The sequence below is a fragment of the Ranitomeya variabilis genome, chromosome 7 (genome assembly GCF_051348905.1).
Source record: "Ranitomeya variabilis isolate aRanVar5 chromosome 7, aRanVar5.hap1, whole genome shotgun sequence".
In the NCBI taxonomy this organism is placed as follows: domain Eukaryota; kingdom Metazoa; phylum Chordata; class Amphibia; order Anura; family Dendrobatidae; genus Ranitomeya; species Ranitomeya variabilis.
Genome location: NC_135238.1, coordinates 47,099,675 through 47,243,853, shown reverse-complemented (window position 1 = coordinate 47,243,853; position 144,179 = coordinate 47,099,675). Strand labels below are relative to the sequence as shown.

Sequence of the window (144,179 nt, the reverse complement as noted above, 5' to 3'; positions counted from 1 at the left end):
TCCTATGTGCATTCTCTCATGTGTAACAAGAGCTGATTTCAATGTAAAACATTTTCCACATTCTGAACATGAAAATGGCTTCTCTCCTGTGTGAATTCTCTCATGTGTGACAAGGAGATATTTTTTAATAAAACATTTTCCACATTCTGAACATGAAAACGGCTTCTCGCCTGTGTGCATTCTCTCATGTGTAACAAGAGTTGATTTCCGTGTAAAACATTTTCCACATTCTGAGCATGAAAATGGATTCTCTCCTATGTGCATTCTCTCATGTGTAACAAGAGCTGATTTCAATGTAAAACATTTTCCACATTCTGAACATGAAAATGGCTTCTCTCCTGTGTGAATTCTCTCATGTGTGACAAGGAGATATTTTTTAATAAAACATTTTCCACATTCTGAACATGAAAACGGCTTCTCGCCTGTGTGCATTCTCTCATGTGTAACAAGAGTTGATTTCTGTGTAAAACATTTTCCACATTCTGAGCATGAAAATGGCTTCTCGCCTGTGTGCATTCTCTCATGTGTAACAAGAGTTGATTTCCGTGTAAAACATTTTCCACATTCTGTACATGAAAATGGCTTCTTCCTTGTGGGATCTTTTTTATTTTCCACACTTCTGTGACTTTTATTTTGTTTAACAGTCTGTGATGAATTAGGACAGTGTACTTTAAAAGGATCCATGTCTGAGATGCTGGCATGTTCTTCATATGGGTCTTGTGCAATGCTTTTTTGGATTTTGGAGCTGCTGGTACAACCATCTGTTAAGAATATAACTGATGTGATTTTTGGATCAAATAACCTTAATACTTATATTTATCTAAATATAAAAAAAACATTAAGACAAGTAAAAATAAAAAAATACATAGAAATTGCAAAGTGTGTAGCAAAGTTCTATTATTAACGGACTAAAGGTGTAATTTACAAGATGTGATGTTTTGACAAAGAATGTTTATTCTCAATCATTGGCCAGTGCAAACATCAAATAAAACATTTGTCATTGGTCACATATTTTATATGAGAATAAAAATTATCGTTGTTGACAGCACATCATCCCCTTTGTATAAATTGAGGATGTTCTGCAATAATAAAAAAGTCATGAGATAAGGAAACAAATCATCATTCCTTCATCAAAATGAAAGCTAATAAGCCCCAATCACCTTCCTATACCATCAATCACTGATTACTGATGAAATTATATTCGCCTTGCAGCCACTCGATTTTATTCTCCAGAAGTAGTGGGATGTAGCAGTCACCTCTCTGTTAGAGCTCCGAGCACCACCTCAATGACTAACTCCTTAACCCCCAGAGCTTTTTTCGGTTTTGCGTTTTCATTTTTCGCTCCCCTTCTTCCCAGAGCCATGACTTTTTTTATTTTTCCATTAATGTGGCCGTGTGAGTGCTTGTTTTTTGCAGGACGAGTTTTACTTTTGAACAACACGATTGGTTTTACCATGTCCTGTACTAGAAAATGGGGAAAAAATTCCAAGTGCGGTGAAATTGCAAAAGAGTGCAATCCCACACTTGTTTTTTGTTTGGCTTTTTTTTTACTAGGTTCACTAAATGCTAAAACTGACCTGCCATTATGATTCTCCAGGTCGTTACGAGTTCACAGACACCAAACAGGTCTAGATTCTTTAGAATTTAAGTGGTGGAAAAAAAAAATCCAAACTTTGTTAAAAAAAAAAGCGCCATTTTCCTATATCCGCAGCGTCTCCATTTTTCGTGATCTTGGGTCGGGGGAGGGCTTATTTTTTGCGTGCCAAGCTGACATTTTTAATGATACCATTTTGGTGCCGATACGTTCTTTTGGTTGCCCGTTATTGCATTTTAATGCAATGTCGTGGCGACTAAAAAAACGTAATTGTGGCATTTAGATTTTTTTTCTCGCTACGCCATTTAGCGATCAGGTTAACTCTTTCTTTTTTATTAATAGATCACGCAATTCTGAATTCGGCGATACCAAATATGTGTAGGTTTGATTTTTTTTGTTTTATATTGAATGGGGCGAAAGGAGGGGGATTTTAACTTTTTTTTTTTAAATGTTTAATATTTTTAAAAACATTTTTCTTTTTACTTTTGGCATGCTTCAATAGTCTCCATGAGAGGCTAGAAGCTGAAACAACCCGATCGACTCACCTACATAGAGGTGATGATCAGTTCGCCTCTATGTAGCTGAATTACTGTCTTTCTATGAGCACAGACCACTGAGTGGCGCTCACAGTAATCCGGCACTGACAACCAGAGAGGTCTCCAGGAGACCTCTGGTTGTCATGCTGATGAACCGGTAACCCCCGATCACGTGACGGGGTCACCGGTGTGCGTATTTCTGGCACAAGTGTAGGAAGCGCCATTTAAATGCCGCTGTCAAGAGTTTGATAGAGGCATTTAACTAGTTAATAGAAGCAGGTGAATCGCGATTCCACGCGCGGATATTGCGGGCGCACGTCAGCTGTTCAAAACAACCGAAATGTCCCGGGAAAGATGTGGGCTCACCACCGGAACCAACATCAAAGGGAGGGATCAGGGTGGATTTGATTTAAATCTAACTGATTTAAATCACTAGTCAGTAAGGCTTGATTTAAATCAGTGATTTAAATCAAAGTTTCTACCTAAACTAGTTCTTGCTACTTTAACATGCAAGTAGATGAAGATTTTTAGAATCACTTTTTATATTCCTTTTTTCTCCCCAGTTTAATGGGTTAATCATTCATATTTGGACACCACTGTTCTGTTGTACTTAGGAAGGAGAAAAATAATCTTGACCTTAATAACAATTTAAATAGATTTATTCAACTGAAACAATTACAACATTACAGCATAAGTTATTTGCTTAAACAAACATCCATGTTTGTTAACTAATTTGGCTAAACAAAATATATATATATTTTAAGAAACTTAGACTGTCAGCCCAGCCGACACATGAAAAACTTAAATACTACTGTCCCTGCTGTCCTCTGTAGCTCACTTGTCGTCATCTTCATCATCATCTTCTTTGTTCCTATTCATAATCTGGAAAAGAAAAACAAGCTTTCCTGCTTTATTGGGTCCCAACCGATTTCTCAATTTAGAATGAATGGGTCCAAAGGAAGAGAATATTCTTTCAACGCCTGCAGAAGAAGCTACTGCTGTTAAAAGTGAAATCATTACTTGAACAGTCTCTAAATCCAAGCGCTTAAGTGACTTCCACCAGTTTACTGGTGTGACCTTCCTTAAAATATCTTCAGCAAACATATATTTCTTGAATGGTTCCCCCTTAGCTCTGAAGTTTATTATAGTTGGCATTAAAGATGGATGATTGCTGGATACTCATGTCATAGCTAACTCCTCTTCCTCAGCACTTAGGTTTTGAGCCCGATATTGGATATTGACAATATTTGCCAAAAAATGAGCTGGAGTCAGTGCTTTTCACATTAGTTTGTTTACTGCTTGTAATTTAATTCTGTCCATGTGAAGTTCTGTTTTTAAGTGTTCACTCAGTTCCTTCCAAATTTCAACAGCATCCACAATAAAACAGCTATTTTTCTGTATTTTGTTTAAAGCTTGAGAGATGGGTTTCAGGAAGCTCAGCATATGTTCAACATTTCTCTTAAGCCCAATGTTGAGGATTTTGGCCGTGACAGTGCCATCTATTTTATCTCGATTTTCTTCACAAAGTGTCATCAGAATAGGCCAGTTTTTGATATACTGCTCAAAACAGTCCACCACAGAGTTCCATCTAACATCTTGTGGGAGCGTTAGCTTGGTTCCACCCATCCTTTTCAGAGCTGCTGCAGCAAAATGATTATTACGGAAGTATTTAGCAATTTCAACAACTTTAGCCTTTATTTCTGGAACACTTAAGTCTTTGGCTAAGAGGTGCAGCAAATGAGCACTGCAACCATATGTTATTAGCAGCTTTGTATTCCCTCCCTGCTCTTCTAAATCTCTTCTAATCTTGGATACGTTTGCAGCATTGTCAGTGACCAAACTGCGTACTAGACATTTGAATTTTTTTTCACATGTCGTTATAGCTTTTACTGCCACTTCTTCTAAGTATTCTGCTGTGTGTACATTTCCTGACATATCAGTTGTTTGTGCAAGGAAGACTTTACCTTCTTCTGTTGTTATACAAGCACATACAATAGGATCATTGTGGACATTACTCCACCCATCAATACTTAGGTTAACAATTTTACCCTCCAGAGCTGTTGCACATTGCTCCATATCTCTGTCATACACTTGATCCAGCAGTTTCCCTGCAACATCAGCTCTGCTGGGTGGACTGTATCCTGGTCTCAGTGACTGAACCATATTAATGAAATGTGGGTTCTCAGTCAGACGGAAAAAAGAGTTCGTTGCATAAATAAACTGAGCAATTTTTTCATCAATCAACTCTTTTTCTAATCTGCTAGTTCTTATCACAAACCTATCTATGGTGGTTCCAGGAGGTAAAGGTTTTTTTTCTTCCTTTTGGGTGATGGTGATATGTGGCTGTGGGTGTCTGATGATGATGCTGCTGCTAATGAAGCACTATCCTGGATGGATAACTCTGAAACTGTAGAACAGGATGATGGTGATCTTGGAGGTGGATAGTTTCCAGAATCCATGAATTCCCCTAAACAAAAAAAGTCAATGCTTTTATTTTATTGTTTATACAATTTCTGCTTATTGTACACAACACATCACTGCCCCTGCCCCAAAAGGAATACTGTATTTTCCGGCGTATAAGACGACTGGGCGTATAAGACGACCCCCCCAACTTTACCAGTTAAAATATAAACTCTTCTTAAAAGTCGGGGGTCTTCTTATACACCGTATGTCGTCTTATAGGGCCGGTGAATATGTGCCTTTTGGGGGGGGGGGGGGGGGGGGGAGAGAGTGATCCTGATGATGACGAGGGGGCGTCTCACAGGAAAGTGAGTATCCCCCATTACCTTATCGTAGCGCTGCAGCGTGGGGGTCTCTGTGCTGGGAGCGGCGGGTGCTGTGGTGCGGCGGCTCCTCTTCTGTGTGGGGCCTCTGTGCTGTGGTGCGGCGGCTCCTCTTCTGTGTGGGGCCTCTGTGCTGTGGGGTGGCGGCGGCGGCGTATCTTTATCCAGTTGGGGCTCCTCCGGCATCTCCTTAAGCCCTGGAGGCCCCGCCGGCAACTCCATCGGTGCAATGCAGCGGCCATTTTCCCGGAGGCAGCTCAATAGGTGCGATGCGGTGGCCTCCGGGAAAATGGCCGCTGGGGGCGGCGCATGCTCAGATTCAGATCCCGTCCCGAAATCTCGGGACACGAGATCTGAATCTGAGCAGCGGCCATTTTCCCGGAGGCCACCACATTGCACCGATGGAGTTGCCGGCGGGGCCTCCAGGGCTTAAGGAGATGCCGGAGGAGCCCCAACTGGATAAAGATACGCCGCCGCCACCCCACAGCACAGAGGCCCCACACAGAAGAGGAGCCGCCGCACCACAGCACAGCAGCCGCCGCCGCTCCCAGCACAGAGACCCCCACGCTGCAGCGCTACGATAAGGTAATGGGGGATACTCACTTTCCTGTGAGACGCCCCCTCGTCGTCATCAGGATCACTCCCCCTCCCCACCCACCATATACACCGGCGTACAAGACGATTCCCGGCGTATAAGACGACCCCCGACTTTTAAGAAGATTTTCAGGGGTTAAAAAGTCGACTTATACGCCGGAAAATACGGTATTTGTTTTTCTTCATAACTGTACGAAATGACAGTAACATGCAGTGATAATAAGAAATATAATTTTTCTCACACATGACAGTTCAGTCTTTAGAAATAGGATTCAATAAAAATGTTTACCAACCTGAAGATCCTGCCTGTTCAGAAGTGTTTCTTTGGTTATCTTCATCACCGCACTTCTCATGATGTTGCCTCATTCGCGCCACCAGGCCTTGCATCTCTTTGTTGCATCGTTTGCATTTTGCACGCATGCCTGCCTTACCGATAGGCGAAGGAGCTTCATTAAAATATTCCCAAACTGGGTCTCTTTTACGGCCTGCTGCCATTATAAGGAAAGAATGTAATAAACCTCAGATCGTACACACAAACAGATCCAGACTTGTCTGTGGCTATGCTGCAGTATTGTGCTCAAAGTTTCACTTTCATTTTCTTGTCTGCTTGCCCTTCCTCCTCCTCCTCACACTTAAGATTCACATTCTTGTGTTGTGCAGATCTATTCCACTCCAAACAATCAGAAACATATTGTCTAACTTCTTGGACTTGGCACTGAAGGGGTTGATTCTGTATTCATAGGTTTGTAGAACAATAGGATTAAGGTCTTTTTCTCAACTCTGTTCATATTGTAACATTTGCCGTGAAGAAGAGGCTGGGACCTCTGCGGAGTCAAATTCAGTTTTGAGAACTGTGTAAGTAAAGCGAGCGTCTGTGATAATATAGGAGAAAAACTGCCCACTAACCCTACAGAAACCTCTGGAAGAGCATGGCATTGTGAATGTTACACATATACAGGTCCTTCTCAAAAAATTAGCATATAGTGTTAAATTTCATTATTTACCATAATGTAATGATTACAATTAAACTTTCATATATTATAGATTCATTATCCACCAACTGAAATTTGTCAGGTCTTTTATTGTTTTAATACTGATGATTTTGGCATACAACTCCTGAAAACCCAAAAAACCGGTCTCAATAAATTAGCATATTTCACCCGTCCAATCAAATAAAAGTGTTTTTTAATAACAAACAAAAAAAACATCAAATAATAATGTTCAGTTATGCACTCAATACTTGGTCGGGAATCCTTTGGCAGAAATGACTGCTTCAATGCGGCGTGGCATGGAGGCAATCAGCCTGTGACACTGCTGAGATGTTATGGAGGCCCAGGATGCTTCAATAGCGGCCTTAAGCTCATCCAGAGTGTTGGGTCTTGCGTCTCTCAACTTTCTCTTCACAATATCCCACAGATTCTCTATGGGGTTCAGGTCAGGAGAGTTGGCAGGCCAATTGAGCACAGTAATACCATGGTCAGTAAACCATTTACCAGTGGTTTTGGCACTGTGAGCAGGTGCCAGGTCGTGCTGAAAAATGAAATCTTCATCTCCATAAAGCATTTCAGCCGATGGAAGCATGAAGTGCTCCAAAATCTCCTGATAGCTAGCTGCATTGACCCTGCCCTTGATGAAACACAGTGGACCAACACCAGCAGCTGACATGGCACCCCACACCATCACTGACTGTGGGTACTTGACACTGGACTTCAGGCATTTTGGCATTTCCTTCTCCCCAGTCTTCCTCCAGACTCTGGCACCTTGATTTCCGAATGACATGCAAAATTTGCTTTCATCAGAAAAAAGTACTTGGGACCACTTAGCAACAGTCCAGTGCTGCTTCTCTGTAGTGGCTTTACCTGGCTTTACATGGGGAATGCGGCACCTGTAGCCCATTTCCTGCACACGCCTGTGCACGGTGGCTCTGGATGTTTCCACACCAGACTCAGTCCACTGCTTCCTCAGGTTTCCCAAGGTCTGGAATCGGTCCTTCTCCACAATCTTCCTCAGGGTCCGGTCACCTCTTCTCGTTGTACAGCGTTTTCTGCCACATTGTTTCCTTCCAACAGACTTACCATTGAGGTGCCTTGATACAGCACTCTGGGAACAGCCTATTTGTTGAGAAATTTCTTTCTGGGTCTTACCCTCTTGCTTGAGGGTGTCAATGATGGCCTTCTTGACATCTGTCAGGTCGCTAGTCTTACCCATGATGGGGGTTTTGAGTAATGAACCAGGCAGGGAGTTTATAAAAAGCCTCAGGTATCTTTTGCATGTGTTTAGAGTTAATTAGTTGATTCAGAAGATTAGGGTAATAGGTCGTTTAGAGAACCTTTTCTTGATATGCTAATTTATTGAGACAGGTTTTTTGGGTTTTCAGGAGTTGTATGCCAAAATCATCAGTATTAAAACAATAAAAGACCTGACAAATTTCAGTTGGTGGATAATGAATCTATAATATATGAAAGTTTAATTGTAACCATTACATTATGGTAAATAATGAAATTTAACACTATATGCTAATTTTTTGAGAAGGACCTGTACAGCCTTTATTCTACTGAGTTAAACAACTCAGCTTTATCTCATGATGGAAGAACCTTTGGACGGTAAAACATTTTCCTCAAAAAGCAGTTTATTGAAAAAAATCCGATTTAAATAAAAAAAATCCGATTTAAACCAAAAAAATCTGATTTTTTTGATTTTTTTTTTAAAAAAACATTGATTTTTATCCACCCTGGGAGGGATACTGACCTCGGAGTACCATTACACTCAATGTCAGTAAGGGGTTAAGCGAGAAGCTGCAAGGAACATATTTCCATTTCTCCTGGTAGCCGCTCTCCCAGTAAAACAGCCCAACGTGCTTTAAATACTATTTACTTACAGATTACCAATATACCTGCAGGTAAATCGCATTTTTGTAGCTGACAGGTTATCTTTAGGGGTTCATTTACACAGGCAGATAATGACCTGTAACAAGCACTGATTCATGATATGGGAGCAGCTTTCTTCTCTCTCCCCATAGAAAATAGATGAATGATTGGCCGAACCGTCATGGCTATGGTGGATTTCAGAGACAGTGCGGTCAGCAGACTCAGGTACAAGTAATATCTGTACTAACATCTCTAATTACATGTCTATGTCTGTGATCTGGACTGTTTTAGAATAATAAAGCAAAATTGGTTTCCATATTGCATCCTGTGGTGTGTGCTGTGGAAATCTATATCCATCTAACTAATGAGTGCGTGTGTGTGGGCAACCAATCACTAAGCATGTGTGTGTATCAGCCACGCCCACTCCACATAGCAACCAATCACTAAGCAGCTTTCATTTCACCAGAGCTGTTTATAAGAAGCTGAGCTGTAATTGGTTACTATGAGGAACAGTTTTCCTTGTGGACAGTTGTGGTAACAGAGGCCTATTATTCTTATCATTTCTATGGTGTTATTGTCCCTCTGTAAAGCTGGAAATAATTTATTACCGAGCTGACACAGACTGCAGGGGGAGCCCAGTATCACACAGGATAGGATTAGATACACAACTCAGCAGACTATCGAACACGATAGGATTAGATACACGGGTCCGCAGACAGTAACACACAGGATAGGATTAGATACACAGCCCAGTATCACACAGGAGAGGATTAGATACACAGCCCAGTATCACACAGGAGAGGATTAGATACACAGCCCAGTATCACACAGGAGAGGATTAGATACACAGCCCAGTATCACACAGGAGAGGATTAGATACACAGCCCAGTATCACACAGGATAGGATTAGATACACAGCCCAGTATCACACAGGAGAGGATTAGATACACAGCCCAGTATCACACAGGAGAGGATTAGATACACAGCCCAGTATCACACAGGATAGGATTAGATACACAGCCCAGTATCACACAGGATAGGATTAGATACACGGCCCAGTATCACACAGGAGAGGATTAGATACACAGCCCAGTATCACACAGGAGAGGATTAGATACACAGCCCAGTATCACACAGGATAGGATTAGATACACAGCCCAGTATCACACAGGATAGGATTAGATACACGGCCCAGTATCACACAGGAGAGGATTAGATACACAGCCCAGTATCACACAGGAGAGGATTAGATACACAGCCCAGTATCACACAGGATAGGGTAATTCTATATCAAGTGATCCAAATATGAATTTATTGTTTTTACCTGACGTCTATAGGTTATTTATTTATTTTTCTTATTTAGTACAACTTTAGTTCATTACAAATTAAAAGTTTGGAATTTTTTTCTTTAGAAGTCTGTAAAAAATTAACTAATGAAGTTTTGAAAAAGCGCAAATTTTGGCCTGGTATGGCTTTACATTTTTTATCATATCTCGGGCTAGAATTAAGGTAAAGAGGTGAGAGAGGCATCATTTTTCTCAGAACGGTACCGGCTTTCATTTGATATGTCACAAGACTACGTTTCTTTATATTTTGTTTTGGAGAAATCAAATTCAAAATTTTGAAGCGCAATTGTGAAAAAAAACGTATGTTTTACATTTGTGAAAAAATGCCTGTGTGTTAGTGGTGTTCTTGTTTATATTTATACAGGGATTCAACTTGGGACCTATCAAATTTTTATTTTATTTTTTAAGCCTTGAATCATCTGATTTTATGTTTGTGTGAGTTTCTTCCCTTTTTCTTTTCAAATTACAACTTATTGAATTCAACATTTATATGTAACAATGTAGAAACACAAAAAACAAATACCGAAGTGCCAGAAGAAATACATCTTAATCATCATAACACAACTTGCACAGCATTTTCAACCTGAATGCATTGAACAAACCAAAAGAAAAAAGGTGATCATATCCTCAAATGTGATTTTCGATATTCAGTCTCATCCTAATTATATGTTAAACAAGATTAAAAAAACCAATATTTTTACCACCTATTTATACATGTAAATTATTTTCTACTACATCACTAAACATGTAATTTATGAAGTGTTTAAGAAGAATAGTACAGTAGTTAAATCCTCGTTCTATAAAATATGAACTAACCAAACAATTAATAGTAAGTTTTTAAACTGGCCTTTTATCATCAACTAGATGGTGGCCCAATTCTAACGCATCGGGTATTCTAGAATATGTATGTACCCGTATATACTCGAGTATACGCCGAGATTTTCAGCCCAAATTTTTGGGCTGTAAGTGCCCCTCTCGGCTTATACTCGAGTCACGGTCGGCGGGTGAGGGGGAGAGAAGTCTGTCATATACTCACCTGCTTCCGGGGCTCCTGGCGCTCCCACTGCCTGTCCCATGGTATTCGGGTGCTGCAGATCTTCCCCTGTTCAGCGGTCACATGGGACCGCTCATTAAAGTTATGAATATGGACTCCACTCCCATAGGGGTGGAGCCGCATATTCATTTCTCTAATGAGCGGTAACGGTGACCACTGACAGAGGAAGAGGCTGCGGCACCCGGAGACCATCTGTCCGGGATAAGGAGCCAGGGACGCCGGGAGCAGGTGAGTATTACATATTTACCTGTCCACGTTCTACACACCGGGCGCCGCTCCGTCTTCCCGTCCTCTTGCTCTGACTGTTCAGGTCAGAGGGCGCGATGACGTACTAGTGTGCGCGCCGCCCTCTGCCTCAACAGTCAGTGCGAAGAGACGCCGAGACGGGACGCTGAGGAGCTGCGGGCAGCAAGAGAGGCGAGTATGTCTTTTTTTTTTTTTTATTGCAGCAGCAGCATTATATATGGCACAGCTTTATATGGAGCATCTATGGGGCAATAATGAATGGTGCAGAGCATTCTATATAGCACAGTTTTGTATGGAGCATCTATGGGGCCATAATGAACGGTGCAGAGCATTCTATATGGCACAGCTTTATATGGAGCATCTATGGGGCCATAATGAAGGGTGCAGAGCATTCTATATGCCACAGCTTTATATGGAGCATCTATGGGGCCATAATGAAGGGTGCAGAGCATTCTATATGGCAGTTTTGTATGGAGCATCTATGGGGCCATAATGAACGGTGCAGAGTATTCTATATGGCACAGCTTTATATGGAGCATCTATGGGGCCATAATGAACGGTGCAGAGCATTCTATATGGCACAGCTTTATATGGAGCATCTATGGGGCCATAATGAACGGTGCAGAGCATTCTATATGGCACAGTTTTGTATGGAGCATCTATGGGGCCATAATGAACGGTGCAGAGCATTCTATATGGCACAGCTATATATGGATCATCTATGGGGCAATAATCAACGGTATGGAGCATTATATATGGCACAGCTTTATATGGAGCATCTTATGGGGCAATAATGAACAGTATGGAGCATAATATGTGGCAAAGTTTTATATGGAGCATCTTTTGGGGCCATAATGAAATGTATGGAGCATTATATGTGGCACAGCTTTATATGGAGCATCTTATGGGGCAATAATGAACGGTATGGAGCATCTATTTTTATTTTTGAAATTCACCGGTAGCTGCTGCATTTCCTACCCTAGGCTTATACTCGAGTCAATAAGTTTTCCCAGTTTTTTGTGGCAAAATTAGGGGGGTCGGCTTATACTCGGGTCGGCTTATACTCAAGTATATACGGTAGTTTATTTATGAAGTTATCAGAATAATGCAATTTATACACAGGATTCGGCCGGCTGGGTGAAACCAATTAGCGAAGCGTGGTTCAAATTCCGCGCCAATTCGTGGCCGGACTGCGCCTGTCGCTGACTGGCCACGCCCGGCTGCGAACAATCAGTGAAGCCAGGGCCTGCTCCAGGTTTTTGAGGGCCCTGGGCGAAAGAATCTCAGTGGGCCTTCCTCTTTAACACATACCACGATTCATGATGCACAGATACAGCAGAGAAATATAGCACAGCCAAGTAGCATAAAGCCCACATAGTGTATATAACACGGCCCACGCAGCATATAACACGGCCCACGCAGCATATAACACGGCCCACGCAGCATATAACACGGCCCACGCAGCATATAACACGGCCCACGCAGCATATAACACGGCCCACGCAGCATATAACACGGCCCACGCAGCATAAAACACGGCCCACACAGCATATAACACGGCCCACACAGCATATAACACAGCCCACACAGCATATAACACAGCCCACACAGCATATAACACAGCCCACGCAGCATATAACACGGCCCACGCAGCATATAACACGGCCCACGCAGCATAACACGGCCCACGCAGCATAACACGGCCCACGCAGTATATAACACGGCCCACGCAGTATATAACACGGCCCACGCAGTATATAACACGGCCCACGCAGTATACAACACGGCCCACGCAGTATATAACACGGCCCACGCAATATATTGCACAGGCATGTAATATATTGCACAGCCACATAGTATATAGCACAGCCACGTAGTATATAGCACAGTCCATGCAGTATATAACACAGGCCAAGTAGAATAGAGCACAGCGATGTAGTATATTGCCCAACCAAGTAATATATACAACAGCGACGTAATATATAACACAGCCCATGCAGTATCTATCACAGCCCACGTAGTATCTAACACAGCCCACGTAGTATATAGCAATGTGGGCACCAAATCCCTGTTAAAAAAAAAAATAATAATAATTAAAATAAAAAATAGTTATATACTCACCTTCCGTCGGCCCCTGGATCCAGCCCAGGCGTTTACCGATGCTCCTTCCGACACTCCGGTCTCAAGAATGCATTGCGGTCTCGTGAGATGACATAGCGGTCTCGCGAGACCGCTACATCATCATCATCTCGCGAGACCGCAATGCATGGACCAGAGCGTCGCGAGGAGCAGCGGGAAAGGGGACGGAAGGTGAGAATGTAATCATTTTTTATTTTATTATTTTTAACATTAGATCTTTTTACTATTGATGCTGCATAGGCAGCATCAATAGTAAAAAGTTGGTCACATAGGGTTAATAGCAGTGTTAACGGACTGCGTTACACCGCGGCGTAACGTTGTGTAATGCAGCCACTGACCCTGTGTGAGCGCTGACTGGAGGGGGCACTGACAGAGTAGGAAGGGGCGAATTAGCGGCCGGACTGGGCCCGTCGCTGAATGGTCGTGGCCGGCAGCGATGCAGGATTTCTGTGACAGGCAGACAGAAAGACAGACAAACAGACGGAAGTACCGCTGAGACGATTATATATATAGATGTGTCCCTTCTAGTGGGTGAAACGTAATCTTGTCCATAAGCGCTTACTAGCAATGGCCATTTCCTTTTGTGTCAGAGTATGCACGGCCGGCTGTCATGGTGCTCGGCTCCACCTGAGTCAATATCTGATTTTTGTTCACCTTTAAAATGTCTGGCTTTCTTGGATACACAAAGGTCGCTGGACCAGAAGGTGCAAAAAAGTCACTTCTACTTCTTCATTTACGCAATCTTTGGAGAGTCCAGTAGCCGCCACCAGTGCCAATCATATTTACAGGTCACATAACCAGTTATGTCATTCATTGCCGATCTTGTGCCGCCTTCTACCACTTCATGGACTTCACGGTCTTTGCTGAATGAAAAAATATTTGTTTTTATTTCTGTTTCACTACATGGAATGACAATGCGGTATTGCTGAGTCCGTGATGGGTTCTGCTTCCTGTAACCGATGTTTTCACAAACTCTCCTCCTCCTCCTCGTAGTCCTGGTTTGTACAATACATGAACTGGATGTTAAGAATCTTTTTCTCTCTCCATTTGAAGAGTTGCATAGGTGTTAAGATTTGGTCCGAATATGGCCTGTGGAGGCCCGAGCTGCCGGCCTGTCATCTGCTCTGCATTAACTGTCTACCCCTTGTCATTCTCAGGTTGGGCCCTAACAAAGCTTTCTCCTCTGTCCTCTCCTGCTTCTAAGCTGTAACATAAAAAAATAATACAGTAATATCTAAAAATTATGGATTATTTGGGAAATATAGACCCCGCACTTTAAGACCACAGGCTGAACAGATCTGAATTCAAGATTTTTGAACTGACACTGTAATAGTTTTATTTTTTAAAATATGATCCCATCATGATCCCAGCTTGTATTTTGGTACAGATGTGACTAGGAGCATAGCAGGCACATGTGCAGTTTTTGAAATTTTTAAATTAAGCTTTTTTTTTTCGGAAATGCGTTTTAAGGTTTTGCGTTTGCATTCGCATGGGTAAAATATTATCAAAGATACTCTTGTGACATATCTGGTGAAAGGCTGTACAGTTCTGAGTAGAATGGTGATTAATTTGTTTCACTATCTATTTTCTAGCCTGAGTTATGAGGAGAAATGTAGCGGCAGGCAACACCAAAATTAGCACTTTTTCCGAACTTTGAAAATCAATAAAAAAATAAAATAAATACTATTACCAAATAAAATCTCAAAAGAATTAAAAATATAGGGGTAAATATAAATGGTTCACTTGACGTGGAATGACATGATAGGATTAGATACACAGCTCAGCAGACAGTATCAGTATCACACAGGACAAAATTACACAGCTCAGCAACAGAATGTGCCAAAGGAGAGGACCTTTTCATTCCAAGAATTCCACTCATTCCATCTGATTTGACTTTTGTTTTTAAACACCTCCAGTTTCCAGTTGGACTGGCATTTGCAATGTCCATTAACAAGGCCCAGGGACAGTCCTTGAAAGTAGTAGGGATCGATTTGCAATCTCCATGCTTTTCTCATGGTCAACTTTACGTGGCCTGTTCAAGAGTTGCAACTGCCAAAAATCTGTTAATCTTTGCACCGGAAGGAAAAACCAAAAATGTTGTTTATCCAAAAGGCTCTTGAATGAGTTGAAAATAAAATACTATCAATACTTAGGTAATTGTTTAGTTAATTTGTGTTGCAAATCTGTAGTGTTGAGTATATGATGTGAAATGTTTTATGTGCAATATAATCATTGTAATTTATTATAACTAACCACAGTTAGTTACTGTGCTCGGGCAACGCCGGGCTCTTCAGCTAGTCATATCTACTCTTCAGTGAACACTACATATCGACCACTGGCACCCCATCTTCCATGTGACAGAGTGCAGGACTTGCTCATATTGTGTTACTTGTGCCTAGAGAAATGCTCAGGTGTCAGTGCTACTAGGTGGTGTATTAGGAAGTCATGGCCATGGAGCAAATATAAAGCTGGATAAGCCCAGGCAATTCTCTGCTTTCTCTTATAATCTACTCCTGGCTGTGACTATGAGACAATTGTCATAAAACAGGTTTTTTTTTTCTAATCTCCAGCTAGTTCAGTATAACAAATAGATTACTTAGGTTATGTATTAATCCTGGAACCAGAACCATGATGGATATGATGTAAAACACTAAACTAGATACTTTGCCAGTGAGGTTTGTCACGCGTCTTTGATGATCTATCATCCCAGTCTATTCTTAAATCTATATTATAGATGCACAACCGGTCTTATTACATATTGCACCATTACATTGTCAGCCCTATATAATCTGTATTTTAGCTGAATGGGGAAATCTATGGCTGAGAAAAAACATAATAAAACTTCAATTTTCCAGTCCGGTGAATGACGAGAATGTGACTATTCTCTGCTTTATTTAATGGTGACTCCTCACTGGGGCAGTTACCTGTAGGAACGTCCTCTTTGCACCACTCATGATCATCATTTTCTCCTTTCTCCATTATGGCCTCAACATCAATATTCTTCAGATATTTGCCTGGATGTCAAAGCTGTGAAAGTAATAATGTAGAAGTCACAAACAGAAGGAAAACTCACATGGAATGTTCTAGATGGAGGATTTAACTACAAGCTCATGGGGCACCTGAGCCACCAAAAGATGCTGACTAGTGATGAGTGAGTATACTCGTTGCTCAGGTTTTCCCGAGCGCGCTTGGATGATCTCCGAGTATTTGTTAGTGCTCGGAGATTTCGTTTTTGTTGACGCAGCTGCATGATTTACAGCTACTAGCTAGCCTGAGTACATGTGGGGGTTGCCTGGTTGCTAGAGAATCCCCACATGTAATCAAGCTAACAGTCGGAAATCATGCAGCTGCAGCTAGGAAAACTAAATCTCCGAGCACTTACAAATACTCGGAGACCACCCGAACGTGCTCGGGAAAACCCAAGAAACGAGTATACTCGCTCATCACTAATGCGGACATCTCCGCCTCACTGGCGCTGCCCGCAGTCAGTACGGCGGCGTGTAGTGATAGAAGCAGGCGTTACTGTAAGTAATTACATTATGGCAAACTCATTTCCTTCATTAACCCCTTAGTGACTGGGACAAATGTTTGAATTCTGACCAATGTCACTTTATGTGGTAATAACTCTGGAATGCTTCAAGAAATCCCACTGATTTTGAGAATGTTTTTTCGTGGCACATTATAATTTATAATAATGATAAATTTAGGTTAATATGTCTTGTGTTTATTTCTAAAAATAAAATATATCAGAAATTTTACGAAAATGTAAAAAAAAATTGCAATTTTCAAACTTTCAATCATTATCCCTTTAATCCAGATTGTCATACCACAGAAAAACATTAATAAATAACATTTCCCTCATGTCTGCTTTACATTAGCACCATTTATAAAATGTTATTTTATTTTGTCAGCCTTTCAGGAGGTTTAAAAATGTAGCAGTAATTTATAATTTTTTTCATGGAAATAAACAAAATGTATTTTTTTGCGGGACCTGTCCAGATTTGAAGTGACTTTGGGGGTCCTATATATTGGAAAAAACCTCAAAAGTGATACCATTTAGAAAACATCACCCACCCGACATATTGAAAACTGCTGCCAGGTAGTTTATTAACCCTGCAGGTGAGTTTAACCCCTTCATGACCGTGGGATTTTTCATTTTTCCGTGTTCGTTTTTCGCTCCCCTCCTTCCCAGAGCCATAACTTTTTTATTTTTCCATCAATTTGGCCATGTGAGGGCTTATTTTTTGCGGGACGAGTTGTACTTTTGAACGACATCATTGGTTTTACCATGTCGTGTACTAGAAAACGGGAAAAAAATTCCAAGTGCGGTGAAATTGCAAAAAAAGTGCAATCCCACACTGGTTTTTTGCTTGCCTATTTTGCTAGGTTCACTAAATGCTAAAACTGACCTGCCATTATGATTCTCCAGGTCATTACGAGTTCATAGACACCTCACATGCCTAGGTTATGTTTTACCTAAGTGGTGAAAAAAATTCCAAACTTTGCAAAAAAAAAAAAAAATTGTGCCATTTTCCGATACTCGTAGCGTCTCCATTTTTCGTGATCTGGGGTCAGGTGAGGGCTTATTTTTTGCATGCCGAGCTGGCGTTTTTAATGATAGCATTTTGGTGCAGATACGTTCTTTTGATCGCCCGTTATTGCATTTTAATGCAATGTTGCGGCGACCAAAAAAACGTATTTCTGGCGTTTCGATTTTTTTTCTCATTACGCCATTTAGCGATCAGGTAAATGCTTTTTTTTTATTGATAGATCGGGCGATTCTGAACGCGGCGATACCAAATATGTGTAGGTTTGATTTTTTTTTTTATTTATTTTGAAAGGGGGGTGATTTAAACTTTTTTATTTTTTTTATTTTTTTTTACTTTTTTTTTTTTTACTTTTGCCATGCTTCTATAGCCTCCATGGGAGGCTAGAAGAAGGCACAACCCAATCGGCTCTGCTACATAACAGCGATCATCAGATCGCTGTTATGTAGCAGAAATACAGGTGTGCTGTGAGCGCCGACCACAGGGTGGCGCTCACAGCTACCAAGGATCAGTAACCATAGAGGTCTCAAGGACCTCTATGGTTACCTTCCTGACACATCGCCGACCCCCGATCATGTAACGGGGGTCTGCGATGACGTCATATCCGGCCGGATGCGGTAGTTAAATGCCGCTGTCTGCGTTTGACAGCGGCATTTAACTAGTTAATAGGTGCGGGCAGATCGCGATTCTGCGCGCGCCTATTGCGGGCACATGTCAGCTGTTCATAACAGCTGACATGTCCCGGCTTTGATTCGGGCTCACCGCGGAGCCCTGCATCAAAGCAGGGGACCTGACGTCGGACGTACTATCCCGTCCGACGTCAGCAAGGGGTTAAAGAATGTAAAATGGCATGACAGGAATGAAAAAGTGTATTTTTACCACCTAAATTTCCCTAACTTCTGAACGGGCCGCTATAGCCGAGAGACTCTTAAGGCCCCGTCTCACAAAACGATTTACCAACGATCACGACCAGCGATACGACCTGGCCGTGATCGTTGGTAAGTCGTTGTGTGGTCGCTGGGGAGCTGTCACACAGACAGCTCTCTCCAGCGACCAACGATCAGGGGAACGACTTCGGCATCGTTTTCAACAATGCCGAAGTCCCCCTGCAGCACCCGGGTAACCAGGGTAAACATCGGGTTACTAAGCGCAGGGCCGCGCTTAGTAACCCGATGTTTACCCTGGTTACAAAAAAAAAAAAAAACAACACTACATACCATCTGATGTCCGTGAGGTCCCTTGCCGTCTGCTTCCTGCTCTGACTGAGTGCCGCCGTACAGTGAGAGCAGAGCGCAGCGGTGACGTCACTGCTGTGCTGTGCTCTCACTGTACGGCAGTCAGTCAGAGCAGGAAGCGGACGGCAAGGGACCTGACGGACACCGAAAGGTAAGTATGTACTGTTTTTTTTTTTTTACATTTACGATGGTAACCAGGGTAAACATCGGGTTACTAAGCGCGGCCTTAGTAACCCGATGTTTACCCTGGTTACCAGCGAAGACATCGCTGAATCCATGTCACACACACCGATTCAGCGATGTCAGCGGGACCTCAACGACCAAAAAAAGGTCCAGGCCATTCCGACACGACCAGCGATCTCACAGCAGGGGCCTGGTCGCTGGTACGTGTCACACATAGCGAGATCGCTACTGAGGTCGCTGTTGCGTCACAAAACTTGTGACTCAGCAGCGATCTCGCTATGTGAGACGGGGGCTTTAGGCCGCTATTTGGCCGTGAATTGCTAGGGCAAACATCAGGATCACAACAATCATGATCTCAGGGTGCCGATGAGATTAAAGCTGAAGCGCCGACAATCTGTTAACCATTTATATGATGTAGTCACTATAGACAGCAGCATCTAAAGGTACCTTCACACTAAACGATGTCGCTAGCGATCCGTGACGTTGCAGCGTCCTGGCTAGCGATATCGTTGAGTTTGACAGGCAGCAGCGATCTGGATCCTGCTGTGCCATCGTTGGTCGGAGCTAGAAGGCCAGCACCTTATTTCGTCGCTGGACTCCCGCAGACATCGCTGAATCAGTGTGTGTGACACCGATCCAGCGATGTCTTCACTGGTAACCAGGGTAAACATCGGGTTACTAAGCGCAGGGCCGCGCTTAGTAACCCGATGTTTACCCTGGTTACCAGCGTAAACGTAGAAAAAAACAAACACTACATACTTACATTCCGGTGTCTGTCCCCCGGCGTTCTGCTTCCCTGCACTGTCTCAGCCCCGGCCGGAAAGCAGATTACAGCGGTGACGTCACCGCTGTGCTTTCCGGCTGGCGCTTACACAGTGCAGAGGAGCACAGCGCCGGGGAACAGACACCGGAATTTAAGTATGTAGTGTTTGGTTTTTTTACGTTTACGCGTGTAACCAGGGTAAACATCGGGTTACTAAGCGCGGCCCTGCGCTTAGTAACCCGATGTTTACCCTGGTTACCCGGGGACTTCGCATAGTTGGTCGCTGGAGAGCGGTCTGTGTGACAGCTCTCCAGCGACCACACAGCGACGCTGCAGCGATCGGGATCGTTGTCTAGATCGCTGCAGCGTTGCTATATGTGATGGTACCTTAAGAGGATAACCAGATATGGACGCTGCCAACTCTGATCGTGGCTGATACAGCAAGTGGTCAGCTATAGTGGACAGCCGACAGCTGCTGGATTGTCACCTGTATGGGGATGCTAGTCTCTTATATCTCAGGTCAGTAGAAAGACATATTAAGGGGTTTAAACGCACTGTTTTATTTTTGCATTATTTAAGTAATGTTTTGTCTGGAGATGTTGCATTTTTGGGATACATGCTATTTTTTTGTGAGGTCGGAAGCATTTTTTTTTCTTTTTATGGCATTTATTTCTGATATAAATGTCATGTGAGAAAAGTTGTCCACCCATTTTTTTATATTTCCATGAAGCCCAGTATGTTTCGAACCACATATGTTAAACTCAGGCCTATGGGCCAAATCTGTCTGGCAGGGTGATTATATTTTGCCCACGATGTTCGCACCAATCCCTGCCCCCTCCCCGGCATCACTCCTTCAACTGTTCAGCATCCTGGATTCCGATACAGTTGAAGGTAATAATGAATGAGGGATCTCAGCCATAATTCTCCTCTGCGTCTGATGTCTCAGTGCAGCGGGTGTGATAACATCTCTATTCCGCTCCAGCTGTGCAGTGAAGAGCTTCAGAGTACTCGCTGTCAAGCCTGGAACACTGGGGAGAGCTGAGTATTTTTCTTTTTAATGTGGGGACCATCATGCCATATGGAGTACTTCTTGGGGCCATTATATTGTATGGAGGACTATGTGGGGCCATTATACTGTATGGAAGACTTTGTGAGGACCATTATTCTGTATGGATGACTATTTGGGGCCCAATAAACTGTATAGAGGACTATGTGGAGTCATTACACTGTATAGAGGACTATGTGGAGCCCATTATAATGTATGGACTAAGTGCAGCCATTATAATGTATAGAGGACTATGTGGGGCCATTATATACTGTATTGGGGACTATATGGCGTCATTACACTGTATGGAAGACAATTTTGGGCCCATTATACAGTATGTAGGTGTCACGCTGTGACAGAAGTAAGGGAGAGTGGACTAAAACTGTCCCTAGAACTGGGATCTTAACTATCCCTGTCTCAGGGGTACCTTACTATGATCTTGTTAAACCCTAATCAGTCCCCTCCCCTACCCCATGGGGTTTGGTACAGAAATGTAATGGCCCCGTCTCACATAGCGATTTACCAACAATCACGACCAGCGATACGACCTGGCCGTGATCGTTGGTAAGTCGTTGTGTGGTCGCTGGGGAGCTGTCACACAGACAGCTCTCTCCAGCGACCAACGATCAGGGGAACGACTTCGGCATCATTGAAACTGTCTTCAACGATGCCGAAGTCCCCCTGCAGCACCCGGGTAACCAGGGTAAACATCGGGTTACTAAGCGCAGGGACGCGCTTAGTAACCCGATGTTTACCCTGGTTACCAAAAAAAACAAACACTACATACTCACCATCTGATGTCCGTCAGGTCCCTTGCCGTCTGCTTCCTGCTCTGACAGTGCTGCCGTACAGTGAGAGCAGAGCACAGCGGTGACGTCACTGCTGTGCTGTGCTCTCACTGTACGGCCGGATCTCAGTCAGAGCAGGAAGCAGACGGCAAGGGACCTGACGGACATCAGATGGTGAGTATGTACTGTTTTTTTTTTTTTACATTTACGCTGGTAACCAGGGTAAACATCGGGTTACTAAGCGCGGCCCTGCGCTTAGCAACCCGATGTTTACCCTGGTTACCAGTGAAGACATCGCTGGATCGGTGTCACACACACCGATTCAGCGATGTCAGCGGGACCTCAACGACCAAAAACCGGTCCAGGCCATTCCGACACGACCAGCGATCTCACAGCAGGGGCCTGATCGCTGGTACGTGTCACACATAGCGAGATCGCTACTGAGGTCGCTGTTGCGTCACAAAACTTGTGACTCAGCAGCGATCTCGCTATGTGAGATGGGGCCTTAAGGGAAACAAGACACAAATACAAAACAGGGATAACTGAATACCACTATCATACAACAGCCCTTACCAAAATAGGCAGGAGGATAAGGAAAGGGAGGAATACACAAACCATCTTATTAATTCATCAATCTAATCCCTATTCAGAGCAATACTATATCCACCATGACTGCAGTTTAGGGGTTAGAGTCTCTATCCCTAGGATACACAGGCATAACATGTGCTATCTAAAACTAACACATAGCTTCCCCAACAAGTTTTACCTAACAAGCTTCCTCATAGGGTTGGGGCTATACCTTTTTTAAAGAGATTATAATAGTGAGATTTAACAGGCACACTGTTGGGTGTTTTTTTAATTTATGTACCACTATTTTTTAACAAAGTATAATAAAATCCATGTTTTATTGCATCCTTTAATTAGGGCTTATTGACTCTCTGGGTAATTAGGTATTCTGAATTTGCCATCCCTATGGGCCCCCCCATTTAATGCTCCATACAGAATGGACCCCATATAATGCTGCGCTGCATACAGTATAATGGCCCCATATATTTCTCAATCTATATATATAATATATAAAGGGGTGTGTGTGTGTGTGTGTGTGTGTGTGTGTGTGTGTGTGTGTGTGTGTGTGTGTGTGTGTGTGTGTGTGTGTGTGTGTGTGTGTGTGTGTGTGTGTGTGTGTGTGTGTGTGTCCGGGATTGGCATCTGCGCCGCCGCAGCTACAGCCACAAAATTTTGCACAGTCACACGTCTGGACCCCGAGAGCGTCATAGGCTATGTTGTGAGGTGAAATTTTAACCCCGCACTTTCCAATTCACCAAACAATTTTGCCCCTATCTACATAATGGGGAAAAAGTGAAAGGAAAAGTGTTGGAGGCAAATTGACAGCTGCCAGATGTGAACAAGGGGGACTTAAAGAATGAGAGCGATGGCGCCAAAGAGTATATACCGTACAGTTGCTAAGGTGGGGCACCGACATGGGATACTCACCACACACGGGGATATGAACAGACACACAAAATGCGCCACACACTACCACGTGCTTGAACACATATACCACCCTCAGCGCACATTTCACCACACATACACCAACCTCGCCACATAACATGTCGAAACACAAGTCACCGCTCAAAACTCACCTTGCGCAAAACTTGCCACATGCAAAACTAGGCTCACGCAAAACTCGCCACACGTGCAAAACTCACCTCATGGAAAACTCGCCACACACAAAACTTGCACACGCGGAAAAATTGCCACATGCACAAAAGTTGCAACACATGCAAAAGTTGCCTCACACAAAACTTGCACATACTCAAAACGCACCACACATAAAACTCGCCACGTGCAAAACTCGCCATGCGCAAAACTTGCTGCACACAACTTGCTACACTAACCTGTCACATGCAACTTGACACACAAAAAGTTGCTATACGCATGTCACCACACAAAACTCATCTCATAAAAGTCGCTACATGCATGTCGCCACACGCAACTCAACACACACAACTTGACACATGAAACTCGCCCTAAAACACACACAAGTCTGGAATTATCCTTCAAAAATAAAAATCTCATTAATAAGCAGACAAACTACAAGAGCAACAAATGAACCATATAGGAAATGCGGCAGCTGTCAGTTACATGACCTGTCTATTATGTGTATGTGTGAGCTAATATATACTGCCAGGGGGGAGGGCTTCCTGTTGGCTCGGGATTTATCAGGCTGCCAATTTAGCTTACAAATACTGAGGTATTTTTGTCTGAAATCAGCATGCACTGTAGGCACATTGTATCTGTATATGTTGTTAGACTGTAGATTGTATAAAAGAAGAAAGTTCTATGTCTTTTGGAGAAAAAAAATGTACATAAAAATAAAAGAATTTTGTGAAAAAAAAACAAAACAACAAATACTGAGGTAAAAATACTGTCCAAATAACGTGTGAACGAGGTCTAATACAAGTGCGGATGACATACAGGTACATACTATATACAGGAGGAGATGACATACAGATATACTATATACAGGAGGAAAAAAACACACAGGTATATACTATATACAGGAGAGATGACACAGGTATATACTATATACAGGGGAGATGACATACAGGTATATACTATATATAGGAGGATATGACACGTATATACTATATACAGGATGAGATGACATACTGCAGGTATATACTATATAAAAGAGGAGATGGCTCATAGGTATATAGAGGAAGAGATGACATACAGCAGGTATATACTATATACAGGGGAGATTACATATAGGTATATACTATATACAGAAGAGATGACATACAGGTATATACTATATACAGGAGGAGATGACACAGAGCAGGTATATACTATATACAGAAGAGATGACATACAGGTATATACTATATACAGGAGGAGATAACATACAGCAGGTATATACTATATACAGGGGAGATGACATACAGGTATATACTATATATAAGGGAGATGACAAACATGTATATACTGAGGGGAAAATGAGAGGTGTGAGGTGAAAATGAGAGGTGTGAGGTGAAAATGAAAAGGTGTGAGTGCAAAATGAGAGGAGTGAGGGAAAATAGTGGAGTGATCGGAAAATGACAGCGGTCGAAATGACAAGTGTTAGTGGGGAATGAGAGGAGTGAGGGAGGAATGAGAGGAGTGAGGGGGAAAATAAGAGGACTGAAGGGGAAAATGAGAGGTGTGAGGGAGAAAATGAGAGATGTGAGGAGAAAATGAAAAGATGTGAGGGGGAAAATGAGAGGCGTGACGGGAAAATAAGAGAAGTGAGGTGCTATAACTAACCACAGATATTTACTATGCCCAGGCAACGCCGGGCTCTTCAGCTAGTGTATATATAATTGTCTAAGGTGTACTTCCGTCTGTCTGTCTGTAACTTCCGTAACGGAAATCCCACGTCGCTGATAGGTCTCGCCAGCTGCCTGTCATGGCTGCCGCGACCAATCAGCGACGGCCACAGTCCGAATAGTCCCTCCCTACTGCCCTGCAGTCGGCGCCCGCATACTCCCCTCCAGTCACCTCTCGCACAGGGTTAATCCCAGCGGTAACGGACCGCGTTATGCCGCGGGTAACGCACTGCTGCTATTAACCCTGTGTGTCCCCAAATTTTTACTATTGATGCTGCCTATGCAGCATCAATAGTAAAAAGATGTAATGTTAAAAATAATAAAAAAACAAAAACCTGCTATTCTCCTTCCGTAGTCCACCGAGGTACGCGCAGCTGCCGCCATCTTCCGTTCCCAGAGATGCATTGCGAAATTAGTCATCTGGGTAATTTCGCAATGCAATGCATCCTGGGAACGGAAGATGGCGGCAACCGCGCACGCATCGCCAGAGCTTCGCTGGATCCCGGCGGGTGAGTATATAATTATTTTTTATTTTAAATATTTTTTTTAACAGGGATATGGTGCCCACACTGATATACTACGTGGCCAGTGTTAGATACTATGTGGGCTGTTATGTACTGCGTGGCCTGTGTTATATACTGCGTGGCTGCTATATACTGCGTGGGCTGTTATAAAGTACGTGGGCTGTGATATATACGGTTTGGCCTGTGTTATATACTGCGTGGCCACTGTTATATATTGTGTGACCTGTATTAACGCATCGGGTATTCTACAACATGTATGTATGTATGTATGTATGTATGTATATAGCAGCCACATAGTATATAGCACAGGCCATGTAGTATATAGAAGCCATGTAATATATAGCAGACAAATACTACGTGGCCTGTGCTATATACTATGTGGCTGCTATATACATACATACAGATTCTAGAATACCCGATGCGTTAGAATCGGGCCACCATCTAGTACAGAATAATGGGCCCCATATGTTACTACATTTCTAAAAAAAGAAAAACAACAAATACTCATTTCTCCCTGTTGTATTCCCCGCTGCCAGAGCTCCAGAGTCCACTGCTCCGGTCAGGTCTCCTCAGCACATTCTAAGTTCTGATTATCTGACATCTCAGCACAGAGAACGCACTGTAGTGACAACAACGTGACCTCTGCACTGAGACATCTCAGATAGAATGACGCTAAGCAGACTGGAGCAGCGGACACCAGCGCGCTGGCATCGGATTCGGGCCCCCTACCTGTAGTGCACCGAGTCCCAGAGCATCAGCTCAGCTAGCCGGGAGCAGCAGCAGGAAGGTCTGCAGCAGAATGCCGCCATTTTCTGCCACCACCCTTCAGGCTCCCACATGACTCTTCTAGTCTTCTTCCCGGACAGGTCCAGTTTGTACTGCACATGGCAGCCATTTTAGCGCATGTACAGTACAAACTTCAGGGATGGGGAAGGCAATTCAATGGACGGTGTTTTTTTCTGCCGGATGCTACGGACAGCAGAGAAAAGCATCAGGTTTTTATGTACTGTCCGTAAATTTACAGACGGTTGGCAACTATGACCTTGATGCAAGCTCAATAATTGAGCCCACATCTCTGCCAGCAGATGATGGATGTGATATTCAGAAATCATCTGCCTCTAAAATTGCAAAAATAGAAAAAATACAGCTCACCCCTGCTATACGAGTACGATTCTCAGTACAGGGGAAGCCACTCTTGCTACACTCCATGCTGTACAGATCCAAAAGAAAAAAATTGTTCTGCTGTAGCCAATGACAGGTTGACTTGGCCTTGTGTTTTGGATCTTTGTCATGTTGGAATGTCAAAGTACATCCCATACGCAGCTTCCGGGCTGATGAGTGCAAATTTGCCTCCAGTATTTGCTGACAACTTGCTGCATTCATCTTTTCTTCAACTTTAACCAAGTTTCCTGTGCCTTTGAAGCTCACACATCCACCAAAACATCAGCGATCCACCTCCGTGCTTTATAGTAGAAACGTTGTTCCTTTCATCATAGGCCTTGTTGACCTCTCTCCAAATGTAACGTTTATGGTTGTGGCCAAAAAGTTGAATTTTGGTCTCGTCACTCCAAATTACCTTGTTCCAGAAGTTTTGAGGCTTGTCTCTGTGCTCTTTTGTGTATTGTAGGCGAGATACTTTGTGGCATTTGCGCAGTAATGGCTTTCTTCTGGCAACCCAACCATGCTGCCCAGATTTCTAGAAGTGCCTCCTTATTGTGCATCTTGAAACAGCCTCACCGCTAGTTTTCAGAGTGTCCTGTATTTCAGCTGATGTTATTTGTGGGTTTTTCTTTGCATACTTTTAAGCATCATTTTTATTGATTTTTTTAACATAACATTGGATAGAATAACATAGCATAGGATAGGATATAGCATCAGCAATGACACTGTAAATTACCAAAAGCACATATACAAATCTTACTTGCCAGACAACAGGTCCGCATAACTTTTTAAAATAGTATATAGATACATAGATAGATCTCCATCAATGCCTTGTAACCCTATTATCAATACTACCGGGCTCCATTAAGTCCCAAAACAGGACATACTCCGAATCTGCCTCACGGCGGCTAGAGCGGTCATCCCGAGACATTGGAAGACACCCCATTGTCCTTTACTGACTCAATGGTTTGAAGAAATGGGTCGGATTTATGCTGGTTTCACGTTTGCGGTTGTGTCCGCAGTGTTTCTGATGAATACATCCGCATGCGTCTTGATTTTCCATCTTTAACATTGCAGACGCAGGTGCAGCTTTAACATTGTAGACGCAGGTGCATGCGTTTGCCCGCGTTTCCTTACGCATAAGTTTTTTCACGGTGTGTGGCGTGGCGCGGCTAACGCACCAAGTTGGAATGTTTGAGGAGGCAAATTTCCGTCACATATACACAGGCATGCACATGCGGATGAGTGCGTGAAAAAAAGCATTACTGTCTATGGGAACGCCTGCGTATGCATGTCTTTGCGTTCGATGTGCTTGCGTACTTCAGATTGCGCATGTCCAGGAACTGATTTAGACACGTCCTCCTGGAAATATCAAACGCATGCGCATAAAAAGCGCAAAGGCTGCAAAAGCTGCGGGTTTTTTTGCCATCATGCGAAAGCTGATGCGGATAAAAAACGCTGCGTTATCATGCATTTGCGGACTCCACCGCAAATGTGAACCTAGCCTTACAAGATGGAAAACCTTACTGCAGAGATGACTGGTACCAGGGATGGATTCCTTCGTACCTGGAGTCAATGGGTCCTGTTTTAAGATTTAATGAAGCATTTGGAGCACCTCTAGATCAAACTGTATCTGGATAGTGAGTTCGCCTGTGCTGGACTTAAATCGTCTCCCTTTTGATTTTGCTTATCTCACTTAGATCTACTTCACAAAAATTAGCCTGCTCAGTTATGCTGCAGAGGGCCCCCCCTTTTTATCCTATTGAAATGTCTATCTACTCCTATCTTAATCCCTAGGTCCCCCTTTTTTTTTTACTTTTCTCTCTCTCTCATCTTGTTTTATTCTCTCTACTCTTCTTTATCATGTTTCCTGGTATGCTGTACATAATCTCTGGTTCTTCATAGGTAAATATGGTTGTTACGATGTTTTAGTTGTTTTTCTGATTTACATTAAGGTTTGCACCCTCTTCCCTTAATATTGGTTGAGTGACTTGGTTGAGAAGCTAATTTACAACTCTGCTACGACTACTAGTTTGTGCCCTTATTTAATATGTTTAACAGATACGGAGGACTCCCTAAATACCTTAAGGGCAATTGGAATAATAACGGAGGCCTGTATCCAGCTACTGATGGTTTTGCTACAAAAAGTGGTGGACTATTGAGTGAAATCGTGAAAATACTCGTATCAGGACTTTTACTATAATTCTATAGTTGTTCACTACCTCTAAGTTCATCTTGTTCTATTCTCTCTACTCTTCTTTATCAGGTTTCCTGGTATGCTGTTCATACCGTAATCTCTGGTTCTTCATAGGTAAATATGGTTGTTACGATGTTTTAGTTGTTTTTCTGATTTACATTAAAGGTACCTTCACACTAAGCGACTTTGCAACGATAACGATAGCGATCCGTGACGTTGCAGCGTCCTGGATAGCGATATCGTTGTGTTTGACATGTAGCAGCGATCTGGATCCTGCTGTGATATCGCTGGTCGTTGCTGAAAGTTCAGAACTTTATTTGGTCGTCAGATCGGCGTGTATCGTTGTGTTTGACAGCAAAAGCAACGATGCCAGCAATGTTTTACAATGGTAACCAGGGTAAATATCGGGTTACTAAGCGCAGGGCCGCGCTTAGTAACCCGATATTTACCCTGGTTACCATTGCAAAAGTAAAAAAACAAAACAAACAGTACATACTCACCTTCTGCTGTCTGTCACACGTCCCCCGCCATCCGCTTCCCTCATTGACTGTGAGTGCCGGCCGTAAAGTAAAAGCAGAGCACAGCGGTGATGTCACCGCTGTGCTGTGCCTTACGGCCGGCAATCACAGTCAGTGCAGGAAGAGGACGCCGGGGGACGTTACGGAAACCGGAATGTAAGTGTGTACTGTTTGGTTTTTTTTTACATTTACACTGGTAACCAGGGTAAACATCGGGTTACTAAGCGTGGCCCTGCGCTTCGTAACCCGATGTTTACCCTGGTTACCAGGGGACTTCGGCATCGTTGGTCGCTGGAGAGCTGTCTGTGTGACAGCTCTCCAGCGACCACACAGCGACGCTGCAGCGATCGGCATCGTTGTCGATATCGCTGCAGCGTCGCTTAATGTGAAGGTACCTTAAGGTTTGCACCCTCTTCCCTTAATAAGGGTTGAGTGACTTGGTTGAGAAGCTAATTTACAACTCTGCTACGACTACTAGTTTGTGCCCTTATTTAATATGTTTAAGAGATACGGAGTACTCCCTAAATACCGTATTTTCCGGCGTATAAGACGACTGGGCGTATAAGACGACCCCCCAACTTTACCAGTTAAAATATAAAATCTTCTTAAAAGTCGGGGGTCTTCTTATACACCCTATGTCGTCCTATAGGGCCGGTGAATATGTGCCTTTTGGGGGGGGGGGGGGGGGAGTGATCCTGATGACGAGGGGGCGTCTCACAGGAAAGTGAGTATCCCCCATTACCTTATCGTAGCGGTGCAGCGTGGGGGTCTCAGTGCTGGGAGTGGCGGCGGCGGCTGCTGTGCTCTGGTGCGGCGGCTGCTGTGCTCTGGTGCGGCGGCTCCTCTTCTGTGTGGGGCCTCTGTGCTGTGGGGTGGCGGCGGCGGCATATCTTTATCCAGTTGGGGCTCCTCCGGCATCTCCTTAGCCTTGGAGGCCCCGCCGCAACTCCATCGGTGCAATGCAGAGGCCATTTTCCCGGAGGCAGCTCAATAGGTGCGATGCGGTGGCCTCCGGGAAAATGGCCGCTGCTCAAATTCAGATCTCGTCCCGAAATCTCGGGACACGAGATCTGAATCTGAGCAGCGGCCATTTTCCCGGAGGCCACCACATTGCACCGATGGAGTTGCGGCGGGGCCTCTAGGGCTTAAGGAGATGCCGGAGGAGCCCCAACTGGATAAAGATACGCCGCTGCCGCCGCCACCCCACAGCACAGAGGCCCCACACAGAAGAGGAGCCGCCGCACCAGAACACAGCAGCCGCCGCCGCTCCCAGCACTGACACCCCCACGCTGCACCGCTAGGATAAGGTAATGGGGATTACTCACTTTCCTGTGAGACGCCCCCTCGTCATCAGGATCACTCCCCCTCCCCACCCACCATATACACCGGCGTACAAGACGATTCCCGGCGTATAAGACGACCCCCGACTTTTAAGAAGATTTTCGGGGGTTAAAAAGTCGTCTTATACGCCGGAAAATACGGTACCTTAAGTGCAATTGGAATAATAACGGAGGCCTGTATCCAGCTACTGATGGTTTTGCTACATAAAGTGGTGGACTATTGAGTGAAATCGTGAAAATACTCGTGTCAGGACTTTTACTATAATTATATAGTTGTTTACTACCTCTAAGTTGACGGAGCTAAGGAAATCAAAAAGTTTCACAAAATTTCCAATATTTCCACAAATAAACGCAAGTTATACCAAAAATGTTACCATTATCATCAAATACAATAGGTAACTCACTCCGTTACCGCTGCTATTAACCCTGTGTGACCAAGTTTTTACTATTGATGCTGCGTATGCAGCATCAATAGTAAAAATATCTAATGTTACAAATAATAATAAAAAAAACCACGTCATTCTCACCCTCTGACGTGCGCCCTCTCCTCGGCAGTGCAAGCGGCAGGTTCCGGTGCCGAAGATGCTATGTGAGAAGGACCTGCAATGACGTCACGGTCATGTGACCGCGACGTCATCACAGGTCCTGCGCTCATACCAACCCTGGGACCGGAAGCTGCCGCGTGCATCGCACACAAGCGCCAGGGGCCCTCAGAAGGTGAATATATGTTTATTTTTTATATTAAGTCTTTTTTAACCTGTTACATACGTGGCTGGGCAATATACTACGTGGGCATGCATATTCTACTGCGTGGGTAGTGTTATATAGTATGTGGGCTGTGTTATATACTGTTTGGGCTGTGTTGTATACTGCGTGGCCTGTATTAACGCATTGGGTATTCTACAATATGTATGTATGTATATAGCAGCCACATAGTATATAGCACAGGCTACGTAGTATTTGCTATATACTACGTGGCCTCTGCTATACACTTTGTTCCAAATTATTATGCAAATAATATTTCCTCATATTTTCTCTAAATTACCTATCTGAATTGCAGTCATTGTTGTTTTCCAGTCATCTATTATTCTAGTATAATTGCAATGTTTTGGAACAAACTGCCTATGAAAACAGTATATTTTTAAAAACAATAAACACTCAAAATGCAGGTTCCAAATTATTATGCACAGCAGAGTTTTCAACCTTTTTTTTAGCTCAAAATAAAAAAAAATGGTCAGTTGTGAAGTTATAAGCATTATCAGCTTATTACAAAATGAAATCAAACAGTTTTCAAGTGAATATTTTATTCTAGGTGATGTTACATTTGCACATAGGACCCCTTGTTCGAAAGAAGCTTCTGAACTCTCTCGTCCATTGAATGTCAGTTTTTGGATGGTTTCTGCTTCAATTGTTTTGCATGTGGACAGAATACCCTCCCAGAGCTGTTGCTTAGATGTGAACTGCCTCCCGCCATCATAGACACTCCTTTTGATGATGCTCCAGAGGTTCTCAATGGGGTTGAGGTCAGGGGAAGATGGTGGCCACACCATAAGTTTGTCCTCTTTTATGCCCATAGCAGCCAGAGATGCAGATGTGTTTTTTTGCAGCATGAGACGGTGCATTATCATGCATGAAAATGATCTTGCTGTGGAAAGCACGGTTCTTCCTCTTGAACCATGGCGTGAAGTGTTCTTTTAGAAACTCCACATAGATTATGGAGTTCATCTTTACCCCTTCAGGGATCATAAAGGGGTCGACAATCTCTCTCCCCATGATTACAGCCCAAAACATTACTCCACCTCCTCCTTGTTGGCGCCTTAGCCGTGTTTTCATGGGGTGTCCATCAACCAGCCATCTATATATGTGTGTATGTATGTAACTACGTGGCTGGGCAATATACTACGTGGCTGGGCAATATACTACGTGGACATGCACATTCTAGAATACCCGATGCGTTATATATTAGATGGTGGCCCGATTCTCTATCTATCTATCTATCTATATATATATTATACTAGATGGTGGCCCGATTCTAAAGCCCCCCCCCCAAAAAAAAAATATATTGTTCCTATAAAAATACATTTCTTTATCTAAATAATAATAAAAAAACAATAAAAGTACACATATTTAGTATCGCCGCGTCCGTAACGACCCCACCTATAAAACTGTCCCACTAGTTAACCCCTTCAGTGAACACCGTAAAAAAAAAAAAAGACGGATATAAATAAAAATGTCATCTTGTCCTGCAAAAAACGAGCCACTATACAGCGTCAAAGAAAAAATAAAAAGTTATAGTCCTCAGAATAAAGCGATGCAAAAATAATTATTTTTTCTAAAAAAAATAGTTTTTATCGTATAAAAGCGCCAAAACATAAAAAAATGATATAAATGAGGTATCGCTGTAATCGTACTGACCCGAAGAATAAAACTGCTTTATCAATTTTACCAAACGCGGAACGGTATAAACGCCTCCCCCAAAAGAAATTCATGAATAGCTGGTTTTTGATCATTCTGCCTCACAAAAATCGGAATAAAAAGTGATCAAAAAATGTCACGTGCCCGAAAATGTTACCAATAAAAACGTCAACTCGTCCCGCAAAAAACAAGACCTCACATGACTCTGTGGACTCAAATATGGAAAAATTCTAGCTCTCAAAATGTGGTAACGCAAAAAATATTTTTTGCAATAAAAAGCGTCTTTCAGTGTGTGACGGCTGCCAATCATAAAAATCCGCTAAATAACCTGCTATAAAAGTAAATCAAACCCCCCCTTCATGACCCCCTTAGTTAGGGAAAAATAAAAAAAATTAAAAAAATGTATTTATTTCCATTTTCCCATTAGGGCTAGGGTTAGGGCTAGGGTTGGGTTAGGGCTACGGTTAGGATTGGGGCTAAAGTTAGGGTTAGGATTACATTTACGGTTGGGAAGAGGGTTGGGATTAGGGTTAGGGGTGTGTCAGGGGTGTGGTTAGGGTTACCGTTGGGATTAGGGTAAGGGGTGTGTTTGGATTAGGGTTTCAGTTATAATTGGGGGGTTTCCACTGTTTAGGCACATCAGGGGCTCTCCAAACATGACATGGCATCCGATCTCAATTCCAGACAATTCTGCGTTAAAAAAGTAAAACAGTGCTCCTTCCCTTCAGAGCTCTCCCGTGTGCCCAAACGGGTTTACTCCAACATATGGGGTATCAGCGTACACAGGACAAATTGGACAACTTTTGGGGTCCAATTTATCCTGTTACCCTTGTGAAAATACAAAACTGGGGGCTAAAAAAATCATTTTTGTGAAAAAAAAAAAAAATTTATTTTCACGGCTCTGCGTTATAAACTGTAGTGAAACACTTGGGGGTTCAAAGTTCTCACAACACATCTAGATAAGTTCCTTGGAGGGTCTAGTTTCCGATATGGGGTCACTTGTGGGGAGTTTGTACTATTTGGGTACATCAGGGGCTCTGCAAATGCAACGTGACGCCTGCAGACCAATCCATTTAAGTCTGCATTCCAAATGGCGCTCCTTCCCTTCCGAGCTCTGCCATGCGCCCAAACAGTGGTTTACCCCCACATATAGGGGATCAGCGTACACAGGACAAATTGGACAACAACTTTTGGGGTCCAATTTATCCTGTTACCCTTGTGAAAATACAAAACTGGGGGCTAAAAAATCATTTTTGTGAAAAAAAGCCGGATTACTTACCCGTAATGTTCTTTTAATGAGTCCACGACAGCACCCCACATGAGAGAGAGGGATCCGACCCATAGGAACAGGAAACCTACAGAATAAAAGGAGGCGGTCCCCTCTCCTCCTCAGTTTAGTTTACAGAGTACAAAAAGGGAACCGCAAAAGCTTTAGTATTAATTCTTATTCAGCAACATAAATATCTTAAACTCTATACATCCATTATTTGTGAACTTAAAAGGAAGAGCGGTGCATAACTTGGGTGCTGTCGTGGACTCATTAAAAGAGCATTACTGGTAAGTAATCCGGCTTTTTACCCTTCGCCACGACAGCACCCCACATGAGAGATTTTCAGAGAGTCATTATTTGGGTGGGATTACTGTATTAAGAACAGCTCTACCAAAGGTCAGATCAGAAGATGTAGATAGATCAAGTCTATAATGGTTGTAAAAGGTAGAAGGTGTAGACCAAGTTGCGGCCTTACATATTAAATGGATCGGTACATCTGCTTGTTCCGCCCAGGACGCCATGGCTCGTGTTGAGTGCGCTTTTATACCCACTGGAGGAATCTCGCCTTTTGACGTATAGGCCAAGCAGATAGCATCTCTGACCCATCGAGATATGGTAGCTCTCGTGACCCCATATCCTTTCTTGTGGCCCTGAAAGGAGATAAATAGAGCCCTACTCTCCCTCCAAGTCTGAGATCTTTCTATATAAGTCAGGATGGCTCTTCTGACATCTAAGGTGTGGAACTTATGTTGTTCTGCAGTTACAGGTGAATCAAAAAAGGAAGGGAGAAATATCTCTTGTGACCTGTGGTAGGTGGACGCTACCTTAGGGAGGTATGAGGGGTCTGGTTTTAGGACTATCCGATCATGAAATATCAGTAAGAAGGGTGGGTCTACTGATAGGGCCTGGATGTCGCTAACCCGTCTAGCTGAGGTTAGGGCTACCAAGAGGGCTACTTTATATGTCAGGACTTTTACAGGTATTGAATCTAGTGGCTCAAATGGGGAGCTGGTTAAGGCCTCTAGTACTAGATTTAAATCCCATGGAGGTAGACAGGGAATATGGACCGGTTTACTACGTTCACAAGATTTTATGAATCTGGAGATCCACCTATTAGCTGCTATATTGCATCCATATAGGGCTCCTAATGCCGAGACCTGAACTCTTAAGGTATTTACAGATAACCCTAACTCTCGGCCTTTTTGCAAGAACTCTAGAATAGGTGTGACTGGAACTTGCTTAGTGAACGGTACCGTGTAAAAGTCTAAAAATTTATTCCATACCCTACTATATATTAGGGTGGTAGATCTTTTTCTGCTCAATAAGAGGGTGTTTACTAGTTCTGCTGAGAACCCTCTTGAACTTAATAGTTGCCTCTCAAATTCCACGCCGTCAAGTGAAGACCTTTCACTTGCGGGTGGAAAAAGGGGCATTGGGACAGCAGCTCCTTGTCTGATGGGAGAATCCATGGATCGCATAGGCACATGGTCTGGAGACAAGAGAACCATGGTCTTTTCAGCCAGAATGGTGCAATGAGGATTACTCTTGCTTGTTCCCTCCTGATCTTTCTGATCACTAGAGGAATCAGAGACATCGGAGGAAAGGCGTATGCCAGTCTGAACCTCCAAGGATGGTGGCGAGAGTCCAACATATCTGGGTGATCCATGGTGTTCAGGGAAGCGAACCTTTTTACTTGCCGGTTGTCTCTTGTGGCAAATAGGTCGATTTGTGGTATCCCCCATGATTCTGTTATCATTCTGAATATGGATTTGTTTAAGGTCCATTCCCCTTGACGTAACTCGTTTCGGCTGAGGTAGTCTGCCCTGATGTTCTCTACACCTCTGATGTGCAGGGCTGTTAGGGATGTTAGATGAGTCTCTGCCAGCTGAAAGATGTCTGCAGCTATGGTCATTAGACTTCCTGACCTTGTACCACCCTGACGGTTCACATATGCCACTGTGGTGGAATTGTCCGAGTAAATTCTTACATTTGCTCCTTGAATCTGCGGGAGAAAATGTTTTAAGGCATATTCTACCGCTTTTAACTCCTTCCAATTGGAGGAACACGTCAATTCTGCCTGGTCCCAAGTATCTTGGGCCAGACTGTCTTCCATATGTGCTCCCCACCCAATAGGGCTGGCGTCGGTGGTAATTATTTTAGATGGGTCTATCATCCATGGCACACCCCCTGAGAGGTGGTCCATGTCTAGCCACCAGGATAGTGATTCTAAGACATCTTTGGAAAGAGTTATTCTACTTTCTAGATATCTGTCTTTTCCCTGAGCCGACAATACTTCATACTGCAATTGACGAGTATGAAATTGTGCCTATGGTACAGCAGGGATACATGATGATAATGACCCCAGTAAGGACCTGGCTTTTCTTAGTGTCGTGTAGGGGTTGCGTATTGCGTCTGATACCCTTGATTGTATAGTCAGTCTTTTTGACTGAGGAAGGAAGCATCTCTGACTTACGGAGTCTAGCTGGATTCCTAGAAATGTCTGAACGGTTTCTGGATTCAGCCGGGATTTGTCGAAGTTGACGATCCAACCTAACTCCTGTAGGGACGAGATCGTATTAGATAAACGAGTTTTACACTCAAGTATAGAGTTTCCTACTACTAGAAAGTCATCTAGGTAGGGTATTATCAAGGTAGCTCATTGGCGTAGATGAGCCATCACTTCTAATATCACCTTAGTGAAGATGCGGGGAGCCATAGAAAGCCCAAATGGCATTGCTACATACTGAAAGTGACGAACCTGTCCTTCCAGGGTGACTGCTACCCTTAGGTACTGCTGATGTTCGGCATGTATGGGAAGATGATAATAGGCATCTTTTAAGTCTATTCCAGCCAAGACACACCTAGGAAATAAGAGTTTTATGGTAGAACTAATGGATTCCATTTTGAAGGTATGATTACGCAGGAAGGAATTTAAAGGGAACCTGTCACCCCGTTTTTTCGGTATGAGATAAAAATACCGTTAAATAGGGCCTGAGCTGTGCATTACAATAGTGTAGTTTGTGTACCCTGATTCCCCACCTATGCTGTTGAAATACGTTACCGAAGTAGCCGTTTTCGCCTGTCAATCAGGCTGGTCAGGTCAAAAGGGTGTGGTGTCCTCCCCCAGATCTTGCGTAGTGTTCCGTTGGTGGCGTAGTGGTGTGCGCATGTCCAACGTCCCGAATCCTCTGCCAGGGGTGTGTAAACAACAGCGACGTCCGTTATTCCATTGGTGGTCGGTGGGCGCGGCCATCTTGCTTTGGCCGCAGAAGCGGCGCTCTGCTGGCCGCGCTTCAGGAAAATGGCCGCGGGATGCCGCGCGTGCGCAGATGGCTATCGCGGCGGCCATTTTCCTGAAGCAGAATTCGCATCTCAGCTTCAGGAAAATGGCCGCCGCGATAGCCATCTGCGCACGCGTGGCATCCCGCGGCCATTTTCCTGAAGCGCGGCCAGCAGAGCGCCGCTTCTGCGGCCAAAGCAAGATGGCCGCGCCCACCGACCACCAATGGAATAACGGACGTCGCTGTTGTTTACACACCCCTGGCAGAGGATTCGGGACGTTGGACATGCGCACACCACTACGCCACCAACGGAACACTACGCAAGATCTGGGGGAGGACACCACACCCTTTTGACCTGACCAGCCTGATTGACAGGCGAAAACGGCTACTTCGGTAACGTATTTCAACAGCATAGGTGGGGAATCAGGGTACACAAACTACACTATTGTAATGCACAGCTCAGGCCCTATTTAACGGTATTTTTATCTCATACCGAAAAAACGGGGTGACAGGTTCCCTTTAATCTTTTGAGATTTATGATTGTTCTAAATGAACCATCTGGCTTATTGATCAAGAATAAAGGGGAATAGAACCCCTTCCCTTCTTGATCCTGGGGAACTTCTATCAGGACTTTTTTAGATAGAAGAGATAGAATCTCTGATTCCAGAGCCCTTTGTTGGTCTTGACCTTTTGGTGATGTTACTATAAAGGAATCCCAAGGGATTCGGTCAAATTCCAATTTTAGGCCGTATTGCACAATGTCCAGAATCCACTGGCTAGATGTTATTTGTTCCCATTTGGGATGGAAGAATTTTAATCTGCCGCCCACTTCCTGGTTAGCGGTATTTGCGCTTCGGATTATGGGACCCGCTAAAAAAGGCACCTTTTTGCTTCGGGTCCTTCGACTCCCATCGCTCCCTTTGTTCGAACGGCTTGTTCCTGGTAAAGGGGCGTCTTCTGAAGGCTCTCCTGTAAGATGGAAGATACTGGTTAGGGAAGCCTTTCTTCCTTTCTCCTGCTTTATTCAGGAGTTCATCCGGTGTTTTTCCAAAAAGGAACTCACCCTGGCAGGGGATCGCACAAAGTTTTGCTTTGGCCTGTGCGTCCCCTTTCCAGTTTTTTAGCCAGAATGCTCGCCGGGCTGTGTTCACTAGGCCCGCTGACCTGGCTGCAAGACGTAGCGAATCCACGGAGGCATCAGCCAGGAATGCCACTGCTTCTTTAATTAGAGGGAATTTCGGCAGGATTGACTCTCTCGAAGTTCTACCTCTAATCTGTTCCTCCAGTTGCTCCATCCACACTAGTAGTGACCTTGCAGTGCAGGTACTAGATATGGTGGGCCTGAACGCCCCCGTGTTGGCTTCCCACGACCTTTTCAGTACAGCTTCTGCTTTACGGTCCAGCGGGTCTGTCAAGACCCCTGAATCCTCCACTGGTAGGACCGACTGCTTGGTTGTGGAGGCTACAGCGGCATCAACCTTCGGCACCTTTGACCAGGAATTCAGCTCCTCGACGCTGAAGGGATAGCGTCTTTTAGAGGATGATGGTAGGAAACCTCTGTTTTGCTTATCCCACTCCTTTTTAATGATTTCCTTAATGGTTTGTATGACGGGGAAGGATCTACGTTTCCTCTGTCCTAACCCCACGAACATTATGTCCTGAGCCGATTTCTTTTCTTTTTCATCTGAGCACCCCATCGTGCTCCTGACAGATTTTATTAAGTTGTCCACACTGCTGTTGGGAAGACAAAGCCCCCCTTCAGATTCGGATGAGCTCGGCTGAGATCCCGCTTCGCCTGAGGATATACGTACATCCTCAGACTCTGAACTAACTGGAGATCGGGACCTGCTAAGCTGACGGTGTAGAGATTAGACTGAAAGAATCCATTGTGTCTTTGTCCTGAGACATCTGACTTCTTATCAGAAGAAACTAGAGCAAAGTTGACATTTCTTTTTTATGGACGCATTCCTTCTCGACTGATGTAACCTTGTACCTACATACTAGAGGTCGTAAATTTCACAGTATAGATAAGCTTTGTAAGAGAATATGAGCGCTTGTGCGCATGTCTTAAAATGTATAACTCTTTTCTGTATAAAGGAGGGGTGAGCACCCGGTGAGTCAGACGGGCTCCTGAGCTTTCCCTGTTATGATCACACAATCTTTTGTGTTGCGTGTCATTCACTCGGATGCCTACTTCTAGTAAGCCAGGGACTGAAAAGGACTTAACATTTCTTGGCGCCCGAACAGGGACCCGAGACGAGAGTATTTGCTCAAGATTCACCTGCGGATACGGACAACGGAGATCTGGGATAATGGACGGCAAATGAACTGAAATACCTGGCCAGGTAAGAGACATTATTAGTTCTCTTTTATCTGCCCTGTATTATCCGAAAGATCTCTACGAGCCGTGTCATGCTGGGTTAGTCTAGTAGTGAGTAGATACCTATAAAACTCGGGTTACCATATTGTATAGATTTATGAGTCTAGTCCCTGGCAGTGTGTGAGCAGTGTGTGAACAGTGTGTGAACAGTGTGAAGGTTGTGACATGTTGTGAAAGAAGAATAGAAGTACGTAGAACAATAAGCCACGATTGTTAGAACAAGGTTATTGGTGAAGTCAGCCTAACTGGGTCATGTGGTTGCGTCCTTCTGGGAGACCTCCGCCCATGCTTGACTCTCCTATAGAACTTGTTTCTACATTCCCTGGATAAGGTGTGATAGAATGAGCCCAGGACGCGGTTTTCATGAGCCTGGGACAAGTATGCTAACTGACACAGAAAGTTTTGTGATCTGTATGGTGTTGCTGGGTTTGTGTGCATAATAGCACTTAAGTACGTCCTGCATATTAGAAGAAACGGAGCAGACGAGCTCTTCAATATTTTAGCTCCCTAGGAGAGAAGGCAACGAGACGCCACCAACAGAGGAAGTGGTTGTCCAAACGTCACCTGGGGTAGAAATAGCAAATATTGAAAGGATATTTTAGCTCCCTAGGAGAGAAGGCAACGAGACATCACCACAGTGATTGTCCAAACGTCACCTGGGGTAGAAATAGCTAAAATGAGAAATAAACAGATCAAAACTGTCTTAGGACAAGTGGAAGCAGCAGATATCATACAGGAAAGATGTGGAAAGATAGTCAGAAGTCAGATTAGAAGAGTGAGAGAAAAATTGGGAATTTCAGAAGCACTTATGTTCAGTACAGAATGGGAAAGACTGAGTAAAGAAAGAGGAGGAATTATCAAAGACAATGGGTGGGAAGAAATCATACACTGTATGATAGAGGTCTCAAAAACAGCTAAAGAGGAGAATTGGAAGTATGATCCAGACACTTCCAAATGGATCATGGGAAAGGGAAAAAGTTGTGATATAATCCCACCACCTTACCTAGATCCAAAAGCCCAATCATTTGTACCATCTGGAAGAACAGAAGGAGGAAAACAGAGGGAAAGGGGGTCAACAGGTGTGATTATGCAGAAATTTGGGCAAAGTATTGAAGAATATAGTCAAGAACTAGAAAATAACTTTAGGGATGAAGGATTGGATTTGACTGATGCTTTAGTAAGGAGACTTTTTACAAAACAATTAATAGAGGGGCTAGATCCGAAAATCAGAGAAAAATTTAAATCCTCTACTCCAGATTGGAGAACAATTGAACAACCAAATATTGTGAAACAACGATGTTTAGGAATAGCCATGGATATGAGAGAGAATCGTAAGCCTGTTAGAATAGCACAAGCTAATACAGGAGGAAGAGTGAGACACAATTTTCCTTGCCACTACTGTAAAAAGCCAGGTCATTTCCAAAGAGAGTGCAGGAAAAAGTTGGCAGATATAAAGTCAGGCAAATTTGTTCCCAGAAATAACCCTCCCCAAACGGACAACCAGCAGAAATCTACCATCATAGATGGTCCCATACCAGATTCAGATTGACTCGATGTGTTACAAACTTCCCTACCAGCTAGATACAGGTGAATGTGGGGGGGAGAGAGATTCCATTTTTGATAGATACAGGTGCAACTTCCTCAATTTTGAATCAAGATTTTCTTCCGAATCCGGAAGATATTTCAGAACAAACAACTTTTGCTGAGGGTTATGATGGGGTAATTCGAACACTGCCATATACTGTGCCCCTAGAGGTCTCATTAGGACCTAAATGTTTTGCATCCAGATTTTTGTATGCCAGAGGTGCCCCAACATGTCTGTTAGGAACTGATGTACTAAAGAAATTAGAAGCTAACATCAAATTTAGGGAAGATGGCACAGTTATGCTGACTATCCCTGATGATGCAGAATCATTAGAACAATATGTCAGAATTCAGGCTTTTGAGGATTATACTGAAGAAAAAGAGTACACCACAGATCTAGATCTGTCAACGGTCCCAGAAACACTGTGGGCACAGGGTGACACTGATGTGGGATTATTGCATATTTCTCCTGTAAAATTATCTGTGCAATCAGGAGCTGTTCTCCCACAGCTCAGACAATACCCTGTGAGTGCCCAGCAGGAATTAGCAATTACAAAACAGATAGAGGGATATAGAGAGAAAGGAGTTTTGGTAGAGATACAATCACCTGCTAACACTCCTCTGTATCCAGTCAAGAAGAGAACTCTTGATAAGGGTTCTATGCCCAAATATCGTATGGTACATGATCTAAGAGAAATAAACAAAGTTCTAGATCCAATCACCCCAGTTGTACCCAATCCTCATACGTTACTATCACAGATACCAGCCAGTTCTCAAGTGTTTACTGTAATAGATCTTTCAAATGCATTTTTCTCGGTTCCTTTACACCAAGATAGTTGGCATTTGTTTGCATTTACATTTAAGGGCAAACAGTTGGCGTGGACACGCCTTCCACAGGGAATGATACACTCCCCTACTCTTTATTCAAATGCCCTACAAACAGTCCTTCAGAGGTTTGAACCCGAACCACAGGTAGTAATTTTGCAGTATGTGGATGACCTACTACTTTGCTGCCCAGATCTAGAAACTGCAGAAAGGTCCACTGTGAGTTTACTATGTTTTCTAGGAAAAGAAGGGTGTAAAGTGAATAGACAAAAGCTACAAGTTTGTCAGATCAAAGTGGTCTTTCTAGGTCATTGCATTTCTCAAGGTAAAAAGCATCTTACACCTCAAAGAACTGAAGCAATAAGACAGATGAATGAGCCTAGAAATCATAAACAGCTACGAGCATTTTTAGGAATAGTGTCTCATTGTAGACAATGGATTATACATGCCAGTCAACCAATGCAACCACTGTATGACTGTGTAAAAAGTGAACCTTATTTGTTGACAAAAGAAGGTCAGATTTCGTTCCAACAATTAAAAGATGCCCTTGTTTCAGCTCCAGCGTTAGGGCTACCAGACTACACAAAACCATTTCAGCTTATGGCTGCAGAAGTTGATTCCCATGCTACAGGAGTTCTTACCCAGAAGCATGCAGGGAAACAAAGACCAATTGCATATCTTTCAGCAAGGTTAGATCCAGTAGCTAAAGCAGCGCCAACCTGTGTACGTGTAGTTGTTGCTGTCTCGCTATTGTTGGACAAAGCATCAGAAATTGTCCTAGAGCATCCACTCACAGTTCAAACTACGCATGATGTTTATGGGATATTAAACCAGGTCCAACCGAAACACATTTCCATGGCCAGACATTTGCGGCTACAGTGTTCTTTGCTGCTCCCCTCTACTATCACATTTGCAAGGCTTCAGACTCTCAATTTAGCTACACTGCTACCTCTCGAGTCTGAAGGGGGGAATAAGGACACTGATCCACACGCAAATTTTTTCCCTACAGACACACATGATTGTACAGAGCTCATTTTACAAGAAACGGTAGGCTTACCCAATGTATCCGAAACACCACTTCAAAATCCAGATTTAGAGCTGTTTATAGATGGTAGTAGGTTTGCAGATGACACAGGTAATTTCCATACAGGGTATGCAGTTGTGTCAGAATCTGAAACTCTCAAAGCAGAACCACTTCCACCGAAACAGTCTGCACAAGAAGCAGAACTAACAGCATTGATTGAAGCGCTAAAAATAGCTGAGAATCAGACAGCTAATATATACACTGATTCTAGGTATGCACATGGTATTGTGTTTGATTTTGGAGTAATCTGGAGAGCTAGAGGTTACATGACAGCGTCTGGACAACCTGTAAAACATGCTTCTCTGATCAAACAGATCTTAGAGGCTGCACAAGAAACAAAAGAAGTAGCAGTAATTAAGGTAGCTGCACATGTGAGACTCGACACTAGGGAATCTAGGGGAAATGATAGGGCTGACAAAGCAGCCAAAGCAGCAGCAGTCAAACCCTTACAGCAGGTTCATACTGTAAACCCCACAGAAAATACTGAAGATAGACTGAGACAAGCACAGGAAGATGCAGGAGAAGAGGAGAGGGACAGGTGGAAAAAGGAAGGGGCAGAAGAACAAGCAGGAATTTGGAAGAAAGATGGACTAATATGTCTACCTAGAGCCTGGTACCCGATTGTAGTTGGTGGACTACACCACCCTACTCATGTGTCTGCAAATGCAATGACACTACTGGCAAAGCAAGTCTGGTTGGCTCCAGGTTTTGGCAACTACGCAAGAGACTATTGTGCTGCATGCGTTATATGCCTGGCACATAATCCCGGACAGACAACAAAGACCCCTATGAAGCACCACGTCCGACCTCTCTATCCGTTTCAGCGATTACAAATAGACTTTATCCAGCTGCCAAAAAGTAATGGGTATGAGTATGTGTTGGTGTGTGTGGACATGTTCTCAGGGTGGCCAGAGGCCTATCCAGTTCGGAAGGCTTCAGCTAAAAACACTGCTGTAAAGCTAGTTGCCGAACTGATACCCCGTTACGGTCTCCCTGAAGTGATCGAGTCAGATAGGGGTACTCATTTCACTGGAGAAATATTTCAAAATGTACTGAAAATGTTGGGTGTTGAAAGTCAGTTACACACTCCGTATCATCCTCAAAGTTCTGGAAAGGTGGAACGCATGAATGGAACTTTAAAATTAAAAATACAGAAAGCCATGGCTGAAACAGGAAAGCCTTGGACAGAATGCCTTCCACTGGCCCTTTACTCAATACGCAATACCCCAAGGGGTAAGACTAAACTGTCTCCATATGAAATTTTGTTTGGCAGGACTGCCAATTTAGGATGTTATTTTCCACAGCAACTTGTATTAAATATTGAGTCATTGACTTCTTATGTGCAAAACCTCCAGAAACAATTAACTAAGGTGCATGCACAAGTTTTTGCTTCTCTTCCAGATCCTGACAACACTGAAGGAAGTCACAAGTTGGAACCAGGTGATCAAGTCTATGTAAAAAGACACACCAGAAAGGCTCTTGAACCAAGATTTGACGGACCCTTCCAAGTCCTGTTGACAACACCTACATCAGTCAAGCTAGAAGGAAAGGCATCATGGATACATGCAAGCCACTGCAAAAAAGCAGTACAAAACTCATGATATTGATGTTAATAATGTTAATCTCAACGGAGGCATGGGATAGACTAAAATCTCTAGCCCCTTTGAACAATAGATTCGTACAACGACTCAGAGATCAGTATGACAAAGATAATGACCAGAATAAGGATAGCTGGTGGTCTGATACTTTCTCTTTTCTCAACCCAGCCAACTGGTTCAGAGGAATCGGTGGGTGGGTTGCTGGGATTATGCAGAGCATAATACATATAGTTATAATTATAGTAGTCATATACGTACTATTCCAGATTGTGCTCAAGGGTATCTCAGTATGCACAGATAAACTTTGTGTAATAGATGCAAGAGTATAAAGTTTTTTTTTCTTCTCTTATGTTATCCTCTAGTGATTCTAATTAATATTACTGTACTAATTTTTGTTTTTATATTTTAGTATACTGCTAAAGAAGAAAATAATTTGCGATAGAAGAATTAATACTAGATGTGATTCTCTTATTGAATACAAGCGTGTACATGTGTAATACCAAAAATAAAGGCTTTGTCTTTGGCCCTTTGGTAATAAATAAAAAAGGAATATGTCAAAGGGGGGAATTGTAGAGATTAGACTGAAAGAATCCATTGTGTCTTTGTCCTGAGACATCTGACTTCTTATCAGAAGAAACTAGAGCAAAGTTGACATTTCTTTTTTATGGACGCATTCCTTCTCGACTGATGTAACCTTGTACCTACATACTAGAGGTCGTAAATTTCACAGTATAGATAAGCTTTGTAAGAGAATATGAGCGCTTGTGCGCATGTCTTAAAATGTATAACTCTTTTCTGTATAAAGGAGGGGTGAGCACCCGGTGAGTCAGACGGGCTCCTGAGCTTTCCCTGTTATGATCACACAATCTTTTGTGTTGCGTGTCATTCACTCGGATGCCTACTTCTAGTAAGCCAGGGACTGAAAAGGACTTAACAACGGGTACTGATGCTACTTGTCTGCGCCAAACCCTGCATTTCTTCCCGGATTATGGCTCTGACATCTGATGGAGTCATTATATTTTCTTCCCGTAAGGTTTGCATGATACACTCCGAACATAGTTTTTTAGCGTAATCATCCGGGAGGGGCTGCGTACATAAAGCACATTCCTTGTGCTTGGACTTGTGTGTCCTTTTCTTACTCTAGAGGAAGGGATACAGGAGGAACATATATCAGCATATAGGAAGAGACTCTTTCAAAAACTCACCCAGTGAAGTTGACAGGTACCGTTTCTGGAGGCGGATTTCGTTTGGTGGTAGATCCCTTCTCTGGAAGTCGACCACTCTTTGTGCTGCTCCTAGCGCTTCTCTCCTTGCTGGGAGAACGCTGTTGCACTGCGGGCAGGTGCGCATCGTCGGCCGGTGAAGCCATCTTACACACACCGGCCCAACGCTAGCGCTGCATTTTTAAAACTGCCGCCCATTCTCCTGCCTCCCCGGACCAACCCAGAAGTGCTCCAGCGACTTCCGGGTTAGACACGCCGCTCTCACTAACCATGCGGACCCACGGTGACCGGACCCGGACCGTGGATGTTTGGCCAGACGAGGGGGGAGGCTGCAAGCAGGGGCTCCCCCGCTTCTGGAACCGCAGCCCCTGCCGTTCCCTCAGACACCGGCGCAGGCGGGTGCATGGCCCAGGGATCCTCTTCATCTGCCGGGTCCCTGTAGGAACAGGAAACCTAAACTGAGGAGGAGAGGGGACCGCCTCCTTTTATTCTGTAGGTTTCCTGTTCCTATGGGGCGGATCCCTCTCTCTCATGTGGGGTGCTGTCGTGTTGAAGGGTAAAAATAATAATTTTTATTTTCACGGCTCTGCGTTATAAACTGTAGTGAAACACTTGGGGGTACAAAGTTCTCAACACATCTAGATAAGTTCCTTGGGGGTCTAGTTTCCAACTTGGGGTCACTTGTGGGGGGTTTCTACTGTTTGGGTACATCAGGGGCTCTGCAAATGCAACGTGACGCCTGCAGACCAATCCATTTAAGTCTGCATTCCAAATGGCGCTCCTTCCCTTCCGAGCTCTGTCATGCGCCCAAACAATGGTTCCCCCCCACATATGGGGTATGAGCGTACTCAGAACAAATTGGACAAGAACTTTTGGGGTCCAATTTATTATGTTACCCTTGTAAAAATACAAAGCTGGGGGCTAAAATATCATTTCTGTAAAAAAAAAAGAGGAATTTTTATTTTCACGCCTCTGCGTTATAAACTGTAGTGAAACACTTGGGGGGTTCAAAGCTCTCAAAACACATCTAGATAAGTTCCTTAGGGGGTCTACTTTCCAAAATGGTGTCACTTGTGGGGGTTTTTAATGTTTAGGCACATCAGGGGCTCTCCAAACGCAACATGGCATCTTAATTCCAGTCAATTTTGCATTGAAAAGTAAAATAGCGCTCCTTCTCTTCCGAGCTCTGCTATGCGCCCAAACAGTGGTTTACCCCCACATATGGGGTATCGTCGTACTCAGGACAAATTGCACAACAACTTTTGTGGTCTAATTTCTTTTCTTACCCTTGGGAAAATAAACAAATGGGGGCGAAAAGATCATTTTTGTGAAAAAATATGATTTTTTATTTTTATGGCTCTCTCGTGCGTACATAGGAAGAGACCTGTCAGTCATCTGAAGTGTGGTGGAGTCAAACTAGATTTTGTCAGAAACGCAGCAGCATTTTAGAGTAAAATTTACCTGGCGGCAGTCATACAGCCATACTTATGCTTCTTGTGGTTCAGGCAGCAGGAATCTAAGGACAGGTTCTCTATAAGGCTACGTTCACATTAGCGTTAAGCTAATGTGCGTCGGGTTTGCGTCGGCGACGCAGCGGCGACGCATGCGTCATGCGCCCCCTATACTTAACATGGGGGACGCATGCGTTTTTTTGTATTGCGTTGTGCAACACTTGCGTCTTTTTTGACGCAAGCGTCGGACCAAGAAAACGCAACAAGTTGCATTTTTCTTGCGTCCGATTTTCGGCAAAAACCGACGCATGCGTCGCAAAACGCAGTGTTTTTGCGTGCGTTTTGACGCGTTTTTGCGTGCGTTGCGTCGCCGACGCAGCGGCGCACAACGCTAGTGTGAACTTAGCCTAAAAGGCCCTATCCCAATACATAGTAGGTGTAATAATAATAGTATTAGCAAATACCTCCAATTAGAAATGCAGTATAGTTCTTCTGATTAGCTTTGTTGCAGGGATATTCTGATATTCCATATTGGGGCAGGATCTCGGAGCTGGGAATACCCCTATAATCAGTCTCCAGCCCCCCACATGGAGAATACATTACTAGCAGATGGCCGCAGTGTATGGGGCACAGAACAGACGGTGACAACTGGAAACATCAATAGAAACAGAACAAATCGCTGCTAATCTCCGCCCACAGCTGTGAGGAGAGGCCTCCAGACCCCGCTTATGGCGCTTATTACTGCAGCATTTCCTCCTTCACACTATGAGGAACACAGGCGCCATCTAGTGGGAGCAGCGCGGTGTGGGGGGAGATCCGGCCAGGAGGCCCGGGCACCGGCCCCAGCACGTCCCCTGTACAGCCGGGCAGGATGGTGCTGCAGCCCCGGGGAGAGCTCCGGCCTCACGCCCGCCCGCTCAGCGTTATCACATCATATGGGGACGAGAAACATAAAATCCCCGTCACCCCCAGAAGGCGCCAGTCATAAATCTCACCGTGGCGATCACCGCATAACTACAGGCCCGGCATTCCGCCCCAGCACCAGACACACGGCTACGGACACTGGAACCTTCCGCCGTCAACCGCACAGCACACATCCCAAAAGCCAATGCGCGAGTGACGAGTTCTTCTCTACATCCCAGATAAAACCTTCCAATCTAATCGTTCACAATGCAATAATAACCCAGATCGCTGATAATAATCGTCGCCATCTCCGTTATTCGTACGTGAAACCGTTGCAGTAAAGCGATTTGCATTGAGAGGGACTATATTGTGTAGCGGAGGGATACTACTGAGAATGACGTTCTGCGATCCCATTGGCTCTCGCTGATTCTGGTTAGGGAGCGCTAATAAAGCTTGGTTGCAGAGTGATAACTTTCTTTATAGAATCAGTGATACTCGAGAATCAAAAATCATTAACCATATCGCGACCAGACACTTTATTTTTTTTTTCTTAAATGCTTTTTTTTAATAGCTCTAAAATGTTTTCTCGTTTCAGCATCCAAATAATTTTTGCCTCTTTATTTCATGACTCCTTGTTCGATCCTTATTTTAATCTATTTTTTTGTCATTTTTATATTCTTATCTTTTTCATGTATTTTTTTCTTTGCTATTGAGGGAAAGTGTAAAAACAAAAAGAGGAAATATCTGGCTTGTTTTTCACGCATCTTTTTCACGTATTTATTGTTTCCCACACATGGGAGCCCTATCATATATTCAGAATCGAGTTCCTGTTAGGTAGCAATTATTTTTGTACATTGAATAGTTGGAGGACGGGGGGCTCGGCGGGGCTAGAAACAGCGATACAGATTGGCCTTTCTTTTTTTATTATTTTGTTAGTATTTTTTTTCCTTATTTTTTCATTATTTATTTTACTTGCTGATATCGCGCCTTTAATTCCACAGCACATTACAGACATTATCATTTTTCAGTTATTTCCTACATTGTACCCCAATATGGTCATAAAAGCCCTTTGTGGGGTGGACAATTCAATATTTATACATTTCATGTAATTGGTGATTTCCCCTGTAACTGGGGCTGGCACATTAGGGTTGGTTACAGGGGACATTCAGCCTGCGGCCTGCACTTGTAGCGCTAATCTGGGACTGCTAACACCACACAGCTCCGGGGTCCGGCCATCGTATGATCTCTGGGGTCCGGAGGAGGAGGCGCTGTTTCTGCTTCCTATACTTGTTTAGTGCTGTCTGTGCAGTGACGAGGAAGGCAGAGATGGTAATAAGTCATCTCTGTCTTCTCTATGGGGATTCTGGCCGTTTCTGACAGCAGCTGTATGATTTCCGTGCAGCTGCTAACTCTGCAGTTTACTTTTATAAAGTCCTTGCATTTATCTGCAGACCGCCCTGAGATTTAAGAAGTTGTGTGATTTGCAAGTATTTAAAAATAATTCTTACTTGATGTCTCTTTTTATTCTGTAGATTTATCGATTCCTTCAAAACCAGAATTTTCATCTGAGCACTTCCCATGGATCTAACGGAGCATTTGTGAGGTGAGATGTAAACGCATAATATTTTCTACTCGTGAATACATTGAGAAAGGCGTCACAATGTTTCATGAGCTGGACACTTTTTTTTTCGTGAATCATCTTTTCTTGAAAAGTGGAATTGTTAATTTTGGCAACTTCTCAGAAATCACACAAAAATAGGGGAGTCCTGTCCGACCTCGCTGAATGCTTTTCTGTATGTGATATTGGGTTGTCCCATCATTAGAGCTCTGGTATCTGAGAACATCTAGGGTGCGTGGAGGGGCGATAACTGAAAATGAGGTGCGGCCGTGGGGAATACAGATCGATCAATGTTTCTAGAGCGGCATCGCTAAAAGTATGTTGTAACCTGTGGACCTGATAGGCACAGAAGTCAGGAAAATACAAACCAAACATAAGATAAAAGCAAGATGTGAACCTGTGCTCTGATTTTGGCAGATCAGTACCTATTCTCTGTAATTCTTGGGTATATTCACACTTTGCACTTTTTAAGGTCATGTGATACTTTTTTAGACACACATTTTCCAAATCCGCTAGGTTTCACCTGTCCTCAGGAGAGGTTATAGTTGTATGATTGCTGGGGGTCTCGCTGCTGGGACCTCCACCATTCTCGAGACTGAGGATCCAAAAGCCACCTGTGTACTGTAAGGCCGGCGTCACACTAGCGAGTTTTACGGACGTATGAGCGCAGAAAATACGTCCAGAAAATACGCATTGCACATGGCCCAATGATTCTCTATGGGTCAGATCCTATCTGCCGTATTTTATGGATCCGTATTATACGGTATGTTACGGCCGTAGAAAATCGCAGGTGTTCTATAGAAAAGCCGGCAATTCAGTGCGGTGTACAGTAAAATCACACTGACAGAATAGAATAGGTAGAATAAATGTGTACACATAGAATAGATATATATATATAAGTGAGAAATTATTTAATTCAGCGCTGGATAGCGCTTTTAGTTCTTCCTTTATTCATTGCAGATACCGAGGTTCTATAAAGATCTGTTTGCATTGGGCTCCGGCTCTTTGCATTTACTTACGCTTCCGTGGTAGTAACAATGGATTTTTCCAATCTGCGCATGCGCTACTTACAAAGCAGCTACTTACTTCCGTGCCTTTTAGCGAGCATGCGCTGTTAAAGCACATCGTTACTTTCATTCTTGGCTTCGTAGTCACGCCTGTGCATGCGCGCATTGTATTCTGTCAGTACGTTACCGTTATTTCGGGCTCTGTACACTTGTATTTATCGACTGTGTCATGCCTCTAATGGGCTGTAATGGTAATAGGATACGTAATCGTTTGCCTGTTTTGTGTTTTGACACCTTCGGCTGTGTCAAACACTAGTGCTGTAGTAACTGTTGTCTTTACACCTTTGCGCTTGCGCGTTCTTTCAGTTTACTCCGGCCTTTCACTTCCGGTTTCTGTTTCCGGTTTTGCTTTTTACATACGGCGTACCGTCCTCATCTCATGTGCCGGCTTCTTAATTTTGATTATCCCCTATGTTGCCATTGGTCATGACCGACATAAAACCCCTATCTGGCCAGGACCCAACCACCCCTGGACGAAGCATTTCCGTGCGAAACGCGCGTCGGGTGTGGTGGGTCCCCGGGTTCATCCTCCTGGTAACTATGCCTATATTTATTGTATTGCACATCAAGTATATACTTACAATATGTTTTCTTGTCATCTATTTCAGCCTTTGTTAGGATTTTGAGCTTACTGCACATACCTATAATACATAGTAGCATTTATTGCACTAGTACACATTAGCGCAAGTATAGTAGCATTTATTGCACTAATGCACAATAGCACTTTATTGTATTTATTGTATTTCATTATATATATCACATGTAGCTCCTGTACGATATATGTATTTATATATACTATTCCAGGCTGTATGTTATGTCTGCATTACTGTTGTGTATATACTTGTATTGAGGTTAGACCCGTGGGTGTCCCACCGTTGTTTCTGCACTGGTGGCCTCTATCATGATTTTATATTATTTTGTGTATGTGTGTCTTTAATAAACATTTGTATATCTTGATTATACTCTTAGGTCTCTTAGTGAAGGTTTTTTCTGTTGGTTTCCCTTTAATTTAATAGCTAGAGCCCACAAAATTGACACAAAGACACTTGTTACATTAGTAAAGAGGAATATGTAATAAAAAAAGGGATATGAGATGGTTTACTGTATGCAATCCATGTCTCATATCCTGTCGGGTTTGTGAAGGATAGGAAAAGCCCGCAATTGAATTACCGGCTTTTCTGTTATCTAGCGCTGTATTAAATATAAATAAATAAATAAAAAAAAAAATATATATATAGACTGTATATATGTTTTTAAGAATATTTGAGTCGATGGATCCATGATATGTCCATTTTGCAAGCCTGCGAGAAAAAAAATCGCCATACGGATGACACACGGATAAATTTGTGCGTAAAAATCGCATCCTCGCATTGAATATGGAACAGTGTTTTGGGACGATTACTGCGTATTACGGCCGTAAAATACGGACCATATTTCCCTACGCTGAGTGTGACGCCAGCCTAAATGTAATAGTAGCGATTATGTGCCACTTTTGTTCCATTCACTGTCTGTAGAAGTGGTGGTCACGTATGCTCACTCCTGCCCCATTCACATAGGGGGCTTCATGTCTTTCCCGACTAGTGGGAGTCTCAGCAGCCGTACTTGAAATGAGAGAACTTTTTTGATGGCTTACAGTCGTATATTCAGCACCCTCTTGACTAAAATGACTGTTGAGAAGTTTCCAGTCTGCCCGCAATGACTATCTCTGGGTCTTGGATAGAAATATTAGGCTAATCGTTCTCTCCCAAAAAGTGCCAGATGCTCTACTTTTCAGGGTCTCTACAGGCCTTGTGCCAAACTTCTTGGCCTCCAGCCCACCATATCCTGCAATGGACAAGCCGCTCTAGACTTTGGCCACCAATGCTACCGTGAGGAACGAGCTCACTTAGGCCGTCAGTTCACAAGCGCTCCTCCAATGAACAGGCCGAAAGTTGGCCTTACCCATTAGAAGCTGACAGACAAACGATAGTTCAGCCGACATCTTCCTCCTGTCTCCTAACACTCAGCTCAGCCTTCCTGTGTTTCTACATGAGGGAACCACGTCTGAGAATTATCTCCCCAGAAAACAAAAGCATCAGAATAATTTTCAAACACCCGATCCTTATTTACCCCAACATCATCTGTTCATGTAGATTTTCAGTGGAAATCAACCATTTTTGGAACAGGATTCTTAGGATAATGTGTAACGCTCGCACCTTGGGAGGTGTGGCCCCACTGGACCACTAACCAGACTACCCTGGGAGGGACGTAACTAAGCAGCTATCTTGAGCTGCCAGGTGCTACTCCAGGGTGGTGTTTGGCTGTGGCTGCTGATCCTATGGGGGACGGAACACAGGCAAGAAGGCAGTCACAGCTGAGACACTGGCAGGCAGATGGGTACGGCTGAGACACTGGCAGGACAGGTGGACAGGGCTGGTACTCTGGCAGGACAGGTAGGCACCGGAATTCAGGCAGATATATGGAAACATGTAGAAACCTGTTCAGGCAGGAGGGTATATGGGAACAGGTAGGAACCTGACCCGCAAGTTACTGAACGGAGGAAGAGCAAAACCGCAAGAGCGGATGCAAAGCAGAAACACAGGAGGCAGAGCCAAGAGCAGAGAAGAAGAAGGCAGAGCCAAGAGCAGAAAAGGAGGCGGAGCAAAGAGCTGAACCGCTGGAGGCAGTGCCAAGAGCTGAACCGCTGGAGGCAGAGCCAAGAGCTGAGCCGCCAAAAGCAGAGCCAAGAGCAGAACCACTGGAGGCGGAGGAGAGAGCAGGAAGGCGCAAAGCCACAGGTTGCGGCGAGCAAAGCAGCGAGGTGCAGAGCCATAGGTTGCGGAGAGCGGAGCAGTAAGGCGAAGAGCCACAGCTGATGGCGAACAGAGCAGAGAGGCGCACAGCCACAGGTTGTGGCGAGCAGAGAGGCTCAGAGCCACAGGATGAGCAGATCAGCAGGGAAAGAACACAGAGGTACATACAGCAGAGTGGGAAAGGTAAACAAGCAAGGAACAACAGGAACAGACATAGACCAGAGTACTGACAGGGACAGACACGGATACATGAACTCGACATGGATATAGGCCTGGGTATTGCAGCCCCCAGAAGGCAGAGACAGGACCTGGCAGCTCAGTAACAAGATACTGAGGGAAATCATTTGCTCAGATATCCTACAATGGGTGAGGATGCCTCAAGTATCAGAGGCCTCTAGGCAATTGGCCGGGGACACCTTAGGGAGGTGCACACAGTCTCAATAACAATCTGGAATTGCCAGTGCCGCCTCCCTATGCACACAGCCAGGAAGCATGCACAGAGCAGGTAGACGACATGAGGCACACAGCATGGAGCCAGCAGCAGACAGAACTCACAGTATGGCCCGGAGAAAGTTGATGTATCAGGCAGGTGGGGGATGGGAGGCCATGCAGTGATGCCAGCAGGGTTGTTACAGTATGCCATCTGAGAAAAGTGATGCTAATCATTAGAAATATCACGGCACCCATTACCAGCCATCAAACCCATCATCTATTTTTACAATCATCCATTGCGTCAGCTTCTGAATTTTAATGACCTGGGGAAGAGAGCACCAAGATGCACTATGGCGAGGAGCCAGTCTGCTGCACTGGATAAAGCTCTGCTGCGAAATCTTGGATCCTGGCATTCACATGGATGTGACATATATCAGCGACCTAAATAATGGACAGACTGAGTAACACCCCTTGTGGAAGCAGAGGCCTCTTCTAGCAGGATAATGTGACATACCACTCTGAAAAAAATGCTCAGAAACTATTTGAGGATCACGACAAAGGATTTAAGATTTCTCAGACCGATAGAACATCTGTGAGATGTGCTGGAAGAACAAGCCCTGCCTGTCACAGCTGGCACCAGCACCTGGCATACCGGGGCAAGTGTCAGGGTCCACTGTACCAAGGGACGGAGGGGCGGACACTCAGCGCAAACTTCCACTCATGATTCATGCTGTATACGCGCACTGCATGTATGTAGCAGGCTCCAGAGCTGAGCCTACTCCATACAGCAAGGATGCCGGCTGTGTTATACAGTGTAACTGCTGCAATCAAATTTATTTGAACCCCCCAGAAGCCTCTGTCTGTAGAGAGATTGACATTTACGAGTATTGGAATAATTACAGCAAAGCAGTGTAGTGTACAAGTCATCGATGGATCGCAGGTTAGAGGCCCATTGGGTGATCCAATAAAAACATACAAAAAACAAACAAAAAATATGTTTTAAAATAATAATAATAAAATTAAAATAATTTGGATATGTAGTATCACCACATATACACAGTACAGATCAAAAGTTTGGACACACCTTCTCATTCAGAGATTTTTCTGTATTTTCATGACTAAGAAAATTGTACATTCACACTGAAGGCATCAAAACTGTGAATTAACACATGTGGAATTATATACTTAACAAAAAAGTGTGAAACAACTGAAATTATGTCTTATATTCTAGGTTCTTCAAAGTAGCCACCTTTTGCTTTGATGACTGCTTTGCACACTCTTGGCATTCTCTTGATGAGCTTCAAGAGGTAGTCACTGGAAATGGTCTTCCAACAATCTTGCAGGAGTTCCCAGAGATGCTTAGCACTTGTTGGCCCTTTTGTCTTCACTCTGCGGTCCAGCTCTCCCCAAACCATCTCGATTGGGTTCAGGTCTGGTGACTGTGGAGGCCAGGTCATCTGGCGTAGCACCCCATCACTCTCCTTCTTGGTCAAATAGCCCTTACACAGCCTGGAGGTGTGTTTGGGGTCATTGTCCTGTTGAAAAATAAATGGTGGTCCAATTAAACGCAAACCAGATGGAATAGCATGCCGCTGCAAGATGCTGTGGTAGCCATGCTGGTTCAGTATGCCTTCAATTTTGAATAAATCCCCAACAGTGTCACCAGCAAAGCACCCCCACACCATCACACCTCCTCCTCCATGCTTCACGGTGGGAACCAGGCATGTAGAGTCCATCAGTTCACCTTTTCTGCGTCGCACAAAGACACGGTGGCTGTTGTGAATTTGCTTTTTGCTCCCTCTAGTGGTTACTAGTTTTTTGACTCTGGTTTTTCTGTCATTCCTTTTATCCGCACCTGGGTCGTTAGTTAGGGGTGTTGCTATATAAGCTCCCTGGACCTTCAGTTCAATGCCTGGCAACGTAGTTATCAGAGCTAGTCTGCTGTGCTCTTGTCTACTGATCCTGGTTCCAGTTATTTCAGCTAAGTCTGCTTTTTGCTTTTTGCTATTTGTTTTGGTTTTGTATTTTTGTCCAGCTTGTTCCATATCTATATCCTGACCTTTGCTGGAAGCTCTAGGGGGCTGGTGTTCTCCCCCCGGACCGTTAGACGGTTCGGGGGTTCTTGAATTTCCAGTGTGGATTTTGATAGGGTTTTTGTTGACCATATAAGTTACCTTTCTTTATTCTGCTATCAGTAAGCGGGCCTCTCTGTGCTAAACCTGGTTCATTTCTGTGTTTGTCATTTCCTCTTACCTCACCGTTATTATTTGTGGGGGGCTTCTATCCAGCTTTGGGGTCCCCTTCTCTGGAGGCAAGAAAGGTCTTTGTTTTTCCTCTACTAGGGGTAGCTAGATTCTCCGGCTGGCGCGTGTCATCTAGAATCAACGTAGGAATGATCCCCGGCTACTTCTAGTGTTGGCGTTAGGAGTAGATATATGGTCAACCCAGTTACCACTGCCCTATGAGCTGGATTTTTGTATTCTGCAGACTTCCACGTTCCTCTGAGACCCTCGCCATTGGGGTCATAACAGGTGGTTGGAACCAAAGATCTCAAATTTGGACTCATCAGACCAAAGCACAGGATTTCCACTGGTCGAATGTCCATTCCTTGTGTTCTTTAGCCCAAACAAGTCTCTTCTGCTTGTTGCCTGTCCTTAGCAGTGGTTTCCTAGCAGCTATTTCACCATGAAGGCCTGCTGCACAAAGTCTCTTCTTAACAGTTGTTGTAGAGATGTGTCTGCTGCTAGAACTCTGTGTGGCATTGACCTGGTCTCTAATCTGAGCTGCTGTTAACCTGCGATTTCTGAGGCTGGTGACTCGGATAAACTTATCCTCAGAAGCAGAGGTGACTCTTGGTCTTCCTTTCCTGGGGCGGTCCTCATGTGAGCCAGTTTCTTTGTATCGCTTGATGGTTTTTACAACTGCACTTGGGGACACTTTCAAAGTTTTCCCAATTTTTCGGACTGACTGACCTTCATTTCTTAAAGTACTGATGGCGACTCGTTTTTCTTTACTTAGCTGCTTTTTTCTTGCCATTATACAAATTCTAACAGTCTATTCAGTAGGACTATCAGCTGTGTATCCACCAGACTTCTGTTCAACACAAATGATGGTCCCAACCTCATCTATAAGGCAAGAAATCCCACTTATTAAACCTGACAGGGCACACCTGTGAAGAGAAAACCATTCCCGGTGACTACCTCTTGAAGCTCCTCAAGAGAATGCCAAGAGTGTGCAAAGCAGTAATCAAAGCAAAAGGTGGCTACTTTGAAGAACCTAGAATATAAGACATAATTTCAGCTATTTCACACTTTTTTGTTAAGTATATAATTCCACATGTGTTAATTCATAGTTTTGATGCCTTCAGTGTGAATGTACAATTTTACTAGTCATGAAAATACAGAAAAATCTTTGAATGAGAAGGTGTGTCCAATCTTTTGGTCTGTACTGTAAGTTCAAAAGAATAAAATATAATATTTATCACATAAGGTGAGCGCCAATAATAAAATGAATAAAATGAAAAATAAAATTGAAACCACTATTTTTCGGTCATTTCACCTCCCATAAAGACAAAGCTATAAGAGATCAGAAAGCGTATGGACCCCAAAATGGTGATGGTAAAAACTACAGATCGGGCCTAAAACAATCAAGCCCAGATGCAACTGTATGGAACAAAAAATGAAAAAAGGTACATATGTTGGAAAACAAAGAGAAAAAATCGAAAGTGAAGAGGGGCCCAATGAGACATATAAACCTGAAAACTGTAAGCTACGAAGCCTCAAATTTCCCAAATCTCCTCTTGGGGCCAGATATCACGGGACACCATGAGACGCCTGGTGGATTCCATGCCTTGATAGATCACAGCAGTTTTCGGAGCATTAGGTGGACCTACACAATATTAGTCAGGTGGTGCTAATGTTGAGAATGGTCAGCCTTACTATTGGTTTACTTTGCCCATGCATTATCATTGGTAGTCCCGCCTCTGAGGGGTCTTACCACCATTCTATACAGTATGTACTATAATGCAGCTCAATTGATTTTTTATTTTTTTTATTTTTTTTTAATGAAATTAACTTTTTTAAAACCTCATCAACAAGATTATGCGGTGGGAACCTCATTGCGGCATATTAAATAATAAAAAAAATTGTTATTACAAGGAGTTTTGCCTCTGTCTCAATGTCTCTGTGCAGTTCCACCTAGTTCCACCAGAGGGTGACAGCACCCTGGTACAGAGGAGGAAGGTGATGCTGTCATATTATGTGACTGCACAAAGCTGCTCCTGATCTTCGCTGCTCCCTACATAGGGGTGTCATGGCCTCCAGCTTCACGCCTGTGACCCACTGCCTTCTTTTCCTGACTGCTGCCACGTTTGGATGTAAGTAACCCATTGATACCCTGGGGATGCGTTGCTGGCTGTCGGGTATATTGTAGGGGCTGTCACTGCTGTATCTGGGAATGGCTATGTCGTGCAATTGAATTTATAGGGAGAAAATCTAAGTGACGTAAGATCGGATAATTACAAATATTCTGCCCCCGAGGGCCGGGGATGTGTGGAAGATTTCATTGGCATTTTGCTGCATATTTCGGCCTGATGTGGGAATATCTCAGCTGTCATTGATATATTGCAGGATCATTTATCTGTTGCCATTTTTAGGGAGTTTTGGTTTATTAAAGGGAACTGGCCAGGACCCCAGACCGCCCCCGTAGGCTGCACAGCTTTATTCCTGCATTATAATGATGTGATTCTTGCAGTATATAAGTTTAGCATGCAGACAATCTGTGGACTAGTCCGGGGGGCGTTTACTGCCCCAAATTAACCCTCCCCTCAGTAGGTTCATCCACACCCCAGTGGGCCTGATTGAGGTTCCTTACTCCGCCTGCGTCCTCTCGTCGGCCCCTGTATACACATATTAGGCCGGGATCACACCCACGCATGATACGGCCGAGTCTCGCATGGTAATCCCCGGCCCGCCGCCTGCACTCCGGAGCGGAGCGTGCGGCTCCATGTATTGCTATGCGGCCTCATGCTCCGCTCCGGAGTGCAGGCGGCAGTGCCGGGGATTACCATGCGAGACTCGGCTGTAACTCGTATGTGTGATCCCGGCCTTACTATGATATTTGTATATATAGAAGGGAACACTGGTGGCTAATTAGTGGCATCAGCGCCAAACACGTTTTACGAGACCGTTGACTTTAGGATGAGAGACCCGCGACCGGTCCGTACATCTCCGTCCGTACGATTTTATGCTGCATTAAGACTGATGTATAATTATGAACCTATATTGAGAGACAAATATATTGGAAGAATAAGATATGCAAGGAAAATGTTTCACTTCCAGTATAACTCATAGGGAATTTGTCAGCAGGTTTTTGCTATGCATTCCGAGAGCAGAAAAATGTAGGGGCTGAGAGCCTGATTCCAGCGATGTGTCACTTACTGGGCTACTTGCTGCAGTATTGATAAAATAAGTTTTTTTTTCTGCTGCAGATCAACCAAGCCTCTATATAACCCCACCCACACCACTGCAGCTTTCTGCCTATGCAGTGTACACAGTAAGCTGCCAATCAGTGGTGTGGGCGGGGTCTAATGGCATATGTCAAGATCTTAGGAGTCTATGGATACGTCCTTTCTATACTCTGGTTGATTTTCCCAGTGGCTATGTTGGATGTACAGTATACACCAAGCAGCCTTAAAGGGTTATTCCCAAGATATTAACTTGCCTCCAATCCATAAGATAGTGGCTAGCTTACTTATCACTGGGGGTCCGACCATTGGGACCCCAAGTGATCCTAAAAACAGTCCTCTTGAACCCTGGAACCAGACTCTTCAACCCTATTGAATTGGAAGAAGGAAGAAATCAGCTCATCCAGCCAATAATAGATAAATGTATTAAAATGTATTGGAAAATTTTTAAAAACATGGATTCCAAGAATGTAAAAAGCTGATGAGTTTCTGGCGTTCAAGCGCCCGTAGTTATCCTATGACTTGAACGCCAGAAACGCGTCAGATGCCAAGAGTGTGCAAAGCGGTCATCAAAGCAAAAGGTGGCTACTTTGAAGACCCTAGAATATAAGACATAATTTCAGTTGTTTCACACTTTACTGTACACCGCACTGAATTACCGGCTTTTCTACAGAACACCGCTGCTTATTTCTCGGTAGTCACACTGATGGTCCGTGTGTAATCCGTATTTTTCTCGCCCCCATAGACTTTCATTGGTGGATTTTTTGCGCAATATGCTGACAAACGCAGCATGCGGCGATTATATCAGCCCATAAAATACGGCCGAGAAATATACGGCAGATAGGAGCTGCCCCATAGAGAAACATTGGTCCGGGTGCAATGCGGTGTTTTTGCGCCTCTCACTCGTCCGTAATCCTCTCCAATGTGACCCCGGCCTAAGAGGGATTCTTAAAGAAAAGTGAACAGGTCTGTGAGAGACAGGCTGGCTGGTAGGTGATTAAATACTTATTTTATGCAATAAAATGTAATTTAATTATTTAAAAATCATACAATGTGATTTTCTGGTTTTTATTTTTAGAATCTGTCTCTCACAGGTGAAGTTTACCTACAATAATTACAGATCTCTCCATTCTTTGTAGGTGGGAAAACAGAAGTGTATGAAATACTTGTTACCCAGTGTATGTCAGTATGTGTCAGAATTGGTGGGATCCATTGAAGCATTCCACTATTACCTCAAAGTGACACTGGTCAGAACTGGGTGAAAGGGTTAAAATAGCATCCCTTTAAGAGGAATCCCCACTATATTAGTCCCTCAAAGTCACTTCAAAACTGAATAGGTCCCGAAAAACCTTGAGTTTTGCACATTGCCTTTAAATAATGAAAAATTACTAAACTACTAAACTTTTAACCCTTCAAACAAAATAAAAGGATGTTTGAAAAATCACTGACATAGAAGATATAACGTAAATGTTTTTGTAAGTTTTTTATGTAGTATAACTATACGGTTTACAGGTAGAAACATTCAAAGCTGGAATATTGCATATTATTTATTACCAAAATAAAGAACAACATATACTGTAAGGAAAAAAATATTTTCAGAATAACTGGGATATGAGACCTTCCATCATTTTTTTTCTTACTTTGTTAAGTAAAAATATACATAAGAACAAACACAAATAAACAGGAGTACGCTTTGTTATTACACTGGTTTATAAAATTAAAAGCAACATTGTATGAATTAGTAGCGCTCATCCCCATGTCTGGTCATAAACCGTCCAGCAATGTTACCCTGTGGTTATATATTTCACATACATCTAACCACACATTCTACCTTGGTATCTCAGGACACATTTACTGGATCGCATATAACGTCGACCTTGAAACTTGGAGATCAATACCCAATAACTATTTACATAACTAAAAATTAACATTTTTTGCTGGAAACACCGACGCACCTGTAAATGTGGTTTGGGCACCCCCCCCCCCCACACGTTAATATTCATAGCCACTTGTTAGATAGTGACGGGCGTGGAGTTCCTCAAGTCCCATATTTTATAGAATTTCCCAGGGCACCCTCTATTTTGATAGACCGTGTTTTCATATGGAATCACTGAATTGACAAGTTCTACCCAAGATTTCACTGTTGGGTGTGAACCACCCATCCATCTCAGGGCAATTAATTTCCTGGCCAAAAATAGCATCTCTTGGAGAAATAATATAATATGATGGTCCCAATTATCTTCTTCCACAACCCCAAACAGGCACACCAAGGGATCCAGGGGAATTGGTACTGCTATTAGGGATGACAAGAAGGTGGTAACCTCCTACCAGAATGTATATATTACTGGACACCTCCACATCATGTGTATGACGTCGGCCTCCAACTCATGACACCTCGGACATTCCAAGGTGTGAGAACGGCCCATTTTTTCTAATTTAGCCGGTGTAAGATATACTTGATGGATTATATATAATTGGGTCATTTTGTTGTTAACTGATGGGGAAACCTTGATTGAGGACTCCAGCATCTCCTCCCAGTCCTACTCCTGAATGTTAGGAATCAAGGGTTAAAATTTTCCATTAAAGCCCCCGTCTCACATAGCGAGATCGCTGCTGAGTCACAAGTTTTGTGACGCACCAGCGACCTCAGTAGCGATCTAGCTATGTGTGACACGTACCAGCGATCAGGCCCCTGCTGTGAGATCGCTGGTCGTGTCGGAATGGCCTGGACCTTTTTTTGGTCGTTGAGGTCCCGCTGACATCACTGAATCGGTGTGTGTAACACCGATCCAGCGATGTCTTCACTGGTAACCAGGGTAAACATCGGGTTACTAAGCGCAGGGCCGCGCTTAGTAACCCGATGTTTACCCTGGTTACCAACGTAAATGTAAAAAAAAAAAAAAAACAGTACATACTCACAATCTGATGTCCGTCAGGTCCCTTGCCGTCTGCTTCCTGCTCTGACTGTCTGCCGGCCGTACAGAGAGAGCACAGCACAGCAGTGACGTCACCGCTGCGCTCTGCTCTCACTGTACGGCTGCACTCAGTCAGAGCAGGAAGCAGACGGCAAGGGACCTGACGGACATCAGATGGTGAGTATGTACTGTTTGGTTTTTTTTGGTAACCAGGGTAAACATCGGGTTACTAAGCGCGGCCCTGCGCTTAGTAACCCGATATTTACCCTGGTTACCCGGGTGCTGCAGGAGGACTTCGGCATCGTTGAAGACAGTTTCAACGATGCCGAAGTCGTTCCCCTGATCGTTGGTCGCTGGAGAGAGCTGTCTGTGTGACAGCTCCCCAGCGACCACACAACGACTTACCAACGATCACGGCCAGGTCGTATCGCTGGTCGTGATTGTTGGTAAATCGCTATGTGAGACGGGGCCTTAACTGCCAAAGGGGTAGAGTCCATGTTTGCTGACAATAGATAGGTGTATAGAGTGGAGATAAGACCTTGTGGTTTAAGTATGCCGATCAGTGGGAGAGAAGATATCTGCATGCCTTTACCTATGTGGGATTGGATCGCTGACCTAAGGGTACCGTCTCACAGAGGCACTTTGGTCGCTACGACGGTACGATCCGTGACGTTCCAGCGATATCCATACGATAACGCTGTGTCTGACACGCAGCAGCGATCAGGGACCCCGCTGAGAATCGTACGTCGTAGCAGATCGTTTGGAACTTTATTTCGTCGCTGGATCTCCCGCTGTCATCGCTGGATCATTGTGTGTGACAGTGATGCGTTCGCTTGTAACCAGGGTAAACATCGGGTTACTAAGCGCAGGGCCGCGCTTAGTAACCCGATGTTTACCCTGGTTACCAGCGTAAAAGTAAAAAAAAACAAACCGTACATACTCACATTCCGGTATCCGTCAGGTCCCTCGCAGTCTGCTTCCCGCTCTGACTGACTGCCGGCCGGAAAGTGAGAGCAGAGCACAGCGGTGACATCGCCGCTGTGATCTGCTTTCACTTTACGGCGGCACTCAGTCAGAGCGGGAAGCAGACTGCGAGGGACCTGACGGACACCGGAATGTGAGTATGTACTGTTTTTTTTTACTTTTACGCTGGTAACCAGGGTAAACATCGGGTTACTAAGCGCGGCCCTGCGCTTAGTAACCCGATGTTTACCCTGGTTACCCGGGACCTCGGCATCGTTGGTCGCTGGAGAGCGGTCTGTGTGACAGCTCCCCAGCGACCACACAACGACTTTCCAACAATCACGGCCAGGTCGTATCGCTGGTCGTGATCGTTGGAAAGTTGCAGAGTGTGACAGTACCCTAAGTTGTAGGCACCTGAAGAATTGAGCTCTTGGGACTGCGTACTGAGTCTGTATCTGTTCAAAAGACATTAGAATGTTTTGATTATATAAGTCTTTTACTTTCAATACATTTCTGGAGCTCCAGAAAGCAGAGGAGGGATGTTCTTGTAGAGAAGGGAAGTATGTGTTGTGCCATTTCTGCCACAACATCAGTGAAATCACCTACTTTTTTTTAGCTTGTCTCCAGATTGTGCGGGCAAGCTTGAGAGGTAAAATTCTAGGAATGTTTGGTTTATTCATCTCCAGAAATTCTAAAAAACAGTTTGTCCCTGCTGCTTGTGCCAAGTGATTCTCTGAGTTAGGCCGGAGTCACACTACAGCGAGATACGGCCGAGTCTCGCAGATTAAAACCAAGCTCTGGCACCGGCACTCCAGAGCGGAGCGTGCAGCTCCATGTATTGCTATGTGTTATGGACCTGGTGGTTAGGAACACCAGAAATGACCTGATAGTTAAACCAGAAATATAGGACAAGTTCTGGGTATGTGGAAACTTTACTGACCGCAACCCTGATCCTATCACACAACTAGCAGTAGCCGTGGAGCGTTACCTAACTCTCCCTGGACGCCTCTTCACAGCCGGAGAGCTAGCTACCCCTAGAGAGAAACAGAAAGCCTAACTTGCCTCAGAGAAATTCCCCAAAGTAAAGAAGCCCCACACAAATAATAACGGTGAGTTAACAGGAAAATACAAACATAGAAATGAAAACAGACTTTAGCAAAAGAGGCCCACTAATCCTAGATAGTAAGAAGATAGCAAGGGATCTATGCGGTTAGTATAAAATGCTACAATAATATCCACGCAGAGAATGCAAAAAGACCCTCACACCGACTCACGATGTGAGGGCGCAACTCTGCACCCCAGAACTTCCAGCAAGCAAGAAAATAGCATATAAGCAAGCTGGACTGAACAAATCATGTACTGAGAAACATTTTCCAAAACAATGAGCAAAAATGAACTAGCATGAACTTAGCTTCTCCAGAAGGAAACAGGTCACAGGGAAGTCCCAGAGAGATCTGAACCAGTACTGAATACAACGACAGCTGGCAACAAGTAGAGACCTAGGTGGAGTTAAATAGGTAACGAGCATAGCAGGAAACGAGGCAACTGAGCCCAGCTAAAGGCCAGCAGTATCACTCAAAACCACCAGAGGGAGCCCACGAACAGAACTCAACAAAGTACCATTCATGACCACAGGAGAGAGCACGAGAACGGAATTCACAACAGTACCCCCCCCTTGAGGAGGGGTCACCGAACCCTCACCAGAGCCCCCAGGCTGATCAGGACGAGCCAAATGGAAGGCACGAACCAAATCAGCAGCATGGACATCAGAGGCCACAACCCAGGAATTATCCTCCTGACCATAGCCCTTCCATTTAACTAAGTACTGAAGCTTCCGTCTCGAAATACGAGAATCCAAGATCTTCTCCACTACGTACTCCAATTCTCCCTCGACCAACACCGGAGCAGGAGGATCAACAGAAGGAACCACAGGCACCACATACCTCCGCAACAATGACCTATGGAACACATTATGGATGGAAAAAGATGTTGGGAGGTCCAAACGAAATGACACAGGATTGAGGATTTCCAAAATCTTATAGGGACCGATGAAACGAGGCTTAAACTTAGGAGAGGAAACCTTCATCGGAACATAACGAGAAGACAGCCAAACCAAATCCCCCACACGAAGTCGAGGACCCACACAGCGACGGCAGTTAGCAAAGCGTTGAGCCTTCTCCTGAGACGTCAAATTGTCCACTACGTGGTTCCAAATCTGCTGCAACCTATCCACCACAGAATCCACCCCAGGACAGTCAGAAGGCTCAACCTGCCCTGAGGAAAAACGAGGATGAAAACCAGAATTACAAAAAAAAGGCGAGACCAAAGTAGCCGAACTAGCCCGATTATTGAGGGCGAACTCAGCCAATGGCAAAAAAGTCACCCAATCATCCTGATCAGCGGAAACAAAACATCTCAGATAAGCTTCCAAGGTCTGATTAGTTCGTTCGGTTTGGCCATTCGTCTGAGGATGGAAGGCCGAAGAAAAAGACAAATAAATGCCCATCTTAGCACAAAAGGACCGCCAAAATCTGGACACAAACTGAGACCCTCTGTCAGACACTATGTTCTCCGGAACACCATGCAAACGAACCACATTCTGAAAAAACAGCGGAACCAAATCAGAGGAGGAAGGCAATTTAGTCAAGAGAACCAAATGGACCATCTTAGAAAAACGATCACAAACCACCCAGATGACAGACATCCTCTGAGAGACAGGAAGATCCAAAATAAAATCCATGGAAATATGCGTCCAGGGCCTCTTTGGGACAGGCAAAGGCAAAAGCAATCCACTGGCACGAGAACAGCAGGGCTTGGCCCGTGCACAAATCCCACAGAACTGCACAAAGGAACGCACATCCCGCGACAAGGAAGGCCACCAAAAGGACCTAGCCACCAAATCTCTGGTACCAAAAATCCCAGGATGACCCGCCAACACCGAACAGTGAACCTCAGAAATAACTCTACTGGTCCATCTATCAGGGACAAACAGTCTCTCCGGTGGGCAACGGTCAGGTCTATCGGCCTGAAATTCCTGCAGCACCCGCCGCAAATCAGGGGAGATGGCAGACAGAATCACCCCCTCTCTGAGGATACCAGCCGGTTCAGAAACTCCCGGAGAGTCGGGCACAAAACTCCTAGAAAGGGCATCAGCCTTCACATTCTTAGAGCCAGGAAGGTACGAAACCACGAAATCGAAACGGGAGAAAAACAGCGACCATCGAGCCTGTCTAGGATTTAACCGCTTGGCAGACTCGAGATAAATCAAATTCTTGTGATCCTTTAAGACCACCACACGATGTTTGGCTCCCTCAAGCCAATGTCGCCACTCCTCAAATGCCCATTTCATTGCCAACAACTCCCGATTACCAACATCATAATTCCGCTCGGCAGGCGAAAACTTTCTAGAAAAGAAAGCACAAGGCCTCATTACAGAGCCATCAGAGCTTCTCTGCGACAAGACGGCCCCTGCACCAATCTCTGAAGCATCAACCTCGACCTGAAAAGGGAGAGAAACATCCGGCTGACGCAAGACAGGAGCCGAAGAAAACCGACGTTTCAGCTCCTGAAAGGCCTCAACGGCCGCAAAAGACCAGTTCGTGATATCAGCACCCTTTTTGGTCAAATCTGTCAAAGGTTTAACCACACTAGAAAAATTAGTGATGAAGCGACGGTAAAAATTAGCAAAGCCCAAGAACTTCTGAAGACTCTTCACAGATGTAGGTTGAGTCCAATCATAAATGGCCTGGACTTTAACTGGATCCATCTCGATAGTAGAAGGGGAAAAGATAAAGCCCAAAAAGGAAACCTTCTGGACTCCGAAGAGACATTTAGAGCCCTTCACAAACAAGGCATTGGCACGCAGGACCTGAAATACCATCCTGACCTGCTTCACATGAGATTCCCAATCATCAGAAAAGACCAAAATATCATCCAGGTACACAATCATGAATCTATCCAGATACTCTCGGAAGATGTCGTGCATAAAGGACTGAAACACAGAAGGGGGGCATTAGAAAGCCCAAATTTATAGCACAATCACAATCCCTATGAGGAGGTAGGGCACTGGATTTGGGCTCATCAAATACATCTTGGTAATCCGACAAAAATTCAGGGACTTCAGAAGGAGTAGAAGAAGCAATTGATACCAAAGGAACATCGCCATGTACCCCTTGACAACCCCAACTAGACACAGACATTGCTTTCCAATCCAGGACTGGATTATGAACCTGCAACCATGGCAGACCCAACACGACAACATCATGCAAGTTATGTAACACCAGAAAGCGAATAACCTCTCGATGTGCAGGAGTCATACACATGGTCACTTGAGTCCAGTACTGAGGCTTATTCTTGGCCAATGGCGTAGCATCAATTCCCTTCAGTGGAATAAAGAAATGCAAAGGTTCCAAGAAAAAACCACAGCGCCTGGCAAATGCCAAATCCATCAAATTCAGGGCAGCACCTGAATCCACAAAAGCCATAACTGAGTAGGATGACAGAGAGCAAATTAAAGTAACAGACAAAATAAATTTAGGCTGTACAGTACCAATGGTGACAGACTTAGCGAACCTTTTAGTGCGCTTAGAACAGTCAGAGATAACATGAGTGGAGTCACCACAGTAAAAACACAACCCATTCTGACTCAGGCTTCTGCTCAGAAAACACCGCCAGATGGTGTACCGGTTTGCGCTCCCGCAGACGCCGATCAATCTGAATGGCCAAAGACATTGATTCATTCAGACCCGCAGGCGTGGGGAACCCCACCATAACATCCTTAAGGGCTTCAGAAAGACCCTTTCTGAAAATCGCTGCCAGGGCACACTCATTCCATTGAGTGAGCACAGACCACTTCCTAAACCTCTGGCAGTAAACCTCCGCTTCATCCTGACCCTGAGACAGAGCCAGCAAGATTTTTTCTGCCTGGTCTACCAAATTAGGTTCCTCATAAAGCAATCCAAGCGCCAGGAAAAACGCATCCACATTTAGCAATGCAGGATCTCCTGGCGCCAGGGAGAATGCCCAATCTTGAGGGTCACCACGTAACAAAGAAATAATAATTTTAACTTGCTGAGTAGGATCACCAGAGGAGCGGGGTCTCAGAGCAAGAAACAATTTGCAATTATTCTTAAAATTCAAAAACCTAGATCTATCTCCAGAAAACAAATCAGGAATTGGTATTCTAGGCTCTAACATAGGATTCTGAATCACATAATTCTGAATGCTTTGTACCCTTGCAGTGAGATGATCCACACTAGAGGACAGACTTTGAATGTCCATATCTGCAGCTGAATCCTGAACCACCCAGAGATTAAGGGGAGGAGAGAGGCAAAACACACAGCAAAGAAAAAAAATGAACTCAGAACCTCTCTTATCCCTCTTTTGCGATGCATTAACACTTTTGGTCCAGCTGTACTGTTATGGACCTGGTGGTTAGGAACACCAGAAATGACCTGATAGTTAAACCAGAAATATAGGACAAGTTCTGGGGATGTGGAAACTTTACTGACCGCAACCCTGATCCTATCACACAACTAGCAGTAGCCGTGGAGCGTTACCTAACTCTCCCTGGACGCCTCTTCACAGCCGGAGAGCTAGCTACCCCTAGAGAGAAACAAAAAGCCTAACTTGCCTCAGAGAAATTCCCCAAAGTAAAGAAGCCCCCCACAAATAATAACGGTGAGTTAAGAGGAAAATACAAACATAGAAATGAAAACAGACTTTAGCAAAAGAGGCCCACTAATCCTAGATAGTAAGAAGATAGCAAGGGATCTATGCGGTCAGTATAAAATGCTACAATAATATCCACGCAGAGAATGCAAAAAGACCCTCACACCGACTCACGATGTGAGGGCGCAACTCTGCACCCCAGAACTTCCAGCAAGCAAGAAAATAGCATATAAGCAAGCTGGACTGAACAAATTATGTACTGAGAAACATTTTCCAAAACAATGAGCAAAAATGAACTAGCATGAACTTAGCTTCTCCAGAAGGAGACAGGTCACAGGGAAGTCCCAGAGAGATCTGAACCAGTACTGAATACAACGACAGCTGGCAACAAGTAGAGACCTAGGTGGAGTTAAATAGGTAACGAGCATAGCAGGAAACGAGGCAGCTGAGCCCAGCTAAAGGCCAGCAGTATCACTCAAAGCCACCAGAGGGAGCCCACGAACAGAACTCAACAAAGTACCATTCATGACCACAGGAGGGAGCACGAGAATGGAATTCACAATAGCTATGCGGCTGCACGCTCCGCTCTGGAGTGTCGGTGCCAGAGCTTGGTTTTAACCTGCGAGACTCGGCCGTTTCTCGCTCTGTGTGATCCTGGCTTTAGGCAGAGAAGTATCTGGCATCCACGAGTCAATTGCCCTAAGCTGTCCCGCTAGGTAGTATGAAAAGAAGTCTGGTAGCGCCGCCTCGCCTTGCTTTTTGGGCCTTTGTAGTGTAGACTGCTTAAATTTAGGCCTAGAGTTTCCCTAGATAAATCCAGTGATTAATGAGCTAAAGTTGAAAAGAAGGACTTAGGAATGGGTACCCCACTATGCTGAAATATATAGCTAAATTTAGGGAGTAGAATCATTTAACTAGATTTATCCTTCCAGTGCCTGAAAGTGGTAATTTTCTCCATTGTGTGAATTTAAGTTTAGCGTGGTCAAGCAGGCGGGAGATGTTAGATGGGAACTCATTTCTGCTATCTTTCTGTATAATGTCAGGAATTTAAATTGAGATACAGTTGGAAGCAGAGATAGACGCTACAAATGGACCCCTGCTGAATGTTAGAGGCATTAGTGCTGACTTATCCCAGTTTGTAGAGTCCGGAATATTTGCTAAATGTGTCTATAATGGATATTACCTGTGGTAAAGTTCATTCAACCTTGTCCATAAATATTACCATATCGTCCGTGTATAGGCCAATAGTATCGGTTCAGTCTGCTAAGGTAATGCCCATAATTGTTGTTGTGGAGCGCACACTACCATTCAAAAGTTTAGGGTCACTTAGAAATTTCCTTATTTTTGAAAGAAAAGCAGTTTTTTCCAATGAAGCTAACATTAAATGATTCAGAAATACACTCTATACATTGTTAATGTGGTAAATGCCCTGTAGACTGTGAGCCCTCGCGGGCAGGGTCCTCTCTCCTCCTGTACTTGTGTGTGCCTTGTTTCACTCCTGTTTATTGAACTTGTCTATATTTGCCCCGTTCACATGTAAAGCGGCATGGAATAAATGGCGCTATAAAAATGAATAATAATAATAATTGTAGCAGCAAACATCTGGTTTGTAATTCACTATCTGTTGTGAATTCCGTTCTCGGGCTCCCTCCTGTGGTCATGAATGGTACTTTGTTGAGTTCTGTTCGTGGGCTCCCTCTGGTGGCTTTGAGTGATACTGCTGCTCTTTAGCTGCTCCCAGCTGCCTCGTTTTCTGCTGTGCTGGCTGCCTATTTAACTCCACCTAGATCTTTACTTGTTGCCAGCTGTCATTGTATTCAGTACTGGTTCAGATCTCTCTGGGACTTCTCTGGTGACCTGTCTCCTTCTGGAGAAGATAAGTTCATGCTAGTTCATTTTTTGCTCATTGCTTTGGAAAATGTTTCTCAGTACATGATAAGTTCAGTCCAGCTTGCTTATATGCTATTTTCTTGCTTGCTGGAGTTCTGGGGTGCAGAGTTGCGCCCTCACATCGTGAGTCGGTGTGAGGGTCTTTTTGTATTCTCTGTGTGGATATTTTTGTAGTATTTTATACTGACCGCACAGTTTCCTTGCTATCTTCTTACTATTTAGGATTAGTGGGCCTCTTTTGCTAAAACCTGTTTTCATTCCTATGTTTGTATTTTCCTCTTAACTCACCGTCATTATTTGTGGGGGGCTACTTTACTTTGGGGAAATTTCTCTGAGGCAAGTGAGGCTTTTGTTTCTCTCTAGGGGTAGCTAGCTCTCCGGCTGTGAAGAGGCGTCAAGGGAGAGTTAGGAACGCTCCACGGCTGCTTATAGTGTGTGTGATAGGATCAGGGTTGCGGTCAGTAAAGTTCCCACATCCCCAGAACTTGTCCTATATTTCTGGTTTAACTATCAGGTCATTTCTAGTGTTCCTAACCACCAGGTCCATAACACTATCTTCATAGGTTTATAGAGGCCCATTACCAACAACCATCACTCCAGTGTTCTTATGGTACTTTGTGTTTGCTAACTGTGTAAGAAGGCTAATGGATGGTTAGAATACCCTTGAAAACCCTTGTGCAAATATGTTAGCACAGCTGAAAACAGTTTGGCTGATTAGAGAACCTATAAACCTGACCTTCCTTTGAGCTATTAATCCCATAATCCTATTTAAATTGGCAACAAAAGCAGTTCAAATTGTCAATATATCACATTATCTACCAAAAAAGGTATGAAGTGACTAAGAGGTAAATTAATAAAATAATTCTTTATTGAAACAAAGATTAAAATATTTTAAAAAGACAGGGAAAAGATGGAAAAAGGGACCTCCAAATGATATCAAGGAATGGTACAGTCAGATGGAAAATATACAAATTATCTGCATTTAAGACAGTGTTTTCCTGAGAAGGTATATGGGCCTGTTAAATAGAGTTGACTACAGTGTCATATTATCCTTTTTTGCACCCCTTTTCAGAAAATATAAATGTAAATACAGTCACATAACAACAGGAATGAAAAGTATATATATTAAGATGTCTGACCAGTAGCAGCCTAAGTGGGATAATGAATCATTATGTATCTCAGTGAACCCTTGCGGCTATTCCCCCCCAAAAATAAAACATATATATATATTGGGATCTATGAATAGTAGCAGCATGCTAAAAGGGATAACAGATCGTTATATACACTCACTGGCCACTTTATTAGGTACACCTGTCCAACTTCTTGTTAACACTTAATTTCTAATCAGCCAATCACATGGCGGCAACTCAGTGCATTTAGGCATGTAGACGTGGTCAAGACAATCTCCTGCAGTTCAAACCGAGCATCAGTATGGGGAAGAAAGGTGATTTGAGTGCCTTTGAACGTGGCATGGTTGTTGGTGCCAGAAGGGCTGGTCTGAGTATTTCAGAAACTGCTGATCTACTGGGATTTTCACGCACAACCATCTCTAGGGTTTACAGAGAATGGTCCGAAAAAGAAAAAAAATCCAGTGAGCGGCAGTTCTGTGGGCGGAAATGCCTTGTTGATGCCAGAGGAGAATGGGCAGACTGGTTCGAGCTGATAGAAAGGCAACAGTGACTCAAATCGCCACCCGTTACAACCAAGGTAGGCCTAAGAGCATCTCTGAACGCACAGTGCGTCGAACTTTGAGGCAGATGGGCTACAGCAGCAGAAGACCACACCGGGTACCACTCCTTTCAGCTAAGAACAGGAAACTGAGGCTACAATTTGCACAAGCTCATCGAAATTGGACAGTAGAAGATTGGAAAAACGTTGCTTGGTCTGATGAGTCTCGATTTCTGCTGCGACATTCGGATGGTAGGGTCAGAATTTGGCGTAAACAACATGAAAGCATGGATCCATCCTGCCTTGTATCAACGGTTCAGGGATGTGCAGCCGACAAATCTGCGGCAACTGTGTGATGCCATCATGTCAATATGGACCAAAATCTCAGGAATGCTTCCAGCACCTTGTTGAATCTATGCCACGAAGAATTGAGGCAGTTCTGAAGGCAAAAAGGGGTCCAACCCGTTACTAGCATGGTGTACCTAATAAAGTGGCCAGTGAGTGTATATCTAAATAAACCCTTGCGGCTATTTCCAAACAGGCCACTGGAGGGCAGTAAATGTCAAATCAAAGAATGGAATGTATAATATAAGCAGTGGCTGTTGAAAGCTTAAAGCTGTAAGGCTATGTGCACACGTATTCTGGTCCACTGCGGATTTGTGGATAAATCCGCAGTGCAAAACCGCTGCAGATGTATCATGGATTTACCGCGGTTTTTCTGCGGATTTCACTGCGGTTTTACAACTGCGAATTTCTATTGGAGCAGTTGTAAAACCGCTGCGGAATCCGCATAAAGAAATGACATGCTGCGGAATGTAAACCGCTGTGTTTCCGCGCGTTTTTTTCCGCAGCATGTGCACAGTGTTTTTTGTTTCCCATAGGTTTATATTGTACTGTAAACTCATGGGAAACTGCTGCGGACACGCAGCTGTGGAAACGCTGCGGATCCGCAGCAAAATACGCATCGCGTGCACATACCCTAAGGCTATGTTCACACGTTGCAGATTTGACTGTGGAATTTTCTCTGCAGATTCTGAATTTCTTGGCAGAAACCGCAGGTCAGAATCTGCACCTCTTTTTGGTATGTGCACACGTTGCAGATATTTGTGTGCGGATTTCTTCTTTTTTTACCCCTGCAGATTTCTATTATGGAAGAGGTGCATAAAAGGAATCTGGTCACAGAAACATCTCTTTACCTGACGTTAGATGCTGGAGTAATATGCAGTGTGGAAGGACTGTACCAAAACCCTGCGCCCGACCAGCACCGTTTCGCTATTCAGCTTCTTCACATAGGGGGCGTTTCACATCCAGAAATTGGGCGTGATGTTTTCGTAGGTCCACCGAGAAGTCAGGAAATATTGAGATTGTGGCGTTATCATGCTTGATGTGGCTTTTTTGTGTCGCCAAGCGTAGAACAGTATCTCGGTCCTTACAGTTTAGAGTACATGCAAGGAATGGATGTAGAGGGCACCGGGTGGGAGAGGTCTGGTCGGGATTCTATGCTCTTTCTACCATAAACTGTTGAAAATTTGTCCCTAAGTGTGTTCTTGAGCTACTCCTCCAGAAAACACTCAGGTTGTTGCCCTTCTGTGCGCTCTGGTAATCCGATGATGCGCAAATTATTGCGGTGCAGGTGATTTTCCAAGTCATCCGTTTTTTGACGCCAGGCGTTTATTGATCCCGACTAGTGATGAGCGAATATACTCGTTGCTCGAGTTTTCCCAAGCACGCTCAGGAGTACTCCGAGTATTTGTTAGTACATAACCATAGAAAACAAACGATCAAACACCCAACGTCATTAGATGCAAAGTAATATTTTATTTTAAGTTATAAAAAATACAATATACATACACAGAGGTATTCAGGGAAAGCCAGGGAGGGAAGAGATGAAAAACCTCAGGTCACAATGTGCAACAAGAAACGGCCAGAGGTGCAGGCATGTGGACCATGTAATAATATAGCTAATCAGTAACTAGGTTCCAACACAGGACTCCTACAGAGTGCCATAGCAGGAAAGTAAATAAGAATTATATAGAAGCAAAGACAATTTAATTGACTATACACAAAGTGCACCATACTCAATCGCTACTATATAAGAAGGAATATATGTTTTACCTGCAAAAGCACAGTGAATAATCACGGTCCACCGCGTGCACCCACCCCAACGCACGTTTCGGCGTATGAGCCTTTTTCAAGACCCCCTGAATACCTCTGTGTATGTATATTGTATTTTTTATAACTTAAAATAAAATATTACTTTGCATCTAATGACGTTGGGTGTTTGATCGTTTGTTTTCTATGGTTATGTATTTTCGGTTAGCGATTATCCCATAGTATATCCATTATGGCCCATTAATTATTTTGATTTTATTTTCATCTTATAATTACTGTTATATGGGCATGCTTCTCATGAAGTTGTGGTCTGAGTATTTGTTAGTGTTAGGAGATTTAGTTTTCATCGCCGCAGCTAAATGATTTACAGCTACTAGCCAGGCTGAGTACATGTGGGGGTTGCCTGGTTGCTAGGGAATCCCCACATGTAATCAAGCTGGCTAACAGATGTAAATTATTCAGCTGCGGCGATGAAAACTAAATCTCCGACCACTAACAAATATTCAGAGACCACCCGAGCAACGGGTATACTCGCTCATCACTAATCACAATGTTTCATGAGCTGTACACTTGTTTTTTCGTGAATCATCTTTTCTTGTAAAGTGGAATTGTCAATTTTGGCAACTTCTCTGAAATTGCACAAAAATAGGGGAGTCTTGTCCAACCTCGCTGAATGTTTTTCTGTATGTGCTATTGGGTTGTCCCATCATTAGAGCTCTGGTATCTAAGAATATCTAGGGTGCGTGGAGGGGCGATAAATGAAAATGAAAATGAGGTGCGGCTGTGAGCAACGAGTATATTCATGCATCACTAATCCCGACACTTTTGTTAGTTTAGTGGCCATCCACCCTGTCCTCCAAGCTCCACAATCTATTTTCGGCCTCTGTTATACAGCTTCTCAGGGCCTGCATATCTTGCCAGAGAAGCCCCACTTCAGAATGTACCTCCTCAATCTTCCCTGATGGGGATGTTTTACAGCTAGAGATAGTGTGTAGAAGCTGTTCAGTTACTTGCTTCAGAGTCATATCCTCTTGATATTCATTACCCTCATTCTCTCTTATTTGAGATCTGTTCTGCTCTGTATTTTTAGCTGTTGAGGTATGTTGTTCCCTTGAGGCACGGGGGAGTCAGCTTGTTCGGCCCTGGCATATTTTTTAAGTTTTTCTGCCACATTTGAACTCTTCCCAGGACTCATTCTGTAGGGGGTGTGAGCAGTCTTTTAATAAAGTGAGTTCAGTTAATGGCTTTTTTCACACTTCAGTCTTCTGGCGTTAGTCAAAATCCGCCATAGCAACGGAGCCATCAAAAATAGTGAAAAACGGAAATGGATCTGTTTTTTTTACAGATCCGTATAGCGGATCTGTCGAAAAACCAGATCCGTTGCATCCGTCTTTTCATCCGTTTCTTCAACAGATCCGTTGGCTGGCAGTCCTCTTGCTGGCTGGCTTCTTGCTTGTATACTTCTTGCTGGCACATTGAGGAATGAAGCCACATGGCAGGTTTAGATTTGGGTCTGTCTGGCCAATTGGCTACTAAATACAGATATGGAGCATGCTCAGTGTAAAAAAAACAGAATCCGTCGCTGGATTCCGTCATTTCACGGACAGCGACGGATCCAGCGCCCATATGCTTCCATTCTAGCCAACGATGGACGGCACTGGATCTGTCGCGGTCTGACGTTTCGACGCAGACAAAAAATGTTACTTTGTCGTCCTCAGACGACGGATAAATTCCGACGGATCTAGTGCACGACAGATGAAACGTGAGGCCATCCGTCGCTAATACAAGTCTATGAGAAAAAGACGGATCCAGCGGGCAAATTAGCTGGATCTGTTTTTTCACAAAACAACGGATTTTGACTTAAACAAAAAGACTGAAGTGTGAAAGAGGCCTTAGGCAATATAGGACTCTGCTCACTGTTTGGGGTATTTTATATTCCTTGTTAACAGCCTGGTCCATTTATATGCAATTCCTGTGTTTTTTTTATGAACTGTGGGTCCTGTAACACTCAGCCTGTGTCTATTGTTTGTTAGAGAGTAAAGGTACCTTCACACTGAACAACTTAACAACGATATCGCTAGCGATCCGTGATGTTGCAGCGTCCTGGATAGCGATATCGTTGTGCTTGACACGCAACAGCGATCAGGATCCTGCTGTGACATCGTTGGTCAGAGCTAGAAGGCCAGCACCTTATTTCGTCGCTGCATCTCCCGCTGACATCGTTGAAGCGGCGTGTGTGACGTGGATTCAGCGATGTCTTCACTGGTAACCAGGGTAAACATCGGGTTACTAAGCGCAGGGCCGCGCTTAGTAACCCGATGTTTACCCTGGTTAACAGTGTAAATGTGAAAAAAAAAAAAAAACTACATACTTACATTCCGATGTCTGTCGCGTCCCCTGGCGTTCTGCTTCCCTGCACTGTGTCAGCGCCGGCCGGCCGTAAAGCAGAGCACAGCAGTGACGTCATCGCTCTGCTTTAGGGCCGGCGCTTACGCAGTGCAGGGAAGTGGACGCTGGGGGACGCGACAAACACAGGAATGTAAGTATGTAGTGTTTGGTTTTTTTTACATTTACACTGGTAACCAGGGTAAACATCGGGTTACTAAGCGCGGCCCTGCGCTTAGTAACCCGATGTTTACCCTGATTACCCGGGGACTTCGGCATCGTTGGTAGCTGGAGAGCTGTCTGTGTGACAGCTCTCCAGCGACGCTGCAGCGATCGGCATCGTTGTCTAGATCGCTGCAGCGTCGCTAAATGTGACGGTACCTTAAGAGGATAACCAGATATGGACGCTGCCAACACTGATCGTGGCTGATACAGCAAGTGGTCAGCTATAGCGGACAGCAGACAGCTGCTGGATTGTCACTTGTATGGGGATGCTTGTCTCTTATATATCAGGTCAGTAAAGTAGTAGTAGGCTGTGAGCACTTTCACTGCTCTCTCTCTGTACCTTAGAGTGTGGACCCAAGATCGCCGTTGACACCTCCAAAGCTGTATTCTGTATGGTTGATTTGCAGTTCCCTGCCCAACTGAGGCTGAACCAAAACAGCCCCTTTGGAGCCAGGCTAAATCCACCCCAGGGTGATGAAGTTTACAGGCTTACCAGAGCCTCAGATGTCAGGTATGATGTAGGATAATGTACAGTTGGCTGGAGCTCCTCTCAGATGCAAAATCTCAGTGCTTACATAGCCACGGCCCCGAAACAATCCATCATTATTACTACAAAAGGTGACATGTCAAATTTTAAAAATTAGGTTTGGTCACTAAAGAATTACAATGCATTCTTCCCAATGTGAGTTCTCTGATGTCTAAGAAGTTGAGATTTAGATAAAAAAAATATTCCAAATTCAGGACATGAAAATGGCTACTCTCCTGTGTGCATTCTCTCATGTGTAACAAGATTTGATTTCCGTGTAAAACATTTTCCACATACTGAGCATGAAAATGGCTTCTCGCCTGTGTGAATTCTCTCATGTGTAAAAAGACATGATTTCAGAGTAAAACATTTCCCACAATCTGAACATGAAAATGGTTTCTCTCCTGTGTGCATTGTCTCATGTGTAACAAGAGTTGATTTCCGTACAAAACATTTTCCACATACTGAGCATGAAAATGGCTTCTCTCCTGTGTGCATTCTCTCATGTGTAACAAGATTTGATTTCAGTGTAAAACATTTTCCACATACTGAGCATAAAAATGGTTTCTCTCCTGTGTGAATTCTCTCATGGTTAAGAAGAGATGATTTCTCTGTAAAACATTTTCCACATTCTGAGCATGAAAATGGCTTCTCTCCTGTGTGCATTCTCTCATGTGTAACAAGAGTTGATTTGTGTGTAAAACATTTTCCACATTCTGAGCATGAAAATGGCTTTTCTCCTGTGTGCATGCTCTCATGTGTAACAAGATTTGATTTCTGGGTAAAACATTTTCCACATTCTGAGCATGAAAATGGCTTCTCTCCTGTGTGCATTCTCTCATGCTTAAGAAGAGATGATTTCTCTGTAAAACATTTTCCACATTCTGAACATGAAAATGGCTTCTCGCCTGTGTGAATTTTCTTATGTTTAAGAAGAGATGATTTCTCTGTAAAACATTTCCCACATTCCAAACAAGAAAATGGCTTCTCTCCTGTATGAATTCTCTCATGTCTAAGAAGAAATGATTTCTCTGTAAAACATTTCCCACATTCTGAACATGAAAATGGCTTCTCGCCTGTGTGCATTCTCTCATGTGTAACAAGAGTTGATTTCCGTGTAAAACATTTTCCACATTCTGAGCATGAAAATGGATTCTCGCCTATGTGCATTCTCTCATGTGTAACAAGAGCTGATTTCAATGTAAAACATTTTCCACATTCTGAACATGAAAATGGCTTCTCTCCTGTGTGAATTCTCTCATGTGTGACAAGGAGATATTTTTTAATAAAACATTTTCCACATTCTGAACATGAAAACGGCTTCTCGCCTGTGTGCATTCTCTCATGTCTAAGAAGAGATGATATCTCTGCAAAACATTTCCCACATTCCAAACATGAAAATGGCTTCTCTCCTGTGTGAATTCTCTCATGTCTAAGAAGAGATGATATCTCTGTAAAACATTTTCCACATTCTGAACATGAAAATGGCTTCTTCCTTGTGGGATCTTTTTTATTTTCCACACTTCTTCTGTGACTTTTATTTTGTTTAACAGTCTGTGATGAATTAGGACAGTGTACTTTAAAAGGATCCATGTCTGAGATGTTGGCATGTTCTTCATATGGGTCTTGTGCAATGCTTTTTTGGATTTTGGAGATGCTGGTACAACCATCTGTTAAAAATATAACTGATGTGATTTTTGAGTCAAATATCCTTAATACTTATATTTATCTAAATATAAAAAAACATTAAGACAAGTAAAAATAAAAAAATACATAGAAATTGCAAAGTGTGTAGCAAAGTTCTATTATTAACGGACTAAAGGTGTAATTTACAAGATGTGATGTTTTGACAAAGAATGTTTATTCTCAATCATTGGCCAGTGCAAACATCAAATAAAACATTTGTCATTGGTCGCATATTTTATATGAGAATAAAAATTATCGTTGTTGACAGCACATCATCCCCTTTGTATAAATTGAGGATGTTCTGCAATAATAAACAAGTCATGAGATAAGGAAACAAATCATCATTCCTTCATCAAAATGAAAGCTAATAAGCCCCAATCACCTTCCTATACCATCAATCACTGATTACTGATGAAATTATATTCGCCTTGCAGCCACTCGATTTTATTCTCCAGAAGTAGTGGGATGTAGCAGTCACCTCTCTGTTAGAGCTCCGTGCACCACCTCAATGACTAACTCCTTAACCCCCAGAGCTTTTTTCGGTTTTGCGTTTTCATTTTTCGCTCCCCTTCTTCCCAGAGCCATGACTTTTTTTATTTTTCCATTAATATGGCCGTGTGAGTGCTTGTTTTTTGCAGGACGAGTTTTACTTTTGAACAACACGATTGGTTTTACCATGTCCTGTACTAGAAAATGGGGAAAAAATTCCAAGTGCGGTGAAATTGCAAAAGAGTGCAATCCCACACTTGTTTTTTGTTTGGCTTTTTTTTTTTACTAGGTTCACTAAATGCTAAAACTGACCTGCCATTATGATTCTCCAGGTCGTTACGAGTTCACAGACACCAAACAGGTCTAGATTCTTTAGAATTTAAGTGGTAGAAAAAAAAAATCCAAACTTTGTTAAAAAAAAAAAAAGCGCCATTTTCCTATATCCGCAGCGTCTCCATTTTTCGTGATCTTGGGTCGGGGGAGGGCTTATTTTTTGCGTGCCAAGCTGACATTTTTAATGATACCATTTTGGTGCCGATACGTTCTTTTGGTTGCCCGTTATTGCATTTTAATGCAATGTCGTGGCGACCAAAAAAACGTAATTGTGGCATTTAGATTTTTTTTCTCGCTACGCCATTTAGCGATCAGGTTAACTCTTTCTTTTTTATTAATAGATCACGCGATTCTGAATTCGGCGATACCAAATATGTGTAGGTTTGATTTTTTTTGTTTTATATTGAATGGGGCGAAAGGAGGGGGATTTTAACTTTTTTTTTTTTAAATGTTTAATATTTTTAAAAACATTTTTCTTTTTACTTTTGGCATGCTTCAATAGTCTCCATGAGAGGCTAGAAGCTGAAACAACCCGATCGACTCACCTACATAGAGGTGATGATCAGTTCGCCTCTATGTAGCTGAATTACTGTCTTTCTATGAGCACAGACCACTGAGTGGCGCTCACAGTAATCCGGCACTGACAACCAAAGAGGTCTCCAGGAGACCTCTGGTTGTCATGCTGATGAACCGGTAACCCCCGATCACGTGACGGGGTCACCGGTGTGCGTATTTCTGGCACAAGTGTAGGAAGCGCCATTTAAATGCCGCTGTCAAGAGTTTGATAGAGGCATTTAACTAGTTAATAGAAGCAGGTGAATCGCGATTCCACGCGCGGATATTGCGGGCGCACGTCAGCTGTTCAAAACAGCCGAAATGTCCCGGGAAAGATGTGGGCTCACCACCGGAACCAACATCAAAGGGAGGGATCAGGGTGGATTTGATTTAAATCTAACTGATTTAAATCACTAGTCAGTAAGGCTTGATTTAAATCAGTGATTTAAATCAAAGTTTCTACCTAAACTAGTTCTTGCTACTTTAACATGCAAGTAGATGAAGATTTTTAGAATCACTTTTTATATTCCTTTTTTCTCCCCAGTTTAATGGGTTAATCATTCATATTTGGACACCACTGTTTTGTTGTACTTAGGAAGGAGAAAAATAATCCTGACCTTAATAACAATTTAAATAGATTTATTCAACTGAAACAATAACAACATTACAGCATAAGTTATTTGCTTAAACAAACATCCATGTTTGTTAACTAATTTGGCTAAACAAAATATATATATATTTTAAGAAACTTAGACTGTCAGCCCAGCCGACACATGAAAAACTTAAATACTACTGTCCCTGCTGTCCTCTGTAGCTCACTTGTCGTCATCTTCATCATCATCTTCTTTGTTCCTATTCATAATCTGGAAAAGAAAAACAAGCTTTCCTGCTTTATTGGGTCCCAACCGATTTCTCAATTTAGAATGAATGGGTCCAAAGGAAGAGAATATTCTTTCAACGCCTGCAGAAGAAGCTACTGCTGTTAAAAGTGAAATCATTACTTGAACAGTCTCTAAATCCAAGCGCTTAAGTGACTTCCACCAGTTTACTGGTGTGACCTTCCTTAAAATATCTTCAGCAAACATATATTTCTTGAATGGTTCCCCCTTAGCTCTGAAGTTTATTATAGTTGGCATTAAAGATGGATGATTGCTGGATACTCATGTCATAGCTAACTCCTCTTCCTCAGCACTTAGGTTTTGAGCCCGATATTGGATATTGACAATATTTGCCAAAAAATGAGCTGGAGTCAGTGCTTTTCACATTAGTTTGTTTACTGCTTGTAATTTAATTCTGTCCATGTGAAGTTCTGTTTTTAAGTGTTCACTCAGTTCCTTCCAAATTTCAACAGCATCCACAATAAAACAGCTATTTTTCTGTATTTTGTTTAAAGCTTGAGAGATGGGTTTCAGGAAGCTCAGCATATGTTCAACATTTCTCTTAAGCCCAATGTTGAGGATTTTGGCCGTGACAGTGCCATCTATTTTATCTCGATTTTCTTCACAAAGTGTCATCAGAATAGGCCAGTTTTTGATATACTGCTCAAAACAGTCCACCACAGAGTTCCATCTAACATCTTGTGGGAGTGTTAGCTTGGTTCCACCCATCCTTTTCAGAGCTGCTGCAGCAAAATGATTATTACGGAAGTATTTAGCAATTTTAACAACTTTAGCCTTTATTTCTGGAACACTTAAGTCTTTGGCTAAGAGGTGCAGCAAATGAGCACTGCAACCATATGTTATTAGCAGCTTTGTATTCCCTCAATGCTCTTCTAAATCTCTTCTAATCCTATATATGATAATCCTATATCATCTAACTAAAGCAATTGTTACCATCCACCTCTCGTGTCTCCCCTTTTCCTCATAGATTGTAAGCTTGCGAGCAGGGCCCTCATTCCTACTGGTATCTGTTTTGAACTGTGATTTCTGTTATGCTGTAATGTCTATTGTCTGTATAAGTCCCCTCTATAAGTTGTAAAGCGCTGCGGAATATGTTGGCGCTATATAAATAAAATTATTATTATTATTATTATTATTATTATTCTAATCTTGGATACGTTTGCAGCATTGTCAGTGACCAAACTGCGTACTAGACATTTGAATTTTTTTTCACATGTCGTTATAGCTTTTACTGCCACTTCTTCTAAGTATTCTGCTGTGTGTACATTTCCTGACATATCAGTTGTTTGTGCAAGGAAGACTTTACCTTCTTCTGTTGTTATACAAGCACATACAATAGGATCATTGTGGACATTACTCCACCCATCAATACTTAGGTTAACAATTTTACCCTCCAGAGCTGTTGCACATTGCTCCATATCTCTGTCATACACTTGATCCAGCAGTTTCCCTGCAACATCAGCTCTGCTGGGTGGACTGTATCCTGGTCTCAGTGACTGAACCATATTAATGAAATGTGGGTTCTCAGTCAGACGGAAAAAAGAGTTCGTTGCATAAATAAACTGAGCAATTTTTTCATCAATCAACTCTTTTTCTAACCTGCTAGTTCTTATCACAAACCTATCTATGGTGGTTCCAGGAGGTAAAGGTTTTTTTTCTTCCTTTTGGGTGATGGTGATATGTGGCTGTGGGTGTCTGATGATGATGCTGCTGCTAATGAAGCACTATCCTGGATGGATAACTCTGAAACTGTAGAACAGGATGATGGTGATCTTGGAGGTGGATAGTTTCCAGAATCCATGAATTCCCCTAAACAAAAAAAGTCAATGCTTTTATTTTATTGTTTATACAATTTCTGCTTATTGTACACAACACATCACTGCCCCTGCCCCAAAAGGAATACCGTATTTTCCGGCGTATAAGACGACTGGGCGTATAAGACGACCCCCCCAACTTTACCAGTTAAAATATAAAATCTTCTTAAAAGTCGGGGGTCTTCTTATACACCGTATGTCGTCTTATAGGGCCGGTGAATATGTGCCTTTGGGGGGGGGGGGGGGGGGGGGGGAGAGTGATCCTGATGATGACGAGGGGGCGTCTCACAGGAAAGTGAGTATCCCCCATTACCTTATCGTAGCGCTGCAGCGTGGGGGTCTTTGTGCTGGGAGCGGCGGGTGCTGTGGTGCGGCGGCTCCTCTTCTGTGTGGGGCCTCTGTGCTGTGGTGCGGCGGCTCCTCTTCTGTGTGGGGCCTCTGTGCTGTGGGGTGGCGGCGGCGTATCTTTATCCAGTTGGGGCTCCTCCGGCATCTCCTTAAGCCCTGGAGGCCCCGCCGGCAACTCCATCGGTGCAATGCAGCGGCCATTTTCCCGGAGGCAGCTCAATAGGTGCGATGCGGTGGCCTCCGGGAAAATGGCCGCTGGGGGCGGCGCATGCTCAGATTCAGATCCCGTCCCGAAATCTCGGGACACGAGATCTGAATCTGAGCAGCGGCCATTTTCCCGGAGGCCACCACATTGCACCGATGGAGTTGCCGGCGGGGCCTCCAGGGCTTAAGGAGATGCCGGAGGAGCCCCAACTGGATAAAGATACGCCGCCGCCACCCCACAGCACAGAGGCCCCACACAGAAGAGGAGCCGCCGCACCACAGCACAGCAGCCGCCGCCGCTCCCAGCACAGAGACCCCCACGCTGCAGCGCTACGATAAGGTAATGGGGGATACTCACTTTCCTGTGAGACGCCCCCTCGTCGTCATCAGGATCACTCCCCCTCCCCACCCACCATATACACCGGCGTACAAGACGATTCCCGGCGTATAAGACGACCCCCGACTTTTAAGAAGATTTTCAGGGGTTAAAAAGTCGTCTTATACGCCGGAAAATACGGTATTTGTTTTTCTTCATAACTGTACCAAATGACAGTAACATGCAGTGATAATAAGAAATATAATTTTTCTCACACATGACAGTTCAGTCTTTAGAAATAGGATTCAATAAAAATGTTTACCAACCTGAAGATCCTGCCTGTTCAGAAGTGTTTCTTTGGTCATCTTCATCACCGCACTTCTCATGATGTTGCCTCATTCGCGCCACCAGGCCTTGCATCTCTTTGTTGCATCGTTTGCATTTTGCACGCATGCCTGCCTTAGGGTACTGTCACACATTGAAATTTCCATCGCTACGACGTTACGATTCGTGACGTTCTAGCGATATCGTTACGATATCGCTGTGTCTGACACGCTACTGCGATCAGACACCCTGCTGAGAATCGTACGTCGTAGCAGATCGTATGGAACTTTCTTTCGTCGCTTGATCACCCGCTGACATCGCTGGATCGTTGTGTGTGACAGCGATCCAGCGATGTCTTCGCTTGTAACCAGGGTAAACATCGGGTAACTAAGCGCAGGGCCGCGCTTAGTAACCCGATGTTTACCCTGGTTACAAGCGTAAACGTAAAAAAACAAACAGTACATACTCACCCGTCGGTGTCCTTCAGGTCCCTTGCCGTCTGCTTCCTGCTCTGAGTGCCGGCCGGAAAGTGAGAGCAGATCACAGCGGTGCTGCGATCTGCTCTCACTGTACGGCTGCACTCAGAGCAGGAAGCAGACGGCAAGGGACCTGAAGGACACCGACGGGTGAGTATGTACGGTTTGTTTTTTTACGTTTACGCTGGTAACCAGGGTAAACATCGGGTTACTAAGCGCGGCCCTGCGCTTAGTTACCCGATGTTTACCCTGGTTACCCGGGGACTTCGGCATCGCTCCAGCGCCGTGATTGCAACGTGTGACCGCAGTCTACGACGCTGGAGCGATATTCATACGATCGCTGCGACGTCACGGATCGTGCCGTCGCAGCGATGAAAATTTCAATGTGTGACAGTACCCTTACCGATAGGCGAAGGAGCTTCATTAAAATATTCCCAAACTGGGTCTCTTTTACGGCCTGCTGCCATTATAAGGAAAGAATGTAATAAACCTCAGATCGTACACACAAACAGATCCAGACTTGTCTGTGGCTATGCTGCAGTATTGTGCTCAAAGTTTCACTTTCATTTTCTTGTCTGCTTGCCCTTCCTCCTCCTCCTCACACTTAAGATTCACATTCTTGTGTTGTGCAGATCTATTCCACTCCAAACAATCAGAAACATATTGTCTAACTTCTTGGACTTGGCACTGAAGGGGATGATTCTGTATTCATAGGTTTGTAGAACAATAGGATTAAGGTCTTTTTCTCAACTCTGTTCATATTGTAACATTTGCCGTGAAGAAGAGGCTGGGACCTCTGCGGAGTCAAATTCAGTTTTGAGAACTGTGTAAGTAAAGCGAGCGTCTGTGATAATATAGGAGAGAAACTGCCCACTAACCCTACAGAAACCTCTGGAAGAGCATGGCTTTGTGAATGTTACACATATACAGCCTTTATTCTACTGAATTAAACAACTCAGCTTTATCTCATGATGGAAGAACCTTTGGACGGTAAAACATTTTCCTCAAAAAGCAGTTTATTGAAAAAAATCCGATTTAAATAAAAAAAATCCGATTTAAACCAAAAAAATCAGATTTTTTTGATTTTTTTTTTAAAAAAACATTGATTTTTTATCCACCCTGGGAGGGATACTGACCTCGGAGTACCATTACACTCAATGTCAGTAAGGGGTTAAGCGAGAAGCTGCAAGGAACATATTTCCATTTCTCCTGGTAGCCGCTCTCCCAGTAAAACAGCCCAACGTGCTTTAAATACTATTTACTTACAGATTACCAATATACCTGCACGTAAATCGTATTTTTGTAGCTGACAGGTTATCTTTAGGGGTTCATTTACACAGGCAGGTAATGACCTGTAACAAGCACGGATTCATGATATGGGAGCAGCTTTGTTCTCTCTCCCCATAGATAATAGATGAGTGATTGGCCGGACCCTCATGGCTATGGTGGATTTCAGAGACAGTGCGGTCAGCAGACTAAGGTACAAGTAATGTCTGTACTAACATCTATAATTACATGTCTATGTCTGTGGTCTGGACTGTTTTAGAATAATAAAGCAAAATTGGTTTCCATATTGCATCCTGTGGTGTGTGCTGTGGAAATCTATATCCATCTATCTAATGAGTGCGTGTGTGTGGGCAACCAATCACTAAGCATGTGTGTGTATCAGCCACGCCCACTCCACATAGCAACCAATCACTAAGCAGCTTTCATTTCACCAGAGCTGTTTATAAGAAGCTGAGCTGTAATTGGTTACTATGAGGAACAGTTTTCCTTGTGGACAGTTGTGGTAACAGAGGCCTATTATTCTTATCATTTCTATGGTGTTATTGTCCCTCTGTAAAGCTGGAAATAATTTATTACCGAGCTGACACAGACTGCAGGGGGAGCCCAGTATCACACAGGATAGGATTAGATACACAACTCAGCAGACTATCGAACACGATAGGATTAGATACACGGGTCCGCAGACAGTAACACACAGGATAGGATTAGATACACAGCCCAGTATCACACAGGATAGGATTAGATACACAGCCCAGTATCACACAGGAGAGGATTAGATACACAGCCCAGTATCACACAGGAGAGGATTAGATACACAGCCCAGTATCACACAGGAGAGGATTAGATACACAGCCCAGTATCACACAGGATAGGATTAGATACACAACTCAGCAGACTATCGAACACGATAGGATTAGATACACGGGTCCGCAGACAGTAACACACAGGATAGGATTAGATACACAGCCCAGTATCACACAGGATAGGATTAGATACACAGCCCAGTATCACACAGGAGAGGATTAGATACACAGCCCAGTATCACACAGGATAGGATTAGATACACAGCCCAGTATCACACAGGAGAGGATTAGATACACAGCCCAGTATCACACAGGAGAGGATTAGATACACAGCCCAGTATCACACAGGAGAGGATTAGATACACAGCCCAGTATCACACAGGATAGGATTAGATACACAGCCCAGTATCACACAGGAGAGGATTAGATACACAGCTCAGTATCACACAGGATAGGGTAATTCCATATCAAGTGATCCAAATATGAATTTATTGTTTTTACCTGACGTCTATAGGTTATTTATTTATTTTTTTTATTTAGTACAACTTTAGTTCATTACAAATTAAAAGTTTGGAATTTTTTTCTTTAGAAGTCTGTAAAAAATTAACTAATGAAGTTTTGAAAAAGCGCAAATTTTGGCCTGGTATGGCTTTACATTTTTTATCATATCTTGGGCTAGAATTAAGATAAAGAGGTGAGAGGAATCATTTTTCTCAGAATGGTACCGGCTTTCATTTGATATGTCACAAGACTACGTTTCTTTATATTTTGTTTTGGAGAAATCAAATTCAAAATTTTGAAGCGCAATTGTGAAAAAAAACGTATGTTTTACATTTGTGAAAAAATGCCTGTGTGTTAGTGGTGTTCTTGTTTATATTTATACAGGGATTCAACTTGGGACCTATCAAATTTTTATTTTATTTTTTAAGCCTTGAATCATCTGATTTTAAGTTTGTGTGAGTTTCTTCCCTTTTTCTTTTCAAATTACAACTTATTGAATTCAACATTTATATGTAACAATGTAGAAACACAAAAAACAAATACTGAAGTGCCAGAAGAAATACATCTTAATCATCATAACACAACTTGCACAGCATTTTTAACCTGAATGCATTGAACAAACCAAAAGAAAAAAGTTGATCATATCCTCAAATGTGATTTTCGATATTCAGTCTCATCCTAATTATATGTTAAAAACAAGATTAAAAGAACCAATATTTTTACCACCTATTTATACATGTAAATTATTTTCTACTACATCACTAAACATGTCATTTATGAAGTGTTTAAGAAGAATAGTACAGTAGTTAAATCCTCGTTCTATAAAATATGAACTAGCCAAACAATTAATAGTACGTTTTTAAACTGGCCTTTTATCATCAACTAGATGGTGGCCCAATTCTAACGCATCGGGTATTCTAGAATATGTATGTACCCGTATATACTCGAGTATAAGCCGAGATTTTCAGCCCAAATTTTTGGGCTGTAAGTGCCCCTCTCGGCTTATACTCGAGTCACGGTCGGCGGGTGAGGGGGAGAGAAGTCTGTCATATACTCACCTGCTTCCGGGGCTCCTGGCGCTCCCCCTGCCTGTCCCATGGTATTCGGGTGCTGCAGATCTTCCCCTGTTCAGCGGTCACATGGGACCGCTCATTAAAGTTATGAATATGGACTCCACTCCCATAGGGGTGGAGCCGCATATTCATTTCTCTAATGAGCGGTAACGGTGACCACTGACAGAGGAAGAGGCTGCGGCACCCGGAGACCATCTGTCCGGGATAAGGAGCCAGGGACGCCGGGAGCAGGTGAGTATTACATATTTACCTGTCCACGTTCTACACACCGGGCGCCGCTCCGTCTTCCCGTCCTCTTGCTCTGACTGTTCAGGTCAGAGGGCGCGATGACGTACTAGTGTGCGCGCCGCCCTCTGCCTCAACAGTCAGTGCGGAGAGACGCCGAGACGGGACGCTGAGGAGCTGCGGGCAGCAAGAGAGGCGAGTATGTCATTTTTTTTTTTTATTGCAGCAGCATTATATATGGCACAGCTTTATATGGAGCATCTATGGGGCAATAATGAATGGTGCAGAGCATTCTATATAGCACAGTTTTGTATGGAGCATCTATGGGGCCATAATGAACGGTGCAGAGCATTCTATATGGCACAGCTTTATATGGAGCATCTATGGGGCCATAATGAAGGGTGCAGAGCATTCTATATGCCACAGCTTTATATGGAGCATCTATGGGGCCATAATGAACGGTGCAGAGCATTCTATAAGGCAGTTTTGTATGGAGCATCTATGGGGCCATAATGAACGGTGCAGAGCATTCAATATGGCACAGCTTTATATGGAGCATCTATGGGGCCATAATGAAGGGTGCAGAGCATTCTATATGCCACAGCTTTATATGGAGCATCTATGGGGCAATAATGAACGGTGCAGAGCATTCTATATGGCACAGTTTTATATGGAGCATCTATGGGGCCATAATGAACGGTGCAGAGCATTCTATATGGCACAGCTTTATATGGAGCATCTATGGGGCCATAATGAACGGTGCAGAGCATTCTATATGGCACAGCTTTATATGGAGCATCTATGGGGCCATAATGAACGGTGCAGAGCATTCTATATGGCACAGTTTTGTATGGAGCATCTATGGGGCCATAATGAACGGTGCAGAGCATTCTATATGGCACAGCTATATATGGATCATCTATGGGGCAATAATGAACAGTATGGAGCATAATATGTGGCAAAGTTTTATATGGAGCATCTTATGGGGCCATAATGAAATGTATGGAGCATTATATGTGGCACAGCTTTATATGGAGCATCTTATGGGGCAATAATGAACGGTATGGAGCATCTATTTTTATTTTTGAAATTCACCGGTAGCTGCTGCATTTCCTACCCTAGGCTTATACTCGAGTCAATAAGTTTTCCCAGTTTTTTGTGGCAAAATTAGGGGGGTCGGCTTATACTCGGGTCGGCTTATACTCAAGTATATACGGTAGTTTATTTATGAAGTTATCAGAATAATGCAATTTATACACAGGATTCGGCCGGCTGGGTGAAACCAATTAGCGAAGCGTGGTTCAAATTCCGCGCCAATTCGTGGCCGGACTGCGCCTGTCGCTGACTGGCCACGCCCGGCTGAGAACAATCAGTGAAGCCAGGGCCTGCTCCAGGTTTTTGAGGGCCCTGGGCGAAAGAATCTCAGTGGGCCTTCCTCTTTAACACATACCACGATTCATGATGCACAGATACAGCAGAGAAATATAGCACAGCCAAGTAGCATAAAGCCCACATAGTGTATATAACACGGCCCACGCAGCATATAACACGGCCCACGCAGCATATAACACGGCCCACGCAGCATATAACACGGCCCACGCAGCATATAACACGGCCCACGCAGCATATAACACGGCCCACGCAGCATATAACACGGCCCACGCAGCATATAACACGGCCCACGCAGCATATAACACGGCCCACGCAGCATATAACACGGCCCACGCAGCATATAACACGGCCCACGCAGCATATAACACGGCCCACGCAGTATATAACACGGCCCACGCAGTATATAACACGGCCCACGCAGTATATAACACGGCCCACGCAGTATATAACACGGCCCACGCAGTATATAACACGGCCCACGCAGCATATAACACGGCCCACGCAGCATATAACACGGCCCACGCAGCATATAACACGGCCCACGCAGTATATAACACGGCCCACGCAGTATATAACACGGCCCACGCAGTATATAACACGGCCCACGCAGTATATAACACGGCCCACGCAGTATATAACACGGCCCACGCAGTATATTGCACAGGCATGTAATATATTGCACAGCCACATAGTATATAGCACAGCCACGTAGTATATAGCACAGTCCATGCAGTATATAACACAGGCCATGTAGTATAGAGCACAGTGATGTAGTATATTGCCCAACCAAGTAATATATACCACAGCGACGTAATATATAACACAGCCCATGCAGTATCTATCACAGCCCACGTAGTATCTAACACAGCCCACGTAGTATATAGCAATGTGGGCACCAAATCCCTGTTAAAAAAAAAATAATAATAATTAAAATAGAAAATAGTTATATACTCACCTTCCGTCGGCCCCTGGATCCAGCCCAGGCGTTTACCGATGCTCCTTCCGACACTCCGGTCTCAAGAATGCATTGCGGTCTCGTGAGATGATGACATAGCGGTCTTGCGAGACCGCTACATCATCATCTCGCGAGACCGCAATGCATGGACCAGAGCGTCGCGAGGAGCAGCGGGAAAGGGGACGGAAGGTGAGAATGTAATCATTTTTTATTTTATTATTTTTAACATTAGATCTTTTTACTATTGATGCTGCATAGGCAGCATCAATAGTAAAAAGTTGGTCACACAGGGTTAATAGCAGTGTTAACGGACTGCGTTACACCGCGGCGTAACCTTGTGTAATGCAGCCACTGACCCTGTGTGAGCGCTGACTGGAGGGGGCACTGACAGAGTAGGAAGGGGCGAATTAGCGGCCGGACTGGGCCCGTCGCTGAATGGTCGTGGCCGGCAGCGATGCAGGATTTCTGTGACAGGCAGACAGAAAGACAGACAAACAGACGGAAGTACCGCTGAGACGATTATATATATAGATGTGTCCCTTCTAGTGGGTGAAATGTAATCTTGTCCATAAGCGCTTACTAGCAATGGCCATTTCCTTTTGTGTCAGAGTATGCACGGCCTGTCATGGTGCTCGGCTCCACCTGAGTCAATATCTGATTTTTGTTCACCTTTAAAATGTCTGGCTTTCTTGGATACACAAAGGACGTCGCTGGACCAGAAGGTGCAAAAAAGTCACTTCTACTTCTTCATTTACGCAATCTTTGGAGAGTCCAGTAGCCGCCACCAGTGCCAATCATATTTACAGGTCACATAACCAGTTATGTCATTCATTGCCGATCTTGTGCCGCCTTCTACCACTTCATGGACTTCACGGTCTTTGCTGAATGAAAAAATATTTGTTTTTATTTCTGTTTCACTACATGGAATGACAATGCGGTATTGCTGAGTCCGTGATGGGTTCTGCTTCCTGTAACCGATGTTTTCACAAACTCTCCTCCTCCTCGTAGTCCTGGTTTGTACAATACATGAACTGGATGTTAAGAATCTTTTTCTCTCTCCATTTGAAGAGTTGCATAGGTGTTCAGATTTGGTCCGAATATGGCCTGTGGAGGCCCGAGCTGCCGGCCTGTCATCTGCTCTGCATTAACTGTCTACCCCTTGTCATTCTCAGGTTGGGCCCTAACAAAGCTTTCTCCTCTGTCCTCTCCTGCTTCTAAGCTGTAACATAAAAAAATAATACAGTAATATCTAAAAATCATGGATTATTTGGGAAATATAGACCCCACACTTTAAGACCACAGGCTGAACAGATCTGAATTCAAGATTTTTGAACTGACACTGTAATAGTTTTATTTTTTAAAATATGATCCCATCATGATCCCAACTTGTATTTTGGTACAGATGTGACTAGGAGCATAGCAGGCACATGTGCAGTTTTTGACATTTTTAAATTAAGCTTTTTTTTTTCGGAAATGCGTTTTAAGGTTTTGCGTTTGCATTCGCATGGGTAAAATATTATCAAAGATACTCTTGTGACATATCTGGTGAAAGGCTGTACAGTTCTGAGTAGAATGGTGATCAATTTGTTTCGCTATCTATTTTCTAGCCTGAGTTATGAGGAGAAATGTAGCGGCAGGCAACACCAAAATTAGCACTTTTTCCGAACTTTGAAAATCAATAAAAAAATAAAATAAATACTATTACCAAATAACAAAATCTCAAAAGAATTAAAAATATAGGGGTAAAAATCAATGGTTCACTTGACGTGGAATGACCCGATAGGATTAGATACACAGCTCAGCAGACAGTATCAGTATCACACAGGACAAAATTACACAGCTCAGCAACAGAATGTGCCAAAGGAGAGGACCTTTTCATTCCAAGAATTCCACTCATTCCATCTGATTTGACTTTTGTTTTTAACCCCTTTCTGACATCGGACGTACTATCCCGTCGAGGTGGGGTGGGCCCCCATGACCACGGACGGGATAGTACGTCCAGCGCGATCGGCAGCTCTCACGGGGGGAGCGCCGCCGATCGCGGCCGGGTGTCGGCTGCATATCGCAGCTGACATCCGGCACTATGTGCCAGGAGCGGTCACGGACCGCCCCCGGCACATTAACCCCCGGCACATCGCGATCAAACATGATCGCGGTGTACCGGCGGTACAGGGAAGCATCGCGCAGGGAGGGGGCTCCCTGCGGGCTTCCCTGAGACGATCGGTACAAGGTGATGTACTCACCTCGTACCGAACGTCTTCTCCCTGCAGGCCCCGGATCCAAAATGGCCGAGGGGCTGTATCCGGGTCCTGCAGGGAGCACTTCCGGGTCGGAGCAGGCTGCAGATGAAAACTGCAGCCTGCTCCGATGAAAGTATGATCGCCGATCTGATAGAGTGCTGTGCACACTATCAGATCTGCGATCTGTGATGTCCCCCCCGGGACAAAGTAAAAAAGTAAAAAAAAAAAATTTCCACATGTGTAAAAAAAAAAATAAAAAAATTCCTAAATAAATAATAAAAAAAAAAATATTATTCCCATAAATACATTTCTTTATCTAAAAAAAACAAACAAAAACAATAAAAGTACACATATTTAGTATCGCCGCGTCCGTAATGACCCAACCTATAAAACTGCCCCACTAGTTAACCCCTTCAGTAAACACCGTAAGAAAAAAAAAAAAAAACGAGGCAAAAAACAACGCTTTATTACCATACCGCCGAACAAAAAGTGGAATAACACGCGATCAAAAAGACGGATATAAATAACCATGTTACCGCTGAAAACGTCATCTTGTCCCGCAAAAAACGAGCCGTCATACAGCATCATCAGCAAAAAAATAAAAAAGTTATAGTCCTCAGAATAAAGCGATGCCAAAATAATTATTTTTTCTATAAAATAGTTTTTATCGTATAAAAGCGTCAAAACATAAAAAAATGATATAAATGAGGTATCGCTGTAATCGTACTGACCCGACGAATAAAACTGCTTTATCAATTTTACCAAACGCAGAACGGTATAAACGCCTCTCCCAAAAGAAATTCATGAATAGCTGGTTTTTGGTTATTCTGCCTCACAAAAATCGGAATAAAAAGTGATAAAAAATGGTCACGTGTCCGAAAATGTTACCAATAAAAACGTCAACTCGTCCCGCAAAAAACAAGACCTCACATGACTCTGTGGACCAAAATGTGGAAAAATTATAGGTCTCAAAATGTGGAGACGCAAAAACTTTTTTGCTATAAAAAGCGTCTTTTAGTCTGGTTTCACACTTGCGTTTTTATCTGCATGCATTTTTTTAAAAAACCGCATGTGTGAAAAAATGCATGTAAACGCGGTAAAACGCATGCGTTTTTATAGAAAAACACAAGAAAACAAGAAAAAAAAACAAAAAACCCTAACCCTACCCCTAACCTGAAATACGTGGCACTGAAATACGTGGCACTGAAATATACGTTTATATACGTATATACGTATATAAGTGCCACGATATTTCAGTGGCCACGTATATAAGTGCCACGTATATAAGTGCCACGTATTTCAGTGCCACGTATTTCAGTGCCACGTATTTCAGTGCCACGTATTTCAGTGCCACGTATTTCAGCGCCACGTATTTCAGCGCCACGTATTTCAGCGCCACGTATTTCAGCGCCACGTATTTCAGTGCCACGTATTTTTCAGTGCCTGAAATACGTGGCACTGAAATACGTGGCACTGAAATACGTGGCACTGAAATACGTGGCACTGAAATACGTGGCACTGAAATACGTGGCACTGAAATACGTGGCACTGAAATACGTGGCACTGAAATACGTGGCACTGAAATACGTGGCACTGAAATACGTGGCACTGAAATACGTGGCACTGAAATACGTGGCACTGAAATACGTGGCACTGAAATATCGTGGCACTGAAATATCGTGGCACTGAAATACGTGGCACTGAAATATCGTGGCACTGAAATATTGTGGCACTTATATACGTGGCACTTATGACTGTCAGAAAATGTTCAGTAAATGGTTAGGGGTGAGGTTAGGGGTAGGGTTAGGGTTACCGTTGGGATTAGGGTTAGGGGTGTGTTTGGGTTAGGGTTTCAGGTAGAATTGGGGAGTTTCCACTGTTCAGGCACATCAGGGGCTCTCCAAACGCGACATGGCGTCCAATCTCAATTCCAGCCAATTCTGCGTTGAAAAAGTAAAACACTGCTCCTTCCCTTTCGAGCTCTCCCGTGCGTCCAAAAAGGGGTTTACCCCAACATATGGGTTATCAGCGTACTAGGGACAAATTGAACAACAACTTCTGGGGTTTAAGTTCTCTTGTTATCCTTGGGAAAATAAAAATTTGGGGGGCTAAAAATCATTTTTGTGGGAAAAAAAATATGTTTTATTTTCACGGCTCTGCGTTGTAAACTGTAGTGAAACACTTGGGGGTTCAAAGCTCTCAAAACACATCTAGATAAGTTCCTTATGGGGTCTACTTTCCAAAATGGTGTCACTTGTAAGGGGGTTTAATGTTTAGGCACATCAGGGGCTCTCCAAACGCAACATGGCATCCCATCTTAATTCCAGTCAATTTTGCATTGAAAAGTAAAATAGCGCTCCTTCCCTTCCGAGCTCTGCCCTGCGCCCAAACAATGGTTTACACCCACATATGGGGTATCAGCGTACTCAGGACAAATTGCACAACAATTTTTGGGGTCTAAATTCTTCTCTCACCCTTGGGAAAATAAAAAATTGGGGGTGAAAAGATCATTTTTGTGAAAAAATATGATTTTTTATTTTTACGGCTCTGCATTATAAACTTCTGTAAAGCACTTGTTGGGTCAAAGTGCTCACCACACATCTAGATAAGTTCCTTAGGGGGTCTACTTTCCAAAATGGTGTCACTTGTTAGGGGTTTCAATGTTTAGGCACATCAGGGGCTCTCCAAATGCAACATGGCGTCCCATCTCAATTCCAGTCAATTTTGCATTGAAAAGTCAAATGGCGCTCCTTTGCTTCCAAGCTCTGCCATGCGCCCAAACAGTGGTTTACCCCCACATATGGGGTATCAGCGTACTCAGGACAAATTGTACAACAACTTTTGGGGTCTATTTTCTCCTGTTACCCTTGGTAAAATAAAACAAATTGGAGCTGAAATAAATTTTGTGTGAAAAAAAGTTAAATGTTCATTTTTATTTAAACATTCCAAAAATTCCTGTGAAACACCTGAAGGGTTAATAAACTTCTTGAAAGTGGTTTTGAGTACCTTGAGGGGTGCAGTTTTTAGAATGGTGTCACACTTGGGTATTTTCTATCATATAGACCCCTCAAAATGACTTCAAATGAGATGTGGTCCCTAAAAAAAAAATGGTGTTGTAAAAATGAGAAATTGCTGGTCAACTTTTAACCCTTATAACTCCGTCACAAAAAAAAATTTTGGTTCCAAAATTGTGCTGATGTAAAGTAGACATGTGGGAAATGTTATTTATTAAGTATTTTGTGTGACATATGTCTGTGATTTAAGGGCATAAAAATTCAAAGTTGTAAAATTGCGAAATTTTCAAAATTTTCGCCAAATATTCGTTTTTTTCACAAATAAACGCAAGTTATATCAAAGAAATTTTACCACTAACATGAAGTACAATATGTCACGAGAAAACAGTGTCAGAATCGCCAAGATCCGTTGAAGCGTTCCAGAGTTATAACCTCATAAAGGGACAGTGGTCAGAATTGTAAAAATTGGCCCGGTCATTAACGTGCAAACCACCCTTGGGGGTGAAGGGGTTAAACACCTCCAGTTTCCAGTTGGACTGGCATTTGCAATGTCCATTAACAAGGCTCAGGGACAGTCCTTGAAAGTAGTAGGGATCGATTTGCAATCTCCATGCTTTTCTCATGGTCAACTTTACGTAGCCTGTTCAAGAGTTGCAACTGCCAAAAATCTGTTAACCCCTTAACGACCGCCGATACGCCTTTTAACGGCGGCCGCTAAGGGTACTTAATCCACAGCGCCGTTAATTAACGGCGCTGTGGAAAAAGTGAATAGCGCCCCCCAGAGTCAGATTTTCTCTGGGGTCTCGGTTGCCGAGGGTAGCCGAGACCCCAGAGAACATGATTCGGGGGGTTTTTACCGACCCCCGAGTTGCGATCGCCGGTAATTAACCGTTTACCGGCGGTCGCAACAAAAAAAAAAAAAACGCGATTTGCCGTTTAATTTCTCTGTCCTCCGATGTGATCGCACATCGGAGGACAAAGAAATGTGGTCCCCGATGGCCCCCAATAGCCCCCCAATACTTACCTACCTCCCCCGGTGCTCCTCGTGTCTCCCCATGGGCGCCGCCATCTTTTTTCCGGGAAAAAATGGCGGGCGCACGCGCAGTGCGCCCGCCGCCCGGCACCCGGATGTTCTTTGGGGTCTCGGCTGCCGGGGGTAGCCGAGACCCCAAAGAACATGATCGGGGTCGGTTTGCACCGACCCCTGCTTTGCGATCGCCGGTAATTAACAGTTTACCGGCGACCGCAAAAAAAAAAAAAAAAAAAAAGCGATCAGTTATTTCTCTGTCCTCTGATGTGATCGCACATCAGAGGACAGAGAAATAGGGGGATTCGGGGACCCTATCATACTCACCCAGGGTCCCTGGGTCCTCTTCTGTCTTCTCCTGCCAGCCGGCTTTTTCATCATGGCGGGCGCATGCGCAGTGCGCCCGCCATCTGCTGCCATCTGCCGGCCGGCAGGAGAAGACAAGTTGGGGCTAAAATTAGGGTTAGGGTTAGAGTTAGGGTTAGGGTTAGAGTTAGGGTTGGGGCTAAATTTAGGGTTAGGGTTAGGGCTAGGGTTAGGCTACTTTCACACTAGCGTTTTTTGGCTTCCGTCGCAATGCGTCGTTGGAGAAAAAACGCATCCTGCAAAAGTGCTTGCAGGATGCGTTTTTTCTCCATTGGCTTGCATTAGCGACGCATTGCGACGGATTGCCACATGTCGCATCCGTCGTGCGACGGATGCGTCGTGCTTCGGCGGACCGTCGACACAAAAAAAACTACATGTAACTTTTTTGTGCGACGTGTCCCTCATATTTCAGTGCCACGTGCCACGTATTTAAGTGACACGTGCCACGTATCAAAGTGCCACGTGCCACATATTTCAGTGCCACGTATCAAAGTGCCACGTGCCACGTATCAAAGTGCCACATGCCACATATTTCAGTGCCACGTGCCACGTATCAAAGTGCCACGTGCCACGTATCAAAGTGCCACGTGCCACATATTTCAGTGCCACGTATTTAAGAGACACGTGCCACGTATCAAAGTGCCACGTGCCACGTATCAAAGTGCCACGTGCCACATCTTTCAGTGCCACGTGCCACGTATTTAAGAGACACGTGCCACGTATCAAAGTGCCACATATTTCAGTGCCACGTATTTAAGTGACACGTGCCACGTATAAGTGCCACGTATCACGTATTTCAGTGCCACGTATTTAAGTGACACGTATCACGTATAAGTGCCACGTGTCACGTATTTAATTGCCACATATTTAAGTGCCACGTATCAAGATTTTCCATGGAGAACAGACACATCCAGAGATATGTCTGCTCTCCACGGCTGCAGCAACACACTGACAGGAGCCATAGTTCCTGTCGGTGTGTCACTGCGCATGCGCGAGCGAGTTTACCGGCGGTCATTGACCCCGGCACTCTCGCTTAACGGCTGTGCTGCGTGGGAAAGTTCAACGCAGCTGTACTGCTGTTAACCGAGACGCCGGAGTCATTGAACTCCGGAACAGTACGCGATACACTGCTAGGAGCTTCGCTCCTGGCAGTGTATCGCCGGAGAGCAGCCGATCGGCGTGGGACACTCGTTTTATGGATTCTGCGGACAGGGAGTATGAATTTGGTTTATTATTTTTGGATTTTTTCCTGGAGGATCGAGGGCTTCGCCTACAAGTGTGCTGTTGGTGAGTATATACTCTGTGTTATATGTTGTATGTACTGTGTGTCATGTATGTGTATTGTGTGTAGGTGTTTTGTGTAACTTTACAATTGTGCTAAGTCGCCGGACACAGGGACAACTCTCCCATCCTAATACTGGATGGGAGTAGTAGTCCCATACGGCAACTTAGCACAATGGTGGCACTAGCGTCGCATGGGGACACACACACGCACACACACACACACACACACACACACACACACACACAGAAGGACTCCATGCTGCTTCACTGGGGGGCGGGGGCTTCCCTCTTCCTGTCCGACGTCACGTCCGGTCCTGGGTGTCAACCCCTCCGTACAAAGATGCCGACACCCAGGACAAAGGCGCTGTGTGTGGAAGGTAATATGGGGCCCTAGGGGGATACGCAGACACGCCGCTGCGTAAAGAATTGACATGTCAATTCTTTTTACGCCGGCGTGTTTGCAGACAAAAGCGCTGCGTTTTTTTGCGGTGTGTCTGAACGGCAAAGTGAATTTCTCATTCACTTTGCCGGCAGACGAAAATGACATTGCGCATTTTTGAAAAGCGCCCGCAAAATAGCGCTCAAAAATGCGCTATGTCTGAAAGTAGCCTAAGGCTTCTTTCACACTTGCGTCGGTACGGGGCGGTCGCAATGCGTCGGCCCGATGTACCGATGCACGTTGTGAAAATTGTGCACAACGTGGGCAGCGGATGCAGTTTTTCAACGCATCCGCTGCCCAGTCTATGTCGTGGGGAGGAGGGGGCAGAGTTACGGCCACGCATCCGCGGAAATGGCGGACGCGACGTACAAAAAAAAGGTTACATTGAACTTTTTTTGTGACGACGGGGGCTAAAGTTATGGTTAGGGTTGGGGCTAAAGTTAGGGTTGGGGCTAAAGTTAGGGTTAGAGTTGGGATTAGGGTTAGGGTTTGGATTAGGGTTGGGATTAGTGTTACGTTTGGGATTAGGGTTAGGGTTGGGATTAGGGTTAGGGGTGTGTTGGATTTAGGGTTTTGATTAGGGTTATGGTTAGGGTTGAGATTAGGGCTGTTTTGGGGTTAGGGTTGTGATTATCGTTAGGGTTGTGATTAGGATTATGGATCGGGTTGAGATTAGGGTTAGGGCTGTGTTGGGGTTAGGGTTGGAGTTATAATTTGGGGGTTTCCACTGTTTAGGTACATCAGGGGGTCTCCAAACACGACAGCCAATTTTGCGCTAAAAAAGTCAAATGGTACTCCCTCCCTTCTGAGCTCTGCCGTGCGCCCAAACAGTGGTTTACCCCCACATATGGGGCATCAGCGTACTCGGGATAAATTGGACAACAACTTTTGGGGTCCAATTTCTCCTGTTACCCTTGTGAAAATAAAAACTTGGGGGCTAAAAATCTTTTTTGTTGGAAAAAAATATATTTTTTAATTTTCACTACTCTGCATTATAAATTTCTGTGAAGCACTTGAGCTTTCAAAGTTCTCACCACATATCTAGATAAGTTCCTTGGGGGGTCTAGTTTCCAAAATTTGGTCACTTGTGGGGGTTTCTACTGTTTAGGTACATTAGGGGTCTGCAAACGCAACATAACGCCCGCAGACAATTCTATCAAAGTCTGCATTGCAAAATGGCGCTCCTTCCCTTCCGAGCTCTGCCGTGCGCCCAAACAGTGGTTTACCCCCACATATGGGGTACCAGCATACTCAGGACAAATTGGACAACAACTTTTGGGGTCCAATTTCTCTTGTTACCCTTGTGAAAATAAAAACTTGGGGGCTAAAAAATCTTTATTGTTAAAAAATATATATTTTTTATTTTCACGACTCTGCATTATAAACTTCTGTGATGCACTTGGGCATTCAAAGTTCTCACTTCACATCTAGATAAGTTCCATGGGGGGGGTCTAGTTTCCAAAATGGGGTCACTTTTGGGGGGGTTCTGCTGTTTAGGAACATCAGGGGCTCTCCAAACGCGACATGGCGTCCGATCTCAATTCCAGTCAATTTTGCATTGAAAAGTCAAATGGCGCTCCTTTGCTTCCGAGCTCAGCCATGCGCCCAAACAGTGGTTTACCCCCACATATGGGGTGTCGGCGTACTCAAGACAAATTGTACAACAGCTTCTGGGGTCCATTTTCTCCTGTTACCCTTGGTAAAATAAAAATTTGGAGGCAAAAAGATCATTTTTGTAGAAAAAATGCGATTTTTTTATTTTCACGGCTCTACGTTATAAACTTCTGTGAAGCACCTGGGGGTTTAAAGTGCTCACCACACATCTAGATAAGTTCCTTAAGGGGTCTAGTTTCCAAAATGGTGTCATATGTGGGGGGTCTCTACTGTTTAGGCACATCAGCGGCTCTCCAAACGTGACATGGCGTCCGATCTCAATTCCAGCCAATTCTACATTGAAAAAGTAAAACGACACTCCTTCTCTTCCAAGCTCTGCGGTGCGCCCAAACAGTGGTTTACCCCCATATATGGGGTATCGACGTACTCAGGAGAAATTGCACAACAACTTTTGTGGTCTAATTTCTCCTGTTACCCTTGTGAAAATAAAAATTTGGGGGCAAAAAGATCATTTTTCTAGAAAAAATGAGATTTTTTATTTTCACGGCTCTACGTTATAAACTTCTGTGAAGCACTTGGGGGTTCAAAGTGCTCACCACACATCTAGATAAGTTCCTTGGGGGGTCTAGTTTCCAAAATGGTATCACTTGTGGGGGGTTTCCACTGTTTAGGCACATCAGGGACTCTCCAAACGCGACATGGCATCCGATCTCAATTCCAGCCAATTCTGCATTGAAAAAGTCAAACGGTGCTCCTTCACTTCCAAGCTCTGCGGTGCGCCCAAACAGTGGTTTACCTCCACATATGGGGTATCGACGTACTCAGGAGAAATTGCACAACAACTTTTGTGGTCTAATTTTTCTGTTACCCTTGTGAAAATAAGAATTTGTGGGCGAAAAAATCATTTTTGTGAAAACAAATGCGATTTTTTATTTTCACGGCTCTACGTTATAAACTTCTGTGAAGCACTTGGGGGTTCAAAGTGCTCACCACACATCTAGATAAGTTCCTTGGGGGGTCTAGTTTCATAAATGGTGTCACTTGTGGGGGGTTTCCACTGTTTAGGCACATTAGGGGCTCTCCAAACGCGACATGGTGTCCGATCTCAATTCCAGCCAATTCTGCATTGAAACAGTCAAACGGTGCTCCTTCACTTCCAAGCTCTGCGGTGCGCCCAAACAGTGGTTTACCTCCACATATGGGGTATCGGCGTACTCAGGAAAAATTGCACAACAAAATTTGTGGTTAAATTTCTGTTTTTACACTTGTGAAAATTAAAAAAAATGGTTCTGAAGTAAAATGTTTGCAAAAAAAAGTAAAATGTTAATTTTTTTCTTCCACATTGTTTTAGTTCCTGTGAAGTACGTAAAGGGTTAATAAACTTCTTGAATGTGGTTTTGAGCAGCTTGAGGGGTGCAGTTTTTAGAATGGTGTCACACTTGGTTATTTTCTATCATATAGACCCCTCAAAATCACTTCAAAGGTGATGTGGTCCCTAAAAAAAACATGGTGTTGTAAAAATGAGAAATTGCTGGTCAACTTTTAACCCTTATAACTCCCTAAAAAAAAAAAAATTGTTTCCAAAATTGTGCTGATGTAAAGTAGACATGTGAGAAATGTTATTTATTAACTATTTTTTGTGACATATCTCTCTGATTTAAGGGCATAAAAATACAAAGTTTGAAAATTGCAAAATTTTAAAAATTTTCGCCATATTTCCATTTTTTTCATAAATAATCGCAAGTAATATCGAAGAAATGTTACCACTAACTTGAAGTACAACATGTCACGAAAAAACAATCTCAGAATCAGCGGGATCCGATAAAGCGTTCCAGAGTTATAACCTCATAAAGTGACACTGGTCAGAATTGTAAAAATTGGCCCGGTCATTAAGTACCAAATTGGCTCTGTCACTAAGGGGTTAATCTTTGCACCGGAAGGAAAAACCAAAAATGTTGTTTATCCAAAAGGCTCTTGAATGAGTTGAAAATAAAATACTATCAATACTTAGGTAATCGTTTAGTTAATTTGTGTTGCAAATCTGTAGTGTTGAGTATATGATGTGAAATGTTTTATGTGCAATATAATCATTGTAATTTATTATAACTAACCACAGTTAGTTACTGTGCTCGGGCAACGCCGGGCTCTTCAGCTAGTCATATCTACTCTTCAGTGAACACTACATATCGACCACTGGCACCCCATCTTCCATGTGACAGAGTGCAGGACTTGCTCATATTGTGTTACTTGTGTCTAGAGAAATGCTCAGATGTCAGTATTACTAGGTGGTGTATTAGGAAGTCATGGCCATGGAGCAAATATAAAGCTGGATAAGCCCAGGCAATTCTCTGCTTTCTCTTATAATCTACTCCTGGCTGTGACTATCAGACAATTGTCATAAAACAGGTTGTTTTTTTTCTAATCTCCAGCTAGTTCAGTATAACAAATAGATTACTTAGGTTATGTATTAATCCTGGAATCAGAACTCTGATGGATATGATGTAAAACACTAAACTAGATACTTTGCCAGTGAGGTTTGTCACGCGTCTTTGATGATCTATCATCCCAGTCTATTCTTAAATCTATATTATAGATGCACAATCGGTCTTATTACATATTGCACCATTACATTGTCAGCCCTATATAATCTGTATTTTAGCTGAATGGGGAAATCTATGGCTGAGAAAAAACATAATAAAACTTCAATTTTCCAGTCTGGTGAATGACGAGAATGTGACTATTCTCTGCTTTATTTAATGGTGACTCCTCACTGGGGCAGTTACCTGTAGGAACGTCCTCTTTGCACCACTCATGATCCTGCACATCATTTTCTCCTTTCTCCATTATGGCCTCAACATCAATATTCTTCAGATATTTGCCTGGATGTCAAAGCTGTGAAAGTAATAATGTAGAAGTCACAAACAGAAGGAAAACTCACATGGAATGTTCTAGATGGAGGATTTAACTACAAGCTCATGGGGCACCTGAGCCACCAAAAGATGCTGACTAGTGATGAGTGAGTATACTCGTTGCTCAGGTTTTCCCGAGCACGCTCGGATGATCTCCGAGTATTTGTTAGTGCTCGGAGATTTCGTTTTTGTTGACGCAGCTGCATGATTTACAGCTACTAGCCAGCCTGGGTACATGTGGGGGTTGCCTGGTTGCTAGAGAATCCCCACATGTAACCAAGCTAACAGTCGGAAATCATGCAGCTGCAGCTAGGAAAACTAAATCTCCGAGCACTTACAAATACTCGGAGACCACCCGAGCGTGCTCGGGAAAACCCAAGAAACGAGTATACTCGCTCATCACTAATGCGGACATCTCCGCCTCACTGGCGCTGCCCGCAGTCAGTACGGCGGCGTGTAGTGATAGAAGCAGGCGTTACTGTAAGTAATTATATTATGGCAAACTCATTTCCTTTCATTAACCCCTTAGTGACTGGGACAAATGTTTGAATTCTGACCAATGTCACTTTATGTGGTAATAACTCTGGAATGGTTCAAGAAATCCCACTGATTTTGAGAAAGTTTTTTCGTGGCACATAATTTATAATAATGATAAATTTAGGTTAATATGTCTTGTGTTTATTTCTAAAAATAAAATATATCAGAAATTTTACAAAAATGTAAAAAAAAAATAGCAATTTTCAAACTTTCAATCATTATCCCTTTAATCCAGATTGTCATACCACAGAAAAACATTAATAAATAACATTTCCCTCATGTCTGCTTTACATCAGCACCATTTATAAAATGCTATTTTATTTTGTCAGCCTTTCAGGAGGTTTAAAAATGTAGCAGTAATTTATCATTTTTTTCATGGAAATAAACAAAATGTATTTTTTTGCGGGACCTGTCCAGATTTGTAGTGACTTTGGGGGTCCTATATATTGGAAAAAACCTCAAAAGTGATACCATTTAGAAAACATCACACCCTTCCCCCCGACATATTGAAAACTGCTGTCAGGTAGTTTATTAACCCTGCAGGTGAATTTAACCCCTTCATGACCGTGGGATTTTTCATTTTTCCGTGTTCGTTTTTCGCTCTCCTCCTTCCCAGAGCCATAACTTTTTTATTTTTCCGTCAATTTGGCCATGTGAGGGCTTATATTTTGCGGGACGAGTTGTACTTTTGAAGGACACCATTGGTTTTACCATGTCGTGTACTAGAAAACGGGAAAAAAATTCCAAGTGCGGTGAAATTGCAAAAAAAGTGCAATGCCACACTGGTTTTTTGCTTGCCTATTTTGCTAGGTTCACTAAATGCTAAAACTGACCTGCCATTATGATTCTCTAGGTCATTACGAGTTCATAGACACCTCACATGTCTAGGTTATGTTTTACCTAAGTGGTGAAAAAAAATCCAAACTTTGCAAAAAAATAAAATAAAATTGCGCCAATTTCCGATACTCGTAGCTTCTCCATTTTTCGTGATCTGGGGTCAGGTGAGGGCTTATTTTTTGCATGCCGAGCTGGCGTTTTTAATGATAGCATTTTGGTGCAGATACGGTGCAGATACGTTCTTTTGATCGCCCGTTATTGCATTTTAATGCAATGTTGCGGCGATCAAAAAAACGTATTTCTGGCGTTTCGATTATTTTTCTCATTACGCCATTTAGCGATCAGGTAAATGCTTTTTTTTTTTATTGATAGATCGGGCGATTCTGAACGCGGCGATACCAAATATGTGTAGGTTTGATTTTTTTTTATTGATTTATTTTGAAAGGGGGGTGATTTAAACTTTTATATTTTTTTTTTACTTTTGCCATGCTTCTATAGCCTCCATGGGAGGCTAGAAGCAGGCACAACCCGATCGGCTCTGCTACATAACAGCGATCATCAGATCGCTGTTATGTAGCAGAAATACAGGTGTGCTGTGAGCGCCGACCACAGGGTGGCGCTCACAGCTACCGAGGATCAGTAACCATAGAGGTCTCAAGGACCTCTATGGTTACCTTCCTGACACATCGCCGACCCCCGATCATGTGACGGGGTCTGCGATGACGTCATATCCGGCCGGATGCGGTAGTTAAATGCCGCTGTCTGCGTTTGACAGCGGCATTTAACTAGTTAATAGGTGCGGGCAGATCGAGATTCTGCGTGCGCCTATTGCGGGCACATGTCAGCTGTTCATAACAGCTGACATGTCCCGGCTTTGATGCGGGCTCACCGCGGAGCCCTGCATCAAAGCAGGGGACCTGACGTCGGACGTACTATCCCGACCGACGTCAGGAAGGGGTTAAAGGATGTAAAATGGCAGGGCCGCGCTTAGTAACCCGATGTTTACCCTGGTTACAAAAAAAAAAAAACAACACTACATACTCACCATCTGATGTCCGTCAGGTCCCTTGCCGTCTGCTTCCTGCTCTGACTGAGTGCCGCCGTACAGTGAGAGCAGAGCGCAGCGGTGACGTCACTGCTGTGCTGTGCTCTCACTGTACGGCGGCACTCAGTCAGAGCAGGAAGCAGACGGCAAGGGACCTGACGGACACCGAAAAGTGCGTATGTACTGTTTTTTTTTTTTTACATTTACGATGGTAACCAGGGTAAACATCGGGTTACTAAGCGCGGCCTTAGTAACCCGATGTTTACCCTGGTTACCAGCGAAGACATCGCTGAATCCGTGTCACACACACCGATTCAGCGATGTCAGCGGGACCTCAACGACCAAAAAAAGGTCCAGGCCATTCCGACTCGACCAGCGATCTCACAGCAGGGGCCTAATCGCTGGTACGTGTCACACATAGCGAGATCGCTACTGAGGTCGCTGTTGCGTCACAAAACTTGTGACTCAGCAGCGACCTCGCTATGTGAGACGGGGGCTTTAGGCCGCTATTTGGCCGTGAATTGCTAGGGCAAACATCAGGATCACACAATCATGGTCTCAGGGTGCCGATGAGATTAAAGCTGAAGCGCCGACAATCTGTTAACCATTTATATGATGTAGTCACTATAGACAGCAGCATCTAAAGGTACCTTCACACTAAACGATGTCGCTAGCGATCTGTGACGTTGCAGCGTCCTGGCTAGCGATATCGTTGAGTTTGACAGGCAGCAGCGATCAGGATCCTGCTGTGCCATCGTTGGTCGGAGCTAGAAGGCCAGCACCTTATTTTGTCGCTGGACTCCCGCAGACATCGCTGAATCGGTGTGTGCGACACCGATCCAGCGATGTCTTCACTGGTAACCAGGGTAAACATCGGGTTACTAAGCGCAGGGCCGCGCTTAGTAACCCAATGTTTACCCTGGTTACCAGCGTAAATGTAGAAAAAAAAACAAACACTACATACTTACATTCCGGTGTCTGTCCCCCGGCGTTCTGCTTCCCTGCACTGTGTCAGAGCCGGCCGGAAAGCAGATTACAGCGGTGACGTCACCGCTGTGCTTTCCGGCTGGCGCTTACACAGTGCAGAGGAGCACAGCGCCGGGGGACAGACACCGGAATTTAAGCATGTAGTGTTTGGTTTTTTTAAGTTTACGCGTGTAACCAGGGTAAACATCGGGTTACTAAGCGCGGCCCTGCGCTTAGTAACCCGATGTTTACCCTGGTTACCCGGGGACTTCGCATAGTTGGTCGCTGGAGAGCGGTCTGTGTGACAGCTCTCCAGCGACCACACAGCGACGCTGCAGCGATCGGGATCGTTGTCTAGATCGCTGCAGCGTCGCTATATGTGACGGTACCTTAAGAGGATAACCAGATATGGACGCTGCCAACACTGATCGTGGCTGATACAGCAAGTGGTCAGCTATAGCGGACAGCCGACAGCTGCTGGATTGTCACTTGTATGGGGATGCTAGTCTCTTATATCTCAGGTCAGTAAAAAGACATATTAAGGGGTTTAAACGCACTGTTTTATTTTTGCATTATTTAAGCAATGTTTTGTCTGGAGATGTTGCATTTTTGGGATACATGCTATTTTTTTGTGAGGTCGGAAGCATTTTTATTCTTTTTATGGCATTCATTTCTGATATAAATGTCATGTGAGAAAAGTTGTCCACCCATTTTTTTATATTTCCATGAAGCCCAGTATGTTTCGAACCACATATGTTAAACTCAGGCCTATGGACCAAATCTGTCCGGCAGGGTGATTATATTTGGCCCACGATGTTCGCACCAATCCCTGCCCCCTCCCCGGCATCACGCCTTCAACTGTTCAGCATCCTGGATTCCGATACAGTTGAAGGTAATAATGAATGAGGGATCTCAGCCATAATTCTCCTTCTGCGTCTGATGTCTCAGTGCAGCGGGTGCGATAACATCTCTATTCCGCTCCAGCTGTGCAGTGAAGAGCTTCAGAGTACTCGCTGTCAAGCCTGGAACACTGGGGAGAGCTGAGTATTTTTCTTTTTAATGTGGGGACCATCATGCCATATGGAGTACTTCTTGGGGCCATTATATTGTATGGAGGACTATGTGGGGCCATTATACTGTATGGAAGACTTTGTGAGGACCATTATTCTGTATGGATGACTATTTGGGGCCCAATAAACTGTATAGAGGACTATGTGGAGTCATTACACTGTATAGAGGACTATGTGGAGCCCATTATAATGTATGGACTAAGTGCGGCCATTATAATGTATAGAGGACTATGTGGGGCCATTATATACTGTATTGGGGACTATATGGCGTCATTACACTGTATGGAAGACAATTTGGGGCCCATTATACAGTATGTAGGTGTCACGCTGTGACAGAAGTAAGGGAGAAGGGACTAAAACTGTCCCTAGAACTGGGATCTTAACTATCCCTGTCTCAGGGGTACCTTACTATGATCTTGTTAAACCCTAATCTGTCCCCTCCCCTACCCCATGGGGTTTGGTACAGAAATGTAAGGGAAACAAGACACAAATACAAAACAGGGATAACTGAATACCACTATCATACAACAGCCCTTACCAAAATAGGCAGGAGGATAAGGAGAGGGAGGAATACACAAACCATCTTATTCATTCATCAAACTAATCCCTATTCAGAGCAATACTATATCCACCATGACTGCAGTTTAGGGGTTAGAGTCTCTATCCCTAGGATACACAGGCATAACCTGTGCTATCTAAAACTAACACATAGCTTCCCCAACAAGTTTTGCCTAACAAGCTTCCTCATAGGGTTGGGGCTATACCTTTTTTAAAGAGATTATAATAGTGAGATTTAACAGGCACACTGTTGGGTGTTTTTTTAATTTATGTACCACTATTTTTTAACAAAGTATAATAAAATCCATGTTTTAATGCATCCTTTAATTAGGGCTTATTTACTCTCTGGGTAATTAGGTATTCTGAATTTGCCATCCCTATGGGCCCCCCCATTTAATGCTCCATACAGAATGGACCCCATATAATGCTGCGCTGCATACAGTATAATGGCCCCATATATTTCTCAATCTATATATATAATACATAAAGCTGTGTGTGTGTGCGTGTGTGTGTGTGTCCGGGATTGGCATCTGCGCCGCCGCAGCTGCAGCCACAAAATTTTGCACAGTCACACGTCTGGACCCCGAGAGCGTTAAAGCTGTGTTGTGAGGTGAAATTTTAACCCCGCGCGTTCCAATTCACCAAACAATTTTGCCCCTATCTACATAATGGGGAAAAAGTGAAAGGAAAAGTGTTGGAGGCAAATTGACAGCTGCCAGATGTGAACAAGGGGGACTTAAAGAATGACAGCGATGGGGCCAAAGAGTATATACCGTACAGTTGCTAAGGTGGGGCACCGACATGGGATACTCACCACACACGGGGATATGAACAGACACACAAAATGCGCCACACACTACCACGTGCTTGAACACATATACCACCCTCAGCGCACATTTCACCACACATACACCAACCTCGCCACATAAAATGTCGAAACACAAAAGTCACCGCTCAAAACTCGCCACGCGCAAAACTTGCCACATGCAAAACTAGGCTCACGCAAAACTCGCCACACGTGCAAAACTCACCTCATGGAAAACTCGCCACACACAAAACTTGCACACGCGGAAAAATTGCCACATGCACAAAAGTTGCAACACATGCAAAAGTTGCCTCACACAAAACTTGCACATACTCAAAACGCACCACACATAAAACTCGCCACGCGCAAAACTCGCCATGCGCAAAACTTGCTGCACACAACTTGCTACACTAACCTGTCACATGCAACTTGACACACAAAAAGTTGCTATACGCATGTCACCACACAAAACTCATCTCATAAAAGTTGCTACACGCATGTCGCCACACGCAACTCACACACAACTTGACACATGAAACTCGCCCTAAAACACACACAAGTCTGGAATTATCCTTCAAAAATAAAAATCTCATTAATAAGCAGACAAACTACAAGAGCAACAAATGAACCATATAGGAAATGCGGCAGCTGTCAGTCACATGACCTGTCTATTATGTGTATGTGTGAGCTAATATATACTGCCAGGGGGGAGGGCTTCCTGTTAGCTCGGGATTTATCAGGCTGCCAATTTAGCTTACAAATACTGAGGTAAAAATAGTGTCCAAATAACGTGTTAACGAGGTCTAATATAAGTGCGGATGACATACAGGTACATACTATATACAGGAGGAGATGACATACAGATATATACTATATACAGGAGGAAAAAAAACACAGGTATATACTATATACAGGAGAGATGACACAGGTATATACTATATACAGGGGAGATGACATACAGGTATATACTATATATAGGAGGATATGACACGTATATACTATATACAGGAGGAGATGACATACTGCAGGTATATACTATATAAAAGAGGAGATGACTCATAGGTATATAGAGGAAGAGATGACATACAGCAGGTATATACTATATACAGGGGAGATGACATAGGTATATACTATATACAGAAGAGATGACATACAGGTATAAACTATATACAGGAGGAGATGACACATAGGTATTGATAGGGAATTCAGGGACCCTCATAGTTTATCCTCACATATATGAATCCTTACATGACTTATGTTTCACCTAGGTATCTGAATTACTACATTCTTTCGGTTACGTGACCTACTGACAAACCCTATACTGCTTAAGGGAATAGTTAATAACGGTGTTGGTGGTGGGAGCTATCAGATAGTTATGATTAATGAGCATTGTCCACCTTAATGATACTAATTATCTACTTTCTGTATAAGAACGGTACTTTTCCATGTGAGAATATGCTTTTATCCAATCAATGATGTGTATACCACTTGTACGTGAACGCCCTTTGGAGAGAGGGTATATAATATCAGCTATGGAATAAAGATTCTATGATTGTTTTCTATGCAGATACAATTTGTCTCTGTGTGAATTCATCATCCGCTCGAGCATCCTCATAACAATATTTGGAAACCATCCAATATACTTTGGTCCACTTGAGACCACCCTAACAGTATATACAATATACAGGAGGAGATAACATACAGCAGGTATATACTATATACAGGGGAGATGACATACAGGTATATACTATATACAGGAGATGACATACAGGTGTATACTATATATAAGGGAGATGACAAACATGTATATACTGAGGGGAAAATGTGAGGTGAAAACACCAAGGTTACTTACGGGTAGCCGGTTTTTCCGGAGCCCATGACGGCACACCTGAGAGAGGGGATCCGCCCAGTCAGGACAGGAACCCTACTGAAAATAAAAGGGCGGTACCTCTCCCTCGCTTCAGTTGGTTTTCAGAGCATGAGAGGCCCCCCTGGTTAGTATACATGGCAATCCAACACCACATTATATTAACTAAACACACCCAAAACAATAGTGCACACCGAAAGGGTGAAAAAAGGGGGGGAATATACGGGTGCCGTCATGGGCTCCGGAAAAACCGGCTACCCGTAAGTAACCTTGGTGTTTTCCCTTCCCCCATGACGGCACACCTGAGAGAATTTTGTAGAATGAAACCTTAGGGAGGGACCACCGCTTGGAGCACCCTTCTACCAAAGGTTAGGTCAGCAGAGGAGGAAAGGTCTAGCCGGTAGTGTTTGAAAAAAGTTGAGGGTGAGGACCAGGTAGCGGCCTTGCAAATTTGGTCAATTGATACCTCAGCTTTCTCTGCCCAGGAGGTAGCCACGGCTCTGGTGGAGTGAGCCTTGATGCCGTCAGGAACCGGAGTGCCACTTGCAGAATAGGATAAACTAATGGCCTCCCTGATCCATCTAGCAATGGTACTTTTAGCTACCCCGCACCCTCTTTTGCTACCCTGAAAGGCTACGAATAGGGTTTGGTCTTTCCTCCACTGATTAGTCACAGACATGTATTGTAACATAGATCTTCTCACATCTAACATGTGGAACCTTTGTTCCCCTGGATTTTTAGGATTACTACAGAAAGATGGTAAAGTAATCTCCTGACTCCTATGGAACTTTTGAACCACCTTGGGGAGATAAGCCGGGTCTGGTCTTAGAACAATCCTGTCATCAAAAACCTGAGTATAAGGAGGGCATATTGACAGGGCCTGTAAATCACTTACCCTACGTGCCGATGTTAAGGCTACTAGTAAAACTGTTTTAAGGGTAAGTAACTTAGGTGATAACTCCTGCAAAGGCTCAAAGGGCTGTTTAGTCAGGGCTTCTAAGACCAAATTTAGATCCCAAGGAGGGATTTTTGGGATAATAACCGGCCGAGATCTACTACAAGATTTTATGAATCGTGAGACCCATTTATTTGAGGCAAGATTACAATTATATAGGGCCCCCAAGGCAGAAACCTGAACTTTAAGGGTGCTGGTTGCTAACCCAAGATGTAATCCTGCTTGCAGAAACTCTAGGATAGGACCTATTGGAGCCACCTCCCCCAATGGTTCCCCCAGGAAGTCGAGAAATTTTTTCCATGTCCTACCATAGATTCTAGAGGTTATGGGTTTTCTGCTTTTCAACAGGGTGGAGACTAACCCTGGAGAGAATCCTTGGCGACTTAGTAACGCCCTCTCAAATTCCAGGCTGCGAGATGGAAGCCCTTCACCTGAGAGTGGGTCACTGGGCCCTGGGTTAGCAGGTCCGGAACCTCTGGCAGGATCCATGGGTCTGTTACCGACATCTGCCTTAGAAGGGAGAACCAAGGTCTCCTTGGCCAAAAAGGAGCTATGAAGATGATATTCGCCTGATCCTCTCTGATCTTCCGGATCACAGCTGGAATCATCACTATCGGGGGGAATGCGTAGGCCAGAGAAAACTTCCAAGGTATCAGTAGGGCATCTACTGCGAAGGGATGTTCTCTCGGATTCAAGGAGCAGAACCTCCTGACTTTTCTGTTGTGGGAGTTGGCGAACAAGTCTATCTCTGGTGTGCCCCAGGCTTGGACTATTTGTTGAAATATCTGGGGGTTTAATGACCATTCCCCCTGCCTTAAGCCTCTGCGACTCAGGAAGTCCGCTTGAGTGTTTTCTGTGCCTTTGATGTGCAATGCCGACAGAGATGACAGGTGTTGTTCTGCTAGTTGAAAGAGTATGTTTGATGCCTGCATGAGGCCTTTGGACCTCGTTCCCCCCTGATGATTGACATACGCCACCACTGCTCGATTGTCCGTCAGGATTCGAGTATGGCGACCCCGAAGTAAAGGAAGAAAATGTCTTAGGGATTTCTCCACTGCCCACAGCTCTTTTTCGTTTGATCCATAGTTCTTTTCTCGTATGGACCAGGTCCCTTGTACAGAGTGAGACCTCAGGTGAGCCCCCCAACCTGTACCGCTTGCGTCGGTCGTGATAATGTCTATGACCGGATTTTGCCACCGGACCCCCATTGTCAGGTGGTTTCTCACAGTCCACCAAACTAGGGAATCCCTTACGCCCAGGGAGAGACATAGATTTCCTTCTAAATGCCCTTTTAGCAGTCTTTGAGCTGAGAGAACTTCCCACTGTAGTTGTCTTAGGTGGAATTGTGCCCATTCTACTGCCGGGATACATGATGTTAACGAGCCTAGAAGGGACATTGCCTTTCTCAGAGTCATTGTCGGCTGGCGTATTGCTGTACCGGTCAGATTTATTATTTTGTCTACTTTGTTTTCTGGAAGAAGGCAGAGCTGACGTTCGGAGTCCAGTATTAACCCCAGGAAAGATTGTAATTTTACTGGCAGCAGTCTGGACTTGGGGATATTTATTATCCAACCCAGCTCCCTTAGAGTTGATGTTACCACTGATACTTGATGAGTGCAGTGGGACTCTGATCTTCCTATTACCAGGAAATCGTCCAGATATGGGACAATGACTACATCCCGGGACCGGAGGTATGACATTACTTCCACCATCACCTTGGTGAACACTCTGGGAGCTGTAGACAGACCGAACGGAAGGGCTGTGTATTGATAATGTTTTATCTGGTTCTGGACATAGAGAGCTACTCTCAAGTATTTCTGATATTCCGGATGCATTGGTATATGATAATACGCATCTTTCAAGTCTATTACTGCCATGAAGCAGTGTTGGAAAAGGAGTTTTATGGTCGTATTTATAGACTCCATCTTGAAAGAGTAGTTCTCTATGGATTGGTTGAGTTTTTTTAAGTTTATAATAGTTCTCCAAGAACCATCCGGTTTTTGGATTAAGAAGAGGGGGGAGTAAAACCCGTCTCCCTCCTCCTGAACCGGAACCTCCAGAAGAACCTTTTTGTGGATAAGTCCCAGGACTTCGGCTTCTAGGGCAGATTGTTCCTGCTGGGACTTTCTTCGGGGAGTTATAATAAAGTTTCGTCTGGGTGGACAGGTGAATTTTACTTTGAGGCCGTCTCTGATTATATTTATGACCCAGGTACTGGGGGAGATGTTTACCCAGGCCGGAAAGAAGAGGGAGAGTCTTCCTCCCACTTCTGGCGTAATGTCATTGGGGGGATTTTTTTGCCGATGTAGAGGGCCCTTTGAACATGTAGCCTGAGCCTCTCTTATCCCTAAAGTCCCAGTTTTTTCTTTCTCCTGGGGGGCGACCTCTATTAAATCTTCTCCTCCGAAAAAAGGGTTTTTTGGACTCTTTAGGGATATTGGGAAAGCCTTTCTTTTTATCTCCTGCATGTTCCAGGATTTCTTCAAGTTTTTTCCCAAAGAGGAGTTGGCCATCACATGGGATGGAGCACAGCTTGTGTTTAGATGGTAAATCCCCCGGACAACCTTTGAGCCAGAGGGCTCTTCTTGCCGCATTAGACAAGCTCGCTGCTCTGGCCGTTAGTCTTGCGGAGTCCGCAGAAGAGTCTGCTAAAAAGGCTGCTGCCCCTTGCACCAAGGATATATTGGCAAGGATGTCGGATCTGGGTACCTTGTCCCTTAGCTGATCCTCTATCTGCTGTAGCCAGACCATCAGAGCGCGGGCCGTACAAGTTCCAGCGATTGCTGGCTTCAGGCCCCCTGCTGAGGCTTCCCAGATATGTCTGAGAAAACCATCTGCTTTTTTGTCAAGCGGGTCTTTAAGAACACCCGAGTCTTCTAATGGAAGGGATGATTTTTTTAAGCATTTGGCTACCGCTCCGTCAATTTTGGGGATCTTTTCCCAAGGTTCAGAGTCTTTATTTTCAAAGGGATATCTCCTTTTGGATGAAGAGGGCAAAGAACCCATTTTTTCAGGTCTTTTCCACTCTTTCTCAATTAATGCTTTTATTTTTGCATTAACTGGAAACGTGCGTTTCCTCCTCTCTTCTAAGCCACCAAACATGACATCCTCTAGTGACCTAGGTGTCTTCTCCTCTTTAAGGCCCATTGCAGACCTAACTGCTTTGACTAATTTGTCCACGTCCTCCGTGGGAAGGCACGGACGACCTCCTGAATCACTGTCCGAGGAGGAATCTGAAGAGTGGACCGAGGCTGGGGAAGTAGAGGGAGATCGGGATGTTTTATGACTCCCTTGTCTCTGAGAGGTATCCGACTCTGTAGACGCCCTACGGCTTCCCCCTCTTGGTTCGCTAAGGGCCAATTTTAAGGAGTCTTTTATTTCAGCCTGTATTATGGCTTTAAGGCTAGTGGCGAAATTAGGGGTTTCTTCTTGAATAGTCTTATTTATGCAGTCAGCACAGAGATCCTTCTGATACTGCACTGCGAGCGGGTTTTTACAAAGGGCACACTCTCGGTTCTTTGTTTTACCGGTAGCTTTCCTGGACCCCTAGTGATCAAAACAGAAAAATGGACCCTGTTACCATAAGGGATACATTCACGTAGATCACTCACCACCGCCCACAATCAAGGGTACCGATTTTTGAGGCTGGACAGATGCACGTGAAGCGTCCCTCCTGGACGTTGACGAATCTTGCCGGACGGAACGACCACTGTTTCTACCACTTGAGCGGCTGCTCTTGGTATGTTGGTGGCTCGGCAAGGCATCTGGTGAGAGCTCCGGCTGCTGCTGCTGTGAAGAAGACTGCTGCAGCTGCTCTTGTTGTCCTACCTCCATGGCGAAGTTTTTGGACATGAGCGCGTCTTCTGTGGTCCAGCACCCTTTTATGGGGCGACCACTGCACTCCCCGCCTCTCCGGTGCCCAATAGTGATCCCTCCCCCCTCTGCCATGCCGCCGGAGTCTTCATTCACCGGCCGGCGTTTTCTTCATGGGCGCCGCCATCTTGGATCCGGCGCCTGCCTCCGACGTCACACGGGCACGCCCATTCACAGCGTGCCTGACGTGCGACGCCAGAAGAGCGACCCGGAAGCGGCCGCCCGCCGGCAGAGAGGGGTGGGCGGCGTGGCAGCCATGGAAGGAACCCGGTCCTCCAACCATGCTGCACAACGCCCGCACGGACGCAGTGACCCGGGGGGACCTGCGGACGGCGCCTCCAGGACCCGACCTCCGACGCACAGGCGCTGCCTGTTCTTCCACGCCGGGACGGGACCTGGGTAAGTCGAACCGCCGTGTTCAGCACAAGGGTCCCTGTCAGGACAGGAAACCCAACTGAAGCGAGGGAGAGGTACCGCCCTTTTATTTTCAGTAGGGTTCCTGTCCTGACTGGGCGGATCCCCTCTCTCAGGTGTGCCGTCATGGGGGAAGGGAAAATGAGAGGTGTGAGGTGAAAATGAAAAGGTGTGAGTGCAAAATGAGAGGAGTGAGGGAAAATAGTGGAGTGATCGGAAAATGACAGCGGTCGAAATGACAAGTGTTAGTGGGGAATGAGAGGAGTGAGGGAGGAATGAGAGGAGTGAGGGGGAAAATGAGAGGTGTGAGGGAGAAAATGAGAGATGTGAGGAGAAAATGAAAAGATGTGAGGGGGAAAATGAGAGGCGTGACTGGAAAATGAGAAGTGAGAGCTATAACTAACCACAGATATTTACTATGCCCAGGCAACGCCGGGCTCTTCAGCTAGTATATATATAATTGTCTAAGGTGTACTTCCGTCTGTCTGTCTGTAACTTCCGTAACGGAAATCCCACGTCGCTCATAGGTCTCGCCAGCTGCCTGTTATGGCTGCCGCGACCAATCAGCGACGGCCACAGTCCGAATAGTCCCTCCCTACTGCCCTGCAGTCAGTGCCCGGAGCCCGCATACTCCCCTCCAGTCACCTCTCGCACAGGGTTAATCCCAGCGGTAACGGACCGCGTTATGCCGCGGGTAACGCACTGCTGCTATTAACCCTGTGTGTCCCCAAATTTTTACTATTGATGCTGCCTATGCAGCATCAATAGTAAAAAGATGTAATGTTAAAAATAATAAAAAAACAAAAACCTGCTATTCTCCTTCCGTAGTCCACCGAGGTACGCGCAGCTGCCGCCATCTTCCGTTCCCAGAGATGCATTGCGAAATTAGTCATCTGGGTAATTTCGCAATGCAATGCATCCTGGGAATGGAAGATGGCGGCAACCGCGCACGCATCGCCAGAGCTTCGCTGGATCCCGGCGGGTGAGTATATAATTATTTTTTATTTTAAATATTTTTTTTTTAACAGGGATATGGTGCCCACACTGATATACTACGTGGCCAGTGTTAGATACTATGTGGGCTGTTATGTACTGCGTGGCCTGTGTTATATACTGCGTGGGCTGTTATAAAGTACGTGGGCTGTGATATATACGGTTTGGCCTGTGTTATATACTGCGTGGCCACTGTTATATATTGTGTGACCTGTATTAACGCATCGGGTATTCTACAACATGTATGTATGTATGTATGTATGTATGTATGTATGTATGTATGTATGTATGTATGTATGTATGTATGTATGTATATAGCAGCCACATAGTATATAGCACAGGCCATGTAGTATTTGTCGGCTATATACTACATGGCTCCTATATACTACATGGCCTGTGCTATATGCTATGTGGCTGCTATATACATACATACAGATTCTAGAATACCCGATGCGTTAGAATCGGGCCACCATCTAATACAGAATAATGGGCCCCATATGTTACTACATTTCTAAAAAAAGAAAAACAACAAATACTCATTTCTCCCTGTTGTATTCCCCGCTGCCAGAGCTCCAGAGTCCACTGCTCCGGTCAGGTCTCCTCAGCACATTCTAAGTTCTGATTATCTGACATCTCGGCACAGAGAGCGCTGTAGTGACAACAACGTGACCTCTGCACTGAGACATCTCAGATAGAATGACGCTAAGCAGACTGGAGCAGCGGACACCAGAGGGCTGGCATCGGATTCGGGCCCCCCTACCTGTAGTGCATCGAGTCCCAGATCATCAGCTCAGCTAGCCGGGAGCAGCAGCAGGAAGGTCTGCAGCAGAATTCTGCCATTTTCTGCCACCACCCTTCAGGCTCCCACATGACTCTTCTAGTCTTCTTCCGGGACAGGTCCTGTTTGTACTGCACATGGCAGCCATTTTAGCGCATGTACAGTACAAACTTCAGGGGTGGGGAAGGCAATTCAATGGACGGTGCTTTTTTCTGCCGGATGCTACGGACAGCAGAGAAAAGCATCAGGTTATGTACTGTCCGTAAATTTACAGACGGTTGGCAACTATGACCTTGATGCAAGCTCAATAATTGAGCCCACATCTCTGCCAGCAGATGATGGATGTGATATTCAGAAATCATCTGCCTCTAAAATTGCAAAAATAGAAAAAATACAGCTCACCCCTGCTATACGAGTACGATTCTCAGTACAGGGGAAGCCACGCTTGCTACACTCCATGCTGTACAGATCCAAAAGAAAAAAATTGTTCTGCTGTAGCCAATGACAGGTTGACTTGGCCTTGTGTTTTGGATCTTTGTCATGTTGGAATGTCAAAGTACATCCCATACGCAGCTTCTGGGCTGATGAGTGCAAATTTGCCTCCAGTATTTGCTGACAACTTGCTGCATTCATCTTTTCTTCAACTTTAACCAAGTTTCCTGTGCCTTTGAAGCTCACACATCCCCCAAAACATCAGCGATCCACCTCCGTGCTTTATAGTAGGAACGTTGTTCCTTTCATCATAGGCCTTGTTGACCTCTCTCCAAATGTAACAATTATGGTTGTGGCCAAAAAGTTGAATTTTGGTCTCATCACTCCAAATTACCTTGTTCCAGAAGTTTTGAGGCTTGTCTCTGTGCTCTTTTGTGTATTGTAGGCGAGATACTTTGTGGTATTTGCGCAGTAATGGCTTTCTTCTGGCGACCCAACCATGCTGCCCATATTTCTAGAAGTGCCTCCTTATTGTGCATCTTGAAACAGCCACACCGCTAGTTTTCAGAGTGTCCTGTATTTCAGCTGATGTTATTTGTGGGTTTTTCTTTGCATACTTTATTTTAAGAATCATTTTTATTGATTTTTTTAACATAACATTGGATAGAATAACATAGCATAGGATAGGATATAGCATCAGCAATGACACTGTAAATTACCAAAAGCACATATACAAATCTTACTTGCCAGACAACAGGTCCGCATAACTTTTTAAAATAGTATATAGATACATAGATAGATAGATCTCCATCAATGCCTTGTAACCCTATTATCAATACTACCGGGCTCCATTAAGTCCCAAAAACAGGACATACTCCGAATCTGCCTCACGGCGGCTAGAGCGGTCATCCCGAGACATTGGAAGACACCCCATTGTCCTTTACTGACTCAATGGTTTGAAGAAATGGGTCGGATTTATGCTGGTTTCACATTTGCGGTTGTGTCCGCAGCGTTTCTGACGAATACATCCGCATGCGTCTTGATTTTCCATCTTTAACATTGTAGACGCAGGTGCAGCTTTAACATTGTAGACGCAGGTGCATGCATTTGCCCGCGTTTCCTTACGCATAAGTTTTTTCACGGTGTGTGGTGTGGCGCGGCTAACGCACCATGTTGGAATGTTTGAGGAGGCAAATTTCCGTCACATATACGCAGGCATGCACATGCGGATGAGTGCGTGAAAAAAAGCATTACTGTCTATGGGAACGCCTGCGTATGCATGTCTTTGCGTTCGATGTGCTTGCGTACTTCAGATTGCGCATGTCCAGGAACTGATTTAGACACGTCCTCCTGGAAATATCAAACGCATGCGCATAAAAAGCGCAAAGGCTGCAAAAGCTGCGGGGTTTTTTGCCATCATGCGTAAGCTGATGCGGATAAAAAACGCTGCGTTATCATGCATTTGCGGACTCCACCGGCAAATGTGAACCTAGCCTTACAAGATGGAAAACCTTACTGCAGAGATGACTGGTACCAGGGATGGATTCCTTCGTACCTGGAGTCAATGGGTCCTGTTTTAAGATTTAATGAAGCATTTGGAGCACCTCTAGATCAAACTGTATCTGGATAGTGAGTTCGCCTGTGCTGGACTTAAATCGTCTCCCTTTTGATTTTGCTTAACTCACATAGATCTACTTCACAAAAATTAGCCTGCTCAGTTATGCTGCAGAGGGCCCCCCCCCCCCTTTTATCCTATTGAAATGTCTATCTACTCCTATTTTAACCCCTTTCTGACCTCGGACGGGATAGTACGTCCGAGGTCAGAAGCCCCGCTTTGATGCAGGGCTCCGCGGTGAGCCCGCATCAAAGCCGGGACATGTCAGCTGTTTTGAACAGCTGACATGTGCCCGCAATAGGCGCGGGCAGAATCGCAATCTGCCCGCGCCTATTAGCTAGTTAAATGCCGCTGTCAAACGCAGACAGCGGCATTTAACTACCGCATCCGGCCGGGCGGCCGGATATGACGGCATCGCCGACCCCCGTCACATGATCGGGGGTCAGCGATGCTTGTATATAGTAGCCATAGAGGTCCTTGAGACCTCTATGGTTACTGATCGCCGGTGGCTGTGAGCGCCACCCTGTGGTCGGCGCTCACAGCACACCTGCATTTCTGCAACATAACAGCGATCTGATGATCGCTGTTATGTAGCAGAGCCGATCGGGCTGTGCCTGCTTCTAGCCTCCTATGGAGGCTATAGAAGCATGGCAAAAGTAAAAAAAAAAAAAGTTAAAAAAAATTTGAAAAAAATACAAAAAACATAAAAGTTTAAATCACCCCCCTTTCGCCCCAATCAAAATAAATCAATAAAAAAAAAATCAAACCTACACATATTTGGTATCGCCGCGTTCAGAATCGCCCGATCTATCAATAAAAAAAAAGCATTAACCTGATCGCTAAACGGCGTAACGAGAAAAAAAATCGAAACGCCAGAATTACGGTTTTTTGGTCGCCACGACATTGCATTAAAATGCAATAACGGGCGATCAAAAGAACGTATCTGCACCGAAATGGTATCATTAAAAACGCCAGCTCGGCACACAAAAAATAAGCCCTCACCCGACCCCAGATCACGAAAAATGTAGACGCTACGGGTATCGGAAAATGGCGCAATTTTTTTTTTTTCTTTTTTAGCGAAGTTTGGAATTTTTTTTCACCACTTAGGTAAAAAATAACCTAGACATGTGAGGTGTCTATGAACTCGTAATGACCTGGAGAATCATAATGGCAGGTCAGTTTTAGCATTTAGTGAACCTAGCAAAAAAGCCAAGCAAAAAACAAGTGTGGGATTGCACTTTTTTTGCAATTTCACCGCACTTGGAATTTTTTTCCCGATTTCTACTACACGACATGGTAAAACCAATGATGTCGTTCAAAAGTACAACTCGTCCCGCAAAAAATAAGCCCTCACATGGCCAAATTGACGGAAAAATAAAAAAGTTATGGCTCTGGGAAGGAGGGGAGTGAAAAACGAAAATGGAAAAACGAAAAATCCCAAGGTCATGAAGGGGTTAATCCCTAGGTCCCCCTTTTTTTTTTTTTACTTTGCTTTCTCTCTCTCTCGTTCACCTTGTTCTATTCTCTCTACTCTTCTTTATCATGTTTCCTGGTATGCTGTACATAATCTCTGTTTCTTCATAGGTAAATATGGTTGTTACGATGTTTTAGTTGTTTTTCTGATTTACATTAACGTTTGCACCCTCTTCCCTTAATAAGGGTTGAGTGACTTGGTTGAGAAGCTAATTTACAACTCTGCTACGACTACTAGTTTGTGCCCTTATTTAATATGTTTAACAGATACGGAGGACTCCCTAAATACCTTAAGGGCAATTGGAATAATAACGGAGGCCTGTATCCAGCTACTGATGGTTTTGCTACATAAAGTGGTGGACTATTGAGTGAAATCGTGAAAATACTCATATCAGGACTTTTACTATAATTCTATAGTTGTTCACTACCTCTAAGTTCATCTTGTTCTATTCTCTCTACTCTTCTTTATCATGTTTCCTGGTATGCTGTTCATACCGTAATCTCTGGTTCTTCATAGGTAAATATGGTTGTTACGATGTTTTAGTTGTTTTTCTGATTTACATTAAAGGTACCTTCACACTAAGCGACTTTGCAACGATAACGATAGAGATCCGTGACGTTGCAGCGTCCTGGATAGCGATATCGTTGTGTTAGACACGCAGCAGCGATCTGGATCCTGCTGTGATATCGCTGGTCGTTGCTGAAAGTTCAGAACTTTATTTGGTCGTCAGATCGGCGTGTATCGTTGTGTTTGACAGCAAAAGCAACGATGCCAGCAATGTTTTACAATGGTAACCAGGGTAAATATCGGGTTACTAAGCGCAGGGCCGCCCTTAGTAACCCGATATTTACCCTGGTTACCATTGCAAAAGTAAAAAAACAAAACAAACAGTACATACTCACCTTCTGCTGTCTGTCACACGTCCCCCGCCATCCGCTTCCCGCATTGACTGTGAGTGCCGGCCGTAAAGTAAAAGCAGAGCACAGCGGTGACGTCACCGCTGTGCTGTGCCTTACGGCCGGCAATCACAGTCAGTGCAGGAAGCAGACGCCGGGGGACGTTACGGACACCGGAATGTAAGTATGTACTGTTTTTTTTTTTTTTTACATTTACACTGGTAACCAGGGTAAACATCGGGTTACTAAGCGCGGACCTGCGCTTATTAACCCGATGTTTACCCTGGTTACCAGGGGACTTCGGCATCGTTGGTCGCTGGAGAGCTGTCTGTGTGACAGCTCTCCAGCGACCACACAGCGACGCTGCAGCGATCGGCATCGTTGTCGATATCGCTGCAGCGTCGCTTAATGTGAAGGTACCTTAAGGTTTGCACCCTCTTCCCTTAATAAGGGTTGAGTGACTAGGTTGAGAAGCGAATTTACAACTCTGCTACGACTACTAGTTTGTTCCCTTATTTAATATGTGTAACAGATACGGAGGACTCCCTAAATACCTTAAGGGCAATTGGAATAATAACGGAGGCCTGTATCCAGCTACTGATGGTTTTGCTACATAAAGTGGTGGACTATTGAGTGAAATCGTGAAAATACTCTATCAGGACTTTTACTATAATTCTATATAACTCTAAGTTGACGGAGCTAAGGAAATCCAAAAGTTTCACAAAATTTCCAATATTTTCACAAATAAACGCAAGTTATACCAAAAATGTTACCACTATCATCAAATACAATAGGTAACTCACTCCGTTACCGCTGCTATTAACCCTGTGTGACAAAGTTTATACTATTGATGCTGCGTATGCAGCATCAATAGTAAAAATATCTAATGTTACAAATAATAATAAAAAAAAAACGTCATTCTCACCCTCTGACGTGCGCCCTCTCCTCGGCAGTGCAAGCGGCAGGTTCCGGTGCCGAAGATGCTATGCGAGAAGGACCTGCAATGACGTCACGGTCATGTGACCGCGACGTCATTACAGGTCCTGCGCTCATACCAACCCTGGGACCGGAAGCTGCTGCGTGCATCGTACACAAGCGCCAGGGGCCCTCGGAAGGTGAATATATGTTTATTTTTTATATTAAGTCTTTTTTAACCTGTTACATACGTGGCTGGGCAATATACTACGTGGGCATGCATATTCTACTGCGTGGGTAGTGTTATATAGTATGTGGGCTGTGTTATATACTGTTTGGGCTGTGTTGTGTACTGCGTGACCTGTATTAACGCATTGGGTATTCTACAATATGTATGTATGTATGTATGTATGTATGTATGTATGTATGTATGTATGTATGTATGTATGTATGTATGTATGTATATAGCAGCCACATAGTATATACCACAGGCCACGTAGTATTTGCTATATACTACGTGGCCTCTGCTATACACTTTGTTCCAAATTATTATGCAAATAATATTTCCTCATATTTTCTCTAAATTACCTATCTGAATTGCAGTCATTGTTGTTTTCCAGTCATCTATTATTCTAGTATAATTGCAATGTTTTGGAACAAACTGCCTATGAAAACAGTATATTTGCATGCATGTTCCAAATTATTATGCACAGCAGAGTTTTCAACCTTTTTTTTTGCTCAAAATAAAAAAAAAAGGTCAATTGTGAAGTTATAAGCATTATCAGCTTATTACAAAATGAAATCAGTTTTCAAGTGAATATTTTATTCTAGGTGATGTTACATTTGCACATAGGACCCCTTGTTCGAAAGAAGCTTCTGAACTCTCTCATCCATTGAATTTGTCAGTTTTTGGATGGTTTCTGCTTCAATTGTTTTGCATGTGGACAGAATCCCCTTCCAGAGCTGTTGCTTAGATGTGAACTGCCTCCCGCCATCATAGACACTCCTTTTGATGATGCTCCAGAGGTTCTCAATGGGGTTGAGGTCAGGGGAAGATGGTGGCCACACCATAAGTTTGTCCTCTTTTATGCCCATAGCAGCCAGAGATGCAGATGTGTTTTTTTGCAGCATGAGACGGTGCATTATCATGCATGAAAATGATCTTGCTGTGGAAAGCACGGTTCTTCCTCTTGAACCATGGCAGGAAGTGTTGTTTTAGAAACTCCACATAGATTATGGAGTTCATCTTTACCCCTTCAGGGATCATAAAGGGGCCGACAATCTCTCTCCCCATGATTCCAGCCCAAAACATTACTCCACCTCCTCCTTGTTGGCGCCTTAGCCGTGTTTTCATGGGGTGTCCATCAACCAGCCATCTATATAGGTGTGTATGTATATGTGTGTAACTACGTGGCTGGGCAATATACTACGTGGACATGCACATTCTGGAATACCCGATGCGTTAGAATCGGACCACCATCTAATATATATATATATATTATATATATATATATATATATATATATACACTCACTGGCCACTTTATTACGTACATCTGTCCAACTTCTTGTTAACACTTAATTTCTAATCAGCCAATCACATGGCGGCAACTCAGTGCATTTAGGCATGTAGACATGGTCAAGACAATCTCCTGCAGTTCAAACCGAGCATCAGTATGGGGAAGAAAGGTGATTTGAGTGCCTTTGAACGTGGCATGGTTGTTGGTGCCAGAAGGGCTGGTCTGAGTATTTCAGAAACTGCTGATCTACTGGGATTTTCACGCACAACCATCTCTAGGGTTTACAGAGAATGGTCCGAAAAAGAAAAAAAATCCAGTGAGCGGCAGTTCTGTGGGCGGAAATGCCTTGTTGATGCCAGAGGTCAGAGGAGAATGGGCAGACTGGTTCGAGCTGATAGAAAGGCAACAGTGACTCAAATCGCCACCCGTTACAACCAAGTTAGGCCTAAGAGCATCTCTGAACGCACAGTGCGTCGAACTTTGAGGCAGATGGGCTACAGCAGCAGAAGACCACACCGGGTACCACTCCTTTCAGCTAAGAACAGGAAACTGAGGCTACAATTTGCACAAGCTCATCGAAATTGGACAGTAGAAGATTGGAAAAACGTTGCTTGGTCTGATGAGTCTCGATTTCTGCTGCGACATTCGGATGGTAGGGTCAGAATTTGGCGTAAACAACATGAAAGCATGGATCCATCCTGCCTTGTATCAACGGTTCAGGCTGGTGGTGGTGGTGTCATGGTGTGGGGAATATTTTCTTGGCACTCTTTGGGCCCCTTGGTACCAATTGAGCATCGTTGCAACGCCACAGCCTACCTGAGTATTGTTGCTGACCATGTCCATCCCTTTATGACCACAATGTACCCAACATCTGATGGCTACTTTCAGCAGGATAATGCGCCATGTCATAAAGCTAAAATCATCTCAGATTGGTTTCTTGAACATGACAATGAGTTCACTGTACTCAAATGGCCTCCTCAGTCACCAGATCTCAATCCAGTGGAGCATCTTTGGGATGTGGTGGAACGGGAGATTCGCATCAGGGATGTGCAGCCGACAAATCTGCGGCAACTGTGTGATGCCATCATGTCAATATGGACCAAAATCTCTGAGGAATGCTTCCAGCACCTTGTTGAATCTATGCCACGAAGAATTGAGGCAGTTCTGAAGGCAAAAGGGGGTCCCACCCGTTACTAGCATGGTGTACCTAATAAAGTGGCCAGTGAGTGAGTGTATGTATATATATATATATATATATATATATATATATATATATATATATACACATACATATACACACTAGATGGTGGCCCGATTCTAAAGCCCCCCCCCCCCCACAAAAAAAATATTGTTCCTATAAAAATACATTTCTTTATCTAAATGAAAAAAATATATAAAAGTACACATATTTAGTATCGCCGCGTCCGTAACGACCCCACCTATAAAACTGTCCCACTAGTTAACCCCTTCAGTGAACACCGTAAAAAAAAAAAAAAAAGACGGATATAAATAACCATGGTACCGCTGAAAATGTCATCGTGTCCTGCAAAAAACGAGCCACTATACAGCGTCAAAGAAAAAATAAAAAGTTATAGTCCTCAGAATAAAGCGATGCAAAAATAATTATTTTTTCTAAAAAAATAGTTTTTATTGTATAAAAGCGCCAAAACATCAAAAAATGATATAAATGAGATATCGCTGTAATCCTACTGACCCGAAGAATAAGGCTGGGGTCACACTTGGCGTAAGACAATACGCCACGTATTATACGTCCGTACTACGGCCGTAATACGGAGAAATGTTCCCAAAATATTGATCCGTAGTCAGGGTGTGTCAGCGTATTTTGCGCATGGCATCCTCCGTATGTAATCCGTATGGCATCCGTAGTGCGAGATTTTCGCGCAGGCTTGCAAAACCGACATCTAATGGATTTATGTGCTCAAATGTTCGGGAAAACATATATACAGTATATATATATATATGTCATTGAGACACATATATATATATTCTGTATTTAGATTTCATTCAGCGCGATCTATGTGAAAAGCCGGTAATTCAATTGCCGGCTTTTCATTTCTCCTGCACAAACCCGACAGGATATGAGACATGGTTTTCATACAGTAAACCATCTCATATCCCCTTTTTTTTGCATATTCCACATTACTAATGTTAGTAGTGTGTATGTGCAAAATTTCAGCGCTGTAGCTGCTGAAATAAAGGGTTAAATGGCGGAAAAAATTGGCGTGGGCTCCAGCGCAATTTTCTCCGCCAGAGTGGTAAAGCCAGTGACTGAGGGCAGATATTAATAGCCAGGAGAGGGTCCATGGTTATTGGCCCCCCCGTGGCTAAAAACATCTGCCCCCAGACACCCCAGAAAAGGCACATCTGGAAGATGCGCCTATTCTGGCACTTGGCCACTCTCTTCCCACTCCCTGTAGCGGTGGGATATGGGGTAATGAAGGGTTAATGCCACCTTGCAATTGTAAGGTGACATTAAGCCAGATTAATAATGGAGAGGCGTCAATTATGACACCTATCCATTATTAATCCAATAGTACGAAATGGTTAATAAAACACACACACATGATTACAAGGTATTTTAATGAAATAATTTATTGCTCTCAATCCATTTCCAGGCCCTCGCTTGGCAAAATAATAAACGCACAAGATACATACCTTCTGATGTCAGATCACGTCCAACGAGGTAATCCATCTGAAGGGGTTAACTAATATTACAGGCACGAGCTGCGATAAACCACTCGCTCGTGCCTGTAATCCCCGGGTGCTGAAAGGAAAGCTAGATCTGTACTTACATTGAGTCGCGGTGATGCGCCCCTGCTGGATGTTCTCATGAACTGCAGCCTGGGAACTTTTTCCCACGCTCCAGGTCATATGAGGACATCCACCAGGGGGCGCATCACCGCGACTGAAGGAAATGTAAGTCAATGACCTACATTTCATTCATTCGCCGGGGAATTACAGGCACGAGCGAGTGCATTAGCAGGGCTCGTGCTTGTAAAATAATTAACCCCTTCAGATAGATTACATCGTGGGAAGTGATCTGACATCAGAAGGTATGTATCTTGTGCGTTTATTATTTTGCCAAGCGAGGGCCTGGAAATGGATTGAGAGAACAATAAATTATTACAACAACCGCTGTGTTTATTTCATTAAAATACTTTTAAATCATGTGTGTGTGTGTTTTTAAACCCTTTCAAACAATTGGATTAATAATGGATAGGTGTCATAATTGACGCCTCTACATTATTAATCTGGCTTAATGTCACCTTCCAATAGCAAGGTGACATTAACCCTTCATTACCGCATATCCCACCGCTACAGGGAGTGGGAAGAGAGTGGCCAAGTGCCAGAATAGGCGCATCTTCCAGATGTGCCTTTTCTGGGGTGGCTGGGGGCAGATGTTTGTAGCCACGGGGGGGGCAATAACCATGGACCCTCTCCTGGCTATTAATATCTGCCCTCAGTCACTGGCTTTACCATTCTGGCGGAGAAAATTGCGCGGGAGCCCACGCCAATTTTTTCCGCCATTTAACCCTTTATTTCAGCAGCTACAGCGCTGAAATTTTGCACATACACACTACTAACATTAGTAGTGTGGAGTATGCAAAAAAAAAGGGGATATGAGATGGTTTACTGTATGAAAACCATGTCTCATATCCTGTCGGGTTTGTGCAGGAGAAATGAAAAGCCGGCAATTGAATTACCGACTTTTCACTAACACCGCTTCGTATTTCTCGAAAGTCACACTGCTGGTCAGTGTGGAATCCGTATTTTTCTCGCCCCCATAGACTTTCATTGGCGATTTTTTTGCGCAATACGCTGACAAACGCAGCATGCTGCGATTTTGTACGGCCGTAGGAAGCCGTATAATACTGAACCGTAATACACGGCTAATAGGAGCAGCCCCATTGAGAATAATTGTGCCGTATGTTATGCGAGTTTTACGGACGTAGTTTCTGCGCTCTTACGTCCGTAAAACTCGCCAGTGTGACGCCGGCCTAAGACTGCTTTATCCATTTTACCAAACGCGGAACGGTATAAACGCCTCCCCCAAAAGAAATTCATGAATAGCTGGTTTTTGGTCATTCTGCCTCACAAAAATGGGAATAAAAAGCGATCAAAAAATGTCACGTGCCCGAAAATGATACCAATAAAAACGTCAACTCGTCCAGCAAAAAACAAGACCTCACATGACTCTGTGGACCAAAATATGGAAAAATTATAGCTCTCAAAATGTGTTAACGCAAAAAATATTTTTTGCAATAAAAAAAGTGTCTTTCAGTGTGTGACGGCCGCTAATCATAAAAATCCGCTAAAAAAACTGCCAGAAAAGTAAATCCAACCCCTCTTCATCACCCTTGGTTAGCGAAAAATTAAAAAAATGTATTTATTTCCAGTTTCCCATTAGGGTTAGGGCTAGGGTTGGGGCTAGGGTTAAGGCTACAGTTAGGGTTGGGGCTAAAGTTAGGGTTTGGATTACATTTACGGTTGGGAATAGGGTTGGGATTAGGGTTAGGGGTGTGGTTAGGGTTATCGTTGGGATTAGGGTTAGGGATGTCTTTGGATTAGGGTTTCAGTTATAATTTGGGGGTTTCCACTGTTTAGGCACATCAGGGGCTCTCCAAAAGCGACATGGCGTCCGATCTCAATTCCAGCCAATTCTGCGTTAAAAAAGTAAAACAGTGCTCCTTCCCTTCTGAGCTCTCCCGTGCGCCCAAACAGGGTTTTACCCCCAACATATGGGGTATCAGCGTACTCAGGACAAATTGGGCAACAACTTTTGGGGTCTAATTTCAACTGTTACCCTTGGAAAAATACAAAACTGGGGACTAAAAAATAATTTTTGTGGAAAAAAGATTTTTTATTTTCACGGCTCTGTGTTATAAACTGTAGTGAAACACTTGGGGGCTCAACGTTCTCACAACACATCTAGATAAGTTCCTTGGGGGGTCTAGTTTCCAATATGGGGTCACTTGTGGGGGTTTGTACTGTTTAGTTACATTAGGGGCTCTGCAAACGCAATGTGACGCCTGCAGACCAATCCATCTAAGTCTGCATTCCAAATTACGCTCCTTCCCTTCCGAGCTCTGCCATGTGCTCAAACGGTGGTTCCCCCCCACATATGGGGTATCAGCGTACTCAGGACAAATTGGACAACAACTTTAGGGGTCCAATTTCAACTGTTACCCTTGGAAAAATACAAAACTGGGGGCTAAAAAAGTAATTTTTGTGGAAAAAAAGATTTTTTATTTTCACGGCTCTGCGTTATAAACTGTAGTGAAACAGTTGGGGGTTCAAAGCTCTCACAACACATCTAGATAAGTTCCTTAGAGAGTCTACTTTCCAAAATGGTGTCACTTGTGGGGGGTTTCAATGTTTAGGCACATCAGTGGCTCTCCAAACGCAACATGGCGTCCCATCTCAATTCCAGTCAATTTTGCATTGAAAAGTCAAATGGGGCTCCATCGATTCCGAGCTCTGCCATGCGCCCAAACCGTGGTTTACCCCCACATATGGGGTGTCAGCTTACTCAGGACAAATTGTACAACAACTTTTGGGGTCCATTTTCTCCTGTTACCCTTGGTAAAATAAAACAAATTGGAGCTGAAGTAAATTTTTTGTGAAAAAAAAGTTTAATGTTCATTTTTATTTAAACATTCCAAAAATTCCTGTGAAACACCTGAAGGGTTAATAAACTTTTTGAATGTGGTTTTGAGTACCTTGAGGGGTGCAGTTTTTAGAATGGTGTCACATTTTGTTAATTTTCTATCACATAGACCCCTCAAAGTGACTTCAAATGTGATGTGGTCCCTAAAAAAAATGGTGTTGTATAAATGAGAAATTGCTGGTCAACTTTTAACCCTTATAACTCCCTAAGGAAAAAAATTTTGGTTCCAAAATTGTGCTGATGTAAAGTAGACATGTGGGGAATGTTACTTATGAAGTATTTTGTGTGACATATCTCTGTGATTTAATTGCATAAAAATTCAAAGTTGGAAAACTGCGAAATTTTCACCAAATTTCCATTTATTTCACAAATAAACCCACGTTATATCAAAGAAATTTTACCACTATCATGAAGTACAATATGTCACGAGAAAACAATGTCAGAATCGCCAATTTCCGTTGAAGCGTTCCAGAGTTATTACCTCTTAAATGGACAGTGGTCAGAATTGTAAAAATTGGCCCGGTCATTAAAGGGGTTGTCCACTACTTTCAATTAACCCCCCAATGTATCCCCCCGGGGCCCCTGATGAATTGTGTGATTACCTTCCGTTGCCGTTTTCGCCTGTGAGCGGCGCTATAGCTGCGGCTGAGTCCGGGTCACGTGACCCCCAGGCTGCAGCCGCCGCTTATTTCCGCCGACGTCACGTCAATTTCCAGGCTCTGGAAATTGACGTGACGTCAGCAGCAGGTGTGTCCCAGCCGCGCAGTCAGCAGTCACTCAAGAGTGACTGGGCTGTGGGCTGCCTGCGGGGCTGTGCTAGGGGCGGGCGGGACTTGCTGGGGGCGGGGCTAGGCAGGGAATACACGATGTGATGTGCGGGGCTCTGCGTGCCGGCTCCGGTATGTGCGGGCCGGCGCCGGCCCGCACAGCCCCGGCCCGCACATACCGGCGCGGCATGCAGAGCCCCGGCCCCGCTGCCTGCGGGGCTGTGCTGGGGGCGGGCGGGGCTGTGCATGTGCTGGGGGCGGGGCTAGGCAGGGAATCCTCGATGTGATGTGCGTGGCTCTGCGTGCCGGTGCCGGTATGTGCGGGCGGCGCCGGCCATCACATGCTGGCACGCAGAGCCACGGTCCGCACGTACCGGCGCCGCCCGCACATACCGGCATGCAGAGCCCCAGTGTCTCTGTGCAGGCATCGTCCGATGGGACTACAAGTCCCATCGGGCTCTACCTGCTACAGTGACAGTGAGTGACACATTAGCCAATGATGGGACAGTAGTAGTCCCATCATCCGGCTAATGTGTTGAATGTAAAAAAAAAAACCATATACAGTACATACACACATACAGAACATGCGCCATGTGACGACGTGCGCCATGCGACAACATGAAACATGCGACAACATGCGCCATGCGACAACATGCGACGACGTGCAGCATGCGACAACATGCGCCATGCGACGACATGCAGCATGCGACGACGTGCAGCATGCGACAACATGCGCCAACATGCACCATGCGCCAACATGCACCATGCGACGACGTGCAGCATGCGACAACATGCGCCATGCGACAACATGCGCCATGCGACAACATGCGCCATGCGACAACATGCAGCATGCGACAACATGCGCCATGCGACGACATGCGCCATGCGACGACATGCGCCATGCGACGACATGCGCCATGCGACGACATGCGCCATGCGACGACATGCGCCATGCGACGACATGCACCATGCGACGACATGCAGCATGCGACGACATGCAGCATGTGATGACATGCGACGACATGCAGCATGCGACAACATGCGCCATGCGACGACATGCAGCATGCGACGACATGCAGCATGCGACAACATGCGTCATGCGACAACATGCGCCATGCGACGACATGCAGCATGCGACAACATGCAACATGTGACTTCATGTGACATGCCACATACAGTACATACATACAACATACATACAGTACATATAACATAGATTACATACTCACCATCACTTGTCACTTTGATCCCCGAAGCCATTGTCATCTGTAAAAAATATTAAAATAATAAACAAACACTATACTCCCTGATCCGCAGAAATCCAATTAAAACGAGTGTCCCACGACGATCTCCCGTAGAGAGCAGGAGCATCAGGTGATGCAACCACTCTCTAGGGGCTCCAGCAATACAATGAGGGGAGGAAGGTATCCTTCCACAATGTATTCCCCACAATGTATTCCTACGCCCCTGTGAGAAAATAGTCCCTAGTCTCACTTTATGGCATGCTGTATGAGAAAGTTCCCACGCAGCTTTTTGCCATAAAGTGAGACCAGTGAACTATAGTAACCTCAGTGATGCACTGCAGGAGCCATTGTCCTTAAATACGTGGCACGTGGCACTTACATACGTGGCACTTACATACGTGGCACGTGGCACTTACATACGTGGCACTTACATACGTGGCACTTACATACGTGGCACTTACATACGTGGCACTTACATACGTGGCACTTACATACGTGGCACTTACATACGTGGCACTTACATACGTGGCACGTGGCACTTACATACGTGGCACTTATATACGTGGCACGTGGCACTTACATACGTGGCACTTACATACGTGGCACATACGTGGCACGTGGCACTTACATACGTGGCACTTACATACGTGGCACTTACATACGTGGCACTTACATACGTGGCACTTACATACGTGGCACTTACATACGTGGCACTTACATACGTGGCACTTACATACGTGGCACTTACATACGTGGCACTTACATACGTGGCACTTACATACGTGGCACTTACATACGTGGCACTTACATACGTGGCACTTACATACGTGGCACTTACATACGTGGCACTTAAATATCGTGGCACTATGTCATAAAATGTTCATTACACGGTTAGGGGTGAGGTTATAGGGGTAGGGTTAGGGTTTGGATCCCTTTATCACCCTGATGGTGGTGGGTGGTTTTTCAGTGTTTTTTCTGTTTTTTTTCTATAAAAACACATGCGTTTTTAACGCAAACAAACGCGCGCGTTTAAAAACGCATGCGTTGCCGAAAACGCGTCAAAACGCATGTGAAAAAAACGCATGCGTTTTTAATGTTAAGTATAGGAAAAAAACGCATGCGTTTTTTAGCGCTAAAACGCAGCGTCCAAAAACGCAAGTGTGAAACCAGCCTCAGTGCCGGAATTGGCGCATCTAAGGCTACGTTCACATTTGCGTTGTGCGCCGCAGTGTCAGAGACGCAACGCACAACGCAAACAAAAACGCAACAAAACGCACGCTAAAACGACGCATGCGTCCTTTTTGGCCGAAAGTTGGACGCAAAAAAAATGCAACTTGCTGCGTCCTCTGCGCCCAACGCTTGCGGCCAAAAAAACCCATGCGTCGCAAAACGCAGCACAATGCATGTCCATGCGCCCCCATGTTAAATATAGGGGCGCATGACGCATGCGGCGCCGAACGCTAATGTGAACGTAGACTTACAGATGCGCCATTTCTGGGGTGGCTGCGGACTGGTATTTGTAGCCGGGGGGGGGGGGGACCAATATCCATGGCCCCTCTCTAGGCTATGAATATCAGCCCGCAGCTGTCTGCGTAGCCTTTCTGGCTATAAAATATAGGGTGACCCCACGTCATTTTTTTGGGGGGGTCCCCCTATTTTAATAGCCAGTAAAGGCTACGCAGACAGCTGCGGGCTGATATTCATAGCAGGCTACAAATATTGGCCTCGGCCGTCGGCTTTCCCCCTCTGGCACAGAAAATTGCGCGGGAGCCCACGCCGTTTTTTTCAGTTTTTTATTAAATTAAACGCTCATTAAGCCCTGTTTCACACTTGCGTCGGCACGGGTCCATCGCTATGCGTTGTACCGACGCACGTTGTGAAATTTGTGCACGTCGTGTGCAGCGGATGCAGTTTTTCAACGCATCCGCTGCCCATTCTGAAGTCCGGGGAGGAGGGGGCGGAGTTTTGGCCGCGCATGCGCGGTAGAAAATGGCAGACGTGACGGATGTGCCAATGGTCCGCCAAAACACGACGCATCCGTTGCACGATGGACGCGACGTATGGCCATCCGTCGCGATCCTTCACTAATACACGTCTATGGGTAAAAAACGCATCCTGCGAGCACATTTGCAGGATCCGTTTTTTTCCCAAAAAGACGGATTGCGAAAAACGCAAGTGTGAAAGTAGCCTTATAGAAACATCGGCCTTTCTATTATATATCTATGGATATATCTATCTATAGATATATTTATCTATAGATATATCTATAGATACATAGATGTATCTATCCATATATTTGGCTGCTTTCACACATCAGGTTTTTGCCGTGAGGCACAATCCGGCGAGTTTTGAAAAAAACGGATCCATTTTTTTCTGACGATCCGTCTTTTTCTCATAGAGTTTTATCCGTTTTTTGCCAGATCCGTCAAAAAAAGCTGTTTCCGCCGGATGGAAAACACATACAGAGGAACGTTTTTTCTGTCCGGCGAAAAAACGCACAGCGACGGATCCGGCAAAAAAAGTATGAAACTGAGCTGTGAAATGATGAATCCGGCCTTGGAATCCGTTTTTTCATGCATGTTTCCATTCAAATCATGCACATTTTCCGTTTATTTACTTATTTCCAAAAACGGCATTAAAACCGCGCATAAACTGCACCCAAAAAAGCATAAAAACTGCACCAAAAACTGCACCAAAACTGCACCAAAAACTGCATCAAAACCTGGTGCAGTTTTGGTGCGGTTTTGATACAGTTTTTGGTGTGGTTTTGATGCAGTTCTTGGTGAGGTTTTGGTGCGGCTTTTTCCGCAGCATGTGCACAACAAGTCTGCGGCTCCCGTAGACTTACATTGGTTGTACACTACACTGCGGATTTGATGCAATTCAGTGCAGCAAAAAACGCTGCGGATCTGCAATCAGATCCGCAACGTGTGCACACAGCCTTAGCATTTAGTGAACCTAGCCAAAAAGCCAAGCAAAAAACAAGCGTGGGACTGCACTTTTTTTGCCATTTCATTGCACTTTGAATTTTTTTCACATTTTCTGCTACACGACATGGTAAAACCAATGGTGTCGTTCAAAAGTAGAACTTGTCCCGCAAAAGACAAGCCCTCACATGGCCATATTGACGGAAAAATGATGGCTCTGGAAAGAAGGGGAGCGATAAACGAAAACAAAAAAGCTCCAGGGGTGAAGGGGTTTAGAAACATGGATATGGACATATCTATGGAAATAGACATATATCTGTATGTATCTATCTATCCCATATCTATCTATCTATCTAATCCATATCTATCTATCTATCTATCTATCTATCTATCTATCTATCTATCCGTCTATCTGTGTGTAATGGAGTGTGGGTTGGACAGAAATGACATCACAAATCTTTCTGAAGCTAGAGGGGGGAGAGGAGGGAGGGGTTGGGGTGTGTTTTGGAGTGGGTGTGGTAGGTTCAGGCTTAGTAGCAGTGCAATGCATCATGGAACTTGTAGTATTAGAGCACAATGACTCAGGAGAAAGGAAGTTGTCGATTAACCCCATGAGAGCTGAATCCAGCACTAAAATGTGCTGCTACAGCATGATAAAAGGTAATATTGCTAAAATAAACACAGTAGATGTTTTCAGTGGCCCATAATAGCAAGATTTATGAAAAAAAAAAAAAAAGGTTATAGTAGTGGACAACTTCTTTAACGTGAAAACCACCCTTGGGGCTTAAGGGGTTAAAGGCGGCATTTTGTACTATGAGGTGAAGGAAAATCTGCACCCCCTGTAAACTGTGCCTCTATCCAGGCAATGATTTCAACAGCACTTGTGGGACCCCCAAGCAGGATCAGGGTGGGGGCACACGAGCTCCATCCCCATTCTACCCTCTGGGTTCAGGGACTGTTTTATATTCAGCTTTTCATTGTCATATAGATTTAGTCACCATCAGTATCTGTTATGGGGGTCTGACTGCAGGATTGGGGGGCACTGCCCAGTCCGGCACCGGGGTTATGTGGCCACTCTCCATTATATGGGTATAGAACAGCCCAGCTACAGCCTGCAGTGAAGGAATTGTTACAGCCCCTTCAATTAAAGGACTTGGAAGAGCCCTGCAACCAGTCATCACAAGTGCATTGTGGGATTTGTAGTCCCACAGCCCTAGAACACTACAGACACCAGAATCAGTAATAAACAGCAATGGTCAGCTGAAGTATGCGCTGAGCTCAGCAGGCACGTTACCACAGCAACCACCACTACAAGTCCCAGCATACTCACCACATGAACGTAATCAGCAGCTCAAAGGCTCCGGGAAACCCCAGATGATCACTGGCTGTGGCCCAGCGCCGGGCGAAGAGCTGCAGCCCCGGCTTGGTGATGGCTGCTGGTCCGCTTCACACAGGACGGAGAAAGAGCTCTGCCGGCAGCGAACTGCTCCTTTCCCGCAGACCGACTGGCAGTCACACGACGGTAGAGGCTAGATTGGAGTTGATTTCTTGAGGGGGAGGAGTGATTCCTTGAAATCATGATGTCACCGGAAGGGGCGGGGCCTCCTTTAATTGACGAGCCGAAAGCAAGGAAGTTACTGCTGGAGAAGAGACGCGGGAAATGAGAAGCTGGCTGCAGCATGGAGGGTTGAGCCTAGAGTGTATGGGCTCCTTCCAGGTCCTGACTGCAGCCCATACACTCTAGCCGGCTCACTGTGAAGATGCTAGAGTGTATGGGCTCCTTCCTGGTTTCCTGACTGCAGCCCATACACTCTAGCCGGCTCACTGTGAAGATGCTAGAGTGTATGGGCTCCTTCCTGGTTCCCTGACTGCAGCCCATACACTCTAGCCGGCTCACTACTGAAGATGCTAGAGTGTATGTGCTCCTTCCTGGTCCTGACTGCAGCCCATACACTCTAGCCGGCTCACTACTGAAGATGCTAGAGTGTATTGGCTCCTTCCAGGTGCCTGACTGCAGCCCATACAGTCTAGCCGGCTCACTACTGAAGATGCTAGAGTGTATGTGCTCCTTCCTGGTCCTGACTGCAGCCCATACACTCTAGCCGGCTCACTACTGAAGATGCTAGAGTGTATGTGCTCCTTCCTGGTCCTGACTGCAGCCCATACACTCTAGCCGGCTCACTACTGAAGATGCTAGAGTGTATTGGCTCCTTCCAGGTGCCTGACTGCAGCCCATACAGTCTAGCCGGCTCACTACTGAAGATGCTAGAGTGTATTGGCTCCTTCCAGGTGCCTGACTGCAGCCCATACACTCTAGCCGGCTCATTACTGAAGATGCTAGAGTGTATGGGCTCCTTCCTGGTATATATTATTGTAGATATAGACTGTACGGGCTCCTGTCAGGTATATATTATTGTAGATATAGACTGTACGGGCTCCTGTCAGGTATATATTACTGTAGATACAGACTGTACGGGCTCCTGTCAGGTATATATTATTGTAGATATAGACTGTACAGGCTCCTGTCAGGTATATATTATTGTAGATATAGACTGTACGGGCTCCTGTCAGGTATATATTACTGTAGATACAGACTGTACGGGCTCCTGTCAGGTATATATTATTGTAGATACAGACTGTACGGGCTCCTGTCAGGTATATATTATTGTAGATATAGACTGTACAGGCTCCTGTCAGGTATATATTATTGTAGATACAGACTGTACGGGCTCCTGTCAGGTATATATTATTGTAGATACAGACTGTACGGGCTCCTGTCAGGTATATATTATTGTAGATACAGACTGTACGGGCTCCTGTCAGGTATATATTATTGTAGATATAGACTGTACAGGCTCCTGTCAGGCATATATTATTGTAGATATAGACTGTACGGGCTCCTGTCAGGTATATATTATTGTAGATACAGACTGTACGGGCTCCTGTCAGGTATATATTATTGTAGATACAGACTGTACGGGCTCCTGTCAGGTATATATTATTGTAGATACAGACTGTACGGGCTCCTGTCAGGTATATATTATTGTAGATATAGACTGTACAGGCTCCTGTCAGGCATATATTATTGTAGATATAGACTGTACGGGCTCCTGTCAGGTATATATTATTGTAGATATAGACTGTACGGGCTCCTGTCAGGTATATATTATTGTAGATATAGACTGTATGGGCTCCTTCCTGGTTCCCTGACTGCAGCCCATACACTCTAGCTGGCTCACTACTGAAGATGCTAGAGTGTATGGGCTCCTTCCAGGTGCCTGACTGCAGCCCATACACTCTAGCCGGCTCATTACTGAAGATGCTAGAGTGTATGGGCTCCTTCCTGGTATATATTATTGTAGATATAGACTGTACGGGCTCCTGTCAGGTATATATTATTGTAGATATAGACTGTACGGGCTCCTGTCAGGTATATATTATTGTAGATATAGACTGTACGGGCTCCTGTCAGGTATATAGTATTGTAGATACAGACTGTACGGGCTCCTGTCAGGTATATAGTAGATAGACTGTACAGGCTCCTGTCAGGTATATATTATTGTAGATACAGACTGTACGGGCTCCTGTCAGGTATATATTATTGTAGATACAGACTGTACAGGCTCCTGTCAGGTATATATTATTGTAGATACAGACTGTACAGGCTCCTGTCAGGTATATATTATTGTAGATATAGACTGTACGGACTCCTGTCAGGTATATATTATTGTAGATCTAGACTGTACGGGCTCCTGTCAGGTATATATTATTGTAGATACAGACTGTACGGACTCCTGTCAGGTATATATTATTGTAGATACAGACTGTACGGGCTCCTGTCAGGTATATATTATTGTAGATACAGGCTGTACAGGCTCCTGTCAGGTATATATTATTGTAGATATAGACGGTACGGGCTCCTGTCAGGTATATATTATTGTAGATATAGACTGTACGGGCTCCTGTCAGGTATATATTATTGTAGATATAGACTGTACAGACTCCTGTCAGGTATATATTATTGTAGATACAGACTGTACGGGCTCCTGTCAGGTATATATTATTGTAGATATAGACTGTACGGGCTCCTGTCAGGTATATATTATTGTAGATATAGACTGTACGGGCTCCTGTCAGGTATATATTATTGTAGATATAGACTGTACAGACTCCTGTCAGGTATATATTATTGTAGATACAGACTGTACGGGCTCCTGTCAGGTATATATTATTGTAGATATAGACTGTACGGGCTCCTGTCAGGTATATATTATTGTAGATATAGACTGTACGGGCTCCTGTCAGGTATATATTATTGTAGATATAGACTGTACAGACTCCTGTCAGGTGTATATTATTGTAGATACAGACTGTACGGGCTCCTGTCAGGTATATATTACTGTAGATATACTGTAGACTGTACGGGCTCCTGTCAGGTATATATAAGCGATGATATCAGAATGTATGGGCTCCTATCAGGTATATATATCATTGACGGTATCAGAATGTGTGGGCTCCTGTCAGGTATATATTAGTGATAATATCAGAATGTATGGGCCCCTGTCAGGTATATATTAGTGATGATATCAGAATGTACGGGCCCCTGTCAGGTATATATTACTGATGATATCAGAATGTATGGGCTCCTGTCAGGTATATATTAGTGATGATATCAGAATGTATGGGCTCCTGTCAGGTATATATTAGTGATGGTATCAGAATGTATGGGCCCCTGTCAGGTATATATTACTGATAATATCAGAATGTATGGGCCCCTGTCAGGTATATATTAGTGATGATATCAGAATGTATGGGCCCCTGTCAGGTATATATTAGTGATGGTATCAGAATGTATGGGCCCCTGTCAGGTATATATTACTGATAATATCAGAATGTATGGGCCCCTGTCAGGTATATATTACTGATGATATCAGAATGTATGGGCCCCTGTCAGGTATATATGCTGCGATTGTTCTCGTATGCTGATTTGGCATGAAAAAATAATCACAGATGTGATCTGCCCCATAGATTAACACTGGTCCGAGTGCCATGCGATGCTTTCTCACATAGCGCTCATCCGTATTCTACGCTAGTGTGACCCCGGCCTTAAACTTATGAAGCGACACAGACCACCTGCAGTTCAGCCACCATCAATATTTAAATTACAAGTTTTTCACCATCCAAGAAAATGGTAATTTTAACCTAGTTCCATAGGTTTCTTAAAGGGAACCTGTCACCAGGTTTTCCCCATATATAGTACCACCAGCACCTATATGCCCTTATACACACCCTTCTAGAGTGCTGTACCGTATATACTCGCATAAAAGCCGAAATTTTTTTGGGCAGAAAGAGACCCTCTCGGCTTATGCTCGAGTCATTGTCGGCGGGGAAGCGGCGGCTGTCACATACTCACCTGCTCCTGGCACGGTCCCTGCATGTCCGATGGTCTCCGGGCAGCTCTTCCTGTGTTCAGCGGTCACGTGGTTCTGCTCATTAATGAATATGAATTTAATACACCGCACACTCTAAGTGTATCATTTGTGAAAAACTTGAAATTTATTGAAGTGCTATAGACATATCATTCAACAATGCAGAATGCGACCAGAAGTCAAACTGACAACGTTTCGACTCCTCCCGAGTCTTTATCAAATGGTCGCTTAGCAAGGTGAATAGTAGTATAGCATAAATAGTATCCTCGTAGCATAAAGAGTATCTTATAAAATGGTATTAATAATAGGCAGGTGGCCTTACGTTATGGTACCGCAAGTATAGTCTTTCAGAGTTGGTGGGAGTACTAAAAGTATTTTTGTAGCTCAAAGAATGCGATGTTCCTGTTGTGCCGTAAAGCGAATCATGGCAGGCTCTGTGGGTAGTAAGAGGATTAGCCTCGTGTGGTATATGGACAGCAGATGGGTCTAACGTGACGTAGGTACTGCCTAGGACTACTGGTAGTGTGGGGCTATTTGTGAAGTTCCTCTGGCAATATTAGTAGATAGGTAGCAGCAGCTACCATGAAGCTGAAGACAGGGTACTTCTTTATAAGCAAGGCTCCACACAGGCTGTATGCGGCGGTAGCAAAGAGTGGGTTGCATAAATGGCAAATGGGGCCATGGGTTGGAGACCTCTTAGGGTGCTGGGGTGTAGGCGGCGCTCCTGCCGTTACAGCAAGGCGCAGGAGCGCCGCCTACACCCCAGCACCCTAAGAGGTCTCCAACCCATGGCCCCTTTTGCCATTTATGCAACCTACTCTTTGCTACCGCCGCATACAGCCTGTGTGGAGCCTTGCTTATAAAGAAGTACCCTGTCTTCAGCTTCATGGTAGCTGCTGCTACCTATCTACTAATATTGCCAGAGGAACTTCACAAATAGCCCCACACTACCAGTAGTCCTAGGCAGTACCTACGTCACGTAAGACCCATCTGCTGTCCATATACCACACGAGGCTAATCCTCTTACTACCCACAGACCCTGCCAGGATTCGCTTTACGGCACAACAGGAACATCGCATTCTTTGAGCTACAAAAATACTTTTAGTACTCCCACCAACTCTGAAAGACTATACTTGCGGTACCATAACGTAAGGCCACCTGCCTATTATTAATACCATTTTATAAGATACTCTTTATGCTACGAGGATACTATTTATGCTATACTACTATTCACCTTGCTAAGCGACCATTTGATAAAGACTCGGGAGTAGTCGAAACGTTGTCAGTTTGACTTCTGGTCGCATTCTGCATTGTTGAATGATATGTCTATAGCACTTCAATAAATTTCAAGTTTTTCACAAATGATACACTTAGAGTGTGCGGTGTATTAAATTTAATCTTAGTGTGTTAGGACATCCCAGTCCTCTACACC

The 144,179-nt window shown here is 44.1% G+C and overlaps 2 protein-coding genes across 5 annotated transcripts in view; both read right to left on the bottom strand.

The window, feature by feature from the left end:
* LOC143785873 (uncharacterized) overlaps nt 1-51,289 on the bottom strand; it is a 52,889-nt gene extending 1,600 nt beyond the window's left edge. Inside the window, exons 1-3 of one of the 4 annotated variants that reach the window (XM_077275010.1) lie at nt 48,404-51,289; nt 16,084-16,186; nt 1-761 (exon numbers count right to left, since the gene is read on the bottom strand). The exon at nt 1-761 is cut by the window's left edge and continues 1,600 nt beyond it. In XM_077275010.1, the coding sequence (XP_077131125.1) occupies nt 1-761; nt 16,084-16,138 (816 nt within the window). In that variant the 5' untranslated portion in view covers nt 16,139-16,186; nt 48,404-51,289. Of the gene's footprint in view, nt 762-13,872; nt 15,228-16,083; nt 16,187-48,403 lie in introns of those variants that run through there. The other 3 variants (XM_077275009.1, XM_077275011.1, XR_013218131.1) reach the window with 3 other exon arrangements.
* A 26,776-nt stretch (nt 51,290-78,065) lies between these two features.
* Nucleotides 78,066-138,866, bottom strand: LOC143785875 (uncharacterized). The gene is made up of 3 exons (XM_077275013.1): nt 138,649-138,866; nt 105,017-105,125; nt 78,066-80,239 (listed from the first exon to the last, which is right to left on the bottom strand). Exons 2-3 carry the CDS (start codon nt 105,075-105,077, stop codon nt 78,798-78,800), a joined length of 1,503 nt encoding a protein of 500 aa, XP_077131128.1. The 5' UTR covers nt 105,078-105,125; nt 138,649-138,866; the 3' UTR covers nt 78,066-78,797.
* Between the last annotated feature and the right edge of the window lie 5,313 nt (nt 138,867-144,179).

Bases quoted from the DNA above. Each gene is read 5' to 3' on its own strand.
- LOC143785875 (XM_077275013.1), bottom strand. From the start codon at position 105,077: ATGGAGAAAGGAGAAAATGATGTGCAGGATCATGAGTGGTGCAAAGAG. The intron at 80,240-105,016 runs GTAACTGCCCCA...TATTTTTAACAG, and splicing joins CAAAGAGGACGTTCCTACAG to ATGGTTGTACCAGCATCTCC.